The 141,717-nt window shown below is 47.6% G+C and overlaps 7 protein-coding genes and 2 long non-coding RNA genes across 9 annotated transcripts; 6 read left to right on the top strand and 3 right to left on the bottom strand.

The window, feature by feature from the left end:
* The first annotated feature begins 26,646 nt into the window (after positions 1-26,646).
* Positions 26,647-33,344, top strand: LOC113247476 (putative butyrophilin-like protein 10). The gene is made up of 5 exons (XM_057307272.1): positions 26,647-26,740; positions 26,946-27,299; positions 27,960-28,091; positions 29,217-29,392; positions 32,799-33,344. The coding sequence occupies exons 1-5, from the start codon at positions 26,647-26,649 to the stop codon at positions 33,342-33,344; spliced, it is 1,302 nt and encodes a 433-aa protein (XP_057163255.1).
* A 19,194-nt stretch (positions 33,345-52,538) lies between these two features.
* Positions 52,539-60,386, top strand: LOC113247489 (butyrophilin subfamily 1 member A1-like). The gene is made up of 6 exons (XM_048220756.2): positions 52,539-52,632; positions 52,822-53,175; positions 53,686-53,780; positions 55,210-55,285; positions 55,999-56,025; positions 59,788-60,386. The coding sequence occupies exons 1-6, from the start codon at positions 52,539-52,541 to the stop codon at positions 60,384-60,386; spliced, it is 1,245 nt and encodes a 414-aa protein (XP_048076713.2).
* Positions 60,387-84,676: 24,290 nt separating this feature from the next.
* On the bottom strand, positions 84,677-88,031 carry RNF187 (ring finger protein 187). Its single transcript, XM_026488596.4, has 4 exons — positions 87,250-88,031; positions 85,780-85,872; positions 85,382-85,603; positions 84,677-84,996 (listed from the first exon to the last, which is right to left on the bottom strand). The coding sequence occupies exons 1-4, from the start codon at positions 87,940-87,942 to the stop codon at positions 84,994-84,996; spliced, it is 1,011 nt and encodes a 336-aa protein (XP_026344381.1). The 5' UTR covers positions 87,943-88,031; the 3' UTR covers positions 84,677-84,993.
* An 86-nt stretch (positions 88,032-88,117) lies between these two features.
* LOC113247503 (uncharacterized) lies at positions 88,118-89,545 on the top strand. Its single transcript, XR_003313271.4, has 2 exons — positions 88,118-88,825; positions 89,277-89,545. It is a non-coding gene; the product is annotated as an uncharacterized LOC113247503 (long non-coding RNA).
* Positions 89,546-90,824: 1,279 nt separating this feature from the next.
* LOC130542754 (uncharacterized) lies at positions 90,825-95,137 on the bottom strand. Its single transcript, XR_008957534.1, has 2 exons — positions 92,981-95,137; positions 90,825-92,101 (listed from the first exon to the last, which is right to left on the bottom strand). It is a non-coding gene; the product is annotated as an uncharacterized LOC130542754 (long non-coding RNA).
* Positions 95,138-115,495: 20,358 nt separating this feature from the next.
* On the top strand, positions 115,496-115,892 carry LOC113247481 (histone H2B type 3-B). The gene has a single exon (XM_026488574.3). The coding sequence runs from the start codon at positions 115,496-115,498 to the stop codon at positions 115,874-115,876; it is 381 nt and encodes a 126-aa protein (XP_026344359.1). The 3' UTR covers positions 115,877-115,892.
* A 2,351-nt stretch (positions 115,893-118,243) lies between these two features.
* LOC113247480 (histone H2B type 3-B) lies at positions 118,244-120,613 on the bottom strand. Its single transcript, XM_048221111.2, has one exon. The coding sequence runs from the start codon at positions 120,597-120,599 to the stop codon at positions 120,219-120,221; it is 381 nt and encodes a 126-aa protein (XP_048077068.1). The 5' UTR covers positions 120,600-120,613; the 3' UTR covers positions 118,244-120,218.
* A 250-nt stretch (positions 120,614-120,863) lies between these two features.
* Positions 120,864-122,398, top strand: LOC113247479 (histone H2A type 3). Its single transcript, XM_026488572.4, has one exon. It carries the CDS (start codon positions 120,912-120,914, stop codon positions 121,302-121,304), a length of 393 nt encoding a protein of 130 aa, XP_026344357.1. The 5' UTR covers positions 120,864-120,911; the 3' UTR covers positions 121,305-122,398.
* A 17,041-nt stretch (positions 122,399-139,439) lies between these two features.
* Positions 139,440-139,850, top strand: H3-4 (H3.4 histone, cluster member). Its single transcript, XM_026488571.1, has one exon. The coding sequence runs from the start codon at positions 139,440-139,442 to the stop codon at positions 139,848-139,850; it is 411 nt and encodes a 136-aa protein (XP_026344356.1).
* Positions 139,851-141,717: the final 1,867 nt, after the last annotated feature.

The following is a 141,717-nucleotide window of genomic DNA, read 5'->3' as shown; positions in this document are numbered from 1 at the left end:
TGTTAAAATACTCCACTTTAGAATAGAATGCTGTTATACTTTGCTGGCATCTTAGTACTGATGGTCAGAAAAACACATTGCCAAAGGATTTTTAGGCTTTTTTCCAAAATTTATTCTATGTGATTTATGATCAAGCTTCTCCTATATTTTTGTCTCTTACTTCTGCAGTGATAATTTCCCTTCTTATGCTGTTTCCCATGAATACTGAGAATTAAATGTCTTAAAAGTATAGACATCAAGTATTGGCTACCACCTTCACCCAACCCAAAGATCAATTGCCAAAGAATACTAGATATATTTAACTTTTTTAAATGTAATGTTAGTCAACATACAGTACCTCATTAGTTTTCAATGTAGTGTTCCATGATTCTTTGTTTGCATATAACACCCAGTGCTCCATGAAATATGCCCCCCCTTAATACCCATCACCAGGCTAACCTATCCTCCCACCCCCTCCCCACTAAAACCCTCAGTTTGTTTCCTGGAGTCCATAGTCTCTCATGGTTCGTCTCCTCCTCTGATTTCCGCCTCTTCATTTTTCCCTTCCTTCTCATGTCCTCCCTGCTATTCCTTATGTTCCACAAATAAGTGAAACTATATGATAATTGTCTTTCTCTGTTTGACTTATATCACTTAGCATAACCTCCTCCAGTTCCATCCATGTTGATGCAAATGTTGGGTAATCATCTTTTCTGATGGCTAAATAACATTTCATTGTATATATGAACCACGTCTTTATCCATTCGTCTGTTGAAGGGCATCTAAGCTCCTTCTACACTTTGGCTATTATGGACATTGCTGCTATGAACATTGTGGTGCATGTCTCTTCTTTTCAGTATTACATCTGTATCTTTGGGGTAAATACCCAGTAGTGCAATTGCTGGGTCATATGGTAGCTCTATTTTTAACTTTTTGAAGGACTTCCACACTGTTTTCCAAAGTGGCTGGACCAACCTGCATTCCCACCAGCAGTGGAAGAGGGTTCCTCATTCTCCACATCCTCTCCGCATTTGTTCTTTCTTGCCTTGTCAATTTTTGCCATTCTAACTGGTGTAAGGTGGTATTTCAATGTGGTTTTGATTTGAATTTCCCTAATAGCTAATGATATTGAACATTCTTTCATGCATCCGTTAACCATTTGTATGTCCTCATTTGAAAAGTGTCTGCTCATGTCTTTTTTTTTTAGATTTTAAAGCATTTTTATATATTTTATTTATTTTTTATAGTAATATTTTATTATGTTATGTTAGTCACCATACAGTGTATCCTTAGTTTTTGATGTAATGTTCCATGGTTCATTATTTGCGTATAACACCCATTGCACCATGCTATATGTGTCCTACTTAATACCCATCACTGGCCTATCCGAATCCCCCACCCCTCCTCTCTGAAGCCTTCAGTTTGATTCCCAGAGTCCATAGTCTCTCGTGGTTCATTCCCCCTTTCCTTTATACCCCCTTCATTCTTCCCTTCCTTCTTCTACCTATCTTTCTACTTCTTATGTTCCATAAATGAGCGAAACCATATAATAATTGTCTTTCTCTGCTTGTCTTACTTCGATTAGCATTATCTCCTCCAGTCCCATCCGTGTTGCTGCAAATGTTGTGAAATCGTTCTTTCTGATGGCTGAGTAATATTCCATTGTATATATGGACCACATCTTTTTTTTAAAAATAAATTTTTTATTATATTATGTTAGTCACCATGCAGTACATCCCTAGTTTTTGATGTAAAGTTCCATGATCCATTACTTGCATATAACACCCAGTGCACAATGCAATATGTGCCCTCCTAATACCCATCACCAGCCTATCCCATTCCCCCACCCCCGTCCCCTCTGAAGCCCTCAGTTTGTTTCCCAGATTCCATAATCTCTCACGGTTCATTCCCCCTTCTGTTTACCCCCCCCTTTCTTCTTCCCCTTCTTCTCCTACCAATCTTCCTGCTTCTTATGTTCTATAAATGAGTGAAACCATATGATAATTGTCTTTCTCTGCTTGACTTATTTTGCTTACCATTATCTCTTCCAGCCCCATCCATGTTGCTGCAAATGTTGAGAAATTGTTCTTTTTGATGGCTGAGTAATATTCCATTGTATATATGGACCACATCTACTTAATCCAGTCATCTGTTGAAGCTCATCTCGGCTCCTTTCACGATTTAGCTATAGTGGACAATGCTGCTATGAACATTGGGGTGCATATGGCCCTTCCCTTCACTACGTTTGTATCTTTGAGGTAAATACCCAGTAGTGCAATTGCTGGATTACAGCATAGCTCAATTTTTAACTTGTAAGGGACCTCCACACTGTTTTCCAGAGTGGCTGTATCAACTTGCATTCCCACAAACAGTGTAAGAGGCATCCCCTTTCTCCACATTCTCTCCAACATTTGTTGTTTCCTGCCTTGTCAATTTTTGAAATTCCAAATGACGTAAGGTGGTATCTCAATGTGGTTTTGATTTGAATTCCCCTGATGGCTAATGATTTTGAACATTTTTTCATGTGTCAGTTAGCCATTTGTATGTCTTCATTGGAAAAGTGTCTGTTCATATCTTCTGCCCATTTTATGATTTGTTTATTTGTTTCTTCTGTATTGAGTTTGAGAAGTTCTTTGTAGATCTTGGATACCAGTCTTTTATCCGTAGTGTCATTCGCAAATATCTTCTCCCATTCCGTGGGATGCCTCTTAGTTTTTTTGACTATTTCCTTGGCTGTGCAGAAGCTTTTTATCTTGATGAAGTCCCACAAGTTCATTTTACCTTTTGTTTCTCTTGCCTTTGGAGATGTGTCATGAAAAAACTTGCTGTGGCTGATGTCAAAGAGGTTGCAGCCTATGTTCTCCTCTATGACTTTGATGGATTTCTGTCTCACATCGAGATCTTTCATCCATTTCAGTTTTCTTTGTGTATGGTGTGAGAGAGTATGTCAAGTTTCATTCTTTTCTATATAGCTGTTCAATTTTCCCAGCACCGTTTGTTGAAGAGACTGTCTTTTTTCCACTGGATGTTTTTTCCTGCTTTGTCAAAGATCAGCTGCCCATAGAGCCAAGGGTCCATTTCTGGGTTCTCTATTCTGTTCCACTGGTCTATGTGTCTGTATTTGTGCCAGTACCATGCTGTCTTTATGATCACAGCTTTGTAGTACACCTTGATATCAGGTAACATGATGCGCTGACCTTTGTTTTTCATTTTCAACATTTCCTTGGCAGTTTGGGGCCTTTTCTCATTCCACACAAATTTAAGGCCTTTTGTTCCTCCTCTTTGAAAAATGTCATTGGTATTTTGATCACAATGGCATTGAACTTGTAGATTGCGCTGGGTAACATAGACATTTTAACTGTTTATTCTTCCAATCCATGAGCATGGAATGTTTTTCCATCTTTTTGTGTCTTCTTCGATGTCTTTCAAGAGTGATTTGTAGTTTCTAGAATTTCATCCTTTACGTCTCTGGTTAAGTTAATTCCGAGATAATGTATGATTATTGCTGCTATTATGAATGGAATCGATTGCCTTATTTCTCTTACTTCAGTCTCATCATTCGTGTATAGAAATGCAACTGATTTCTGAGCATTGATTTTGTATCCCACCACATTACTGAATTGCTCTATAACTTCTAGTAATTTGGGGGTGGAGTCTTTTGGGTTTTCCATATAGAGTATCATGTCATCTGTGAAGAGAGACAGTTTGACTTCTTCTTTGCCGATTTGGATACCTTTTATCCCTTTTTGTTGTCTGATTGGTGTTGCAAGGACTTCTAGAACTATGTTGAATAATAGTGGTGAGAGTGGGCATCCTTGTCGTGTTCCTGATCTTAAGGGAAAGGTTTCCAGCTTTTCCCCATTGAGAATAATATTCAGTGTAGGGTTTTCATAGATGATTTTTATGAGATTGAGGAATGTACCTTCTATCCCTACATGCCGAAGGATCTAATCAGGAAAGGATGCTGTATTTTGTCAAATGGTTTTTCTGCATCAATTGAGAGGATCATATAGTTCTTGTCTCTTTTCTTGTTGATAAAATCTATCACACTGATCGATTTGTAAATGTTGAACCTCACTTGTATCCCACTTGATCATGATGGATAATCCTTTTAATGTACTGTTGGATCCTATTAGCTAGGATCTTGTTGTTAATTTTGGCATCCATACTGATCAGGGATATCAGTGTGTAATTTTGCTTTTGATATGGGCTTTGCCTGGTTTGGGAATCAAGGTGATATTGGCCTCATAGAATGAGTTTGGTAGTTTTCCTTCTGTTTCTATTTTTTGAAACAGCTTTAGGAGCATAGGTATTATTTCTTCTTTGGATCTTTGGTAGAATTCCCCAGGGAATCCATCAGGCCCTGGAATCTTGTTTGGGGGGGGGTTGATCACTGCTTCAATCTCTTCATAATTAATTGGTCTGTTTAAAAAGCAATTTCTTCCTATTTCAGTTTTGGTAGTTTATAGGTTTCCAGGAAGGCATCCATTTCTTCCAGCTTGTTCAATTTATTGGCATATCATTTTTATAATAGTTTCTAATGATTGTTTCTATTTCCTTGGTGTTGGTCATGCTCTCTCCTCTTTCATTCATCATTTTATTAATTTTGGTCCTTTCTCTATTCTTTTGAATAAGTCTGGCCAGTGGCTTATGGATCTTATTTATTCTTTCAAAGAACCAGCTTCTACTTCTGTTGATCTGCTCTACTGTGCTCCTGGTTTCTAATTCATTGATCTCTTCTCTAATCTTGATCAACTGCCTTCTCGTGCATAGGTTAGGCCTCCTCTTCTGTCCAGCTCCAGCTTCTTGAGGTGAGAATATAAAGACTGCATTTTAGAATTTTCTGTTCTTTTGAGTGAGGCTTGGATGGCTATGTATTTTCCCCTTAGGACTGCCTTTGTAGTATCCCATAGGTTTTAGACTGATGTGTTTTCTTTTTCATTGGTTTCCATAAATTGCTTAAGCTCATTTTTAATTCCCTGGTTTACCCAATTATTCTTAAGCAGGATGGTTCTTTGTTTCCAAGTGTTTGAGTTTCTTACAAATGTTTACTTATGATTGAGTTCCAGTTTCAAAGTATTGTGGTTTAGAATATGCAGGGAATAATCTCAGTCTTTTAGTATCGGTTGAGACCTGTTTTGTGACCCAGTATATGGTCTATTCTGGAGAAAGTTCCATGTGCATTTGAAAAGAATGAGTATTCTGCTTTTCTGGGGTGTAGTGTTCTGTATATATCTATGACGGCCATCTGGTCAAGTATGTCATTCATAGTTCTTGTTTCTTTGTTGATTTTCTGCTTAGGTGATCTGTCTATTGCTGATAGTGGAGTGTTGAGGTCCCCTACTATTAATGTATTTTTATCCATATGTCTCTTTATTCTGGTTAAGAGTTGGCTTGTGTATCTAGCTGCTCCCCTGTTGGGGGCATAGATATTTATAATTGTCATATCCACTTGTTGGATACATCCTTTAAGAATAATATAGTGTCCTTCTGTATCTCTAACTACAGTCTTTAGCTTAAAATCTAATCTGTCTGATATGAGAATTGCTACCCCAGCTTTCTTTCGAGGTCCGTTGGCATGAAAAATGGTTCTCCATCCCTTCACTTTCAGTCTGGATGTATCTTTAGCTTCAAAATGAGTCTCTTGTAGACAGCAAATGGATGGGTGATGTCTTTTTTTCCAATCTGCAACCCTGTGGCTTTTTATGGGAACATTTAGGCCATTCACATTGATAGTGATTCTTGAGAGAACTGATTTTAACGATTTCATGCTGCCAGTGAAGTCTTTGTTTCTATAGATTGTAAATTTCTGTTCTGTATCATTCTTGGGGTCTTTTTACTTTTATAGAACCCCCTTTAATATTTCTTGTAGGGCTGGCTTGGTGGTCACCTATTCTTTCAGTTTCTGCTGGTCTTGGAAGATCTTGTCTCTCCATCCATTCTGAATGACAGCCTTGCTGGATACAGGATCCTTGGCTGCATGTTCTTCTCACTTAGTTCTCTGAATATGTCTTGCCAGCTTTTTCTCGCTTACCAGGTCTCTGTAGACAGGTCTGACATTATTCTGATGTTCCTCCCTCTTAGGTGAGGATTCTCTTCCCTGTGGCCACTTTCAAGATTGTATCCTTGGATCTAAGATTTGAGAATAGTACTATTATGTGACGTGGTGTTGGTCTGTTTTCATTAATTTAGAGAGGGGTCCTCTCTGCCTCTTGGACATGAATGCTTGTTTCCTTTGCCAGATTAGGGAAGTTCTCAGCTACAATTTGTTCAAATATCTCTGCTAGACCTCTCTCTCTCCACCCTCTTGGGGATGCCGATGATTCTGACTTTGGAAAGTTTCATTGAGTCAGTAATCTCCCGTAATCTATATTCTTGAGATTAGATTTTTTTGAGCCAAGTTCCCATTTTTTCCTTCTTTTCTATCATCCCATCTTCCAACTCACTCATTCGTTCTTCTGCCTCATTTATCCTGGCCATCAGAGCATCCTGTTTAGACCACATTTGATTCATAGCATTTTTAATTTCTGCCAGATTCGCTCTCATTTCCGCCCTTAGGGATTCTATATCCTCATTAATATTTCCGTTAATATTTTTTCAAGTCTACACATCATCTTGACCATTGTTATTCTGAACTCCATTTCTGACAATTTGGTTATATCCATATCCATCAGTTCTGTGGCTGAGGCCACAGTCTCTGTTTCTTTTCTGTTTTGGGGTGATTCCTCCTCCTTGTCATTCTGATGAGGAGAGGTTCCAGGGATGTGCAGAGCCCAATTATTGACGATGGCCCAGGCAATGTGCACTTGTTTTACAGGGACCTTAGGGACGTGGGCTTCTTGATTTTTCAGTCTGCCTTCTGGGCAAGGGGCCTGCCTTGCTGCTACTCAGGCAACCCTGTTTGGGTAGAGTTGCCCCATCTCCTGTGAGGGGGGTGGGGATAGAGCACAATGAACTGGTATTTCCAGGCTTTTGTTCTCTGGTGGCTTTCCCTGGCAGCTTTCCCTGGCGGTCTTCTGTGACTCTTCTGAGATTCAGAGCCACAGTGGCCATATCCTAGCCTAGCTCTCCACTGAGCTCTCCTGGCCACTTTAACTCTGTTTCTGTCAGTGCTGCTAAAACTCCTGCAGCATCCCAGGTTGTGCACCCCACAGCCACTCTCCCAGTCCTCTCTCCCAGGGCGCCCCCATGTCTCTGTCCTTTATGCTTCTAACACCACCAGCTGCCCCTGGTTCCCCCGCACTCCCAAGCTCCCTGTTTCAGTGTGGTTCACACGTTCTCTGGAGCTCTGGTTTTCAGTCTGGTTGTGCGCGTGCTCCTGAGCACCAGGTTTCAGTCTAGTCCGAGTGCACGCTCTGGAGCTCTGGTTTTAAGTCTGGATGCATGGGCTCCCAAGCTCCTGGTCTCAGTCTCGTTTCTCCGCGGCTACCAGTCCACAAATTAGGCCCGCTCCCCAGTGCAGGTGGGTACTGCTTCCCTGCACCCAAGAGCAGCGGCTCCCTCCCCCTTCTGTTTATCTTCCAATATCTGTGTACGGATTCACAGCTCCCTGCTTCATACCTCAATACTCAGCACCGGAGATGTTAGTTTGTAGAGATCCAGATGCATCTACCTACCTGTCGGGCTGATTTCATGGGTGTTCAGGATGATCTGTAGATATCCAGCTCAAATCAGGGGACCAGCTGAAAAAAGGTCCCCTACTCCTCCACCATCTTTCTTCTTTCCCCAGGATGTAGTCAGTGTTAATCAAAATTTATACGATAAAGTAAAAATGATGATGGGGTGATGATTCTGACTACTGAAGAAAGAATATCGATGCTGATGCTGTCACATTTATTGTCTTGTTTTTTCCCCAGATATGCAAAATTCGTTTTCTCCATTCCATGAAGATCATCACTTATGTTATCACTAAACCCTGCCTTTCTTTTTCAAGCTGTCACTGGAATCTCAGCCAACTCCTTTCTCATGTTTTCCTACATCTTCACTATATTTTTGGATCACAGGCTTAAGCTCACTGACCTGATCACCTTCCACTTGGCCCTGAACCACATAGTGATGCTCCTCACTGCACTGCTATTGTTGTCTCTACACCTGTTTGAGTCACTGGATTCTCAGAATGACTTCAAATGGAAGGCATTTTTCTACCTGAACAGGGTCATGAGGGGTCTCTCTATCAGCACCACCTGCCTCCTGAGCATGCTCCAGGCCATCACCATCAGTCCGAGCACCTCCTGGTTGGCCAGGTTTAAACAGAAATTCACAAGTTACATGATGCATATTTTTGTCTTCTCATGGTCCCTCAGTTTGTGCTGCAGGACTTACCTGCTCTTCTATGCTGTGGCTTCTTCCAGTGTGAATGAGACCAACATGCCGGTTCTTGGTAAATACTGCTCGCTTTCCCCCATTAACTCTATCATCAGAGGAATGTTTCTCATGCTGATATTTTCCAGCGATGTCTTCTTTGTAGGAATCATGCTGCTCTCAAGTGCATACATGGTGATTCTCTTGAGCAGGCATCAGAGGCTATGCCAGGTCCTTCATAGCACCAGCCTCTATGCAAGAATCTCCCCAGAGAGAAGGGCCACCCAGACCATCCTGCTGCTGATGAGTTTCTTTGTGTTTATATACTGGGTGAACCTTACCATCTTCTCTCTCTCAGCCCTGTCATGGAGGAACAACTCTATCATCCTGGGAGTCCAGAAGTTTGTGGTCAATGTCTATGCCACTGTCAGTCCTTTGGTGCTAATCAGTTCTCATAAAAAAACCAGCAATATTCTGCAATATATGCAATGGAAATGCCATCAATTTTTAAAAAGTTAGTAATGAAAAAAATGTGAAAATTGAATTATTCTTCCATCCCTTAAAAAATATGTGGGAAAACATTTTCAGCTGTATCTAAATACTTAAAATCAATGCTGCCAATGACAATGTGACTCCTTTATTTTATAATCCACTATGATGTTTTATTCTAGTATCATAAATCTTACTCTTATTTTAATTCTCTGATTTTGATGCAAAAAAAACTTATCTTTCCTTTTGAGGTGTACTGTTAAGTAGCTTCTATTATAATAAAAGATCTGTGATTTTACTTTGAAAATCTATGTTTATGCTTATTTATTAGAGTACTTTTTATGAATATCCAATTTTACCTTGAATAATTTCTCTGAGCACTCTTTCTATTCATTTCTCTTTTCTGGCACTAAGCTGGGTGAGGAAATTTTGCTCTCACATTTGTAGGTTATTCTTCATACTCGCCTACTGCTTTTTTTTAAGTTTTCATTTGAATTCCCATTATTTAACACAGAATGTAGTATAAGTTTCAGGTGTACAATATAGTGATTCAACACTTTCATACAATACCTGGTACTCATCATGACACGTGCACTCCTAAATCTTCATCATCTATTCCACCCATCTCTCCAGCCACCTCACCTTTAATAACCATGAGTTTGTTCTCTACAGTTAAGGGTCTGTTTCTTGGTTTGCCTCTCTCTTTTTCCCTCTTTGATCATTTGTTTTCTTTCTTAAATTCCACATAGGAGAGAAATCATAAGGTATTTAACTTGAAATCCAGAACTCTGATGCCTCTGGCTTTGCTTCCCTTTTTCATGGTTTCTTTGGCTCTTCTGGTCTTTTGCACTTCCATACAAAGTTTAGGATTGTTTGTTCTAGCTCTGTGAAAAAATGCTGTTGGTATTTTTTTTTTTAGAGAGAGAGAGAGAGAGCACGAGCAGGGGGTGGGGCAGAGGCAGAGGAAGAGAGAGAATCTCAAGCAGGCTCCACGTTCAGTGAGGAGCCCAATGCGGGGATCGATCTCATGACCCTGAGATCATGACCTGAGCTGAAATCGAGTCAGATGCCTAACTGACTGAGTCACCCAGGTGTCCTCTGTTGGTATTTTGATAAGGATTGTATTAAATATGTAGATTGCTTTGGGTAGTATAGACATTTTAATGATATTTGTTTTTCCAATTCATATACATGGAATGTATTTCCATTTCTTTGTTTCATCTTCAATTTCTTTCATCGGTGTTTTATAGCTTTCAGAGTAAAGGACTTTCTTCTCTGGTTAGGTTTATTCCTAGGTATATTGTTTTTTATGCAATTTTAAGTGGGATTGGTTCTTTAATTTCTCTTTCTGCTGCTTTATTATTGATGTATAGAAATGCAACAGATTTCTGTATATTGACTTTGCATCCTGCGACTTTACTGAATTTATGTATCAGATATAGCATTTTTTCTGGTGGAGTCTTTCAGATTCTTTGTATAGAGTATCATATCATTTACAAATAGTGAAAGTTTGACTTCTTCCTTGCTGATTTGGATGTCTTTTATTTCTTTTGGTTGTCTGATTGCTGTGTCTAGGACTTCTAGTACTATATTGAACAGCAGTGGTGAGAGTAGATATCCGTCATGTTCCTGACCTCAGGCGAAACTTTTCCCCCATTGAGGGTGGAACTAGCTCTGGATTTTTCATATATGTTCTTTATTATGTAAGGTATATTCCCTCTAAACCTAATTTGTTGAGGGTTTTTAAAATGAATGGATGTTGTTCTTTGTCAAATGCTTTTCTCTGCATCTATTGAAATGATCATTGGTTCTTATCTTTCCTTTTATTAATGTGGTGTTTCACGTTGATTGACTTGCAAATATTGAACCACTCTTGTAACCCAGGAATAAATCCCACTTGATCTCTCCTACTTCTTTTAACTGTTTTTTCTACTCTTGATGTTATGAACTTTGACTAATGTTGATTTAAACATTTTTAAAAATTATCCCTTCTTGGCACATTGTACTTGAATTTATGAGTTTAAGAATTTATGTCTGTAGTCCCCTGGGTCACTTAATTGGTTAACCATTCAAGTCCTAATTTCAACTCAGTTCATGGTTTCAGGGTTGTGACATTGAGCTAAATGTCAAGCCTGTGTCAGGCTCCATGCTGGGTGTGGAGGCTGCTTAAAATTGTCTCTTTCCCTCTTCTCTTTCTCTCTCTTTTTCTCAAAAAAATTAATGTCTGGTTTTCCAATTTAGAAATTCATAAAGTTTAATCTTCTACTGTCTTTCATTCTTTTCATGTATTCTAACTAAAACTTAGATGTGTCCCCAGAACAACAGAATAATCATACTTTTCGAATGCACATGGAACTTTCTCCAGAATAGATCATATACTGGGTCACAAAACAGGTCTCAACTGATACCAAGAGACTGAGATTATTCTCTGCATATTCTCAGACCACAGTGCTTGAAACTGTAACTCAATCACAAGGAAACATTTGGAAGAAACTCAAACTCTTGGAAACTAAGAACCATTGTGCTCAAGAATGATTGGGTAAATGAGGGAATTAAAAATCAGTTTAAACAATTTTTGGAGACCAATGAGAATGAAAACACAATGGTCCAAAACCTATGGGACACTGCAAAGGCAGTCCTAAGGGGAAAACACATAGCCATCCAAGCCTCACTCGAAAGAATAGAAAAATCTAAAATGCAGTTTTTATATTCTCACCTTAAGAAGCTGGAGCTGGAACAGAAGAACAGGCCTAACCCACACATGAGAAAGCAGTTGATCAAGATTAGAGCAGAGATCAATGAATTAGAAACCAGGAGCACAGTAGAGCAGATCAACAGAACTAGAAGCTGGTTTTTGAAAGAATAAATAAGATCGACAAGCCACTGGCCAGACTTATTCAAGAATAGAGAAATGATCCAAATTAATAAAATGATGAATGAAAGGAGGGATCATTAGAAACTTTTATCAACAGCTTTATGCCAATAAATTAAACAACCTGGAAAAAATGAAATGGATGCCTTCCTGGAAACCTATAAACTACCAAGATTGAAACAGGAAAAAACTGATTATTTACACAGACCAATTAATTATGAAGAGATTGAAGCAGTGATTCAAAACCTCCCCCAAAACAAGAGTCCATGGCCTGACGGATTCCCCAGGGAATACTACCAAACATTCAAAGAAGGAATAATACCTATTTTCCTGAAGCTGTTTCAAAAAAAAAGAAACAGAGGAAAACTACCAAATTCATTCTATGAGACCAGTATTACCTTGATCCCCAAACCAGGCAAAGAGCCCATTAAAAGGAAAATTACAGACCGATATCCGTGATGAGTATGGAAATTCTCAACAAGATCCTAGCTAATAGGATCCAACAGTACATTAAAAGGATTATCCATCACGACCAAGTGGAATTCATCCCTGGGATGCAAGGGAGGTTCAACATTCGCAAATCGAACAATGTGATAGCTCTCCTCAACAAGAAAAGGGTCAAGAACCATATGATTCTTTCAATTGATGCAGAAAAAGCATTTGACAAAATACAGCATCCTTTCCTGATTAAAAGCCTTCAGAGTGTAGGGATACAGGGTACATTCCTCAATTTCATAAAACTCATCTATGAAAAGCCTACACTGAATATCATTCTCAATGGGGAAAAGCTGGAAGCCTTTCCCTTAAAATCTGGAACACGACAAGCATGCCCACTCTCACGGTTATTATTCAACATAGTACTAGATGTACTTGCAACAGCAATCAGACAACAAAAAGTAATAAAATGTAACCAAATAGGCAAAGAAGAAGCCAAACTGTCTTCTCTTCACAGATGACATAATATCTTATATGGAAAATCCAAAAGACTCCAACCCCAAACTACTAGAACTTATAGAACAATTCAGTAATGTAGCAGGATACGAAATCAATGTTCAGAAATCAGTTGCATTTCTAGACACGACAATGAGACTGAAGAAAGAGAAATTAGGGAATCTATCCCATTTACAATAGCACCAAAAATCATACGTTATCTCTGAATTAACTTAACCAGAGACATAAAGGATCTATAATCTAGAAACTATAAATCATTCTTGAAAGACATTGAAGAAGACACTAAAAGATGGAAAAATATTCCATGCCCATGGATCAGAAGAATTAACATAGTTAAAATGTCCATGCTACCCAGAGCAATCTACACTTTCAATGCTATCCCGATCAAAATACCAATGACATTTTTCAAAGAACTGGAACAAACAGCCCTTAAATTTGTGTGGAACCAGAAAAGGCCCCAAATCACCAAGGAATTGTTGAAAAGGAAAAACAAAGCTGGGGGCATCACGATGCCAGATTTCAAGCTATACTACAAAGCTGTGAACACAAAGACAGCATGGTATTGGCACAAAAACAGAGACATAGACCAATGGAACAGAATAGAGAACCCAGAAATGGACCCTCAGCTCTTTGGGCAACTAATCTTTGATAAAGCAGGAAAAAACATCTGGTGGAAAAAAGACAGTCTCTTCAATAAATGGTGTTGGGAAAATTGGACAGCTAAATGCAAAAGAATGAAACTTGACCACTCTCTCACACCATACACAAAGAGAAACTCCAAATGGATGAAAGACCTTGATGTGAGACAGGAATCCATCAAAATCCTAGAGGAGAACATAGGCTGTAACCTCTTCGACATTGGCCACAGCAACTTTTTTCATGACACATCTCCAAAAGCAAAGAAACAAAAGAAAAATTAACTTGTGGGACTTCATCAAGATAAAAAGCTTCTGCACAGCCAAGGAAGCAGTCAAAAAAACTAAGAGGCAGCCCACGGAATGGGAGAAGATATTTGCAAATGACACTACAGATAAAAGATTAGTATTCAAAATCTACAAAGAACTTCTCAAACTCAATACATGTGAAACAAATAATCAAATCAAAAAGTGGGCAAAAGATATGAACAGACACTTTTCCAATGAAGACATACAAATGGCTAAAAGACACATGAAAAAATGTTCAAGATCATTAGCCATCAGGGAAATTCAAATCAAAACAACACTAAGATACCACCTTATGCCAGTTAGAATGGCAAAAATTGACAAGGGAAGAAACAACAAATGTTGTACAGAATGTGGAGAAAGGGGATCACTCTTACACTGTTGGTGGACATGCAAGTTGGTACAGCCACTCTGGAAAACAGTGTGGAGGTCCCTTAAAAAGTTAAAAATTGAGCTACCCTCTGATCCAGCCATTGCATTACTGGGTATTTACCCCAAAGATACAGACGTAGTGAAGAGAAGGGCCATATGCACCCCAATGTTCATAGCACCATTGTCCGCAATAGCTAAATTGTAGAAGGAGTCAAGATGCCCATCAACAGAAGAATGGATAAAGAAGATGTGGTCCATATATACAATGGAATATTACTCAGCCATCAAAAAGAACGATTTCTCAACATTTGCAGCAACATGGACGGGACTAGAGGATATAATGCTAAGCGAAATAAGTCAAGCAGAGAAAGATAATTATCATATGGTTTCACTCATTTATGGAACATAAGGAATAGCAGGATGATCGGTAGGAGATGGAAGGGAAGAATGAAGGGGGGCTAAACAGAAGGGGGAATGAAGCATGAGAGACTATGGACTCTGAGAAACAAACTGAGTGCTTCAGAGGGGAGGGGTTGGGGGAATGGGATAGGCTGGTGATGGGTATTAAGGAGGCCACGTATTGCATGGAGCACTGGGTGTTATACGCAAGTAATGAATCATCGAACTTTATATCGGAATCCGGGGATGTACTGTATGGTGACTAACATAATATAATAAAAATATTATTAAACAAGAAATTTTAAAAAATGAGAAAAAATAAATTCTTGCTTAATTTCCTGGTTTACCCTTTCTTTCTTTCTTTCTTTCTTTCTTTCTTTCTTTCTTTCTTTCTTTCTTTCTTCTTTTCTTTCTTTCTTCTTTCTTTCTTCTTCCTTTCTTTCTTCCTTTCTTCTATTCTGGAGAGTGTACCATGTGCACTTGAACAGAATCTGCATTCTGCTGCTTTAGAAAGAAATGCTCTGAATATATCTGTGAAGTCCATCTGGTCCAGTGTGTCATTCAAAGCCCTTGCTTCCTTGTTGACTTTCTGATTAAATGATATCTCCATTCCTGTAAGTTGGGTGTTAAATTCCCCAATATTACTGTATTGCTATCCATGAGTTCCTTTGTGTTTATTATTAATTGATTTATATATTTGGGTGCTCCAATGTTGGGTGCATAAATATTTACAATTGTTAGATCTCTTGATGGATAGATCCCTTAATTATGAAACAGTGCCCTTCTTCTCTTGTTACAGTATTTAGTTTATTTTTTATTTATTTCATATTATTATGTTCAATTAGCCAACACTGGTATATTGTTAGTTTTTGATGTAGTGTTCAACCATTGATTAGCTGCATATAACACCCAGTTCTCATCACAAGACATGCCCTCCTTAATACCCATTACCCGATTACCCCCACCTCCTTTCTGTAACCCTCTGTTTCCCAGAGTCTATAGTCTCTCATGATTTACCTCCCTCCCTGATTTCTTCCCATTCAGTTTTCCCTCCCTTCCTCTATTTGCCTCTGCTATATTCCTTATGTTCCATATATGAGTGAAACCATATGATAATTGTCTTTCTCTGGTTGACTCACCTCACTCAGCATAATCCCCTCCAGTTCCATCCATGTTGATGCAAATAGCAGGTATTCATCCTTTCTGATGGCTGAGTAATGTTCTATTATATATATGAACCACATCTTCTTTATCCATTCATTTGTTGAAGGACATCTCGGCTCCTTCCACAGCTTGTCTGTTGTGGACACAGCTGCTATGAAAATTGGGGTATCTTACACTGTCGGTGAGAATGCAAGCTGGTACAGTATTTAGTTTAAATCTAGATTGTCTAATATAAGTATGGCTACTCTGGCTTTGTTTGATGTCCAGTTGCATGATAGATGGCTTTCAATCCCCTCACTTTCAATCTACAGGTGACTTCAGGTCTAAAATGGGTCTCCTGTAGGCAGCATAAAGGTGGACCTTGCTGTTTTTTCCATTCTGATAACTTATGTCTTTTGATTGGAGCACTGAGTCCATTTACAATCAGAGTGATTATTGAAATATTTAAGTTTACTGCCATTGTGTTCCCTGTAGAGTTGGTGTTTCTGTTGATGTTCCCTGATCTTTTCTATCTTGGTTCCTTTTGGTCTTTTTTTCCCTCCACTCAAAGAGTCCCCTTAGAATTTCTTGCTGGCCTGTTTCAGTGGTCACAAACTCCTTTAGTTTTTGTTTGTCTGGAAAACTATCTCTCTTATTTTATTTTATTTTTTTACAATAATATTTTTTCTTATATTATGTTAGTCACCATACAGTACATCCCTGGTTTTTGATGCAAATTTACATTATTTATTAGTTGCGTATAACACCCAGTGCACCATGCGATACGTGCCCTCCTTACTACCCATCACCAGTCTATCCCATTCCCCCACCCCCTCCCCTCTGAAGCCCTCAGTTTGTTTCTCAGAGTCCATAGTCTCTCATGCTTCATTCCCCCTTCTGATTATCCCCTTTCTTTATCCCTTTCTTCCCCTACCGATCTTCCTACATCTATGTTCCATAGATGAGTGAAACCACATGATAATTGTCATTCTCTGCTTGACTTATTTCACTTAGCATTATCTCCTCCAGTGCCATCCATGTTGCAGCAAATATTGAGAATTCGTTCTTTCTGATAGCTGAGTAATATTCCATTGCATATATGGACCACAACTTCTTAATCCAGTCATCTGTTGAAGGGCATCTCGGCTCTTTCCACGATTTAGCTATTGCAGACAATGCTGCTATGAACAGTGGGGTGCATATGGCCCTTCTCTTCACTACGTCTGTATCTTTGGGGTAAATACCCAGTAGTGCAATGGCTGGATCATAGTGTAGCTCAATTTTTAACTTTTTAAGGGACCTCCACACTGTTTTCCAGAGTGGCTGTACCAACTTGCATTCCCACCAACAATGTAGGAGGGATCCCATTTCTCCACATCCTCTCCAACAATTGTTGTTCCCTGCCTTGTCAATTTTTGCCATTCTAACTGGCGTAAGGTGGTATCTCAGTGTGGTTTTGATTTGAATTTCCCTGATGGCTAATGATTTTGAACATTTTTTCATGTGTCTGTTAGCCATTTGTATGTCTTCATTGGAAAAGTGTCTGTTCATGCCTTCTGACCATTTTGTGATTTATTTCTTTCTTTTGTATTGAGTTTGAGAAGTTCTTTGTAGATCTTGGATACCAGTCTTCTACCTGTAGTGTCATTTGCAAATATCTTCTCCCATTCTGTGGGCGCCCTCTTACTTCTTTTGACTGTTTCCTTGGCTGTGCAGAAGCTTTTTATCTTGATGAAGTCCCACAAGTTCATTTTATCTTTTGTTTCTCTGCCTTTGGAGATGTGTCATGAAAATGTTGCTGTGGCTGATGTCGTAGAGGTTGCTGCCTGTGCTCTCCTCTAGGATTTTGATGGATTCCTGTCTCACATTGAGGTCTCTCATCCATTTGGAGTTTATTTTTGTGTATGGTGTGAGAGAGTGGTCAAGTTTCATTCTTTTGCATGTAGCTGTCCAATTTTCCCAGCACCATTTATTTAAGAGACTGTCTTTTTTCTACTGCATGTGTTTTCCTGACTTGTCAAAGATTACTTGCCCAATGAGCCGACGGTCCATTTCTGGGTTCTCTATTCTGTTCCATTGGTCTATGTGTCTGTTTTTGTGCCAGCACCATGCTGTCTTTGTGATCACAGCTTTGTAGTACAGCTTGAAATCTGGCATTGTGATGCCCCCAGCTTTGTCTTTCCTTTTCAACAATTCCTTGGCGATTTAGGGCTTTTCTGGTTCCACACAAATTTATGGGTGGTTTGTTCAAGTTATTTGAAAAATGTCACTGCTATTTTGATCGGTTTAGCATTGAAAGTGTAGATTGCTCTGGGGAGCATAGACATTTTAACTATGTTAATTCTTCCGATCCATGAGCATGGAATATTTTTCCATCTGTTTGTGTCTTCCTCAATGTCTTTCAAGAGTGATTTATAGTTTCTAGAATATAGATCCTTTATGTCTCTGGTTAAGTTAATTCCAAGGTAACATGATTTTTGGTGCTATTGTAAATGGAATGGATTCCCTACTTTCTCTTTCTTCAGTCTCATTGTTCGTGTCTAGAAATGCAACTGATTTCTGAGCATTGATTTTGTGTCCCACCACATTACTGAATTGCTCTATAACTTCTAATGGTTTGGGAGTGGATTCTTTTGGGTGTTCCATATAGAGTAACATGTCATCTGCGAAGAGAGACAGTTTGACTTCTTCTTTGCCGATTTGGATACCTTTTATCCCTTTTTGTTGTCTGATTGCTGTTGCAAGGACTTCTAGTACTATGTTGAATAATAATGGCGAGAGTGGGCATCTTTGTCGTGTTCCTGATATTAAGGGAGAGGCTTCCAGCTTTTCCCCATTGAGAATGATATTCACTATAGGCTTTTCATAGATGGTTTTTATGAAATTGAGGAATGTGCCCTCTATCCCTGCACTCTGAAGTGTTTTAATCAGGAATGATGCTGTATTTTGTCAAATGCTTTTTCTGCATCACTTGAGAGGCTCATATGGTTCTTGATTCTTTTATTGTTGAAATTATCTATCATACTGATTGATTTGCAAATGTTGAACCACGCTTGCATCCCAGGGATGAATCACTTGGTCATGATGGATAATCCTTTTAATGTACTGTTGAATCCTATTAGCTAGGATCTTGTTGAGAATTTTGAAATCCATATTCATCAGGGTTATCGGTCTGTAATCTCCTTTTTGATGGAGTCTTTACCTGGTTTGCGAATCAATGTAATATTGGCATCATAGAATGAGTTTGGTAGTTTTCATTCTGTTTCTATTTTTTGAAAGGTATTATTCTTTCTTTGAATGTTTGGTAAAATTCCCCGGAGAATCCATCAGGCCCTGGTGTTTTGTTTTTGGAAGGTTTTTAATCAGTCCTTCAATCTCTTCATATTTAATTGGTCAACTTAAAAAATCAATTTCTTCCTGTTTGAGTCTTGGTAGTTTATAGGTTTCCAGGGAGGCCTCCATCTCTTCCAGGTTGCTTAATTTATTGGCCTAAAGCTGTTGATAAAAGTTTCTAATGATCCTTCCTATTTCATCGGTGTTGGTTGTGACCTCTCCCTTTTCATTCATAATTTTATTAATTTGGGTGCTTTCATTATTCTTTTGGATAGGTCTTGCCAGTGGCTTATCTATTTTATTTATTCTTTCAAGGAACCAGCTTCTAGCTCTGTTGATCTGCTCTACTGTTCCCCTGGTTTCTAATTCATTGATCTCTGCTCTAATCTTGATCAACTGCTTTCTCCTGCCTGGATTAGTCTTATTCCTCTGTTGCTGTTCCAGCTTCTTGTGGTGAGAATGTAAAATCTGCATTTTAGATTTTTCTATTTTTTTGTGTGAGCCTTGGATGGCTATGTATTTTGCACTTTGGACTTCCTTTGCAGTGTCACATAGGTTTGGGACCATTGTGTTTTCATTCTCATTGGTCTCCATAAATTGTTTAAATTGATTTTTAATTTCCTGGTTTATCAAAGATTTTATTTATTTATTTGACAGAGATAGAGACAGCCAGCGAGAGAGGGAACACAAGCAGGGGGAGTGGGAGAGGAAGAAGCAGGCTCATAGCAGAGGAGCCTGATGTGGGGCTCGATCCCATAACGCCGGGATCACGCCCTGAGCCAAAGGCAGATGCTTAACCGCTGTGCCACCCAGGCGCCCCTTAATTTCCTGGTTTATCAAATCATTCTTGAGCAGGATGGTTCTTAGTTTCCAAGTGTTTGAGTTTCTTTCAAATTTTTTGCTGTGTTTGAGTTCCAATTTCAAAGCGTGGTCTGAGAATATGCAGGGAAAATTTTCAGTCTTTTGATACTGGTTGAGACCTGTTTTGTGACCCAGAACATGATCTTTTCTGGAGAATGTTCCATGTGCATTTGAATAGAATGAGTATTCTTTTGTTCTGGGGGATAGTGTTCTATATATATCTATGAAGTCCATCTGGTGTAGTATGGCATTCAAAACTCTTGTTTCTTGATTTTCTGCTTAGGTGATCTATCTATTGCTGATAGTGGAGTGTTAAGGTCCCCTACTATTAAAGTATTTTTACCTAAATGTCTCTTTATTCTGGTTAAGAGTTGGCTTGTGTGTCTTCATGTTCCCCTGTTGGGGCATAGATATTTCTAATTGTCATATCCACTTGTTGGATACATTCCTTAAGAATAATATAGTGCCCTTCTGTATCTCTAACTATAGTCTTTAGCTTAAAATCGAAAATGTCTGATATGATATTTGCTACCCCAGCTTTCTTTTGAAGTCCATTGGCATGAAAGATGATATTCCATCACTTTACTTTCAGTCTGGATGTATCTTTAGGTTCAAAATAAGTCTCTTGTAGACAGCAAATGGATGGGTCATGTCTTTTTATCCAATCTGCAACCCTGTGGTGTTTTATGGGAGCATTTAGGCCATTTACATTGAGACTGAATATTGAGAGATATGATTTTAATGATGCCATGTTGCCTGTAAAGACTTTGTTTCTATAGATTGTGACTTTCTGTTCTGTATTACTTTTGGGGCCTTTTTACTTTTATAGAACCCCCCTTAATATCTCCTGTAAGGCTGGTTTTGTGGTTACAAAATTGGTCAGTGTCTGGCGATCCTGGATGGGCCTTATCGCTCCATCAATTCTGAATGACAGCCTTGCTGGATAAAGGATCCTTGGCTTCATGTTTTTCTCTGAAAGAGCTTTAAAAATGCCCCCCCCCAACCCTTTCTCTCATTCCAAGTCTGTGTAGACAGGTCTGATGTAATCCTGATATCTTTGCCTTGGTACGTGAGAAATTTCTTTGCCCTGGCCACTTTCAATACTGTATCCTTGGATCTAATATTTGCGAATTGCACTATTACGTTATGTGGTATAGGTTTGTCGAGGTTGAGCTTGGGAGGGGTCCTCTCTGCCTCTTGGACATGAATGCTTGTTTCCTTTGCTAGATTAGGGAAGTTTTCAGCTACAATTTCTTTAAATATCTCTTCTAGACCTCTCTCTTTCTCCATCCCCTCAGGGATGCCAATAATTCTGATATTGGAAGGTTTCATTGAGTCAGTAATCTCCCGTAGCTTTTTTTCATGAAAATGGAGGGGTTTTTTTCCCATGTTATCTCTCTTTCCTTCTTTTCTATCATCTCATCATCTAACTCACTAATTTGATCTTCTGCCTCATTTACCCTGCCCTTCAGAGCACCCAGTTTAGTCTGCATCTCATTCATAGAATTTTTAAGTTCAGCCTGATTAGATCTCATTTCAGCCCTAAGAGATTCTATATTTTCGTTAATATTTTTCTCAAGCCTAGATATCATCTTGATAATTTTACTCTGAAATCCATTTCTGACATCTTGGTTATATCCATATCCATTAGTTCTGTGGCAGAGGCCACAGTCTCTCTTTCTTTCCTTTGTTGGGGATTCCTCCTCTTTGTCATGCTGATGAGGTGTGTTTGCGAGAATGTATAGAGTCCAAACTATTGACCGCGACCCAAGCAAGACACACCTGTTTTATAGGGACCTTAAGGATGTAGTTTCTTATTCTTTCAGCCTGCCTTCTGGAGGAGGGGCCTGCCATGCTGTTACTCAGGCAAAACTGTTTGGACAGAGTTGCCCTGCCCCCTGAGGGAGAGGGGCTGGGCTCAGTGAGAACCACTTTTTGGAGGCTTTTGTTCTCTGGCTGCTTTCTATGTGTCTTCTGAGTGTCAGAGGAGCAGTGACCGTATCCAAACCTCTCTCTCAGAACAGAGAGATCACAGTCTGCTCCTCACTGAGCTCTCCAGGCCACACTGACTCTGTTTCTGTCTGTGCTGCTAAGAAACCACAGTGTCCTGGTTTGTGCGCCCCACAACCACTCTCCCAGTCCTTGCTTCTAGGGCCAGGCACATCTCTGCCCTTTGTGCTTCTAAAACCCTCAGCTGCACACAGTTTGCTCACGTGTTCCCAAGCTCCAGGTTTCAGTCTGGTTTCCCTGCTGCTACTGGTCTGCTATTGCAGCCACTTCCCAGCGTGGGAGGCTTCTGCCTTCTCAGGGCAGGAGTATGGTGGCTCCCTCCCCCTTCTGTTTATCTACTGATACTTGCCCGCAGACTCTGGGCTCCCTGCTTCATACCTCAAGGCCAAGCACCAGAGATGTTCTGTATGGTGACTAAGGTATAATAATAATAATAATAATAATAATAATAATAATAATAATAGAATAGAAAGAATAGATTGCTCTGGGTAGCATAGACATTTTAACTATGTTTATTCTTCCTTTCCATGAGCATGGAATGTTTTTCCATCTTTTTGTGTCTTCTTCAATGTCTTTCATCACTGTTCTGTAGTTTCTAGAGTACAGATCCTTTTACCTCTTTGGTTAGGTTTATTCCAAGATATCTTACGGTTTTTGGTGCTATTATAAATGGAATCGAATCTCCAATTTCTCTTTCTTCAGTCTCAATGTTAGTGTATAGGAAAGCAACTAATTGCTGTGCATTGATTTTGTAAACTGCCTCATTACTGAATTGCTTAAGGGTTTCTTATAATTTGGGGTGGAGTATTTTGGGTTTTCCACATAAAGTTTCATGTCATCTGTGAAGAGAGAGAGTTTGACTTCTTCTTTGTGAATCTGAATATCTTTTATTTCTCTTTCTGATTGTTATTGCTACAACTTCTAGTGCTATGTTGAACAATAATGGTGAGAGTGGGCATCCTTATCGTGCTCCTGATGTAAATGGAAAACCCCTCAGCTTTTCCCCATTGAGAATGATATTCGCTGTGGGCTGTTCAAAGATGGTTTTTATGAAATTGAGGAATGTACCCTCTATCCCTACACTCTGAAGGGTTTTAATCAGAAAAGGATGCTGTATTTTGTCAAGTGATTTTTCTGCATCAATAAAAAGGACCATATGATTCTTGTCTGTTCTCCTATTAATGTGTTCTCCCACACTGATTGATTTGCTAATGTTGAACCACCTTGCATCCCAGGGATGAATCCCACTGGTCATGATGGATAATCCTTTTAATGTACTGTTGGATCCTATTAGGTAGGATTTTTTGAGAATTTTGGCATCCATATTCATCAGAGATATTGGTCTGTAATTCTCCTTTTGGGTGGAGTCTTTCCTTGTTTTGGGATCAAGGTAATACTGGCCTCAGAGAATGAGTTTGGTAGTTTTCCTTCTGTTTCTATTTTTTGAAACAGCTTCAGGAGAATAGGTATTATTTCTTCTTTGAATGTATGGTAGAATTCCCCACGGAATCCATTAGGAGCTGGACTCTCGTTTTTTGGAGAGGTTTTTGACAACTGCTTCAATCTTGTTACTGGTTATTGGTCTATTTAGGTGGTCAGTTTCTTCCTGTTTCAGTTTTGAGAGTTTATAAGTTTCCAGGAAGGCACCCATTTCTTCCAGGTTGCTTAATTTATTGGCATATAGTTATTGATAATAGTTTCTAATGATTGTTTCTATTTCCTTGGTGTTAGTCGTGATCTCTGTCCTTTCATTAATAATTTTACTAATTTGGGTCCCTTCTCTTTGCTTTTGGATAAGTCTGGTGAGTGGTTTATCGATCTTATTAATTCTTTCAAAGAACCATTGATTTCTGCTCTAATCTTAAGTAATTCTCCCCTCATGCGTGGCTTAGGCCTATGTTGTTCCATATCCAGCAGTTAAAGGGGTAAGTATAGGGTCTATATTTTAGATTTTTCTATTCTTTTGACTGAGGCTTGAATGGCTATGTATTTCCCCCTTAGGACCGCCATTGCAGTGTCCCATAGGTTTTGGACTGATGTGTCTTCATTCTCATTGGTTTCCATAAATTCCTTAAGTTCTTCATTAATTTCCTGTTTGATAAAAACATTCTTTTTTAAATTATTTTTATTTTCTATTTTGTTATTTTTATTTATTTATTTTATTATTTTTGATATTTTTAATTTTTAGTTTTTATTTTTTATTATTTTTATTTTTTATTTATTTTTTAATTTTTTATTTTTTTATTTTTTATATGATATTTTTTTTGTTGTTTTAAAAATTTTAAATTTTACTGTTCTATAACCACACTATTTTTTGAGATCTAGCCATGATTTTTTTAACTTAATAGTATTCCTATGACATGGATTTAGCACATTTTTCTTAACAATCTTTTTTACTTAGTATTCCATCACGTAAATACAAAACATTTTCTTTATACAATTTCTTTTTTTTTTTATAATTATTTTTTATTATATTATGTTAGTCACCATACAGTACATCCCCGGTTTTCGATGTAAGGCTTGATGATTCATTAGTTGTGTATAACACCCAGTGCACCATGCAGTATGTGCCCTCCTTACTACCCATCACCAGCCTATCCCATTCCCCCACTCCCCTCCCCTCTGTAGCCCTCAGTTTGTTTCCCAGGGTCCATAGTCTCTCATGGTTCATTCCCCCTTCTGATTACCCCCCCTTTCTTTATCCCTTTCTTCCCCTACTGATCATTCTAGTTCTTATGTTCCATAGATGAGAGAAATCATAAGATACGTGCCCTCCTTAATACCCATCACCAGCCTATCCCGTGCCCCCACTCCCCTCCCCTCTGAAGTCCTCAGTTTGTTTCCCAGGGTCCATAGTCTCTCATGGTTCAGTCCCACTTCTGTTTACCCCTCCTTCCTTCTTCCCCTCTTCTCATACGATCTTCCTGTTTCCTATGTTCCATAAATGAGTGAAACCACCTGCCTCTATCACGGTTGAGAATCCTACCTGCTCCTCTAGTTGTTACCTCCCCAGTCCTCCATTTTGATTCATAAGAACGTTGTATCTGAGTTTTACTGAGGTCATTATCTGCTTCAAGCAATGCATAGGGAGATGAAAATGAGTGGCAGGCATAATTCTACATGTGTATATAGACAAGGGAAGCAACTCCCTCACCAACTAGTTCCCGCTGCCTAGGGGAATGCAGGTGAGGGTTTGGGTTGGCAGCATCAGCCCTTGTGTGAGCACCGACTTTGGGAAGGGAAGCACAAACCTTCATTCCATAACATTCTGCCAAACTAAATTAAACACCTCAGCACCAAGAAGGCCGTGCAGCTTTCTCTATACCTCTGTATAGGGAAACTCTCCCAGAAAATGTCTAGACTTGTGAGTCAACAAGAGGGAAACACAGGCATGGTTTAGTCAAGTGTCTTACTCAGGGAAGGGGTACATGAGGTGAGTGCTCTGGACCTGGCCCAAGTCAGTCCCCAGTGAAGACAGACTGCCATGGCCACAGAGAGGAAGGCAGAGGTTGCCTGAGTTCCTCCATAGGAGTCTCCAGGGGAAGTGCCAGAAATTGGCCAACTTCAACCTGATCATGAGAAACTTTCCCAAAGAAAATAGCCCAGCTTGTCAAGGACTGGAGGTGTTTTGATAAGGGAGCAACTTTATCTGAATCCCCCAGCTTCTGCCCTTGGCCTAGATCCCAGCACTCAAGAGCTGTATCTCCCGCCCAGGGCTCCATGGACCACCTTGCTTGGTCCCCTCTCTCCCCTTATCTCTTGCTACCAGGGTCTTGTTCCTCACAGTCAGTGTGCTCACTTCTGTTGACCACACCCAGCAGGAAGTGCTTAGTTTTGTATATTTGTTATTCTTGGTGCAACTACAAAATAGGAGCAGTTGGTATTTTTACAATAATAGGAGGACTGTACAGAAACCAGGAAACTCCGCTGCTCCTCTATCCAAACACAGCCTGAAAACCTGTTTTATGCCCCACCTGGGACTTATAGAGAACTAACTGACCCCCTCAAGACTCCCAGAAGCTTCCTGGGAAGGCTACAGCTGGACTTGGGCCAGGTGAGTGTTTCCTACTTTAAGGGCTCTCGTGTATGTCTTTACTTTCTACACACACTCTGTCCCTATTCTTTTTTTTTTTTTAAGATTTTATTTATTCATTCGACAGAGAGAGAGACAGCCAGTGAGAGAGGGAACACAAGCAGGGGGAGTGGGAGAGGAAGAAGAAAGCTCCCAGCGGAAGAGCCCGATGTGGGGCTCGATCCCAGAACACCAGGATCAGGCCCTGAGCCAAGTCAGACGCTTAACGACTGAGCCACCCAGGTGCCCCTGTCCCTATTCTTGAGTGACAGGGAGACCCCACGGGCTTTCACCAAAGGAAAGCAAGCATTGAGGAGCATGAGAGCATCTGCCAACATTCTTCCTTGTACTTTACGTAAACACCACACCTGCAAGGCTCTGCTGGGTGAAATCACCCAGAACGTGGCAGATGAATCTCAGAACATGTGTCCTTGAAACTGAATTCACCATAAACAGTAAAGCTTAGGTGTGTCTTAGCTTCAGGCCACGACAGCGAAGGAGCCCTAGGGCTCATTCCCCTCCCCCAGCGTTCTCTGTGCTCATGATAGAACAGAGCCAGGATCAGGCAGTACTCTTACACCAGTACGTGATGAGATGGAGTCCACTCGCTGGAAGATGTGTCTGAGTCATTCTGTGGACAGATGAGGATAACAGAAATGATATCCAAGAGTAGATGGACACAGCACCAGGTGGAGACAGCTGCTGTCTCTCCAGCTCCAGGACGAATAACTTGTGTGGGAGCCAGAGGGGTCAAGATAATGAGGACTGACCTTTCCCTCCCCTGGCCATGTTTTCTTCACTGCCATTAGCCTCCCAGTGGTGTCTTACCTCCCACCAAACAGAAAGACAGAGCATACGAAAGAGGGACAGACAGAGAAAGAGACAGAAATTAACTCAGCCTCTGATGTCTGTGCCCAGCAGGGATGGCAAATGCACATGATCCAGTCATCTTTCCACCCAGCTGCTCCATTGTCTTCATTATCCTGCAGCTCCTGTCCTGCAGTGTCCCTGCAAAAGGTAGGAGAGCTCCCCCCACCCCATGCTAGGAGGATGCCCCCTGTATGGAGAGGAATGCCAGAGGGGGCTGAGCTGGCACCTTCCAACACCAGCCATCAGCCAAGGATCCAAGCAGTCCTTTCCAGGAGAAACTGGGTCTGGGCGAGAGGGCCCCTTGTCTCCTCACACCCAGCCTAACCATGGCTTTCCGATCTGATCTCCTAAGGGAAAGCTGATTTCTCTGTCTGTGGGCCTGGCAAAACCGTTCTGGCTGTGCTGGGGGAGAATGTGGAGCTACCATGTCATCTGTCCCTGAATATCAGTGCCAAGGACATGGAGCTTCGGTGGTACAGGGACCAGCCATCTCAAGTCGTGCACCTGCACAAGAATGGGACAGACCTGAAGGAAGAACAGATGAGGGAGTACCAGGGAAGGACCACCTTCCTGAGTGCTAGGCTGGACCAGGGAAAAGCCACAGTGAAGATACACAATGTCACAGTTTTTGATAACGGGACCTTCCACTGCAACTTCAAAGATGGCACCGTGTCCGCAGAGGCCAGGCTGTTGCTGACAGTGGCAGGTAAGGGCAAGCTGCTGGGGCTCATGGTCTCCCCCAGAGCTTCTCCCCAAAGCTGAAGCCCAGTGCAGATCATCCCATTATGGCCCAAGCCTGAGCACCTCCCACAAATGCAGTAACATTTTCGCCAGGGGCAGTGATTCTTAGGAAACGCAGTTCAGGACACTGGACTTTGTTTTCTAAGTTTGCTTCTCTCCCTTTCCTGAGCCAATCCGCAAAGAGGGGAGCAGAGGTAGAGAGGGAAGGACAGAAGCAGAAAGAGAGACAGAGACACAGGGAGGAAAAGAAACTAATTGTGCAGTATAGGAAAGATTTTCGATCTTCCTGGGCCTTTTCTGTTTTTCCTGTGCTTTCTGGGAACAAGGGTAATATATGGCATATAAACATTACACAGAGTAAGTAGTCAGTAGTAAGTGAAAAATCTCTAATCCCTGCTGGAATTCTCAGGATCTGTACTTTTCTGATGGAAGCCCTGGTGGTTATGGAGACTGGGATGGGCGTCTCTTCCCACAGGGCTGGGCTTGAAGCCCAGAATCCAAGTGAGAGCCGTGCAGGGTGAAGGTTTCTGGGCACAGTGCACCTCGGAGGGCTGGTACCCAGAGCCCCAGGTACGATGGAGAGACTTCAGGGGACAGGCCCTACCTTCTATGACCCGCCTCTCAGCCTCGCCAACAACAGGCCTCTTCGCAGTGGTGTCCAATGTGACCATCCAGGACAAGGAGGTGTGGGGCCTCTTCTGCTCCATCTCCAGCCCCCTCCTCCGGAAGAAGAAGATGGTCAACCATCACCTTCCCCGTGAGTGTTCTGTTCTGTTCAGGCCACAAAAGCTCTGAACACCCTGGACAATAGGTAGCTAATATCCAATACCTTGCACGGTGACAAAATATTTTTCTTGTGATGAGAACTTTTATGATGTACTCTCTTACACTTTCCAAGGATACAACACACCACCATTAACTACAGTTGCCCTGCTGTTTATCACCTCCCCAGAACTTCTTTATTTCATAATTGGAAATTCATACCTTTTGCCCCTTATCCTCCATTACACCCACCCCCATCTCTCTTCTCTGGAAATGACCAATCTCTTCTCTGCATCTATGAGCTGGGATTTCTGGTTTTCTGGGAGTTTGGGGTTTTTTCTTGTTTTGCTTCATTTTAGATTTCAAACATACATAAGATCATACAGTATTTTTCCTGGATGACCCACATCACTTAGCAAATTGCCCACAAGGTCCATCCATGTTGTTGCAAATTGCATGATTTCCTTTCATTTATAGGTGAATACTATTGTATTGTATAAATATATTTTTTCTTTATCCATTTGCCCATAATGGACAGATGGGTTGTTTCCATATCTTCACTATTGTAAATAACACTGCAATAAACATAGAGGTGCTTATAACTTTTGAGTTAAATATTATATTTTCTTTAGATAAATGCCCAGAAGTGGGATTGACAGAGCATGTGGTAGTTCTACTTTCAAATTTCTGAAGAACATCCACCCGGCTCTCCACAGTGGCTGCACCAATAGCTCCTTTCACATTAGTGCTAAACAATATTCCATTGTCTGGATGGGCCACAACCTATTTATACCTTCACCTTCTGAAGGACACCTTGGGGGCTTCGAAGTTTCACTCTGCACATAATTTTCATTTCCAAACAACCTCAAGCTTATGGAAAATTTGCAAGAATGGCATGCGGTATGCTGTGGAGAGCCACCCAGTGGCTTCTGCCATTTGCTTACCATTTCTCCTGTGCATCTGTCCAGGGCTGTCCAACCAAACACACAAGTATTTCTGAGTCATTTCAGGTTAGTTATAAGCATCATGTCCCCTGACCCACAAACCCTGTCGTGTGTGTGTCCTAAGAACACAGGTGCTCTCCTTCCCTGAGATTCTTGCCTTTCTGGCTCTCTTTTAGCTCCATTGTCCAGAAGTTTCCCGTCAATGGCATGGAGGACAGTGCTGCCTCTGATCCTAACTGTGGCAGGGCTTGCCACAGTTGGAGCCACCTGTCTCTTCCAGAAATGTCAGAAAGACAGGAATATGGTGCAGCTGAAAGAGGACTTTATGAAGCAGAGAAGCAGCACTCCCAAGGTAAGCAGGTCCCGGCAGGACAGATATGTCCCTTCCACCCAGGGCACAGATGTGGAGCCCTGCATGAAGTCTCCTATGTGCACCCTCAAGCACGGGATGGATGGGAGAGGCCTGCCTAGGACGTAGCTCAGGGACTGCCCACTTACCATATGCTCAGTGAAATCCTCTATCTGGGAGAGGTGTGCAGCTGCTCTTCAGTGGGTGACTTCGGGAAAGCTGGAGTGTCTCCATCACAGAGACAGACAGCTCTCAGCTTGAACCCGGGAGTGTCTATCAGTTGGGGATGATGAGAGCATCCTGAAACTGCTCAAGTGAGAAATGCAGCAGTGTGCCTGGCACGTGCCAGGGTCTCATTGTGGGTGCAGGGACCATCATCAATATGCATTGTTGCATTCACCCACCCACTCCCCCCCTCCCCGCCTGCTGTGTCCTTGGCCATAGCCATCAGGCTCCAGTCTGGGAGCACAGCCCAGAGTCTCCATGACAGACGTGGGGAGGCAGGGCTATCAGGATATGCTCCACCAAAGCCTTCCCTAGAAGAAAATGACCCAGATTACTGTTTTATTGGGCACCGAAGAACTTGTATTTGTTCAGGCTTTCCAGGGTCACAGCTAGAACTCATTAAGTCCTCTTTTGACTTAGTTTCCCAGAACTTGAGATCTGGCCCCATGGATCAGCACAATCCCACAGTTCCACATCTTCCGTTTCATTGTAGGCTGGACAGAGGACAAGGTCATCTATGCTGAGGGCCATGCTGGGTGCTGGAAGCCTCTGCCCCTGCATGTGTGTGTATGTGTGCATGTGTGTTTGTGTTGTGTGTGGTTGTTGTACACTTATGTTCACATGTGTGTGTTTGTGTGTGCACATATGCATGCACAGGCACTTGTGTGTGTGTGTGTGTGTTCCTTTCTGTTCCAGAGTGCCTAAGCGCTGTGCTAAATGGTTCATGACAGTCACATGGTTCTAAACATCAAGTTTCAGCTGCCCTGAGAGAACTTAGCTCCTGTTTACTACCTGGGGGAGAGAGAGAGACTTTCAGAGCCTAGGCAGAAAGACAGCCAGCTCTCCTGAGGCACAGCCACTGGCAGGGTGGGAGGACACTGTTACCACAGAGAGTGCAGATCCAGGGACTTTCTACCCCGGGACACCATCTAGGTGGAGGTGTGGGGTGGAGAGAGGAGAGTCTGGCCGTGGACAGGGAACCCTTAGGACTGGGAGGGCCATAACTCCAGACCATGAACCAGGCACCTGAGAGGTATCAGGGAAAGTGGGGACACCTGTTTGAGCACAGCCACTTGTCGAGGGTTCAGAAGGCGACAGAGAGAAGCCAATCATCACTCATTAACTCGTTAATTCATATAAAATAGTGACCAGACCCCTCCTGTGTCAGCAGCCAGCCATCTATTAGTGAATGAAATGGCTTCCTCCTGTCCTCAAGGCACATAGATTCTATGTGGGGATGCAAGCCATCAGTCAGTGATTTTTCATTAACCAAAACTAGAAAAAATCAGAGTAAATATTATAGGAATGAACTGGAATACAATAATAAAGTTGGCCAGAGAGCGTTCATGTAGGATGTCCAGGGCCCTGGGGATGCTGGGATGGCATCATCTAAATGAAGGGCTAGGTGACCCTAGTGGGACCACAGCCTTGCCAGGAGGAGGGGTGGACCCACCACCACGGCAAGGAGAATGCCATCTGTGGTGTGCTGGGCTTGTGGAAGAGGATCCAATGGGGTGAATAGGCTTTGGATGCCCAGACCTGCAGAGCCTGGAAGGCCAAGGTAGGGGTCTGGATGTTACATGAAGCACGGTGCAGAATGAATGAGGGGGTTTAAGCTGGGGAGAGGCACTGATGGAGGAGAGGAAACAGCCTTGAGATGGGTCCTGGGGCCACAAGTAGCAGGGTTCAGCATCGGCAAGGCAAAGTGAAGAACCCAAGGTGACCCTTGTAGCAATTGTTCCTGGTCCCATGGTGTCTCCAACTAACAGAAGTCTTGGGACAAAACAAGACTGATTTAGGCCAAAGAAGTGAAAATCATCTTAGACCTCTCAAGAGTGAGATGTTTTCAGACATCCAGCTTGGAACATCAGATAAATCACTAGATATACAAACAAGTATGGAACTCCCAGGAGAAATGTGGATGGGAAATAGGAATTAGGGGTCCATGGCATATATCTGGCCTTGAATATTAGGAAAGTAAATGAGGAAGTTCTCCATTTACACTTAATATACTTAATATTATTCTATCCTTGGAGAACCTGGTATTTGAGGATCTCTTTGAGCAGGACTCCAGGCAGAGCTGTGGAAAGTTGTGGGAGGGCCAAGGGAAGCTTCACCCCTGAAATCCAGAGATACGATGCAGTAGGGAGAAGTAGAGTGAGTTAAGAATGGGACATGACCCAGAAAAAGTGGCCAGTATGCTACATGATGAGAAGTGTCCTCTGTGGAGACAGCTGGAAGAAAAACCTCAAAATTATTGTCCATGCAGCTGTGGAAGAAACTGGTGAGTGGAGAATCAAGCAGAATGCTTTTTAGGGGGGGTTGTTTTGGATTAATCTAAGGTCCTTGTTAGTAGAGCATGTGTGTCCTCTCTGTCTCTGTCTGTCTCTCTTTCTAGCTCTCTCCCTGTGTCATCTGTGCCTGTCTCTTCTTGTCTCATTCTCTATATCTCTCTCTGTCTCTGCCTGTCTCTCTGCCTCTCTCTACCTCCCTGTATCTATCTGTCTGTGTCTATCTCTCCTTATCTCTCCCTGTCTCTGTCTCTCCATTTCTTTCTCCATCTCTCTCTCCCTCCATCTGTTTATCTGTCTCTCCTTGTCTGCCCCTCTGTCTCTATCTCTCCCTGTCTCTCTCTGCCTTTGTTTTGTCTCTATCTCTCTCCCTTTGTCTCTCCATTTCTTTCTGCCTCTCCCTGTCTCCATCTCTCTCCCTACATCTCTATGTCTCTATCTCTCTTTCCTTTTCTTATTCTGTCTTTGTCTCTATCTCTGTCCCTATGTCTGTCTGTCTCTGTCTGTCGTCTGTCTCTCTCTCTCTCTCTCTCTCTCTCTCTCACACACACACACACACACACACGTGCTGAGACACACAGCACAAGAGGGCAAGCAGACCTCACAGTGTGCCAGCCATGTCCCCTCATCGCTAGAAATCCACCCCGGCTCCCACCTGGAGCTGCCTCAGCTGCACTGGGATGGCCTGTTTGCACAGGGCCCTGGGCAGAAAACAGGGGGACCACAGGGACTCCCAGGGAGGCTGCGGTTTCACCTAACCCAGAGGCACTAGAGTCCACTCCATGCAGGAGCGCAGGTTGGGGACACAAACCCCCAAGCCTAACCCTCTCCTCTTCCCACAGTGAGCCCATCCCTGCCCTGACACCGCAAGCCCCAAACTCGCTCTGTCTGAGGATGGGAAGAGTGTGAGGCGGCTGTTCTTTGACCAGGAGCTGCCAGATGTTCCCAGCAGATTTGACCAGGACCCCTGTGTGCTGGCCCGGGAGCAGTTCTCTGCTGGGAGGTATTATTGGGAAGTGCAGGTGGGGCATAGGAAGGCCTGGAACGTGGGTGTCTGTCTGGAGAGCTTGGATCGGAAGGGAAGGATCCCCAAGGCCCCCCAGCATGGACTCTGGGCCCTGGAGCTGTACAAGAAGACGTTCTGGGCCCTTGCCTTCCCAAGAGTTCGCCTGCACCCTCCAGAGCCCCTGCATCAGGTGGGCATTCTCCTGGACTGTGATGCTGGCACAGTCTCCTTCTACAATGTGGACAATGGATCCCTCATCTACATATTCTCTGGACTCTCCTTCTCAGAGCCCCTGAGGCCATTCTTCTGCCTCTGGACACACGACGCCACCCCCCTCATCATCTACTCAGATTGCCAGCCCCCAGAGGCTGTGAGCTCTCCTCAGAGCCAGGTACCGGAGAGCATGAGGACCCTCCTCCAACAAGACCCATGAACTCTCTGCTCTAGCCTGTCATAGATTTGGGGGAGACATATCCATTCTCCATGCCAGCTAGGCCCATACAAGGGTGCACCTTTCTGAATTATCCTGTCTTATCTTCATTTTCCTTCCCTGTGGAATACTAACAATGTATTACGGGCTGAATCATGTACCCTCAAATTCACATGTTGAAGCCCTAACCCCCAGGACCTCAAGATGGGCTGTATTTGGAGATGGGGTCTTTAGAGAAGTGGTTAAGGTAAAAGGAGTTCACTAGAATGGGCCCTGACCCCGTATGACTGGAGTCCTTATCAGATGATGGGATTAAGGCACAGACACACACAGGCGAACGACCACATGAGGACATGGGGTGGAGATGGTATGTACACACCAGAGAGAGAGAGACCTCGGGAAGAACCACCCAAACCCACAACTGGATCTGGGACTTCCAGCCCACAGGACAGGGACACAATAAATCTGTGTTGCTTAAACCTCCCAGCCTATGGTACGTGTTACACAGCCCAAGCTGACTAAAGCACCATATCATTACACACAGTGAGGTGCTTTTCTGAAATGTACTTGAGGGCATTTGCAAAGCATTGGGCCCAGTGCCAGACATGAAGTATTTGCTCAGTAAATGCCAGCCTTCCTCATCCCCTCTTCCCTCTCCTTCCCCTCGTCTTCCCTTTTCCACTCCTCCCTTTCTGCTACCCATTTGACCTTCTCCTTCCCCAAACTCTCCTTTTTTTTTTAAGATTTTATTTATTTATTTGACAGAGATAGAGACAGCCAGCGAGAGAGGGAACACAAGCAGGGGGAGTGGGAGAGGAAGAAACAGGCTCATAGCAGAGGAGCCTGATGTGGGGCTGGATCCCGTAACGCCGGGATCACGCCCTGAGCCGAAGGCAGACGCTTTAACCACTGTGCCACCCAGGCGCCCCTCCCCAAACTCTCCTTAGCCTCCTCCCTCTATACCCGCATCCTCTCTCCCACCACCCCATTCCTGTCTAACGTCTCCCCTCCCCCTTTCCCTCATTCCACCTCCCCCTCTCTCCCTTCCCTTCTTCCCGTCCTCTTCCCCTGCCCTTTTCTCCTCCACCTCTCCTTCCCTTCCTACTCTACTTCCCCTCTTCTCCTCTTGTCTTCTCTCTCTTACCTACCCATTACTCCTTCTCCTGCTCTCCTTCCCCCCCACCCAACTCACAACAGCCTGGACATCTGGTCTACCTTGTCACTTGTCTCCTCTATGCTCACCATGGTAATTCAGTACAGAATAATATGGAGGCTGAGACAAAGATTGCAGGGCTTCCCATGTCAGTCAGAGAAGCAAATGAAAATGAAAACATGGCAATTCAAAACCTCTGGGATGAGACAAAGTATATAGCAATACAGGCCTACCTCAAGGAGCAATAAAAGTCCAAAATATACAACCTAACACTACACCTAAAGCAGCTGGATAAAGAACAGCAAATAAAACCCAAACCCAGCAGAAAAATGGGAAAGAATAAAGTTTGATAAAACAGTAGAACAAATCAATGAAACTAGGAGCTGGGTCCTGAAAGAATTAATAAAATGATAAGACCCTAGTGAACACTATATCAAAAACTAATGATGTATTATATTTTGGCTAAATGAACATAATTTAAAATTTTTTTTTTACTTTGTGGTCACTGTAACATTTTGGGGGGTGGGACAGGGAGGAAAAGTAACAATAGTCCATTTGTCCCTGACATCTATTCAGAGCAGTGTGCAGAATGTAATGCTCTTTTGTAAGAAACGTTTTATGATTTTTAAAATAAATTTAGTGAACCTAGAAAATTTTTTTTTCTTAAAAGATCCTAGCCAGATGTCTCAAAAAGTAAAGAGAAACAACCTTTTAAATAAAATCATGAATGAAAGAGGAGAGATCGGGGGCGCCTGGGTGGTGCAGGCGTTAAGCGTCTGCCTTCGGCTCAGGGCGTGATCCCGGCGTTATGGGATCAAGCCCCACATCAGGCTCTTCCACTATGAGCCTGCTTCTTCCTCTCCCACTCCCCCTGCTTGTGTTCCCTCTCTCACTGGCTGTCACTCTCTGTCAAATAAATAAATAAAATTTTTAAAAAAAGGAAAAAAGAAAGAGGAGAGATCGAAACCAACACTGCAGAAATACAAATAATTACAAGACAACATTATGAACAATTCTATGCCAACAAATTAGGCATTCTTGAAGAAATGGATACCTTCCTGGAAACAAATAAGCCACCAAAACGGAAACAGGAAGAGATAGAAAACTGGAACAGACCCATAACCAGCAAAGAAATTGAATCAGTATTCAAAAATCTCACAACAAACAGGGTCCAGGGCAAGATGGCTTCCCAGGGAAATTCTACCAAATTGTTTGTTTGTTTGTTTGTTTGTTTATCTTTATCATTATTATATAATGTTAGTCACCATATAGTTCATCATTAATTATTTTTTCATTTTATTTTTTATTTTTTTTACTTAAGTACAATTTTATGAGCTTGGACAAAGGCATACACTCTCAAAACAATCACCACAATCAAGGTAGTAGATGTGTCCATCAGGTCCAAAAGTTTGTGTCCTTCAGTGTGCACCCTCTTAGCAAAATTCTAAGTGCATAACGTAGAATTGTTCACTGTATGTACTTTGCAGACTACAGCAAACCTCTAGAACTAATTCATGCATAACTGATGTTTGGCTGTGGGATATACAAGCGACAGAATTTTACTCAGCCTTAAAAAAAAGAAAGAAAGAAAAAGAAAGAAAGAAGAAAGAAGAAAGAGTAAGAAAGAAAGAAAGAAAGAAAGAAAGAAAGAAAGAAAGGAAGGAAGGAAGGAAGGAAGGAAGGAGGAAGGAAGGAAGGAAGGAAGGAAGGAAGGAAGGAAGGAAGGAAGGAAGAAAGAAAAAGAAAGAAAGAAAGAAAGAAAGAAAGAAAGAAAGAAAGAAAGAAAGAAAGAAAGGAAGAAAGAAAGAAAGAAAGAGAAAGAAAGAAAGAAATCCTGCCATTTGTGCGGCTGAACCTGGAGGATGTTATGCTAAGTGAAGGTAGCCAGCCCCGGAAGGACAAACACTGCATGATTACACATCTAAGAAGTATCTAAAAGAGTCAAACTTACAGAGGCAGAGACTAGAATGGTGGTTTCCTGGGAGCTGGGCAGAGTTTGCTATTGGCACTTTCTAAATCAGCAGCAGGAGTCTGCTGCTGCTCTGTCCTCTGACTTGAAGCTTCTCGATTTCTAGACCCAGGAGATTGCATAGTCAAGGAGGGTGGAAGAAGATACGGGGCACAGTGGTCAGTGAAAACCAGAGGAGCAAAAGCCCTGGAGGGAGAAGATACAAGAATGGAGGAGAACCGGTGGGAAGTTCTCCCAGAACTATGCATCATTAGTTTTTTTTATCTGATGGTCACCATACAGTACATCATTAGCTTTTGATGTAGTGTTTCATGATTCATTGTTTGCATATAACACCCAGAGCTCCATGCAATACATGCCCTCCTTAATACCCTTTACCAGGCTAGCCCATTCCCCCACCCACTTCCCCTCTGAAACCCTCAGTTTGTTTCCTGGAGTCCATAGTCTCTCATCGTTTGTCTCCTCTGATTTCTCTCTCTCTCTTTTTTTTAAGATTTTATTTATTTATATGACAGAGAGAGAGACAGCCAGTGGGAGAGGGAACACAAGCAGGGGGAGTAGGAGAGGAAGAAGCAGGTTCCCAGAAGAGGAGCCCAATGCGGGGCTCAATCCCAGGACTCCAGGATCACGCCCTGAGCCAAAGGCAGACGCTTAATGACTGAGCCACCCTGGCACCACCTCCTTCTCTGATTCCCACCCCTTCAGTTCTCCTTCCTTTCCCCTAATGTCTTCTATACTATTCCTTATGTTCCACACATGAGGGAAACCATATGATAATTGTCTTTCTCTGCTTGACTTATTTCACTCAGCATAATCCCCTCCAGTTCCATCCATGTTGATGCAAATGGTGGGTATTCATCCTTTCTGATGGCTGAGTAATATTCCATTGTATATATGAACCACATCTTCTTTATCCAACGTCTGTTGAAGGGTATCTTGGCTCCTTCCACAGTTTGGCTATTATGGACATGGCTGCTATGAACATTGGGGTGCATGTCCCCCTTCTTTTCACTACATCTGTATCTTTGGGGTAAATACTCAGTAGTGCAATTGCTGGATCATAGAGTAGCTCTATTTTTAATGAGTTGAGGAACCTCCACACTGTTTTCCAAAGTGGCTGTACCAACTTGCATTCCCACCAACAGTGTAAGAGGGGTTCCCCTTTCTCCACAGCCTCTCCAACATTTGTTGTTTCCCACCTTGTCAATTTTTGCCATCCTATCTCGTGTAAGGTGGTATCTCAATGTGGTTTTGATTTGAATTTCCCTGATGGCTAGTGATCTTGAACATTTTTTCATGTGTCTGTTAGCCATTTGGATATCTTCTTTGGGGAAGTGTCTGTTCATGACTTCTGCCCATTTTTGGCTTGATTATTTGTTTTTTGAGTGTTGAGTTTGAGAAGTTCTTTAGAGACCCCAATGGGTACTAGCCCTTTATCTGAAATGTCATTTACAAATATCTTCTCCCATTCCTTGGGTTGCCTCTTAGTTTTGTTGACTGTTTCCTTTGTTGTGCAGAAGCTTTTGTCTTGATGAAGTGCCAAGAGTTCATTTGTGCTTTTGTTTCCCTGGTCTTTGGAGACATGCCTAGAAAGAAGTTGTTGCAGCCCAGGTCAAAAAGGTTGCTTCCTGTGTTCTCCTCTAGGATTTTGATTGATTCCTGTCTAACTTATAGGTCTCTCATTCATTTAGAGTTTATCTCTGTGTATGGTGTGTCTTGGTGATCACAGCTTTGTAATATTGCATGAAATCAGGCAACGTGATGCCCCCAGCTTTGTTTCTCTTTTTCAATATTTCCTTGCCTATCCGGGGTCTTTTCTGGTTCCATATGAATTTTAGGATTATTTGTTCCAGCTCTTTGAAAAATGCCAGTGGTATTTTATTTATTTATTTTATTTTTATTTATTTATTTTTCCCAAAAGCCATGTTTTATGTTTTTATAATAATTTTTTATTATGTAATGTTAGTCACCATACAGTACATCATTAGCTTTTGATGTAGTATTTCATGATTCACTGTTTGCGTATAACACCCAGTATTGGGCGCCTGGGTAGCGCAGTCATTAAAGCGTCTGCCTTCAGCTCAGGGCGTGATCCCGGAGTTCCGGGATCGAGTCCCACATCGGGCTCCTCTGCTGGGAGCCTGCTTCTTCCTCTCTCACTCACCTGCTGTGTTCCCTCTCTCGCTGGCTGTCTCTCTGTCACATAAATAAATAAAATCTTTAAAAAAAAAAAACACCCAGTATTGCGCCATGCAATACATGCCCTTCTTACTACCCATCACCAGACTATCCCATTCCCCCACCCCCTCCCCTCTGAAGACCTCAGTTTGTTTCTCAGAGTCCATAGTCTCTCATGCTTCATTCCCCCTTCTGATTACCCCCCTTTCTTTATCCCATTCTTCTCCTACCGATCTTCCTAGTTCTTATGTTCCATAGATGAGAGAAATCATATGATAATTGTCTTTCTCTGCTTGACTTATTTCACTTAGCATTATCTCCTCCAGTGCCGTCCATGTTGCAGCAAATGTTGAGAACACGTTCTTTCTGATAGCTGAGTAATATTCCATTGTATATATGGACCACATCTTCTTAATCCATTCATCTGTTGAAGGGCATCTCGAGTCCTTCCACGATTTAGCTATTGAGGACAATACTGCTATGACATTGGGGTGCATATGGCCCTTCACTACGTCTGTATCTTTGGGGTAAATACCCAGTAGTGCAATGGCTGGGTCATAGGGTAGCTCAATTTTTAACTTTTTAAGGGACCTCCACACTGTTTTCCAGAGTGGCTGCACCAACCTGCATTCCCACCAACAATGTAGGAGGGATCCCCTTTCTCCACATCCTCTCCAGCAATTGCTGTTTCCTGCCTTGTTAATTTTTGCCATTCTAACTGGCATAAAATGGTATCTTAGTGTGGTTTTGATTTGAATTTCCCTGATGGCTAATGATTTTGAACATTTTTTCATGTGTCTGTTAGCCATTTGTATGTCTTCATTGGAAAAGTGTCTGTTCATATCTTCTGCCCATTTTATGATTTGTTTATTTGTTTCTCATGTATTGAGTTTGAGAAGATCTTGGATACCAGTCTTTTATCTGTAGCATCATTTGCAAATATATTCTCCCATTCTGTGGGCTGCCTCTTAGTTTTTTTGACTGTTTTCTTGGCTGTGCAGAAGCTTTTTATCTTGATGAAGTCCCACAAGTTCATTTTACCTTTTGTTTCTCTTGCCTTTGGAGATGTGTCATGAAAAAGGTTGCTTTGGCCGATGTCGTAGAGGTTGCTGCTTATGCTCTCCTCTAGGATTTTGATGGATTCCTGTCTCACATCAAGGTCTTTCATCCAATTGGAGTTTCTCTTTGTGTATGGTGTGAGAGAGTGGTCAAGTTTCATTCTTTTGCATGTTGTTGTCCAATTTTCCCAGCACCATTTATTGAAGAGACTTTCTTTTTTTCACTGGATGTTTTTTCCTGCTTTATCAAATATTAGTTGCCCAAAGAGCCGAGGGTCCATTTCTGGGTTCTCTATTCTGTTCCATTGGTCTATGTGTCTGTTTTTGTGCCAGTACCATGCTGTCTTTGTGATCACAGCTTTGTAGTACAGCTTGAAATCCGGCATCGTGATGCCCCAGCTGTGTTTTTCCTTTTCAACAATTCCTTGGCGATTCAGGGCCTTTTCTGGTTCCACACAAATTTAAGGACAATTTGTTCCAGTTCCTTGAAAAATGTCATTGGTATTTTGATCGGGATAGCATTGAAAGTGTAGATTGCTCTGGGTAACATGGACATTTTAACTATGATAATTCTTCCGATCCATGAGCATGGAATATTTTTCCATCTTTTTGTGTCTTCTTCAATGTCTTTCAAGAGTGATTTATACTTTCTAGAATATAGATCCTTTACGTCTCTGGTTAAGTTAATTCCAAGGTAACGTATGGTTTTTGGTACTATTGTAAATGGGATGGATTCCCTAATTTCTCTTTCTTCAGTCTCATTTTTCGTGTCTAGAAATGCAACTGATTTCTGAGCATTGATTTTGTATCCCCTCACATTACTGAATTGCTCTATAACTTCTAATGGTTTGGGAGTGGATTCTTTTGGGTTTTCCATATAGAGTATCATGTCATCTGTGAAGAGAGACAGTTTGACCTCTTCTTTGCTGATTTGGATACCTTTTATTCCTTTTTGTTGTCTGATTGCTGTTGCAAGGACTTCTAACTACTATGTTGAATAATAGTGGCGAGAGTGGGCATCCTTGTCATGTTCCTGATCGTAAGGGAAAGGCTTCCAACTTTTCCCCATTAAGAATAATATTTGCTGTAGGCTTTTCATAGATGGCTTTTATGAGCTTAAAAAAATGTACCCTTCTATCACTACACTCTGAAGGGTTTTAATCAGGAAAGGATGCTGTATTTTGTCAAATGCTTTTCCTGCATCTATTGAGAGAATCATATAATTTCTGTTTCTTTTGTTTTTTGATAAAATCTAAGACACTGATAGATTTGCGAATGTTGCACCACCCTTGCATCCCAGGGATGAATCCCACTTGGTCATGATGGATAATCCTTATAATGTACAGTTGGATTCTATTAACCAGGATCTTGTTGAGGATTTTGGCGTCCATATTCATTAGGGAAATCGGTCTGTAATTCTCCTTTTTGATGGGGTCTTTGCCTGGTTTGGGGATCAAGGTAATATTGGCCTCATAGAATGAGTTTGGTAGCTTTCCTTCTGTTTCTATTTTTTGAAATAGCTTTAGGAGAATAGGTATTATTTCTTCTTTGAATATTTGGTAGAATTCCCCGGGATATCCATCAGGCCCTGGCGTTTTGGTTTTTGGAAGGTTTTAAATCACCGTTTCAATATCTTCATAATTAAATGGTCTGTTTAAAAAAGCAATTTCTTCCTGTTTCAGTCTTGGTAGTTTATAGATTTCCAGGAAGGCCTCCATCTCTTCCAGATTGCTTAATTTATTGGCATAAAGCTGTTGATAAAAGTTTCTAATAATCCTTCCAATTTCATCAGTGTTGGTTGTGACCTCTCCCTTTTCATTCATAATTTTATTAATTTGGGTCCTTTCTCTATTCTTTTGGATAAGTCTAGCCAGTGGTTTGTCAATTTTATTTATTCTTTCAAAGAACCAGCTTCCAGTTCTGTTGATCTGCTCTACTGTGCTCCTGGTTTCTAATTCATTGATCTCTGCTGTAATCTTGGTCAACTGCTTTCTCGTGTATGGATTAAGCCTATTCCTCTGTTGCTGTTTCAGCTTCTTGAGGTGAGAATATAAAAACTGCATTTTAGATTTTTCTATTTTTTTGAGTGAGGCTTGGATTGCTATGTATTTTCCCCTTAGGACTGCCTTTGCAGGGTCCCATACGTTTTGGACCATTGTGTTTTCATTCTTGTTGGTCTCTATAAGTTGTTTACATTGATATTTGATTTCCTGATTTATCAAATCATTCCTTTGCAGGATGGTTCTTAGTCTCCAAGTGTTTGAGTTTCTTCCAAATTTTTCCTTGTGGTTGAATTCCAATTTCAAAGCATTGTGGTCTGAGAATATGCAGGGAATTATTTCAGTCTTTTGGTATCAGTTGAGACCTGTTTTGTGACCCAGAACATGGTCTATTCTTGATAATGTTCCATGGGCATTAGAATAGAATGAGTATTCTTTGGTTCTGGGGTGTAGTGTTCTATATATATCTATGAGGTCCATCTGGTCTAGTATAGCATTCCAAGCTCTCGTTTCTTTGTTGATTTTCTGCTTAGGCGATCTATCTATTGCTGATAGTGGAGTGTTGAGGTACCCTACTATTAACATATTTTTATCTATATGTCTCTTTATTCTGGTTAAGAGTTGGCTTGTGTATCTTGCTGCTCCCTGTTGGGGGCATATATATTTATAATTGTCATATTCACTTGTTGGATACAACCTTTAAGAATAATATAGTCCCCTTCTGTATCTCTAACTATAATCTTTAGTTTAAAATCCAATCTGTCTGATATGAGAATTGCTACCCTAGCTTTCTTTTGAGGCCCGTTGGCATGAAAGATGGTATTCCATCCCTTTACTTTCAGTCTGAATGTATCTTTAGGTTCAAAATGAGTCTCTTGTAGACAGCAAATGGATGGGTCATGTCTTTTTATCCAATCTGCAACCCTGTGGTGTTTTATGGGAGCATTTAGGCCATTTACATTGAGACTGAATATTGAGAGATATGATTTTAATGATGCCATGTTACCTGTAAAGTCTTTGTTTCTATAGATTGTGACTTTCTGTTCTGTATCACTCTTGGGGCCTTTTTATTTTTATAGAACCCCCCCTTAATATCTCCTGTAGGGCTGGTTTCATGATTATGAAATTGGTTAATGACTGGCGATTCTGGAAGGTCTTTGTCTCTCCATCAATTCTGAATGACAGCCTTGCTGGATAAAGGATCCTTGGCTTCATGTTTTTCTCTGAAAGAGCCTTAAAAATGCCTCCCTAACCCTTTATCTCATTCCAAGTCTGTGTAGACCGGTCTGACGTAATCCTGATATCTTTGCCTTGGTACGTGAGAAATTTCTTTGCCCCGGCCACTTTCAATACTGTATCCTTGGATCTAATATTTGCGAATTGCACTATGATGTGATGTGGCATAGGTTTGTCGTGGTTGAGTTTGGGAGGGGTCCTCTCTGCCTCTTGGACATGAATGCTTGTTTCTTTTGCTAGATTAGGGAGGTTTTTCAGCTACAATTTGTTCAAATATCTCTTCTAGACTTCTGTTTTTCTCCACACCCTCGGGGATGTCGATGATTCTGACACTAGAACGTTCCATTGAGTCAGTAATCTCCCGTAATTTACATCCTTGAGATTGGAATTTTTTGAGTTTCTATTTAGCTTTCTCTTCTACTAACCCATCCTCCAATTCGCCAATACGTTCTTCTGCCTCATTCACTCTGGTCATCAGAGCATCTAGTTTTGACTGCATTTGATTCATAGAATTTTTAATTTCTGCCAGATTCTCTTTCATTTCCGCCCTTAGAGATTCTATATTCTCGTTAATATTTTCGTTAATATTTTTTTCAAGTCTACACATCATCTTGACCATTGTTATCTGAATTCCATTTCTGATAATTTGGTTATATCCATATCCATTAGTTCTGTGGCAAAGGCCACAGACTCATTGTCTTTTCTTTGCTGAGGGGGATTTCCCCCTCTCGTCATTCTGATGAGGAGAGTTTGCGGGGTTGTCCAGAGCCCAAATTATTGACCAGGACCCATACAGTGTGCTCTTGTTTGATAGGGACCTTAGGGATGTGGGCTTCTTGATTTTTCAGCCTGCCTTCTGGGGGAGGGGCCTACCGCGCTGATACTCAGGCAACCCTGTTTGGGTAGAATCTCCCTGTCCCCTGCAAGGGGGATGGGGATGGGCACACTGTGAGCTGGTATTTCCAGACTTTTGTTCTCTGGCAGCTTTCCCTGGCAGTTTGCTGTGCCTCTTCTGAGAGTCAGAGCAGCAGTAGCCGAATCTCAGCCTCTGTCTCAGAACAGAGAGATTGCAGACCCTCTCCACTGGGCCCCTCTGGCCACTTTAACTCTGTTTCTGTTGTTGCTGCTAAACCATACAGCGTCCCGGGATGTGCACCCCACAGCCGGCATCCCAGCCCTCACATCCAGGGCCCGCACATCTCTGTCCTTTGTGTTTCTAACACCGCCAGCCGCCGCCGTGCGCTCCGGAGCTCTGTTTCAGTGTGGTTCGCATACTCCAGAGCTCCAGTTTTCAGACTGGTCTCGCGCGCGCGTTCCAGTGCTCACGGTCTCAGTCTGCTCTCTCGTGGGTGCTGTCTGCAAGTCCGCCTGCTCCCCAGTGCAGGTGGCTACCGCTTCCTGGCACCCGAACATGGCGGCTCCTTCCCCCTTCTGTTTATCTTCCAATATCTGTGTGCAGCTTCACAGCTCCCCACTTCGTACCTCAATTCTCATCGCTGGAGATGTTCATTTGTAGAGATCCAGATGTATCTTCCTGCGTCTCAGGCTGATTCCATGGATGTTCAGGATGGTCTGGTACCTATCCACCTCGACTCAGGGGACCAGCTGAAAAACTCAATGTGGTTTTGATTTGAATTTCCCTGGTAGCTAATGATTTTGACCATTTTTTCATGTGTCTGTTAGCCATTTGTATGTCTTCATTGGAAGAGTGTCTGTTCATATCTTTTGCCCATCTTTTGATTTGATTATTTGTTTCTCATGTATTGAGTTTGAGAAGTCCTTTATAGATCTTGGATACCAGCCTTTTATCTGTACTTTCATTTGCAAATATCTTCTCCAATTCTGTGGGTTGCCTCTTTGTTTTGATGACTGTTTCCTTGGTTTTGCAGAAACTTTTTATCTTGATGAAGTCCCACAACTTCATTTTTTCTTTTGTTTCTCTTGCCCTTGGAGATGTGCCATGAAAGAAGTTGCTGTGTTGGATGTCAAAGAGGTTACAGCCTATGTTCTCCTCTAAGATTTTGATGCATTCCTCTCTCACATCAAGGTCTTTCATCCATTTGGAATTTATCTTTGTGTATGGTGTGAGAGAGTGGTCAAGTTTCGTTCTTTTGCATGTAGCCATCCATGTGTCTGTTTTTGTGCCAGTACCATGCTGTCTTGGTCATCACAGCTTTGTAGTATAGCGTGAAATCCGGCAACGTGATGCCCCCAGCTTTGTTTTTCTTTTTGAACATTTCCTTGGTGATTCGGGGTCTTTTCTGGTTCCACACAAATTTTAGGATTGTTTGTTCCACCTCTTTGAAAAATGTCATTAATTTTGATGAGGATGGCATTGAAAGTATAGATTCCTGTGGTTAGTAGACATATTAACTATGTTTATTCTTTTGACCCATGAGCATGGAATGTTTTTCCATCTGTTTGTGTCTTCTTCAATGTCTTTCATCAATGTTCTGTAGTTTCTAGAATATAGATCCTTTACCTCTCTGATTAAGTTAATTCTGAGATATCTTACGATTTTTGGTGCTATTGTAAGTGGAATCGATTCCTTAATTTCTCTTTCTTCAGTCTCATTGTTCATGTATAGAAATTCAACTGGTAATGATGTACTGTCTGGTGACTAACATAACATAATAAAAAATTTTTAAAAAAAGAAATGCAACTGATTTCTGAGCATTGATTTTGTATCCTGCCACATTACTGAATTGTTCTCAGTTCTAGTAATTTGGGGGTGGAGTCTTTTGGGTTTTCCATATAAAGTATCATGTCATCTGTGAAGAGAGAGAGTTTGACTTCTTCTTTGCCAATATGAATACCTTTTATTCTTTTTTGTAGTCTGATTGCTGTTTCAAGGACTTCTAGTACTATGTTGAACAATAATGGCAAGAGTGGGCATCCTTGTCATGTTCCTGATCTTAAGGGAAAGGCTTTCAGCTTTTCCCCATTGAGAATGATACTTGCTGTAGGCTTTTCATTGATGGTTTTTATGAAATTGAGGAATGTACCCTCTATCCCTACACTCTGAAGGGTTTTAATCAGGAAAGGATACTGTATTTTGTCAAATGCTTTTTCTCCATCAGTTGAAAGGATCATATGGTTATTTGAATGACATACTGGACCAGATGGACCTCACAGATATATACAGAACACTACACCCTAAAACAACAGAATACTCATTCTTTTCGAATGCACGTGGAATGTTCTCCAGAATAGACCATATACTGGGTCACAAAACAGGTCGCAACTGATACCAAAAGACTGAGATTACTCCCTGCATATACTCAGACCACAATGCTTTGAAACTGGAATTCAATCACAAGGAAAAATTTGGAAGAAACTCAAACACTTGGAAACAATGAACTATCCTGCTTAAGAATGAGTGGATAAACCAGGGAATTAAGGAAGAGCTTAAGCAATTTATGGAAACAATGAGAACAACACATCGGTCCAAAACCTATGGGACAGTGCAAAGGCAGCCCTAAGGGGGAAATACATAGCCATCCAAGCCTCACTCAAAGGAATAGAACAGTCTAAAATGCAGTCTGTATATTCTCACCTTAAGAAGCTGGAGCTGCAACAGGAGAACAGGCCTAACCCACACACGAGAAAGCAGTTGATCAAGATTAGAGCAAAGATCAATGAATTAGAAACCAGGAGCACAGTAGAGCAGATCAACAAAACTAGAAGCTGTTCTTTGAAAGAATAAATAAGATTGATAAGCCACTGGCAAGACTTATTCAAAAGAATAGAGAAAGGACCCAAATTAACAGAATTATGAATGAAAGGGGAGAGATCACGAACAACACCAAGGAAATAGCAACGATCATTAGAAACTATTATCAACAATGATATGCCAATAAATTAAACAGCCTGGAAGAAATGAATGCCTTCCTGGAAACCTATTAACTACCAAGACTAAAAAGAAGAAATTGATTATTTAAACAGACTGATTAATTATGAAGACATTGAAGCAGTGATCAAATAAGAGTCCAGGGCCTGACGGATTCTACAGGGAATTCTACCAAACATTCAAAGAAATAATAATACCTATTCTCCTGAAGCTGTTTCAAAAAATAGAAACAGAAGAATAACTACCAAACTCATTCTATGAAGCCAGTATTACCTTGATCCCCAACCCAGGCAAAGAGCCCATCAAAAGGAATATTACAGACCGATATCCATGATGAGTATGGATGCCAAAATTCTCAACAAGATTCTAGCTAATAGGATCCAAGAGTACATTAAAAGGATTATCCATCATGACCAAGTGGGATTCATCCCTGGGATGCAAGGGTGGTTCAACATTCGCAAATCGATCAGTTTGATAGATCTCCTTCTATTCTGAATGAAGTATTCTTGGCTGCATTTTCTTCTTATTTAGTACCCTGAATATATCTTGCCAGCCCTTTCTGGTCTGCCAGGTTTCTGTGGACAGGTCGGATGTTATTCTGATGTTCCTCCCTCCATATATAAGGAATCTCCTCTCCCTAGCTTCCTTGGCTCTAAGATTTTCAAGCTTCACTATTATATGTCATGGTCTATTTTTATTGATTTTTGGAGATGTCCTCCCTGCCTCTTGGACATATATGCTTGTTTCCTTCCCCAGATTCAGAAAGTTATCACCCATGATTTGCTGAAATATACCTTCTAGTCCTCTCTCTCCACCCCCTCTTGGATCCCAGTGATCCTGATAATGGTCCTTTTCAATGTATAATTAAATTCTTGAAGCGGTTCTTCATGGGCTATTAGTTGTCTTTCTCTCTTTTTCTCAAGTTCCTTCCTTTCCATCAGCCTGTGTCTAGATCACTTACTCTCTTCTGCCTCATTGACCCTAGCTGTTAGAGCATCCAATTTAGGCTGCATCTCATACATAGCATTTTTAAGTTCAGCCTGATTAGATCTTATCTCTGCCCTTAGAGATTCTTTGTTGTCATCTGTGCTTTTTTCAAGCCTAGCTCTTAACTTTGTATTTCCTATCTTGAATCCCATGTCTGACATCTTACTAATATCCATATCGATTAGCTCTGTGGCAAAGGATATTGCCTCTGGCTCTTTCTTCTGTTGTGCATTCCCCCTTCTAGTCATTTTTTCCCACAGAAGGGTGGGTGACCAAGTGAGCAGGGTCCAAAATATCAACCACTACCCAGGCAAAATACACCCTAGACAAATCCAAAGCAGTCGGATACCACAGCAGAAAAGCAAACCAAACCAAACAAAAAGACATTGAGGGGGTGGAGAGAGACTATAATCTTGCAGGGTGGACAAAGTGGGGTGATCCACTTGTTCCTGATTGAATTTTGGTCTGCGTGTTAGAAGACACTACATCCCAAAATGGCAAAGAAAGCAAAACATATATACGTATTTGAATAGAGTGGTAAAAGGACTAAAATGAAGCATATATCTATAAAATGTAGATGTAAAAAATAAGTTAAAAAGTGACTTAAAAACATAATTTGACTGGGTGTTATACGCAAACAATGAATCATGGAACACTACATCAAAAACTAATGATGTACTGTATAGTGACTAACATAACATAAAAAATTTTTAAAAATAAAAATAAATTTAAAAAATAAAAAAATAAAAACATAATTTGGTAAATAAGAATGTAGTTGAAACTGGGATGCCTGGGTGGCTCAACAGATTAAGTATTTGCCTTTGGCTCAGGTCATGATCCCATGGTCCTTGGATTGAGCCCTGCATTGGGCTCCTCACTCAGCAGGGAGCCTGCTTCTCCCTCTGCCTGCCTCTCCCTCTGTTTGTGCTCTCTCTCTCTCTCTGACCAATAAATTTTAAAAATCTTTAAAAAAAAAAAAAAAAGAATCTGGGTGAAATGGGGAAAAAGTTAAAAAAAGAGAAAGGAATGGAAAATATTGGACTGAAAGATAAATGAATCATGAGAAAACACCTGGAGCTGAATATACTATTTTCCCCTGGTGCTGGAGTTTTACAGTCTTGTGGGATCCATATATTATTGTCTACCTGTTTTTCCAGGCTGTCTTCTTGGGGAGGGGCCTGCTGTGCTGCTTCTCAGGTGTCTTTGCCTGGGTGCAGTTGCCCCACCCCTTGCCAGGGGGCTGGGTTTAGTGTAAGCTGGTCTTCTGTGTCGATTTTGTTCCCTGAAGGCTTTCCACACCTCTTTACGGGATCAGAATAAAAATGGTATGACCGGATCTCCGGCCCAGAGCAGAATGGTCATGGTCCCATCTCTTCAGTAAATGCTCTAGAACACACAGTTTTCACTTTTGCGTGTGCCAAACTCTGCCAGAGTCTTGCAGTATGTGCCCAGCATACTCCTCCTGGAAGCATCACTGCCCCTTGTGTGCCCTGGGACCACAAGCAGTTGTGGGCTCCTGCACGTACCATACCATGTTCCACTGCTCCTGGGCCATGGCTGGGTGCCGCCTTACTGTCCTCTCTGGGGTGACCACCACACTACAAGCCGTTGCCCAGTTGTGGGTGCAGCGGTTTCATCCCTCCCAGGGATGGCAAACAGGCCCCACACTCCAGTACTTTTGAGGCACTCAGGTATAGAGCGGTCTCCCTACCAGCCCAGATCTCAGTTTATGGTGACTGGAGCTGAGAGGTCCCTCCTGGGCTCTCTGACCATAACCAGCTTCCCTGCTCCACTGCTTAGGCACTCTATCAGTTCAGGCATCCCAGTTCATTCTGTGGCTTCTGGGATCTCGAGACTAAAATGACCCGCCTAGAGTTCTGCCCTTTAATCCCCTGAGCCCATCACTGGAGCAGATTTCTAAGAGTTACAATTTTGGACTCCAGTGTTACATCACTTTCCAGTAGCAGGCTTATGGAGGCTCCGTCCCCACTTCATTTTTCCCCCCAATATCTCCCTGCAGATTCACAGCTGCACACCTCCTACCTTGCAAAAAGTAGTGAACTTTTCTACTTCCAGAGTTCCAGATATATTTTCTTACATCTCAGGCTGAATTTGTGGGTGTTCAGAATGGTTTGATAGTTAACCAGCTAAATTCAACGGACCAGATGAAATGAGGTCCCTCTAATCTTTCACCAACGTGTCTTTTTCTCTTATTTTTAGTTTTATTCCTACTTTCTTTTTTTCACTTTTTCCTCTCTTAGTTTCCAATACTGGTTTTTTTTCTATCCGTCGCTCTTTTTCTTCTTTTTTCCATTTGTTTTTCTTTTTTCCAATTGCGGTGAAACTCATATACATAAAATCAACCACATGAAAGTGAATACTCAGTGATACAGCACATTCACAACCACGTGCAGCCACCACATCTGTCTCCTGCCAAATCACACCCCAAACCCTTACGCAGTTACCTTCCATTTTCCCTATCCTCACTGCTTGACCACCACAAATCTGCTCTCTCTCTCTCTGGATTTACCCCTTCTGCACATTTCATGGCAATGGGATTCTACATTATGTGGCCTCCTGTGTCTGCCCTTCAACACTGTCCTCCCATTGCACATCAGGGAGCCTGTCCCCAATCAAGGCTCAAGACCGCCCCTGAGGGGTTTGGACAACGTCTTCCGTAGCTCTTGCTACTCTGATAAAAGACTGTGGGGCATGCATGAGCTCAATCCCAGGAAGGACCCCTGACCAGTTGAGCCCACCTTCAGGATTCATTCTCCCTGGAAAGCATCACCTGCTTCTATCACGGTTGAGAATTCTACCTGCTCCTTCTAGTTGCTACCTCCCCAGTCCTCCCTTCTGATTCATAAGGACATTGTATCTGGGTTTTAGCTGAGGTCATTATCTGCTTCAAGGAATGCATAGGGAGATGAAAATGATAAAAAATATTATTATGAAAAAAAAAGAAAATGAGTGGCAGGCATAATTCTACATGTTTATATAGAAGACGGGAACAACTCCCTCACCAACTAGTTCCCGCTGCCTAGGGGAATGCAGGTGAGGGTTTGGGTTGGCAGCATCAGCCCTCGTGTAAGCACCGACTTTGGGAAGAGAAGCACAAACCTTCATTCCATAACATTCTGCCAAACTAAATTAAACACCTCACCACCAAGAAGGCCGTGCAGCTTTCTCTATACCTCTGTATAGGGAAACTCTCCCAGAAAATGTCTAGACTTGTGAGTCAACAAGAGGGAAACACAGGCATGGTTTAGTCAAGTGTCTTACTCAGGGAAGGGGTACATGAGGTGAGTGCTCTGGACCTGGCCCAAGTCAGTCCCCAGTGAAGACAGACTGCCATGGCCACAGAGAGGAAGGCAGAGGTTGCCTGAGTTCCTCCATAGGAGTCTCCAGGGGAAGTGCCAGAAATTGGCCAACTTCAACCTGATCATGAGAAACTTTCCCAAAGAAAATAGCCCAGCTTGTCAAGGACTGGAGGTGTTTTGATAAGGGAGCAACTTTATCTGAATCCCCCAGCTTCTGCCCTTGGCCTAGATCCCAGCACTCAAGAGCTGTATCTCCCGCCCAGGGCTCCATGGACCACCTTGCTTGGTCCCCTCTCTCCCCTTATCTCTTGCTACCAGGGTCTTGTTCCACACAGTCAGTGTGCTCACTTCTGGTGACCACACCCTATAGGAAACGCTTAGTTTATATATTTTTTATTCTTGTTGCAACTGCAAAATAGGAGCAGTTGGTATTTTTACAATAAGTAGTAGGAGGACTGTACAGGAACTGGGACACGCAGCTGCTCCTCTATCCAAACTCAGCCTGAAGACCTGTTTTATGCCCGACCTGGGACTTACAGAGAACTAACTAATTCCCTCAAGGCTCCCAGAAGCTTCCTGGGAAGGCTACAGCTGGACTTGGGCCAGGTGAGTGTTTCCTACTTTAAGGGCTCTCGTGTATGTCTTTACTTTCTACACACACCCTGTCCCTATTCTTGAGTGACAGGGAGACCCCACGGGCTTTCACCAAAGGAAGGCAAGCATCGAGGAGGATGAGAGCATCTGCCAACATTCTTCCTTGTACTTTACGTAAACACCACACCTGCAAGGCTCTGCTGGGTGAAATCACCCAGAACGTGGCAGATGAATCTCAGAACATGTGTCCTTGAAACTGAATTCACCATAAATAGTAAAGCTTAGGTGTGTCTTAGCTTCAGGCCACGACAGCGAAGGAGCCCTAGGGCTCATTCCCCTCCCCTTCCAACTGCACAGTTTTCCTTGGGAGCAACAGGGTCAAGAGGGCTTGAAGGGCTGGACAGATGGAGTCCTGACCTTGGATTCACTAAATCAAAGGTGTGTTTTCTCCCCCAGCGCTCTCTGTGCTCATGATAGAACAGAGCCAGGATCAGGCAGTACTCTTACACCAGTACGTGATGAGATGGAGTCCACTCGCTGGAAGATGTGTCTGAGTCATTCTGTGGACAGATGAGGATAACAGAAATGATATCCAAGAGTAGATGGACACAGCACCAGGTGGAGACAGCTGCTGTCTCTCCAGCTCCAGGACGAATAACTTGTGTGGGAGCCAGAGGGGCCAAGATAGTGAGGAGTGACCTTTCCCTCCCCTGGCCATGTTTTCTTCACTGCCGTTAGTCTCCCGGTGGCGTCCTACCTCCCACCAAACAGAAAGACAGAGCATACGAAAGAGGGACAGACAGAGAAAGAGACAGAAATTAACTCAGCCTCTGATGTCTGTGCCCAGCAGGGATGGCAAATGCACGTGATCCAGTCATCTTTCCACCCAGCTGCTCCATTGTCTTCATTATCCTGCAGCTCCTGTCCTGCAGTGTCCCTGCAAAAGGTAGGAGAGCTCCCCCCACCCCATGCTAGGAGGATGCCCCCTGTATGGAGAGGAATGCCAGAGGGGGCTGAGCTGGCACCTTCCAACACCAGCCATCAGCCAAGGATCCAAGCAGTCCTTTCCAGGAGAGAGGGCCCCTTGTCTCCTCACACCCAGCCTAACCATGGCTTTCCGGTCTGATCTCCTAAGGGAAAGCTGATTTCTCTGTCTGTGGGCCTGGCAAAACCGTTCTGGCTGTGCTGGGGGAGAATGTGGAGCTACCATGTCATCTGTCCCTGAATATCAGTGCCAAGGACATGGAGCTTCGGTGGTACAGGGACCAGCCATCTCAAGTCGTGCACCTGCACAAGAATGGGACAGACCTGAAGGAAGAACAGATGAGGGAGTACCAGGGAAGGACCACCTTCCTGAGTGCTAGGCTGGACCAGGGAAAAGCCACAGTGAAGATACACAATGTCACAGTTTTTGATAACGGGACCTTCCACTGCAACTTCAAAGATGGCACCGTGTCCGCAGAGGCCAGGCTGTTGCTGACAGTGGCAGGTAAGGGCAAGCTGCTGGGGCTCATGGTCTCCCCCAGAGCTTCTCCCCAAAGCTGAAGCCCAGTGCAGATCATCCCATTATGGCCCAAGCCTGAGCACCTCCCACAAATGCAGTAACATTTTCGCCAGGGGCAGTGATTCTTAGGAAACGCAGTTCAGGACACTGGACTTTGTTTTCTAAGTTTGCTTCTCTCCCTTTCCTGAGCCAATCCGCAAAGAGGGGAGCAGAGGTAGAGAGGGAAGGACAGAAGCAGAAAGAGAGACAGAGACACAGGGAGGAAAAGAAACTAATTGTGCAGTATAGGAAAGATTTTCGATCTTCCTGGGCCTTTTCTGTTTTTCCTGTGCTTTCTGGGAACAAGGGTAATATATGGCATATAAACATTACACAGAGTAAGTAGTCAGTAGTAAGTGAAAAATCTCTAATCCCTGCTGGAATTCTCAGGATCTGTACTTTTCTGATGGAAGCCCTGGTGGTTATGGAGACTGGGATGGGCGTCTCTTCCCACAGGGCTGGGCTTGAAGCCCAGAATCCAAGTGAGAGCCGTGCAGGGTGAAGGTTTCTGGGCACAGTGCACCTCGGAGGGCTGGTACCCAGAGCCCCAGGTACGATGGAGAGACTTCAGGGGACAGGCCCTACCTTCTATGACCCACCTCTCAGCCTCGCCAACAACAGGCCTCTTCGCAGTAGTGTCCAATGTGACCATCCAGGACAAGGAGGTGTGGGGCCTCTTCTGCTCCGTCTCCAGGCCCCTCCTTCGGAATAAGAAAACGTCCAACCATCACTTGCCTTATGAGTGTTCTGTTCTGTTCAGGCCACAAAAGCTCTGAACACCCTGGACAATAGGTAGCTAATATCCAATACTTTGCACAGTGACGGAATATTTTTCTTGTGATGAGAATTTTACAATCTACTCTCTTACGCTTTCCAAGGATACAACACACCACCATTCTCCACAGTTTCCATGCTGTTCATCACCTCCCCAGAACTTCTTTATTTCATAATTGGGAGTTCATACCTTTTGTCCCTCTTCACCCATTACACCCACCCCCATCTCTCTCCTCTGGAAATGACCAATCTGTTCCCTGCATCTATAGCTGGGCTTTCTGGTTTTCTGGGGCTTTGAGTTTTTTGTTTTGCTTTGTTTCGTTTTAGATTTCACATATACAGGAGATCATACAGTATTTCTCCCTGTCTGACTTACTTCACTTAGCAAATTGACCGCAAGGTCCATCCATGTTTCTGCAAATTGCATGATTTCCTTCTTCTTTATAGCTGAATATTATCCCATTATATAAATATGTTTTTTTTTTTATCCATTCATCCACCAATGGACACTTGAGCTGTTTCCACATCTTGGCTATTGTAAACAACGCTGTAATGAGCATAAGGGGACATGTAACTTTTTGGAGCTAATATTTTTATTTCTTACTTTTTGTATAAATGCCCAGAAGTGGGATTGACGGAGCATGTGGGAGTTCTACCTTCAAATTTCTGAAGAACATCCACCCGGCTCTCCACAGTGGCTGCACCAATAGCTCCTTTCACATTAGTGCTAAACAATATTCCATTGTCTGGATGGGTCACAACCTATTTATGCCTTCACCTTCTGAAGGACACCTTGGGGGCTTCGAAGTTTCACTCTGCACATAATTTTCATTTCCAAACAACCTCAAGCTTATGGAAAATTTGCAAGAATGGCATGCGGTATGCTGTGGAGAGCCACCCAGTGGCTTCTGCCATTTGCTTACCATTTCTCCTGTGCATCTGTCCAGGGCTGTCCAACCAAACACACAAGTATGTTTTCTGAGTCATTTCAGGTTAGTTATAAGCATCATGTCCCCTGACCCACAAACCCTGTCGTGTGTGTGTCCTAAGAACACAGGTGCTCTCCTTCCCTGAGATTCTTGCCTTTCTGGCTCTCTTTTAGCTCCATTGTCCAGAAGTTTCCCATCAATGGCATGGAGGATAGTGCTGCCTCTGATCCTAACTATGGCAGGGCTTGCCACAGTTGGAGCCACCTGTCTCTTCCAGAAATGTCAGAAAGACAGGAATATGGTGCAGCTGGAAGAAGCGACACTGTATAGAGCAGAGAAGCAGCACTCCCAAGGTAAGCAGGTCCCGGCAGGACAGATATGTCCCTTCCACCCAGGGCATAGATGTGGAGCCCTGCATGAAGTCTCCTATGTGCACCCTCAAGCACGGGATGGATGGGAGAGGCCTGCCTAGGACGTAGCTCAGGGACTGCCCACTTACCATATGCTCAGTGAAATCCTCTATCTGGGAGAGGTGTGCAGCTGCTCTTCAGTGGGTGACTTCGGGAAAGCTGGAGTGTCTCCATCACAGAGACAGACAGCTCTCAGCTTGAACTCGGGAGTGTCTATCAGTTGGGGATGATGAGAGCATCCTGAAACTGCTCAAGTGAGAAATGCAGCAGTGTGCCTGGCACGTGCCAGGGTCTCATTGTGGGTGCAGGGACCATCATCAATATGCATTGTTGCATTCACCCACCCACTCCCCCCCTGTCTGCTGTGTCCTTGGCCATAGCCATCAGGCTCCAGTCTGGGAGCACAGCACAGTGTCCCCATGACAGACGTGGGGTGTAGGGCTATCAGGATATGCTCCACCAAAGCCTTCCCTAGAAGAAAATGACCCAGATTACTGTTTTATTGGGCACCAAAGAACTTGTATTTGTTCAGGCTTTCCAGGGTCACAGCTAGAACTCATTAAGTCCTCTTTTGACTTAGCTTCCTAGAACTTGAGATCTGGCCCTATGGATCAGCACAATCCCACATTTTCCTACCTTTCTCTCTCTCATTGCAGGCTGGACAGAGGACAAAGTCATCAATGGTGAGGGCCATGCTGGGTGCTGGAAGCCTCTGCCCCCTACATGTGCATTTATGTGTGCATGTGTGTTTTTGTGTGTGCACATGCATAGTGTATGTGTTGCGCGTCTGTGTGTGCATGTATGTGCCTGATGTGTGCACATGAGTACATTTGTATGTGTTGTGTGTTCCTTTCTGTTCCAGAGTGCCTAAGTGCTGTGCTAAATGGTTCATGACAGTCACATGGTTCTAAACACCAAGTTTCAGCTGCCCTGAGAGAACTTAGCTCCTGTTTACTACCTGGGGGAGAGAGAGAGACTTGCAGAGCCTAGGCAGAAAGACAGCCAGCTCTCCTGAGGCACAGCCACTGGCAGGGTGGGAGGACACTGTTACCACAGAGAGTGCAGATCCAGGGACTTTCTACCCCGGGACACCATCTAGGTGGAGGTGTGGGGTGGAGAGAGGAGAGTCTGGCCGTGGACAGGGAACCCTTAGGACTGGGAGGGCCATAACTCCAGACCATGAACCAGGCACCTGAGAGGTATCAGGGAAAGTGGGGACACCTGTTTGAGCACAGCCACTTGTCGAGGGTTCAGAAGGCGACAGAGAGAAGCCAATCATCACTCATTAACTCGTTAATTCATATAAAATAGTGACCAGACCCCTCCTGTGTCAGCAGCCAGCCATCTATTAGTGAATGAAATGGCTTCCTCCTGTCCTCAAGGCACATAGATTCTATGTGGGGATGCAAGCCATCAGTCAGTGATTTTTCATTAACCAAAACTAGAAAAAATCAGAGTAAATATTATAGGAATGAACTGGAATACAATAATAAAGTTGGCCAGAGAGCGTTCATGTAGGATGTCCAGGGCCCTGGGGATGCTGGGATGGCATCATCTAAATGAAGGGCTAGGTGACCCTAGTGGGACCACAGCCTTGCCAGGAGGAGGGGTGGACCCACCACCACGGCAAGGAGAATGCCATCTGTGGTGTGCTGGGCTTGTGGAAGAGGATCCAATGGGGTGAATAGGCTTTGGATGCCCAGACCTGCAGAGCCTGGAAGGCCAAGGTAGGGGTCTGGATGTTACATGAAGCACGGTGCAGAATGAATGAGGGGGTTTAAGCTGGGGAGAGGCACTGATGGAGGAGAGGAAACAGCCTTGAGATGGGTCCTGGGGCCACAAGTAGCAGGGTTCAGCATCGGCAAGGCAAAGTGAAGAACCCAAGGTGACCCTTGTAGCAATTGTTCCTGGTCCCATGGTGTCTCCAACTAACAGAAGTCTTGGGACAAAACAAGACTGATTTAGGCCAAAGAAGTGAAAATCATCTCGGACCTCTTAAGACTGAAACTTTTTCAGACATCAAATGGGGATGTCAGATAAATTTTAAATACACAAGTGTGGAACTCCCAGGAGAAATGTGGACTTGAGATAGGAATTTGGGGTCTATGGCATATATCTGACCTTGAAAACCAGGAAAGTGAACAAGGAATTACCTCATTTGTCTGCACACCTAAAATTACTCTTCAAAATTTTTTCTTTGAAAAAGAAATAAGATTAAAAAAAAAAAAAGGAAACGTACAGGGCAAAGAAGACATATCCAAGATCTAGCCTCGAATAACCTGGTATTTGAAGGTCTGTTTGAGCAGGAGTCTGGGCAGAGTTGTGGAGGGCCAGGGGGTACTTATCCACTGAAATCCACAGATACGGTGTGGTGAGAGAGCAGCTGGTGGCATTCCGTACAGCTGACATGTAGGGTGAGATGAGATCAGGAACATGACCTCATAGTATGATGTGCAAAGAGAGGTGTCCCCTGTGGAGACAGCTGGGAGAAAAAAATCGTAATTACTGTCTGTGCAGCTGAGCTTACAACTGGTGAGTGGAAAATCAAGCAGAGTGCTTTATTTGGGTTTGTCTTGGTTTTACTTTAACGTCCTTTACTTTAAGGTAGCAGAGCACATCTGTTGCCTAAAAAGAATGATCTGTTGTGAAGACACATGAAGCCAGCAGGGGGAAAGAAAATGCACTAGAGAACAATTTTGCAGGGAAGATAATCTGCAGCGGTGGATAGGATGGAGCACAGGTGTGCACTGGCGGCGAGGTGTGGGGTGGTGTGCAAGAAGTCATTATTGAATAGTTTTGTATCAATGTTAATTTTCTGGTTTTGATCCTTTTACTGTGGGTTATGCAAGATGTTGTCACAGACATATTGTTTGTGCTATTTTTCAGCTTCTTTATAAGTCTGGAACTGTTTTTTAAATGTGAATAATTTTTATTTAATGATGAGGGAATTTGGAAGAGCAAGAGCCAGGCTCATTGCTCAGCTATGGAGTCCATGTTTGACCATCATGGAGGTGGAACATGGGCTCCATCCCCACAGCCCAGTCTCTAAAGGGAAAGGGTTTGAGTGGGGCAGAAGGTGGAGTATTCAGGAAGCAGCAATGAGAATTCTGGGGGGGAACAAGTATTCTTTACTGGAAAGCAAAAGGGAACAGGGTTCTATCCAGAAAGAGGTAGAGACCCGGGAGAAAGCTGGGGTTCAAATAGGAGGGGAGCATGGGTCCTGTGCAACTGACAGGGATGGGGGTTGAGGAAACATGAGTGTCTGGGGCATCTGGGTACAGCCCCAAACAACAACATACCTGGCTTTAGAATGGGCCAGGATGGACACTGGCTAGGAGGTTTCTGTTGTTGAGAAGGTGACTGCAGGGCAGCCTGCTGCCCAGCTGGTCCCCACACACCCTCCCTGCCTCCAGTGTGGAGCCCAAGGGTAGACAGTCCCTCCCCCAGATCACACACTGGGGTTCTAAGGGCTCTGAGAGGGATGGCAGGGCAGGAGAGAGGGGCTCTGTTTTGGAAGGTGTTCATCTCAGCTGTGGGGCTCTTAAAATGCCTCTTGGGCTTTCCACATGTGACTCTTCAGTCGTTGACCCCAGAGCTATCCAATGACATTTGCATCGCTGCACCTGCGGCACCTTCTCCTGTCCGCCTGCGTCCTCCCATGTCTTCCTACGTGTCTATCTCTGTCTCTCTGTCTCTGTCTCTCCATCTTGCTCATTGGGTCTCTCTCTGTATGTCTATCTCTCTCTGTGTCTCTCTATCTTTCTCTGTCTCTCTGTCTCCCCCATCTCTCTCTTTATCTGTATCTGTATCTCTATCTTTCCTTGTCTCTCTATTTATTTCTGTCTGTATCTGTCTCTTTCTCTCTCTGTCTCTCCCTATTTCTCTCCCTATGTATCTCTGTCTCTCCTTATCTGTCTGTCTCTGTCTTATGTCTCTCTCCCTATCTCTCCCTGCCTCTCTCTACCTCTGTCTCTGTCTCTCTCTGTCCCTCCCTATATCTCTGTGACACTGTCTTTGTCGCTATCTCTCCCGTATGTCTCTCTGGCTCTCTCCCTATCTCTCCCTCTTTCTGTCTCTGCCTTTCTCTCTGATTCTACCTGTCTACCTCTCTTTCTGTCTCTCTCTCTCTCTTTTTCTCTCTCTCTCTCTCTCACACACACATACACACCTGCTGAGACACACAGCACAAGAGGGCAAGCAGACCTCACAGTGTGCCAGCCATGTCCCCTCATCGCTAGAAATCCACCCCGGCTCCCACCTGGAGCTGCCTCAGCTGCACTGGGATGGCCTGTTTGCACAGGGCCCTGGGCAGAAAACAGGGGGACCACAGGGACTCCCAGGGAGGCTGCGGTTTCACCTAACCCAGAGGCACTAGAGTCCACTCCATGCAGGAGCGCAGGTTGGGGACACAAACCCCCAAGCCTAACCCTCTCCTCTTCCCACAGTGAGCCCATCCCTGGACCCTGACACCGCAAGCCCCAAACTCGCTCTGTCTGAGGATGGGAAGAGTGTGAGGCGGCTGTTCTTTGACCAGGAGCTGCCAGATGTTCCCAGCAGATTTGACCAGGACCCCTGTGTGCTGGCCCGGGAGCAGTTCTCTGCTGGGAGGTATTATTGGGAAGTGCAGGTGGGGCATAGGAAGGCCTGGAACGTGGGTGTCTGTCTGGAGAGCTTGGATCGGAAGGGAAGGATCCCCAAGGCCCCCCAGCATGGACTCTGGGCCCTGGAGCTGTACAAGAAGACGTTCTGGGCCCTTGCCTTCCCAAGAGTTCGCCTGCACCCTCCAGAGCCCCTGCATCAGGTGGGCATTCTCCTGGACTGTGATGCTGGCACAGTCTCCTTCTACAATGTGGACAATGGATCCCTCATCTACACATTCTCTGGACTCTCCTTCTCAGAGCCCCTGAGGCCATTCTTCTGCCTCTGGACACACGACCCCACCCCCCTCATCATCTACTCAGATTGCCAGCCCCCAGAGGCTGTGAGCTCTCCTCAGAGCCAGGTACCGGAGAGCATGAGGACCCTCCTCCAACAAGACCCATGAACTCTCTGCTCTAGCCTGTCATAGATTTGGGGGAGACATATCCATTCTCCATGCCAGCTAGGCCCATACAAGGGTGCACCTTTCTGAATTATCCTGTCTTATCTTCATTTTCCTTCCCTGTGGAATACTAACAATGTATTATGGGCTGAATCATGCACCCTCAAATTCACATGTTGAAGCCCTAACCCCCAGGACCTCAAGATGGGCTGTATTTGGAGATGGGGTCTTTAGAGAAGTGGTTAAGGTAAAAGGAGTTCACTAGGATGGGCCCTGACCCCGTATGACTGGAGTCCTTATCAGAAAAGGGGATCAGAGGTGCTTGGGTGACTCAGCCAGTTAAGAATCTGCCTTCAGCTCAGGTCATGATCCCAGGGTCCTGGGCTGGGGTCCTGCATTGAGCTCCCTGCTTGGCAGGGAGCCTGCTTCTCCCTATGCCCCTCCCTCTGCTTTCTCTCTCTCTCTCTCTCTGTCAAATAAACAAATAATAATCTGAAGAAGAAGAAGAAGAAGAAGAAGAAGAAGAAGAAGAAGAAGAAGAAGAAGGAGGGGGGACCAAGGCACAGACACACACAGATGTATGACTGTGTGAGGACACAAGGAGAAGACCACATATATACACCAGGGAGAGACATATCAGGAGGATCCAGCCCCATTCACACCTCGATCTGGGACTTCCAGTCCCCAGGACTGGGACACAATAAATGTGTGTTCTTTAAACCTCCCAGCCTGTGGTATTTGTTACACAGCCTAAGCTGACTGTGTATGTAATGTCATTACACTGTGTAATGACATCATATCATTACACACAGTGGAGTGCTTTTCTGAAATGTACTTGGGGGCAGTTGTAAAGTATTGAGCCCAGTACCAGACATGAAATAGTTGTTCAGTAAATGCCAGCCTTCCTCATCCCCTCCCACCCCCTCTTTCCCCTCCTTCTGCCCTTCCCCCTCTTTCCCTTTCCCTCCCCATTGCTCCTTCCCCTCCTCCAACCCTTCCTTAACCTCCTCCTTCTCTCCCCCATCCTCCCTCTCTCTCCCTCTTCCCTACCTTCACCTCTTCCCTTTCACCCTTCCCCATTCACCTTCCCTTCTTCCAACTCTTCCTTACCCTCCTCCTTCTCTCCCCATTCTCTCCTTCCTCAATCCCCTCCCCTCTCCTCTCCACCCACCTTCCCTTCCTACTCCCTTTTCTCTCTCCCCTTCTTGCCTTCCCACTCCTACCTACTCACTCATCCTCCCTCCCCCATTGCCCTCACAACAGACTGGATATCTGGTCTACCTTGACACACCCCCCCCTCTCTCTCTCCCTCTCTCTCTCTCCCCCTCACCATGGCAGGTCAGTGCAGAGCTACATGGAGACCAATCCAAAGATTCCTGGGCTTCTTCAGGCCAGTCGTGGAAGCAATGAAAAATGAAAATATGACAATCCAAAACCTCTGGGATGAGAGACCTAGGGAAAATCCTGAAAGCAACTCAAAACAAGAGGTTCTTAATCTACAAGGGTTGGAACATTAGATTGGCAGCAGACCTATCCACAGAAACCTGGCAGGCCAGAAATAGCTGGTATGATATATTCAGGGTAATAAATGAGAAAACACGCAGCAAATATACTTTATCCAGCAAGGCTGTCATTCAGAATGGAAGGAGAGATAAAGAGCTTCCAGGACAAACAGAAACTAAAACAATTTGCGGTCACTAAGCCAGTCCTGCAAAAATATTAAAGGGGATCCTGTAAGCAAAGAAAGAGCCCCAAAGTAACTTAGACCAGAAAGAAACAGACAATCTACAGAAACAGGGACTTTACAGACAATACTATGACACTAAATTCATATATTTCAATAGTTACTCTGAATGTAAATAGGCTGAATGCTCCCATGAAAAGACACAGGGTTTCAGATTGGATTTTCAAAAAGCAAGAACCATGGATATGCTGTCTGCAAGAGACTCATTTTAGACCCAAAGACACCTCTGATTGAAAGTGAGGGGGTGAACCATTTATCATGCTAGTGGACATCAAAAGAAAGCTGGGGTAGCAATCCTCATATCATTCAAGTTAGATTTTAAACCAAAGACTGTAGTAAGGGATGAAGAGGAACACTATATCATACATTATCCTATAGAAGATCTAACAATTATAAATATTTATGCCCCTGACTTGGGAGCAACCAATTATATAAACCAATTAATAACAAAATTAAATAAGTGAAATAAGTCAAGAAGAGAAAGACAATTATCATATGGTTTCACTCATTTATGGAACATAAGAAATAGCACAGAGGATATTAGGGGAAGGGAGGGAAAACCAAAGGGGGAGAAACCAGAAAGGGAGACAAACCACGAAAGACTATGGACTCCAGGAAATAATCTGAGGACTTCAGAGGGGAGGGGGGTGGGGGATGGGTTAGCCAGGTGATGGGTATTAAGGAGGGCACCTGTTGCATGAAGCACTGGGTGTTATATGCAACTAATGAATCATGGAACTCTACATCAAAAACTAATGATGTACTGTATGGTGACTAACATAATAAAAAAAAGTTCTATTAAAAAAAGAATTTAATTTCAAAAGAGATAAAAAAGGAATATTGTGTAAAAAGGTCTGCAGTTACTGGTTATAATTACAAGTTCAGTTTTTAAAAGACTTTATGACTGTTCTAATGATTTTCCGAAGCTACCATTACCCTTGTGCTGTAATTCTCTAAGCCAAGAAAGTTAAACTCTGTTGGTCAAAAAAAGAAAAAGAAGATAGTGATTTCATTTTCTTCGGACATAGACGCAGAAATGGCATTTCTGAATCATAGTTTTAACTTGTTGAGGAACGTCCATACTGTTCTCCAGAGTGGCTGTACCAGCGTAGGAGGGTTCCCCTTCTCCACATCCTCACCAACACTTGTTGTTCGTGTTGTTAATTGTAGTCATTCTGGCAGGTGTGAGGTGGTGTCTCGTTGTGGTTTTGACCTGCATTTCCCTGATGATGAGTGACGTTGAGCATCTTGTCTTGTGTCTATTGGCCGTCTGAATGTCTTCTTTGGACAAGTGTCAGGTCATGTCCTCTGCCCATTTTTTAAAATCGGCTCTTTAGTTTTTTGCTATGATTTGTTATGAGGGCCTTAAAAAAAAAAAGGAAACTTCTAGCATTTGTGGTAACACGGGTGGTCCTAGAGGACATTAGGCTCAGTGAAATAAGCCAGACACAGAAGGGCAAATAGCGCACGATTGTTTTTAAATGAGGCATCTAAGACGGTGGAACATCCAGAGGCGCACAGCAGAATGGTGGTTCCTGGAGGATGGAGGAGACGGTGGTGTGACGGGCATGAAGTTGTCGTTACTCGACATGAGCAGCTTGTGGGAGACCGGTGTCCACTGTTCACAGCTAACAATATAACTAACACAGTGGATTGCGCGCTTAAAGTCTGTTAGGGGCACCTGGGTGGTTCAGTCAATTAAGGTCTGACTCTCGATTTGGGCTTAGGTCATGATCTCAGGGTCTTGGGATCGAGTCCCACATTAGGCTCTGTGCTGAGCGTGTGCAGCCTGCTTAAGCTTCTCTCTCTCCTTCTCCCTCTGCCCCTGCCCATCCGTCCCTCTCCGATACTCACTAAGAAAAAAAAAAAGTATTCTTAATTAAGGTACGTACCCTTTTTTAGACATAATGCTATTGCACACTCAATATACTAGAGTCTAAACATAAGCTTTACATGCACAGGGAAACTAAATAATTTACACCAGAAACCAGACTTATTTGACTCTCTTTATTGCAATATTTGCTTTATTGCAGTGGTCTGAAACCAAATCTGCAATATCTTCAAGGAATGTATTATCATATTACAAAAGTTTTTAAAATATATTGCCAGTGAGGGTGTATCTCAATACAATTGATTTGTCTTGAAATCTTATAAATTTTACTTTAGCCATTTACACATGTGTTTTCACAAAGGGGTCTACAGGCACCCCCTGAACGCAGAAGTGCCCATCACGCAGATGGATGGGAGTCCTGCACGATGCCACTTGCTGAGCCATAACCCTGCACCTCGGCTCACCTGGATCTGTCTAGAATGGGGACTCGTATACTAGAGAAGGCTCCTGGGCCCTTATCCCCACCCGAAATGGGGATTCTCTGCTCTCATGGCATCCTGTCTCAGCCCTGCTGCTACACCGAAAACAGGAGAGGAGACCACCTTGTTTGTCCACCTTGTTTGTCCTAAATGTTATAGACGAGACATTTTCATGAAAGTCACAAACTGACCACTGAAATTTACCGAACTTCAAAAGAGAAGTCAGTATAGTGCTACCAGTGGTGACTTCAAGAAGATTTAAGTTCCCTGGTCAGTTTCCTGTAAAAGACCAGCCGTGAAAGCTTTCAGTGGCAACCCATTCAGGACCCTGCTCACTTCAGAGAGCTTTTTTTCCCTTTCCTTTCTGTTCTCACCTTCACTTCATAAACTTTCACTTCACTTCACCCTTTTGAGTCTGTGAGACAAGAGCCCTGCAACAGAACCACCTGATCTTTCTTCTTGGTCTTTGAACGTCCAATGCCCAGACCCAGGCTGTCATATCATGGGTGCTGGGTATTTGATGTGAGGTGGAGAAAGGGTGCTGCGCTCCCAGAGAGATACAGAGCAAAGCACCCAAGAGGTTCTTGGAAATGTATGAATCACTAACCGTAATGAAAGGACCTGCAAGTCTGATTCAGGGCATGAAGGAGGGCCCAGCTGAGTCAGAAGTTTTGAGGTAAACTTTGGGGGATTGTCTTAGCCTGTTCATGCTGCTACCATGAAGTATAATGAAAATATAGACTGCATAGCTTGTAAACAACATAGGCTGTTTCCCACAGTTCTGGAGGTTGGAAGTGCAAGGTCAGGGTCCCGGCACGGCCAGGCTCTGGTGAGAGCCCTTTTGCAAGGAGCCGATGGCTGTCTGCCTGCTGTGTCTGCACACGGTGGAAGGGACAAGGGATCTGTCTGGAGTCTCTATTAAAGGACACTAATCCCATTCACGAGGCCTTCACTTTCATGCTCAGCTCTCAAAGGCACTCCTCCTACCATCATCTCCTTGGGGGTTAGGATTTCAACGTATGAATTTGGGGGGACAGAAACATTCAGACCACAGCAAAGGTGATTAGAAAGGTGTCAGTCTGGCAAGGAAAACTTGGGTCACCTCCGCACAAAAAGCAGTGTGTGAATCAGAGAAGAAGGCATGAGAGGGAGGCATGCACATCCCAAATGTGGCCAGAGAGCCAACAGACCGCCTCAGATGCAGCCTATACAGAGAGGGCTCTGTGTGCCACAGGAATTGCCTTCGTTCTCTAAGACTTGCATTTTTGGAAAATCCCCTCCCTTCCGTGTGGTTTAATTGGATGGGAGCCAAATCAAGGATGGGAAAGTTAGGAGGATATTACAATAATGCAGCGTGGTCACGAAGTCCCCAAATGCAATGATGCCAGAGGGATGCCAAGCCAAGGGGAGCAAAGAGGAAGTCGCTCCGCGTGGGAGAGCCGTGCTCTAGGAAACTGTGGGTGGTGGCTGGTTGCTGTCAATTTGTCTGGGCCACGGTGCCAGATATTTGGTCAAATGTCATTTGGATGTTTCAGTGTGGTTTTGTTTTTTTTATTATGTTCAGTTAGCCAGCATATAGTACATTCTCAGGTTTTGATCTAATGTTCAACAATTCATTAGTTGTGTATGACACCCAGTCAGTGTTTTTTTAAATGAGATTACCATTTAAATCAGTGGACATTGAAAAAAAGGGGGGGTGCGTCTGGGTGGCTCAGTTAGCTGAGTAACTGCCTTTGGCTCAGGTCATGTTCCCAGAGCCCAGGGTCAAGTCCCGCATTGGGCTCCCTGCTCAGTGGGGAGTCTGCTTCTCCCTCTGACACTCTCCCCTCACATGCTCTCTCTCACTGTCTCTCTCTCTCTCTCTTAAATAAATAAATAAAATCTTTTTAAAGATAAAAATTTAAAAATCAGTGGACATCGAGTAAAGCAAATTGTTCTTCCCGATGTGGGTGAGCCTCATCTAATCAGTTGAAGGCCTAAATAAAACAGAAGGCCGGCCTCCCTTTAACCAGGAGGAGCTCTCCAGCAGACTGCCTTTGAGTTCTATCTGCAACACCGGCTTTTCCTAATTCCATGGCAGACAGCCTTTGGATTTGAAGTGCTACCGTCTCAAGTCTCCAGCCAGCAAGCCTTCCCTGCAAACTTTGGACTCACTAAACTTCCACAACCGCATGAACTAATCCCTTTGAAGAAATCTTTCTCTCTCTCCCCCTGGTAGGTAGGGAGATAGATAGATAGATAGATGATAGATAGATAGATAGATAGATAGATAATAGGTTAGATAGACTGATAGATAAATAGATGATAGATAAGTAGATACATAGATGATAGATTAGATGGATGATCGATCGATCGATAGATAGATAGAGTACTATTTTCTTGGCTCCGTTCCTCTGGACCGGAGTGGAAAGTGCCCAAGGAGGAAGAAGCAGCATCTGCGGTCGCTCATTCCACAGATGAACACAGGAGAGCGCAGCTGAGCAACACCAGGTGAATGACATGGGAAAAGCCAGGGACGCAGCAAGGCTGTGCATGGTGACAACTATTAGCACCCCTGGTCTGCAAATGCTGACCTACAGAACGAAGACAACGCCGTGCATCCACGGCTCTCTTTCTTCTGTAAACCGTTTGGGATGGTGAAATGGAAGTACTGAAATAAGACCCGTCCCCGCGGCGGGATCCTTGGGCATGACGATGGGTGGGGTCAGCACACAGACCAGTGACAGCAGTGTCCCTCAGGCTGAGGGCATGCAGTAATTCTCCATCCTCTCCCTCTCCCCACCTGTTGCTGTAAACCCCTCCTTGGTTTTTTTGAAGATTTATAGTGGAAGGGAGGGAAAACTGAATGGGAAGAAATCAGAGAGGGAAACAAACCCTGAGAGATTATGGACTCCAGGAGACAAACGGAAGGTTACAGAACAGGGTGGGGGGCTGGGGTAACTGGGTGATGGGCATTAAGGAGGGCGTGTCTTGGGATGAGCACTGGGTGTTATACACAGCTAATGAATCATTGAACACTGCAACAAAAACTAATGATGTACTGTATGCTGGCTAATTCAACGTAATTTTTTTTAAAGATTTTTTTATTTATTTTGAGGGGGAGGGCAGAGGGAGAGATTCAAGCCCAACGTGGGGCTTGATTTCATGACCCTGAGATCATGGCCGGAGGCGAAACAGAGTCAGTGGCTTCACTGACTGAGCCCAGGCACCCCCGACCCCTACTTCCATTCAGAGTAGAGTTCTTCCCCTCGTCCCCCACCCCTTGCAAGAGTCTTGAATAAAGTCTCCATTGCCTGTTTAACTGGCCCCGTGTGATTTCTCCTCAACATTTCCGCGACACAGCTGGGCTTCTCTTTTGGGACCCTGTCTGCACACACGTATCCCAACAAGCCAGCACACGCATGAGTCCCGATGCTACATGCCTGTCCATAGTTAGAACTGACACATCTTCTCTTGTTTAAGTGACACGGGTTAGGGTTGCCATGTTCGCTTGTGATCCAAAGGAGGGAAGTAAACGCAGAGGGGCCAGCTGGGAGGAAGGCAGACGAACGCTGGGACTGCCGTGGGCATACAGAGCCAGCTATGAGTCTTCACGTCATCTGGGTACTCACTCCACAATCCCGACAGGTGACCTCAGACAGTCCACACCCCACGAAGGCTGGGCGTGAGGTCAGGCAGTGGGAATTTCCTGCCCACCCAGGCAGCTTCTGTATGGCCCACGGTCCCACCTCGCTGGACTCTTAGCTCAGTTAGTTCTCTAGGACCTGACAGAGGTAGGGTCCTCTGGTTTGAGGGGCAGGGACAGCTTAGTGTTTGGAGATTGGGGGTCTGAAATCAGGGCGCTGATTGTCTCACACAGCAGAGAAAGAGAAAGAACAAGCAAGCTCTCTTCCCAACTTTCAGAAGGCGGCTAGTCCCATGGGCTCCACTCCCCAGCTCCCAAAGGCCCTGCTCCTAATACCTTCCCACTGGGGGGGTCGAGGTTCCAACGTGGGAGCTTGGGAGCAACAAAAGTCAGTTCATGGCAGAGGGGCTCTTGTCTAGGCCCTGCCTGCAACGAAGGCTCTCACCTTAAGGTCTCTGACGTCTCTCTTACATTGGCCAGTCCATGCTTTGAACAGGAGCATGCAAAACCAACAAGCAAAGGCTTCCAAAATCTCTTGTCCCTCAGAGCACCCAGCGTCTGTGCTGGCAACTCACCAGACGACAGAAGTTTCTTAATAGGACCCATGTAAATGAGGACATGACACAAGCAAACAAAAATGAGCCCGAAGGACAGCCACTGGGAATTCTCCTCTCCCTCCACTCCCCCAGCCACCACCCACCCCCCCCCCCCCCCCCCCCCCCCCCCCCGCTCCAGAAGACCTCCCAAAACTCCCCCTCCTCTTTCTTTCTCCTGGGCACTCACCCACCCTGAGCGCGGATGCAGGAGGGAGCAGCAGAAACATGCCTCGGCTTTATTGGCTCCGAAGGAAGGGAAAACAAGGAAGTCGACACCATTCCTCGCCCTACATTTTGTCCCAAGCGCAGGCATACATCGTTTTACTGTGCTTTGCTCTATGGAGCTTGGCAGGCCCTGCATTTTGTGCACATTGAAGGCTTGTAGCAACCCTGTGCAGAGCAAGTATATCGGGCCATTTTTCCAACGGCATTTGCTCACGTCAAGTCTCTGTGTCACATTTTGGTAATTCCGGCCCTATTTCAAACCTTTTCATTATTATGAGATCCTTATGGTCATCTATAGTCATTGATTACCTATCACTGAAAGCTCACGTGATAGCATTTTTTAACAACAAAGTGATTTTTAATTAAGGTAGGTACATTGTGTGTGAACATAACGCAGGACAGACGACAGCCTGGTGCAGACCTAACTCGCTGTATCGTGGCGTGGGTGTCGCTGCAGTGCTGCAAACTCGCACGCACTTGGGAGAACCCCCTGACTGAGGCCCCGGGGACGAGGTTTCCGGGTCGGCTTCTGTCTGCCAGAGTCTGTCGCGGCAAGATTGGCACGGAGGGGCCGGCGCGGGGCTGCGCCTTCCTTGCACCCTCGGGCTGATGGAGGCTGAAAGGACCCTCTGCACTCCCAGTGACCTCGTAAGGAAGGCGGTATGTGTCCCTACTGACCTCATCCCCCAAATCCGTCCCCTAGCTGAGAGTTAGAAACGGATTAGTTAAGAAAAGATGTCCCACAGGGAAAAAAAAAAAAAGACAAACTATTAACTTTATTTGGTTAATTAAATGCAACGCTAAGCTATGAGCAAGAACTGACGTGTACGGTTTTCATTCCTTACTGTCCACACAGCCCGGGCCACGCTTTTGTCTTTCCGGTTCTGGGTACAAATCCCGCGCAAGAGCGATCAGCAGGCTGCAGGACCCTCGTCCCCCGGAGGGGGCGCTGGACCCGACCGTTGGCCTTCGGCCGGACACGGCCCTGGGGTGTGTGGTTTTCAATCTGGTCCGACCGCTGCCTATTAAAGGGGACCGCACGCTGATGCGGACGCTAGGCTCCGGAGGCTTTCAGCGCGTGCAGGGGTCCTGTGGGGTGGAAATTCGGAAGGCTGGAGCGAACACTCATCGATGTCGCGTCGCCTCGGAGATTTTCTCGGAAAGCGCTGCTCGAGAGCGTCGGAGAAGCTGAGCTGTCATTGGACGCGGTCTTAGCGTCGGGGTCCGCGCGGGGCGGCTGTTGGGAGGCGCTGGGAGCCCGGATCTGTGCTCTCTGGGTTGTGGTTCTCGCGGGCGGGCTGCGCGTCCCTGCGAAGGGCTGTGTTCAGGGTGTTGTTGGCCGCGCGGGGACGGCGAGCCCCAGTGGCCGTGCTCTGAGGGGTTTTTTAGGGTAATGGTTGAGAGAGACGCTTTCCGCCCGAACCCAGCGTGTTCGCCTTGGAAAACCTAGTATTTGTCACTCGCTTTTGAAGCTGATTTCATTCACTGGATGAACAGGTCTGCTCCGTTTCTGGACAAAATTCTGTGATTGATGCCGAGGAGGCAAAGCCAAAGAGCATTCCTTGCTCCCGCCTCGGGCTTGCCCTTCACACAGGCGGTCTGCGCCTGCCCTGGTCCTGCTCTTCTCTCCCCCTCCCTCCCTGCAGATTGGCCTGGGGAGGCCGGTCGGGGCTTTCACAACGTGGGCAAGCTTTGCACGTGGAGACGAGGGTTGCCCATGGGGCTTGTGCACCAGAGTTGGGAGCTTTAACCCGTACACCCTGGGACAGAAACCCCACACTGGGGACTCCTGCGTGGCACAGTCGTTAAGCTTCTGCCTTCGGCTCAGGGGGTGATCCTGGATGGTGGGATCCCAGTGTGTTCGCATTTATGAAGCAAATACTTGAACACATGTGCCTGTGCTGTTATTAATTGCTGGAACATGGTTCCCTTTCCCTTCCTTTTATCAACAAGTAGCTATTTTTATTCTACACTGAAACCTTTCACAATATTTCTGTAGACAAAAGCTAGCAGCCTCTTCCGGACACAGAGGTGCACACTCCACTGGAGACCACGTGGGGGAGGGTAATTGTGCTTGTTCAGTGCCTGCTACTCGGAGATTTCACATACAACCCTCCCTCCCACTAGCCGCGGAGATTAGCAGGAGGCAGATTATGATTTATGCCTCTGTGCTTCCCACCCCAATGTCTTCAGAGAAAGTCTGGGCAGGGACAGCTGAGGGCACTTGGACCTTTCCTGGCTTAATAAGCACTCCTGCTCCATTTCACTGCGCGCCGTGTGCAGGATCCAGCAAGCACCCAAGGGTCTTCGCCACACTTAATCTGCTTTTAAAGGACTGAACTGAAGGAAAGCTACCTCCCTGAGCAATCAAGGCGGGGTTTTCCTGTTTAGTTAGCTAGGAGAACTAATTCGCGTGGGCATTCCTTTCTCTAGGCAGGAAATCAAAAGCTGTCTTCTGCTTTCCAGTTATTTAGAACAGAGCTCTGAAACAAATATTTAAATTGATATTTTGTTTCTAGTTTCCTACCATGTCTTGATCTCTCAAACACCTACAAACATATACACATTTGTCCTGCTTTACTGTTACTATTGGCATACTCATAATGTAGATTGTACAAACAGTACTAATATTTGTTCGTGTCGTGTTAAATGATACTGCATTTCCTGCAAATGCATGGTACTGATCATTTGCTGACATTAGAAACAATTTTTTAGACAAATCAACCATGAGTCCACAGAGAAGGGATCGCCATGCTGACGGGGTGTGTGTGTGTGTGTGTGTTAATGATTGGGTGGCCTCTGAGGCTGTCAGCCCACCCTCAGCTGGTTTTCAGCCCAGTAAGTCTGGGAGAATTTACTCAGGCAGGAGCCGCTGAGCAGACATGCACAAGCTTGGGTTCCAACAAGCGGCTGCCACCGATTCTTCACAAGCTCCAAACCAAGGTCCAGTTCATCCTTTAGGAGTAATTTTGTTTTCCCCAACAGTGTGCCAGAAAGTTAGTGCCTCGGGGCGCCTGAGTAGCACGGCGGTTAAGCGTCTGCCTTTGGCTCAGGGCGTGATCCCGGCGTTATGGGATCAAGCCCCACATCAGGCTCCTCCGCTATGAGCCTGCTTCCTCTCCCACTCCCCCTGCTTGTGTTCCCTCTCTCGCTGGCTGTCTCTATCTCTGTCGAATAAATAAATAAAATCTTTAAAAAAAAAAAAAGTTAGTGCTTTTCCAATACAAATCTAACATACACGGTAGCCTGTCTTTTTGTCCTTTGCCAGAAGGCCGAGCAACTGCATGGTTTTCCATCTCCAGCCCCTCCTATGAATGTGAGATGCAGGACTTCCAACCTTCTGTTCCAGTCTCTGTTATGATGTCCCCCGCCCCAGGGACATGGCCTACAGCCACACGCTGCAACATCCTACTGCAGTCCTCACAAAGCAGCTTCACGTACAACTCAGAAAAGATGCTGGCGTCGTCCCCACTTTCCCAAGACCAGGAAATGTGATGGAAAAGGGCTGGGGGCAGGGGGAGTGGGCTGTGGGCAGAGAGAACCTAATCTCAAAGGCCTATTTCCACACCGTGTGTGTGGCCAAAGGGATGAAGCTGGGTCGTTTCCTGCATAGGGTCCATTAAACATGAGTCCGGAGCTGACCTTGAGTATGTGAGTTCAAGAAAAGCCCCTCTGTCTTTCTGGGTCTTCACTTCCTCATCTGTAAACTAAGTGGCTTTTGCCACTATCACCTAAGGCTCTGACGTTGTATTTATTCATGCATTAATAATCCTCTTCAATGCTGCAGGCACCAGGGACAGAGGAGCAAACAAAACAGGGCAACAATAAAATGTTTTAAGCCCTACCCTTATTCTGTAAGTGGGAATTTTAATAACTGAGTAAAATTTGTTCATTAAGTAAAATATTAGTTGGTGGTAAATGCTACAAAAATGCACAGAGCGGATGCGGGAGCAGGTGATTTTCATGGGGGAGATCAGGGAAGGCCTTGCTGATGGCACCTGGGCACACACCTGAAGGAGGTGACCCTAAAGTCAGCCAGGAGGGGTAGAGCGTAAGAGAGCCTCCTGAGAGCTTGAAATTCCATAGGATCTCAGGCTGGGACAGAAGGAGCTCTGACAAAGGCTGGCTCATTCCCACTGCTTTGGCAGCTCCTCAACTGTAAATAACCCTTCCTGAATCTTGCAGCCTCACCTCACCACCTCCCTGCTCCTGGCAAATCGGACAGGCTCTGTGCACGAAGGAACCAAATGCCCCACTCTCACCCTAACTAACAGTAAGCCTCAGACCCCGAGGGCCCCTCTGCCCGGAGCGGTGATGTGAGAGGAGGCTGAGCACCTGTATCCCATCCCCTGAGTCTGCAGGGGCTTGGCGCCGGCCGCCCTCCCCATTCTCCCCTACCTCCTGTGGGAAGCCCGAGGGCAGACAGGGCCAGCCACACCAGGACAGGGGCAGCCTCAGTCTGGCTCTCAGAGGTCCGTGCCTGGGACGATGGTGAGGATGATGCACGCTGGGTCTCTGGGAGGCCGGCGCAGGGAGTGGCCACTCCTTGGAGGTCAGGTCTTCGGTGGCTGGTCTGCAGAGTGGCATGGGGGAGGGGTGCTGTGCGCAGATGGGTCTCGTGGAGACCACCAGGGTGGGGCGGGGTGAAGCTCAGGATGACAAGATGGGGTTTAGGGGCTGGGACGGAAGGCTTTGCATTCCACTGTGCTGTGCACACACACACAGGGCGGAGAATGATCCCGTGGGGGCTCCCAGAGAAGGGGAGGGAAGTGGAGAGCCACCTCCAGGACGAGGCTTCTCCGAACAAATGGCAGACCTGGGACTCCTGCCAGGACGCGGGTCCACCATCACTGCCATGCCAGGTGGGGTCTGGCCCTCCCTCCAAGGGAGCATGCCAGGGTCTGGTGGGCCTGGGCATGTGGGAGGGGGTCCTGGAAGAGACTTGGGCACCTCTGTCCTTGGAGCAGCAACAGCCCCTGCAGGGACATGCCGGGGACTCCACCTCATTTCTGGGCTCCTGGTCGAACCTCATCTCTCCAATTCCAGGGCTTAGCTCTTTCCTTCTATCATTTTTAAAAAATTTACTTGTTTGTTTTATTTTAAAGGGGAAACAATGGAAACTCACAACAATGGCAGCCTGGGCAGAGACCTTGGTTTAGGCCCCTTCTTTCCGCTTCCCAGCTTCTGACGACTGAGGCCTTACAACCTCCTTGACTCCTTGTGATGGCAAATCTTATGTGTCAGCTCAGCCAGGATATGGTGCCCAGATATTTAGCCCAATACCGGTCTAGATATCGCTGCTGAAGTTTTGTTTTTTTGTTTTTTCAGAATAACATCTAAATCAGTAGACTTTGAGTAAAGCAGATTACCTGCCATAACGTGGGTGGGCCTCACCCAATCAGTTGAAGGCCCTAGGAGCAAAGACTGAGGTTTCTACGAAAGAGGGAATTCTGCCTCCAGGTGGCCTTTGGATTCAAGTCGCAACATCAGCTCTTCCCTGGGGCTCCAGCCTATTAGTCTGCACTGAAGATTTCAGACAACCAGCCCCCAACTGCAAGCCAATCCCTTAAAATAAATTTCTCTCTATATTTTTTCTTATAATACATATTATACACATTTATATTATATATTTATATATATAAATATATTTATGTTATATATTAACATCATGTTTATGTATTTATATATATTATACACACACACCCTACTGGCTCTGCTTCTTGGGAGCACCCTGACCAATACATTCTTAGAGCCAACGTACATGTCCCAATGCCTGACTGAGGATCAACGTGTTAGTGCTACAGTCTCTGGGGAGCCCTGGGCAATGCCCCCCTCTGCCAGTGTGGTCCCATGTGATCTGGGACAGCAGAGACCTGCCTGGGACAGACTGGGACCAGGACACTCGCTTCTGTGTGTGCCTGGGGCTCTACTTCCAAGTTCCACGAGGCCTGGGGAACCCCTGGCACAGTGATCCACAAGTAATAGTCATGAAAATAAAATCGCGACGTCTCTCTGTCCCTGCCTCATTCAGCCAGTTTCTGCCCCTCTCTCCACAGCCCCTGACGTTCTGCCTGGTACAATGTTCCAGCATTTTGTGCAAAGTTCAGGGGCTTGTCCTGGAGATCCACAGCAAAGTGGATTTCCCTCAAGAACATCCCTTCGGGGACCTTCCCTCTCTGCCCTGCTGTGAAACAGTAAGGAGTGTCTGTATTGCTCTGTGCCCCCACTTCCCGGCACAGCAGACCTGTGTAGTTCCTGAGTGGCTAGTGTGTGACAGAGCTCCTACACGCCTGGGAATTTCCGGAGCGCCCCCCAACTTTGCAGGCACGAAGCTCCTGTGCTCAGGTCCTCCCAGACCTCGTCCACGGGCCTCCTGACCCAGCTGTTCATGTGTGTCCTCTGTTGCATCTTTTATTACGTAAGAAACCGGTAACTGTTCGGAAGTGTTTCCCTGGAATCTGTGAGCCGCTCCAGCAAATGACGGATTCCCGGGGGGGGGGGTGGTCATGGGCACCTCCCCGTTTGCAGCCAAGTCAGACACGAGCTGTGGGTCCCTGAGTATCTGCTCCTTGCGATTGGCGTCTGAAGTGGGGGTGGTCTCATGGGCCTGAGCCCCGAAGCCATGGGGGCTGACGCCGACTCTGGGTCGTGCCAGAATCGAGGGGACCTGCAGGACACCCAGCTGGTGTCAGAGCGCTGAGTGTGGCAGCTGTGGGGGAGTGAAGCAGAGACCTGGGGGCTCCCTGTCTGGAGCTCTGAATCCATCTGTACACCAGGGTGTCGGGGGCTGGCTCACCCTTCTGTGAGCTCTGTCTCGGGATTTTCGGTGTCTTCTGCCCATGTCCCCTGTGCCCTGTGCCATGCTCACGGCTACCCGCTCAGGCTCCATGAGTAGCACTTAGTGAAGCCCGTCTGACCCATTTAGAAATACAAACAGATCAACTGGGAACTAGATACATGCACAAATGTATCAAATATATATTACAGTTTGTTTCCAAAAATCCACATGTTGGAACCTAACCCCCATCAGGTGGTGTTGGCAGGCGGGGGCTCCAGGAGGTGACTGAGTCATGAGGGTGGAGTCCCATGATGGGATTAGTGTCTTTGCAGGACCCCGAGAGCTCCCTCCACATTCCCGCCACATGAGACCAGTGACAAGATGCCCGGGAGCAGGTTCTCCCCAGACCCTGAGTCTGCCCGCAACTTCGTCTTGGGCTTCCAGCCTCCAGAACCATGAGGAAGCCCACACGAACCGACACATGCACGTTCTTCAACTGATAGACTCACGGACGTCAACATTCCAATTCTCATACGTGTGTGTACCAAGTGGAAATCCACACGCCTGCTTTGTTCATGGTTAAGCTGTACGGGCTGACACACGAAGGGCCTCCCGCTGCCCCCACAGATCAGCTGCCTTGTCCCACGGAAGGCAGGACACCTGAGCCTGGCCCCTGGCGAGGGCCTCGGAGGGTATGAGGAGCTGTTCCCCACACAGATGCCACTCTCCCTCCCATGGGCCAGGAGGCAGCAAATTCCCTTCCCACAAACCCAAGGCAGAATTCCAGCATCTTATGAGCCAGGAGCAATGTAGGGACCCCACAATGACCCCGTCAGTATGCTGAGGGGCTCCACCTCAGCCTGAGTGAAAACGCTAGCACAGGACACTCAGTTAAGAGGCTGAGCCCAAGTCCAAGCCGGGATCTCACCTGAGGAGGACGAAACCAGAACACTGACAACACTACCACCGGCAGACAGCACGCTGAGCCCCGAGTCCTTGGCCATGGTCATTCTACCCTCGCCACAACCTTGCAGGTGGGCATCAGGGTCCTGCTCAGGTGCATGGACATTGACAGCTGAGCCTCAGGCCAGAAAGCCACCCCATCCTTAAGGAGAACACAGCGGAGTGGAAGGAAACTCATGGTCAGAGACCCCTGGGATCCAACAGGAAGCTCTGGGTTTTCCATGCAATACTCTGCCCTTACCAGCAACCCGGGCTGTGCAGAATGTCTCCAGAACAGGATTGCCCCTGACTCCCAGCCTCCCCACGTGTCTCGGTCTTGAAGGAGAGGTTAGGCCCTGTCTACTCAGAAGCAGCTGTTTGATGAGATACGTTCCCACTTGGGATTTCCTCAGGCAGAACCCTGGGTCGCAGATTTTAAGGACCCAGGCTTTCGAGCGGCGAGGTGGGGGGCTGACAGCATTTGGCATCAGGAGGTTCCCAGAAGTCACAGAGCATGCAGTTCCCAGGGGGGTTATACAGAGCAAAGCAGATGCGTAACCACACCTCAGCTTGTTGGCGTTTGAAATGTGTGGGCCTTGCGAGGAGGCTCTGGGGGCCTGAGCCAAGACGGGGTGAGGGGCAGCCATCAACAGGACCCCTCCGTGGTCGGTCCGCAGCCTCCTGCTTCCCGGCCCCAGAGGACGAGGACACCAAGGTGCTGTTTCCATCCCCGGAATTCTTTACAACATGCAAGGACATGGAAGACCAGGAAGGTCACGGGGAAGGTCTACAAGCCTATCTCAGTACCTCTTGGCAGGAAAGGTCTGTGGGTTAGGGCGTCCACCCATCCCACAAGCACCTACTTTTCTTCTTTTGTGACATCTCGTTATGTAAGTATTTTTTAAAATATTTCCTCCAGTTTTGTTGGGATATATCACTGTGTAGGTTGAAAGCACATGGCATGATGGCTTGATTTCAGTATGTTCAGCCAGACGCACCTTCTCCTATAGATACAGTAAGAATAGAATAAAACACATTCCTCCTTCTCTTTAGCCATCTTGGGCGCTAACTTGCCTCTATACTTCCACATCGGTGTTCGCTACACACCCCATGCTGCACGTTACATCCCTATTGCTTATTTATGTCATAACCGTGTCTGTACCTTTTGACCTCCCCACCCCGCCCCAGCCCCCACCCCTGGGAACCACAAGTCTGATCTCTGTCTGAGTTGGGGTCTTTGTTTTCCTTTTGTTACATCGCACATGTCCGTGAGATCATGCAGGATTTATTTTCGTCTGACTTACCTCCCTCAGCACAGCACTCTCAAGTCCATCACTGTTGCTGCGGACGCTGTGGCTTCCAAGTGTTTCTGGCTGAATACTATTCCATTGTGTGTGTGCATGGATACACATTTTCTTTATCCACTCATCATCCACAGACACTTGGGCTGCTTCCATGTCTTGGCTATTCTAAATAATGCTGCGGTGAACACAGGGGTACGGATATCCTCTCCAGTTCGTGTTTTCGTTACCTTTGGATATATTCCCAGTAGTGCAATTGCTGGGTCGCAGGGTAGCTCTATTTTCAACTTTTCGAGGAACCTCCCTACTGTTTTCCAGAGTGGCTGCACCAGCTTGAATTCCCACCAACAATGTAAGAGGGATCCCCTTTCTGCACATCCTCTCCAGTATCTGTCATTTCCTGACCTGTTAAGTTTATCCATTCTGACTGGTGTGAGGTGGTATCTCATCGTGGTTTTGATTGTATTTCCCTGACGCTCAGGGACGTGGAGCATCTTTTCATGTGTCCGTTGACCATCTGGATGTCTTCTGTTGAAAAACGTCTATTTGAGTTCTCTGCCCATTTTTTAATTGGGCTATTAGGGGGTTTTGTTTATTGGTTTCTGTTTCTGCTATTGGGTTGTGTGAGTTCTTTATATGTTTTGGATATTTAACTCCTTATCAGATATATGGTTTGCAAGTATTTTTTCCCATCCCATGTGTTGTCTTTGAATTCTTCAAAAGTGAAGTGATTGAGTTTGTGTTATATGAATTTCACCCCAATGAAAACACACACACACACACACACACACACACACTATGGCAATCCCCGTACTCCAGAGTTCATTTAGGGATGTTTATAGGATGGCTAGTTGGCCATAAATCCCTTCCATCCAGGTAGATGCCTTCCAGCTCTGAGCTCACACATGTCCAGCTTTTCCACATGCGGTGACTAGGTGTCTGTGTCTCCCATGTGGCACTTTTCTGCATTTTGCACTAGCAGGAGCTGTCACACTCAGCAATCTCCTGACCTGTGTCTGCCTGCCCTGAGCCTTTGAACACAACCCATCCTCTTGGGAACCGTGCCCACCAAGTAGAGGGACTTGGAATGTATCATTGGTCTGACTGCCTCTGTGTCTACAAAGCACTTCTTCCCAGACTCACAACGGTAAGAGGCATCAGAAGTCATGGTCCTCTGGAATTCTGCACACCTGTCTGTGTGTGTGTGTGTGTGTGTGTGCGCGCGCGTGCAGGCACGCACGTGCCAGGGGCTTCTGATACCCCGCATGTAGGCCAGATACCTTCCCAGAGATTCTGGTCTCTGTCAAAATCTCCCATGAGGATTCGACTCTATTTCTGGTAGATGAGAGTCCATGGTCCCATGACCCTAGCGTGTAAGGCAGCTGGAGGATCCAGTGGGACACTGCTGGTGAGAAGCACACAGAGCAGCCTGGAACTCTCAGCGCTGCACCCACCATGCACAGATAGGTTCAGGGATGCATGCTACCCACTAGGCTCTGCAGCTTTGACGAGTCACGTAACACCTCGAAGCTCCGAGAGCCTCTTCTAAGATGCACGGAGGTGTCACTTCACAGTGCCACTGCAAAGCACAAATGCTTGCAAAGTGTTCTGGCAGCAATGAACTACAATTCATTACATCACCACGGGGCACAAATGCAGAATTGAACAGAACCAGGACCAGTGGCAGCTGCGGGGGGGAAATGCAGACAAAAAATGGAGCAACTGCTGCAAGAAAAAAGAAAGTTAGCGGAAACCTCCCTGCTCAAAGCAGTCTGGCCTGCAGGTGAGACACACACCGGTCAGCACAAACGTTTCAGGGAGTTTGGGGTCCAGATACCTACCTGCAGGGTGCAGAAGGGTCAAGAGCAGCCAGAGTGTAAGGGGCCCAGGAAACCAGCAGGAGGAGGCAGGAGCAAGGCCCCACAGCTATTTGGGTTTTTTTTTTAAACTCGCTGTTTTGCAGGCTGGCAAGTTGACCTGTTGACCTAGGTTTCTCAGGGGCCCACGTGACTGGGAGATTCTGGAAGAGCTCAGACTGTGTGTGACCAGCGCTGGAGGTCAGCAGTTCCAGCAGTGCTGGAAGGTCACCCGAAGTTTCTGTATCCTGCTAAAAACAGCTGTGGCCCTGGTGCACCAAAAACCATCCTGGAAACTCACACATTCTCCAGCCTTACCATTCTCTGCGCTCATGCGCCCTCCTCCTTGCAGCCGGGGCTTACGGGCTGACTCCACAGGCGGCGCTGGGAGACTACAGTTAAGTCTCACCTCTGCAATCATTTGTGCAAGACTTCCAGGCCATGGCCACTTGGAAGGACCAGGATTCCACCTGCTTAGGGGCTCCTGGCTGTGAAGCATACAACACAAGTTGGGAACAACGGGAGTGACCGAGGGGGTTGAAAATGTTTTCCTCAACCTTCTTAGGAGTCCCTGGCTGGATCTGAAAACAGCTGACAGAGGCACATTCACAGGAGAAAAGCCCACAAGCTAATGTCATATAAGTTTTACGGGGCACGCAACCTTCCTAAGCAGCGGAAGACCCAAAGACAGGCCTGCGTACTTACGACTAGGTTTGATGAATATGGGCAGCCGCGGAGAAGCAGGATAGCTTACAGGGCCTGCGGCAAGGCTTGCACCTGGGGCGTGAGGCTCAGCAAGGCCCGGATGCTCGGATTCTGGGCGTCCCCGTCCTCGGAGGCAAGGAGTTCAGGGCCAGGACCATTGCCAGCTCGTGTGCCAGCCTTGGCTCTGGGACTTCAGGTGCCCAAAGACAAGCAAGGACAAGGTCGGACGAGACGGGGAGAAACCTACCAGCAGCCGGGCCTGAACGTTGGGCAGGACGCCGTCCAGCGAGCTGATGGCCAGCTGCAGGTGGCGCGGAACGGCGCACACCTTCTTCCCCATGCTAACCTCGCCTCCCTGCTTGCCGCAGACACACGACTCCGAGCCGGGTGCCGGCCGACGGCTTTATATAAGGGGAGCGCGCCGCTGCATGCTGCGTTCACCAATGGGGTGCGGGCACCGTGCCGTCCGGGAGCCCCATTGGCCTCTCCGCGACGCTGAGCTTGGCGGCCTGTCCAATCAGAAGAAACCTGGATAGTCGCTTGATTTGCATGCAGCCCGAGAGCCGCGTCCTCAGTGCTCTCCGGGCGCGCGTGCTTTGAAGTCCCTTCGCCGAGTGTCGCCTTCCCGCTGCTCGTCGTGGCACCGGCCGCGCGCTACGGCCGAGCTCTCCGCTGAGGCGCGCTCAGCCCTGCCCTCAGCCCTGTGCCCGGCCGGCCGGGGCGCGAGGGCCAGGGAACGCCCGAAGTCCGGCGCCGTCTGGGGAGGCGAAGGGGTGGCGCTCCGCTGCCTCGCTGTGGGAATGAAATCCCTAAAATGAGGAAAGGAGCCCGCGCGCAGAGGAAACCTGGAGAGGTTGCCCGTGCAGAGGGACGCACCATCCCTGGTCACAGAAACGGGGGGGGGGGGGGGGGGGGTGGCTGAGAACATTTACAAAAAAGGAGACACTGCATCCAAGGCCTACGTGGTCCGTGTTCTATTGCTTTGTATTTAAATTTGCCCTCTCCTGTGGCAGAACTGCCCTGTAGAAACAAGACTTCAGAGATGGCTGCGATGTCCTTCCTGGCCTGCTGACCTACTCCATCATCTGTCGCGCTGATGTTTTCACTGGCATGTCTTCATTTCGGAATGGTTTTATACTCGTCAAGTAGAACGGCTCACTAGCACATCCTCTTCATGAAAGAAGGTTTAATAAAACCTGAGTCCAACGAGTTATCTTCAAAAATAAGGCAGGCGGGAGTGGGGGAGACTTCAGGGTCTTTGTCTCATCTAAGTTATGTCTCCGGCGTTAGGAAACGAAGAGCCTTAACTCTGATGAGCCCCTGACTGAGGGGCTCCCGGGTGCCCACAGAGTTGTTCTGCCTTCTGCTGGAGGGAACCCTAGTTTGTGTGGGGCCTTCCGCGTCCTGCCAGCAGCTAGCCTTCCCTAAGAAAATGTAGGCGTGAACGGGGGCAGGTCTGTGGGCGCTCTGGGTGGGAACTGCAGCTCGGCTGCTGCTGCACCTGAGAGCCTGGACGGAGGCCCAGGGCAGAGGGCTTCTGGAACCCGCTACCGCTGGGGTCCCTGCCCAGCCTTGGGCGTGAGAGACATTCCAAAGTGGGAGGGCACAACCTCCTAAAGAGTGTCAAAATGGGGAGTCAAGAGTTCCCCGGAAATCTGAACGTGGTGGCCAGTGCCCCCCTGAGGCTGTAGGACTGACCAGTGTACTCGCGTCCGGGAATCGGTATTCTGTGTTCCCTTACGGAAGCCCCCCACCTTCTCCAGGGTCACACTGCCTTCCAAAGCCTCCCTTGCACACACACGCACACACACCTACACGCACACACATGCACACGGGCACGCGCACACACACGCGCAGAGGACGTTCCTCACAGAACTAACTAGCCACTATTTACAGAGATCCCAAAATGACCTAAACTACTCTGGAACCCCGCTCTCTTCCCTGGCGTGAAGTCCTGGGCTAGGGACTCCCATTTTCCCCCTTCCACCCACAGTCCCTACTCTGTGACCTTGGTTCCTTTTCTTTAAAAAAAAAAAATTATTTGACGGAGAGAAAAGGCACAAGCAGGGGGAGTGGAAGCAGCAGAGGGAGAAGCAGGCTCCCCCCCGAGCAGGGAGCACGACACAGGGCTTGATCTCACGACCCTGGGATCACAATCTGAGCGGAAGGCAGACACTTATCTGACTGGGCCACCCAGGTGACCCACCTTGGCTCCTTTCCTTCTGCTCTGCTGCTATTCCCTCTATCCACGTTCCCCTCCCCACAGGCAACACGCGCCAATGGTCGGTTTGGAGCATCTCTGCAACCATGAATCGTTCTGTGTGCACACATTTGAAATGTAAGTAAATCGTGCTTTGTCTTCTATCCCACTTGCTTATTTCTGTGACCTAGCACGGTGCCCTAAGCCACTGCAAGTCACCCTGTGTCCAGGTCCTGTGTGTCCCCAGGGCTGTGGCCTACCGTGGTCTCCAGCCCTCACTGGACCTCCTACCTGCCCAGTGAGGGGCGCTGGTCTCTGCCCTGCCCACTCTCGCCCCCCACAATGACAGTGAACCGAATGTCCACGTGCACCTCGCCTGTGGGCCTAGAGAGGCATCTGTGGAAGGGAGCGTCTGCAAGGGGGGTCACCGGGCCCTCAGTCATCATGCCCTAAATCTCTCGACATCTGGCAGCTGGTCGTGGAGGAGCACCGGCAGTGCCGGGGCTGTGGTTGGGACACCATCAGCAGACTGGCCTCTCCCCGGACATCTCCGCTGGTCGAGTCGGGCACCCTGTGCGCGTGTATCGGCAGAACAAGCTCCACTGCTCAGTCCCCAACGCTGGCATCCGGCCTCATCTGACTTTCAGCTCCCTCAGTCAGGGGGACCCAGGTCCCATCCAAACTCTCAGCATTGCAAAGGAGACTCGGTAATTCAGAACCATGCTGGCATCTGTGGTACACCAGCCCGGGGCTGGAGTGCAGTGTCGCAGGGTAGCAGGTGGCCCGGCCTGCTGGCAGGTGCCCACCTCTTGTCCCCCACCCTATCTAGAACAGGGATACCCCTAGCACTGCCGCTGACTCAGAGAGGTCTGGACTATTTATCAGGGTTATGTGGTCATGGTCACACGGTCTGCCCACAGAGAACGGGTCTCCAGGGAGGGGGGAGGATGGCAGCTGTCCCTGTCCTAAGCAAGTCTCCCCCAATGTCACTCACTGGAGGTGTGGGGCCCATCAGGAGAAGTCCCATCTACAGGAGCCCCCTTTATGCTGCTGCGTGGACACAGGGCCTCCCTGGAGACTGGCTGGGCAGCAGAGGAGACAGACAAGGAGGAGGGACACCCGGCAAAGTGGCTGAAGCAAGCCCTCTTTACGGGGATCCGTGAGTGCCAGCCACGCCACCCCCAAACTCACAGAAATGGTGCTGGGAGACCTCCTCTGAAATGGACCTGTTGATCTTAAATCCACACAATGTGGCCCAACTCCCAGCCTCAAGCATCCTTAACGGCCCCGTGTGTCAACATTGCAGGAGCCTCATCCCCACTGCCTTCCTTGCTGTCACTTGCACGAATTTACACTATCATGTAACCACAAGTCGTGATTTTGGTACACTTGTCTACTGAAGGAAATGTGAAGCAAAGGGAGCCAGGAACAGAGCAAGGAAACGCCGCATCCAGGCCTGGGGGTGACCCGCACTCCGCACAGTTCCTCTGGTTTCCCCAGGAAAAATACTCGGGTCGGCCACGGGGGGGAAGGTGGAAGGGGGTGGACAGAGGTCAAGGCTAAGGCGAGTCCCTGGAAAGCCATGGCACCACAGGGCAGGCAGTGCAGAGAGAAACGAGCACAGCTGAGCAGACACACTGGGGGCAGAGCGGTGACGGAGCTTCAAGGACTCGGACCCCTGGACACGGACCCCACAAAGTCCCTGAAGACAGAGCTGGAGCCGTAGGTGCAGGCTGCGTGGGGACTCAAGCCAGTAACAGGTCTGACCCGCCTGCCTGCCCTCCCCACCCAGATGTCCTGAGCATCCCTTTCCCTCCACTTACACCCACATGTACCCTGAGTGGGCATGTCTGACGCATGCGTGGGAGTCTGCATGACCTGGGTGTGCGTGTCCAGTAGCCCAGCCCCATCGTGGGTGGCATTTCAATGGGGTGAGTGCCAGGTCTGGACGATCCAGGCTGTCTGGGGACAACCAAGGGCCTCGGAGACGCCAGGCCAATAAGACTCGGCGGCAGCGACAAGAGCTTTATGAAGAGTCGTGATACACTGGGGCCAACGATACCCCTGCTACAGGTCTCTACGGTAAAACGTTTACAGCCTGGGGAACATGAACACCCACAGGATAAGGGAACAGGGACACTGCTGAGGGACACTGTCTTAAACAACCCAAGGCGGGCACCTGCGGTATGCGTCCTGCGTGTGCACCTAGGTGCGGACCCTCATGGGTGAAGGATGCTGCGAGTCCGGAAGGCGGCGATGGAGGAGCGGCTGGGGGCCAGGCCAGGTGGGTGGAGCTTCTTGGCCTGGGGCTGGCGCCAGGGGCAGACATCACTGCAGGGGGAGGGGTGGGAGTGGGGAAGGAGAGAGACAGCTGCTGTGCCAGGATCAGGCCATGAGGTGGGACCCAGCCCCCACCAGTCCCCCCAGCCCCACACATCTCCCCAAGACCGGAGCCTTATCATGGCCACTCCACCCACTTGGAGCTGATGACTCAGCCTTTCCAGAATCAGAATGGCACCCTTGGGACCCGAGGAAGAAAGGACGGGCTGCCAGATCTGCTGTCATATGAGGGGGTGTGTGGAGGCCAGGGTCTCCTGGGTCAGTCGTTCCTCAAATTCAGCCCCAGGCAGGAGCCAGGTGGCTGGTCTGAAGCCCTCCATGTCCCCGTACTGCCCCGGCTCCCTCCCCTGGGGTCCGGACGGGACGCAGTGCCCACCTGGAGCAGCATGCTGAGGCCCAGGTTGCGGTGCCTCCTCTCCAGCTCCGACACAGCCTGCAGCAGGGACCCAAAGCGCTCCGCAGGGTCAGCGTCCTCATCCTCCGGGGATCCCTCCTCTTTATCCGCCTCCTGCAGAAAACGCTCTTCCTCCTCGGCAAAGAATGCCCGCAGCTTCCTGTAGTCGGTCAGGGCTTTCTTCCTGCGGTCCATCACGTGTCCCTGCAGGGCAGGGAGGGACACTTGTGTCCCCGGGATACACCCTGGGGCCTCCCGCCCCACCGCTGCCCACCTCTGGGAGGAGGGTTTGCTACACAGTGCATGGCACTCAGCTGCATCCCTGCCAAACGGGGTCAGGGTCCCCTTCTTGGGCAGACCGCAGGCCTGCCGCCACTTGCCTTCCACACGGCCGCGGCAGACTCGGCCTGGCCATGCAGGTCCCGGGCATCGTTCAGGTCTTTTCTCATGATCTCCACAGACCCCTTGTTCTCCTGGAAAGACACAGTGGTTACTGGTAGGCACACAGTCAGAAGCTCCAGGGTCCCCTAGCCCAGTCCAGGGGCAGACTCAGTGTGTGATCGTGGCCTGTCAGGCTCTGCACAAGGGGTCTGCAGGTACCAAAGGAGGTCTCAGCAACCCCACTAAGCTCTCTCCAGAAGGAACTCTGGTAGAAAAGCACCTGCTCTAAGACTATAACCAGGCAACTGGACAAAGACCATGCTCTGGGGTCCCTAGTGTTACTGTCACCAAGGGAGCAATGTTGAATGGCCTGTCAAGGGTGCACTAAACCTAGGCCTGGGTCCCCCAACAGGAGCAGAGCCCAGCTCCAGTCCACAGGCTCCAGCCCTATGCAGCCCCTGCCCACCACCCACAGTGCCACCCCCAGTGCTCACTGGGTCCCCTGGACCCACCACCTGACAGAGTGCTTCCCCTGTCTTCCCTGGGGTGGGTGGGACCACACACACATATTGTCTCTGCACTGAAGGAGGTCCTGGCTGCTTTTACTCTCTAAAATAACGTTGTAACCCCACCTCCATGGGGGTTTCCCAGGGCCCGAGGCCCCAGCTACAACCAGCCTCTCCAATAGCGGGTTTTTACCCAGGGTCGACAGCACAGGGAAGTTTTCAATATCCAATGGGTGGGGGTCGCCGAGAACGAGTGGGAAAGCAGTCTGGGTGAAGGGAGAGGGGGCGCACTGGACCACAGCAGCTGACAGCCCGACTTACTGCGGAGTCCACCAAACAGAACCTCAGGGGGCAGAGCGGGGCGGGGACGCTGCTGCAGGGTGACGTCACGCCCAGAGGCAGGGCAATGAAGTGCTGGAGGCGAGTTATGGGGGTGGGGCTGGCAGATGGACACTGTCTTCAGATGGGGGGAGGGGTACAACAGTCCAAAGATGGAATACGCGGATGAGTGTGGGAGGTGGGGGGAAAGATACAGTCCAGGGATGGGCGCGGGCGTTAAGGGAGAGGGCACTGGGCACTGTCCAGGGGATGGGGAGGTGGGGGACAGGGCACCGTCTGGCAAATGATAACGGAAGACAGAGCACAGTCCAGGGATGGGTGAGGGGGAACAAGGCATGGTCCTGGGAAGGGGACCCGGGTTAGAGAGGACAGGGAACTGTCAGAGAGTGGGGAGGACGGGATGGAAGACTGGGCCCTCTGTCCAGGGGCAGGGACCCGGGTTGGGGAGGGAGGACAGGACACCAGCCGAGAGCGGGGGAGGGAAGACAGAGTACGGTCCAGGGGTTGGGGATGGGGGACAGGACACCAGCTGAGACAGGGGGAGGGGGTACAGGGCACCGTCTGGGAGCGGGGACCGGGTTGGGGATGGGGACGGGCCGCGTACAGGTCACCGCCCGCGCGCACCTTGCCGCGCAGCGCCTTCCTCCAGCGCGGCTCCCACTCGGGCGGCTCGGGCCCCGCGGCCATGCGGCAGGCGGCGCACAGCGGACCCCCGTCGGCGCGGCACAGCAGCTGCAGCGCCGCCTCGGAGGCCGGGCCGTCGCGCGCGGGCGCCGCGGCCGCCTCCTCGAGCGCCAGCAGCCGGCGGCTGAGCGGCGGGCGGCCGGGCTCCACGGCGCGCTGCCAGCAGTCGTCGGCGCACTCGGGGCACGGGAAGGGTCCGTCCTCCTCGGCCCAGAAGCGCACCACGCACGACCGGCAGAAGCGGTGGCCGCAGTCGGCGCGCACCGGCTCTCGGGGCGCGCGCTGACACAGGGCGCAGGCGGCCTCGGCGGGGCCCGCAGGGAGCGCCAGGGCGGCGGCGGCGGGGGCCCTCGGGAAGGGCGCGGCCGGAGGGTGGGCGAGGCCGAGGACGCGGCGTAGGGACGGTGACAAGGGCGTGCGGGCGAGACGGGCCCGAGACGCGGCGGACAGCGGGTACTGGGATAGAGAGCGCGGCCGGAGAGCCGAGGACGGGGACAAGGATGGCGGCGGGGACGCGCGGGGCGGGGACGGCGGGGCGCCCCACGCAGGGTCCTGGCAGCGGTGAGCTTCACGCAGGGTCCTGGCAGAGGTGTGCTTCAAGCTCTGGGATGCTGGCCGCGACGCTCCGCGCATAAGGTCCTGGCAGGGGTGCGCGCCACCCTCTCCGGGTCCTGGCAGTGAAGCTCTCCTCGAAAGGTCCAGGCCGAGGTGCGCGCAGTACCTCCGGGGTCCTGGCAGCGACGCACTCCATCTCCCCCAGGTCCTGGCAGCGGTGCACTTCACACTCCCGTCCGCGGGCCGGCCCACATCCTCGCACCCTGAAATCTTACTACGATTGTCACTTACCCCGTAAATGATTCGTGGACAAGAGGGAACCTGTTTTATAATTATACGAAGACTCCGTTGTAGAAGTCTTTTGTAAGCTGCTAGGACCTGAGCGGAGGAGCGCCCCGCCCACATGGGGTTGGGGCGGGGCTGGAACCGGCCTCCCCGCGTGAACCACCCCCCTCGGTCCGGTCCTTTCCCGGGGGGAACAGGTTTCGGGTCCGGTGCCCCGCGCCTCTCCCGGTGGAGGAATCCGGAGGCGCGGGCTGAAGAAGTCCCTAGAGACCCAAGACTTGTATTAGCATTTCTTTAAGGGAAAAAATGGGGGGAGGAGCAATCTGTTTTGTTTTTTTAAAAAACAGCCAAGCACGCAGTTAAAATAAAAACAATCACTGTGATTTAGCAGTACATAATTTTTAAATTTTAAAAAACGAGTCTGTTACTCCACACAAATGCAAAATCTTCTGAGTTACATTGCTTCCAGTTTTATGTGTTTTTAATATTTTGGCACAGACCTGAGAATGCAGTAAATGGGAAGAGTAACGAGTAAACTACGGCTAGTTCCGTGGAGTGATGGTGAGAAGAGGGCTTCAAGCTCAGTACGCCTGACCCGTTGCGTAGATCAAGAACTTCGTGCAGAGAAGAGAGAGAGGAAGGGAGGAAGGAGTTCAGCAAATATCAATGATACCCGGTGAGTGTGTTGAGGGAACAGAAGGCAAACTGAGGGCAAAGCAGAAGCTGACACCTCCCCCCCCCCCCCCGGAATATATGTGACATTCCTCAGGCACTCCTGCTGCCCTAAAGCTAAGGAAAGGAAAAACAGTTAACTGACAGAGATCACAATCCTGCAAGACAAGAATATCCCCCAGTTGACAAATGTCTTAGCAATTTACAAGAACAAAGCATTTCTATCAATAACCTAGCTTTCAGGGGCGCCTGGGTGGCTCAGTCCTTAAGCGTCTGCCTTCAGTTCAGGGCATGATCCCAGAGTCCTGCTTCTTCCTCTCCCACTCCCCCTGCTTGTGTTCCCTCTCTCACTGTCTTTCTATCAAATAAATAAAATACTTCTTAAAAAATAACCTAGCTTTCAGAAGAAACGTAGATACAATGAAACATCTTTGTAATCTGCAATCCATTGACAGATACTTGAAGCGGGCAGAGTGTAATATCTCCAGGAAGCTCCCAACTATCTTGATGTCAACACCTTGTTAGAGGGAAAAAGAACCTTGACAATGGCAAGGCCTCGGTATCCTGTGAGTCTTTTTAACATATGAAAGTCCTTTTGAAAACTCCCCTTTCCTTACCTCCCCCAACCCCTTAGTATATAATCACCCCTCACAACCCCAGTGCAGCAGCTCATTCTGCCCAGGGGTTCTGTCTTATGCTTTAATAAAGCCAGCTTTTTACATCAGAGACGTCTCAAGAATTCTCTCTTGGCCATGGGCTCCAGACCTCACCAAACCCAACCTCACTTATATTCCAAAACCCCAAAAACATGGCTGTTTGAATCTTTTGTTCAGAACATAGATGTGGAGAAAAAAACCACTCTTACCACTTACTAAGAAATAGGATCGAGCCCCACATCAGGCTCCTCCGCTATGAGCCTGCTTCTTCCTCTCCCACTCCCCCTGCTTGTGTTCCCTCTCTCGCTGGCTGTTTCTATGCCTGTCGAATAAATAAATAAAATCTTAAAAAAAAAGAAATAGGAACATAAAAGAAGACTTCTTCACTATAAAGTTAGCAGACTCCAAAAACTGGATTTTGCAAATATTGCTTCTGGGAGACAATGTAGCAATGTAAGGACCTTCACATTTTTCATAACCTTTGGAATTCCTTTTTTCAAAATATGTTCTATATTTCCAAAACGGAAATAAAGCCTTCCCTGATTTGGCTTGGTTTAGTTTGGAGAAATGTTTCTCACATCACTATTTGGGGAAAAAACAAAAACTTCAAAATTTCCTCTCATAATGAGCAAGTCAGAGTAGCCATCCATTTGAAAATGTAGCAGCAATGCCCACAATAGCCAAACTATGGAAAGAGCCCAGATGCCCTTCAACAGATGACTGGATAAAGGTGTGGTGTGGGAGGTGTGTGTGTGTATAAACACACACACACACACACACACACACATATATATATATATATATATATGGGAGGTTTTGGTTTTTGTGTGTGTGAGGGGAAAAAAAGCCTTTATTGATAAATAGGTTACAAAGAAATAAATAGAGTGATGGTTTGTTGGGGAATAAAAACTTGGTCAGGATCTCCATGTCTCCACCCCAGCTCTAGCTTCCAGCTTCTGCCTTCCTACTGGCCAGATTGGACAATGAGGCCTTGGTGGGCATGCCTGGCCTCCTCGGGCCCCTGGGGGCCTCTGTCTTCCTGGGCAGGGGTTCAGGTACCGTCTTAGACCTGCCACCCCTGGGGGGAGCAGCAGCCTTGGCTTTGAGCCCCTCCTTGGCTGCATAGACAATGAACTCTTCAGGGGCATGGATTTCCTTCTTTTTGGCTGGAGAAGCAGCACCATTCTTCCCCTTAGGGACCGTGGATTTTTCACTCTGACTCATATATATATATATAATTATTCAGCCATCAAAAAAAATGAAATCTTTTCATTTGCATCGACATGGATGGAGCTAGAGTGTATTATGTTAAGTAATATAAGTCAGAGAAAGGCAAACACCATATGATTTCACTCATGTGGAATTTAATAAACAAAACATGAACATAGAGGAAGGGAAGAAAAATAAGATGAAAATTGAGAGGGATACAAACCATAAGAAACTCTTAGCTGTAGGGAACAAACTGAGGGTTATTGGGGGCGGTGGTGGGAGGGGATAACTGGGTGATGGGCATTGAGGGAATGTAATGTAATGAGCACTGGGTGTTATATGCAACTGATGAATCACTAAATTCTAGCTCTGGAACTAAAAAATTTTTAAAAAGAGAGAAAATGTGTGCATGAAAGATTTCTGGAAATAAGGAATAGCAAACATTGTTTCACAGCCCTAGTTCTGCTCCAAATCCCAATGTGGGCTCCCCCCCCACCACCACCAGTCAAGCAATTCCCTGTGATACCAGCTGCGTGTTGTACAATTTAAGTGAATGCTACCCAAGGATTGTGTTAGACCCCACAGGTTAAAGACCTCACAATATCCCATAATCCTTTAGGACCAGCAGAATCCAAATTATGTTGTATGGCATCCTCACTTCCCAAGACAGACTAAAAGGTATTACCTGGCATTTCTCCCCCTCCCTCTGCACCCTCCAAGTGAGACATTTAGCAGTTGCTATTTGAGGACAGGTGTTGGGAGGACAGGGCAAAGAAGTTGCATAGGCTTTCCCTCATCTGTCTCTAGAACCATCCAGAAAATGGAAGACTCCCACTCCCACGTCAGAAGCAGAATCCGAGTGGGTGATGATCTGGATTATTGCTCAGAACCCCCACAAGACAACAGGACAGTTGCTGGGCTCTAGGTGTTTTGAATTCCCACCACACTGATCCCAAAGAACTAAATAAGAGAATGCCTCCCCACAAACAGGCAGAACTCCCAATTCAGCTAGCTGCGTTCTGAACCACTTCCCTTTCTCTCAAGATCATACTCTAAATGGATTCATATAAAAGGTTTTGGGATTAAATTGGCAGTGATGAAAAAATCTGAGTATTGTCTATAAGACTGACAAAGTTGTTTGTTTTTTAAACAATAGACCAGAAGGACATAAGTAAAGGATTCCGAAGGGTAAGAACAGAATAGGCCCTCAACACATGCCACGTTGGCATGAAGAGTATTTTGAACTGCAGGCAAATGAGAATCAGCAGGTGCAGAAAGAGGCCTTCCCGGAGCTCCCCTTATCTGACGAGAGGAAGACACTAATGAGGAATGAGAAGTGCTCTGTTCTCATCAACGAGGCTATGCAGAGGGATGGGAGAGGCCCTGTCAGCGATGCAGGACACTGACTGAGGACACTGATGGGAGAAACAAAGGCAGAAGAAAAATTACTAAATTTCCTTACTACCTACAACCCATTGACAAGTCCTTGAAACAGGCAGAGTTACTTTCCTCTGGGACTCAACTGCCTCCATGTTACTACTTTGTTGAGGGCAACAGGCAATCTCAGCCCAACCCCCAGGATTCTGTAAGTCTGCTTTAACATATAAAGATTCCTTTGGCAACTTCACGTATCTCTAAAGCCTGCAAGCATTTGACCCACCTGTATACACCTTTAGGGTCTCATATTTAAGTTTTATTAGACAGTAATAAATGACCCTTTCCCAACAACAATTAGCCCTCTCAAGGTCCTGGAAAAGCTTCCAAAATTCCTGAGACTGACGCTATCCCTAACCCCTCCTGGCTTGAAAATACATAATGGGCCACTCCTCATGACCCCACTGCAGTTCTTTCTGCCCACAGGTCCTGTCCCCCTGCTTCAGTAAAACCACCTTTTTGCACCAAAGACGTCTCAAGAATTCCTTCCTGGCCCTAGGCTTTGAACCCTAACGTTCTCTTTCCTACATCACGGGTGACGAGTTCGACCCCACATGGGGGAGAGACTGTACTTTAAAAAAAAAATCCGACTCGGTGCAAACTTCACATTTCGCCCACGGAAAAGGAATCGGAAGTAGTTAACTCTCATTGCCCTGATTCACGCATAACACAGCAGCCAGCCAGCCGGGTGGGCGGAACGACCGGACCTCGAGACCACCAGGAAAAGGACGAAACCGCCCTCTACCCCAGGTAGCAGGGCGGAAGTTTCCAACGGCCCCAGAGCGCGCATGCGCCCTCCCCGTAACGACCTCCCCGTAACGACCGCCCCGAAGTACTCCCGGCCTTTATAATACATTTACATGTTCCCGGTGCATGGTGGGAAAGGTCCAAAATGGCGGGGCCGAAGGAGACGCGGCGGGGAGGCGGCCGGGGAACACCGTGGAAAATGGAAGCACAGAGGCGAAAGCGAGGACGGTGGGCGCGCCCTCTGTCCTGAGTAGGCTACTCCACCCTTGTCTCCAGTGAGCTTTCGCTTTAACTGCTACGAAACGTCTGCTTTCGTAAGAGGGCGGCTCCGAGTCCTCCGAGGGCGGGAGGCCATGTCCGCCGGCCTGTGGTCGGTGCCGGGCCCGGGCCCGCGGGATTGGAGGGTCCGGTGCCTCGCTCTGCGCCCCCCTGCTGCAGTCCTGGCCTCCCCCAGCGTCCGCTTCCTGGGACTGTGTTTTCCCACCCGCGTCCCTTCGTCGCTGGAACTCCTTTGGCGTCCCCCTGTCGGGCTCTCCGCCGTGTCCCTTCCCCGGCCAGGGGAACCCCGGCAGAGGCGCAGAGATCTGGAACCGCTGCGTTCCCAGCAGGACGCGCTGAGGATCTGCCGCTTGCTGCGCGCACGCGGCTTCAGAGGGCCTCCCTCCCTCTTCCTCTGGCCCTGCCCCCACCGTTCCCCCACTTAGCAGTTATAATAAACCTGAACTTTGGAAAACTGGGGAGATCCTGTGCAGCTTCCGAGAAGGCACACGGCTTTAAGAAGAGGCCTTCAACCCTTCCTTAAGCTTCTGTGCCGTCCCGAAGATGGCATCTGCTGCCTCTGCCTAATCCCCCCCCCCCCCCCACAAGCGGATTTCTGCCCGGACAATGTAGCTGCTTTGTCGCTTTAGGCACCTCCTAGGCTTTCTTCCCAAGATCTGTGCATAGAGACCCCATAGTTTTCAAATTCCACTCCTCTGATCACTTACATTTGGTTTTACATTTTGCCGGAGGCCTCGAGGGGAATTGCCCCCTTTGTCTCTTCAGACCCTGGCGGGGAGATCTAGTTTCTAATCACAGGCCTGGTTGGGGAGATTGGGAAGGAAAAGGAATAACAAACACTGTTTTGCCAAACTAGATGCTGTCTTAGAAGAGAAGACAGTTCCCGCCTTGGGAGGAAACACACACTAATGAAGGTGGAGGGTGGATGGGGGTCCCTCTTGGGGAGCCTCGCCAAGCCAAAGAGGTTCACAGGCCAGGCATGCCCCTCTGCACCAGAAACGATAGTTGGGGGTTCCATAGGGACATGTCTGGGTCCCAGGCTCTCCAGGATGACTTTCGGGGTTCAGCAGGGGTGCCTCTAGCCCCAGAGGATTGTCACTGTGTATCTTTGCCATAGATGGGCAAGAGATCACAATTTTGTCTCACTATTGGAAGGCTTGAAACAGAGTAGATCTAAACCCATATAATAAAATATATGGGTTATAATTTATAAGAGAATGGCCAATTAGCCCCCGGCATCCGAGGGCAACTTGAGAAGCTTCCCTGCCTGAGCTTCTGAAGGTAGTCTCTTCCCCTGGTTTATAACGCAGATTTAGAGGAGGAGGAAAGGGCTAGAGAGGAGGGAGCAAAGGAAGGAGAAGAGACTGGCACAGTTGCTGGCTGCCCTACAGCCTGGCGGCTGGTGCAAGTCCTCTGGGGGAAAAGACCCCTAGGGAACTGCTCCACACTTCAGGAAATCCAGACACTGGAAAAACGAGTGTCCTCTAGGGGAGAAGCCATCTACTCCCTGCCAAAGGGACCCAGGGCTGCTGCTCCATTGTGGGCCCTGGAGCGAGGCGACCTGGAGTCCATCCCAGCTCCCTCACATGGCTTTACCATCTTGAGGATGGAGCCTAGGGTGACCATGGAAGGGACAGCTAAGACTCAACTGTCTACATATACTGAGCCGCTCACTCTGTCCTCACTTCCTTCTGGGGCCTCGTCCTCTTCTCACCTGTGTCCCTGTAGTCTCTGTCACCAGGCTGTCAATGCTTGGGTTATTATCTTTTCAGAAGAGCTCTGTGATTGGGGCGCCTGGGTAGCGCAGTTGTTAAAGTGTCTGCCTTGGGCTCAGGGCGTGATCCCGGCGTTCCCGGATCGCGTCCCACATCGGGCTCCTCCACTGGGAGCCTGCTTCTTCCTCTCCCACTCCCTGCTGTGTTCCCTCTCTTGCTGGCTGTCTCTCTGTCAAATAAATAAAATCTTTAAAAAAAAAAAAAAAAAAAAGAAGAGCTCTGTGATTGCCAGTGAGCTACCAGTTGTGTGGCTGGACAGCGCTCCGCCCCCACCACACCCTGTGGTTTTGCTGCTCTCGGTATTATACCTCAATATCCTTCTCTGCTTATTCCCACAGGGTCTAAGGCATCTCAAGTGCCCTAAGTAAGTGGGTGAATTCTCAATTTCCCTGTGCATCTCTTCCATCTGGCTGTCCCTGAGTTACATTCTTTTATAATAAACTGATAATCAAGTAAGTAAAATGTTTCTCTGGTTTCGTAAGAGATGCTGAAAATCACTGTCATCAGGGTGATTCCTCCACAAAACTGGGAGACCACCTTAAATTAAAATGGCCTTATCTCCCTTTGTATTTTTCTGCTTCAAGAAAAATCATTGTCTCACTTTGGGATCAAAGAGGGAAAAAACAAGGAGAGGAATATTGGTGATTAAACAAATTGCAAGTACTGGTTGTAAAAGAAAAAGGTGGGTAGCAAATGTAAGTTGTAATCACAGAGTTACCTGTGGGAATCAGAATTTTCCAGAATTCCAAAATTCTGTTCCAGAATTTTCTAGGTGTTCACAACATACACTTGAAAAATCATTTCTCAGCCTGTTTTCATTCGTGTGTGTATTGAAAGCTGCGGTCACTCATAAGCTCAGATAAGCCAATCATGTTCGTTCCTGTAGGTAGTATTTCTTTTTATTAGAACCTAAATATTTTTAATTCCCCATACAATTTCTTTTTTAACTGAAGTATCTCTAGCCACGTATTATTTCGTGTCTAAATACCTAGAATTTGCAGCTGAACTTTGGTTCATGACTTGTAACTTTACCACCGGAGGGTCGCAGAACAGGGTAGTTTGGAATTGAATGAGCTGCCTTACATAACTAAACAGGAGGTAAACATTCCTCCTGTGCTCAAACGAAGTGAGTTCTGTGCTTGCTGGTTGCAGTTCTAGAAGCTGGAGACTCAACTGCATTAGTCGACTCTTCGGTTTCCCTGTTTAGTTTGCAATTGATTTCTTAGTGTCTGAGCAACAGGTGTTAAAACCTGCAACAGTGTGGATTTACCCACTTCCCATGGATTTTGAGCAGCTGGTATATTTCATGATGGAATGAGGTGCCTTTGTGCTAACGCTTATGTTGATAGAGCATTCGTTGTGCTAGAATGTAATGTCGTTCTTTGACATTTTTGATCAGTTTTACCTTAAGTTCTTTGTTACAGCTCAAGATAAGAACATGGTAGAAAATGAGAGCTACTGGAAATACCTAGAAGTGATTTGTCCTGCAGTTACTGCACACTAAAATGTGGGGGACCCAGATGAGCTCTACTTAAAAGGAAATGTTTCTTTAAACTCATATATGGGGTGGGGGGGGATGGAACTACCCATCTGTTATAGGTTGATTGCATCCAACAAAAAGCTTACCTGAAATGTACAAGCCCTATCCCTGGAACCTGCCAGCGTGACCTAATTTGGAAGGAAGGTCTTTGTGGACGCAGTCAGGTTAAGATGAAGTCATACTGGACTCGTGGCCCTGAGCCAATGACTGGTGTCCTTATACGAGGGGAACTTGGACCAAACGACCAGGGAGAAGGCTTTGTGATGATGGGGACAGAGATCCCTGGGATGCCTCTACAAGCCAAGAACCACCAGGGAGCGCTGGCAACCAGGAGAACTTTCCGTGCCTCACAGGGAACCCACAGCGCCACCTTGATCTCGGACTTCAGGCCTCCAGAACCATGACACGGAACGTGTCTGTTCCTTGAGGGCACCCACGTTGTGGTAATTTGTTGCAGACACTGAATACACCATTCAACTCAATCCGTCGAAGGAAGAGTAAACCGCAGTAAACCTGAAGAAAAAAAACAGATAAAAAAGCAGAAATCATTAAGCAGAAAAAGTAGAGAAACACAGAGCAAACTCTTCAAGTCTGTGATTACATTCACTAATGCAGGAGGAAAGGTTCCATACGGTTCTGCATTAGTTGAGCATGTAGATACAGAAGGACACTTAGCGTTGTAAAGGGCTTGTGCTAAAGTGGGAGTAACCCACAGTTGAAGCAATCACCGGTCTCCGAGTCCACAGGATCAAATCCCGCGAAGTTCACAGACAAAAATGTAGGACAATACACCTGTCACCCAGAGGCACAGAAGAACGTCAACAAAACTCGAAAAGCACGGAATTTACGGCAAAAATAGTGGAACAAATGACAGCAGAATTAAGAATGTTCATCTTCTTAAAGACACTATATTGCATATCTGAAAGTGGCTAAGAGATTTTGAAAGTTCTCCTCACAGGTAAAAAAAATCTAACCATGTGGGAAGATGGATATTAATTGGACTTACTGTGGTCGTCATTTTGCAATATATTTAAATATCAAACTACGATGTTGTACACCTGAAGCTAACTGTTACATGTCGAATATGACAAAAAGTAATAACAGTCCATCCAGTGGTGGATATTTTTGACAAAGGTGACAAACTGAAGACAGATTAAAAGCAATATATGAACTGTCTGAAACCGAGAAGGGATTAACATGGAGAAAATGCCAGAAACTTGCTAATTAACAAGACAGGAACAACAGCAAAAAATTAGCCAAGGGCACGACTTTAGTCTGCAGGCTGGGAAACCCTAAAGGAAGTGGGCATACGTGGTTATGTTCACGTACATGGGTCACCAGAGAAATGCAGATTGATGGGACAGTGTGAGACCAGTGTGCACCCTCATTAGACCAACAGAAGTAGAGAGCTGTCTGCCATCAAGACTGGCAAGGCTGTGCGGATGAAGGAGGGAGGGTGGCCTGGGACAGTGCTTCCCCCAGGGTCTCTCCCTTAATCTCACACAACGGTGACCCTCACATGCTTCTGACAAGCGTTTCCCACACACCAAGCAAGTCTGCAACACCAGCTAGGGGTCCTACGGTACGACTCAGTTCTAATGCTCTCTACGTGGACCCCACAAGTTCAGGCCTCCGTCCCACAAGACCACCCCCATCTCACACTGCTAGTCCAGGGGTCACCCATGCTTCTGACCCACCAGCTACAGACCTGACGTTCCCATGGCCCCCTGCTCAGATTCCATTAACTTGCTAGAGTGGCTCACAGAGCTCAGAGAAATATTTCAGTCACTAGATGACTGGTTTATTATAAAAGGGTATGACTCAGGGACAGCCAGATGCAGACTCGGACAGGGCGAGGCGGGTGGGTAGGGGTGCAGAGCTTCCACGCCCCCCGGGCACGTCACTGCTGTAACCTGGGTGTTGATGAGTAATGGACTCAAACTCTAAAGGGGCTGCTTTGGACCCTGCTCATCCTTCAGACTCAAGATCCGCCTCTCGATTTTCCTCTCTAACTTAAAATCCTGTCTCAGAAACGAATACCACAGCCTTTGCAGGTGGAAAACAGACATTTATTGTCTCCCCACCCTGGAGGCTGAAGTCTGAGAGCCAGGTATGGGCAGGCATCAGCAGTGTGTTATGAGCACAGGCCTCCAATTCTGACCTTTGTCAAGGTCCCTGAAGAGCCAGGCCTTGGGTTACATGCCCAGACCACCTAGTCCCTTCCACATGGCTGCCGTGCAGCACAGGCTCAACTTTCAGAGCACAAGGACGTCTGGACAGGCGTGAAGAGGAGAGGGAGACCCAGGGTTGACCAAGACCTGGGAACCCACAGAGGCAGCTCCTTGAGGAAGGGAGGAGATGGGAGTTACTGGAAGGAAGAGCAGAGTACATACTAGAAATCACTGCACCTCCTAGTTTCTGCGACCTGATGCCCTGACCTCCTGGCCCATCTGGGGGTAGCCAGCCCTGAGGACAGGAAACAGATTCACCCAGGAGTGTGCCTTTCAGATGTAAACTGACCAATCCAGAGCACACATGCCCCCTGACTGCCACCTCTCACACTATCTATCTACCCTCATCGTCCCAGGCCGGTGCCAGACAGCTGGGACAGCCCTTGCAGCCCAATGCCCACGGAGATACTCAAACTAACCAACCTTGAGCCTGCTAGCTCTGCCTTCTCTCACCTTTCCTGAAACCACAGTAACCACAGTGAAGGTCTTGCCCACATTTCCCCTGGCTCTCCGCCATGGAGCCCTCTGTGGTGCCCTGTGCCCTTCCTCTGGGGAGCTGAGTGTGTCCTCACCTGTTGGCCTGGGCATACCTGAATCGTAACAGTAAGATCCCTGTATTTTAAAATAGCAAGGACAGGCCCACAACAAGGCAACAGAGGCCACGGCAGGGCGGGCAGCTCCGGATTACAGTGGGCATGTGGACAGCCCAGCCTTACCCAGGAGGGGGGTGTGGCCAGGTTCCAGAAGGTCCCAGTACCCAGATGCAAGGTTGTAGGGAGGCCAAAGGAGAGGGTTTTTTTTGTTTTGTTTTGTTTTGTTTTCTGGGAGCAGCAGCACCTAGCCCCTTTCTATACTCTGTGGAAGTTGCAAAAGGCATTAAAACCGCTTACTTGTAAAGACAGTTATTGGTTGTGGGGGAAAAACAAGCCATTGAAGGAAAGTGAAGATCAACCCAGGAGGCAAGTTGAATTCCTTGAGAAAGAACTAGAGCTTCCCCTGAAGGCAGGTCCCGCGGAAAGCTAGATAAATCCGTGTATATCAGAATCACCTGTGAAAACAATTGCCAACCAACCAACAAAAAGTCTGTATAACGAAGAGGGAAGAATTCATGGGAATTCTATAGGTGGAAAGGCAAACCATAGGTGTGGGGGGACAGGGCCCGAGAAGCTGGGATACAGGTAGGTGTGGGGACAGGGAACAAGGACTCAAATAGCCACCCGAGGCACCGCCCACCGCACCCACGGGCCACTGTACTCCGAGCCCCCCTGGAAAGCCACTTCTTGAGCCCATTCCTACGTTGGAGAAATGACGGGATTACTCGCTTCCTGCTAGGTATTAGAATGTACGTGGTGTTCCAGCAGAGGGCGCGCGGAGGAGGCGGGACACAACCCGAGGTTGCAGACAACAGCAGAGGGAGCCGAGGCAGGGGCCTTCGAGGGCCACCTGGTGGCGGCCCGTTGCCCAGTCCAGGCCCACGACTGATAATACGCGTCCAGAATTCCCAACGCGAACCTACTATCCCCACCCCACTCCCGCTCCCAAATGTGTCTGAGAAGCTCCATCTTTCCCAAGACGACGAAAGAAGAGCCAAGCGCGTTGGGAAAACCGCTCAACTCACTTAATTGGCACCGCTAGTGGCTCTCAGAAGAGCGAGCCCCGGCCCGGGTGGCCGTCTCCGGGCCTCCACCCGCGGGCGCGGCGAGTGCTGGGGGTCCTCGGGTGTGACGGGGACGCACCTGGTGCGGATGGAGCAGAGGCGGGTGACCGCAGAGCCACTCCCGGACGGCGGGCGCAGCGATCCTGCGCGCTGGGAGGGCCGGGCGCGGACGGAAAGCGGGCTGGGCCCGCAGCTGCTAGGCGATGCAGGGTTGCAGATGAACGGGCTGCAGGGGTACCCGGCGCAGGGGCGCAGAACTGCAGAGGTGGGGGGCGCAGGGGCTCAGAACTGCAGGCGGCGCGGGAGGTGCAGAGGTGGGGGGCTCGGGGCTCAGAACTGCAGGCGGCGCGGGAGGTGCAGAGGTGGGGGGCTCGGGGGCTCAGAACCGCAGGCGGCGCGGGAGGTGCAGAGGTGGGGGGCGCGGCGGCTCAGAACTACAGGCGGCGCGGGAGGTGCAGAGGTGGGGGGCGCGGGGGCTCAGAACTGCAGGCGGTGCGGGAGGTGCTCTGAACCTTCGCTTCGGCCCCCCTCACGCACACAGCCTTCGGAGGCCCCCGCGCGGAACAGGAAGAGCAGCAGCCTGTGGCGTTTATCCCAACTGATGCAAATTTAATCCTACCCGATTGACTGAGGCACCTTCTGGAGCTTTCCAAAACTTCCCTTGGTGCCATTGCCTTTGCTGCGCCCCCTCAGTTTGACTGTTTCTGAACTTGGAGTCTCTTGCGTTGTATTCACATTTGTGCCTTAATGTGTTTGGATATCCTCGTGATTTCCTGGCATGCGGGTGACTTAGGCAATAAGGCTGCTCTGGTGGGGAAGAGGGGGGACCTTGGACTAAGCCGCGCGGCGGGACGGGGGGGGGGGGGGGTGTCCCCAAGGCATGGTCCTGTGGGTGAGGCCGGCTGTCTGCCCAGCCCAGCCCCCTCCCTACACCCTCCTGGCTTCCCCCACCTCCCCCGAGACCCCCACAGCCCTCCAAGACCCCTCCCCCACCCCATCTCCCTTTCTACCCCTCCCACTCACTCCCCTCCCCTCTTAGACCCACCTGCTCCCCTATCTCCCTTCCTACCACTCGCCCCCCTCCCCTCCGAGACCCCTCCCACCCATCCCCAGCTATCCTCCCTACACCCTTCTCCCAGGTCCCCTCCCCACCCCTGCCACCCATCACCCCATCGCCCTTCTCAAACCCCTCCTGCTCATTTCTCCACAGTTCTCCCTTTCCAGATCCAGACCACCTCTCCTGAAAACTTAAAACATATAAAATATAAGGTATAGAAAAATTATCGTCATACAAGTTTTGTGTTTTCTGATATATGTGTGTTCTGTTTTCCATATGTCCTCTGTTAAAAGGTAAACTGAGGCCTACTGAAAATGTTTAGAATTTATCTGGGCCAAGATTGGTTGGAGTTGGGCAGCCTCCAGGATAGCAGGGAGCAGGGAGCTGTAGAAGGTGAAAGACTTAGAGGCAGAAGGGAACCCAACAAGGAATTATTCTCGGCAAGAAAGCAGTTTATTGCAAGGACATTTTCCTCTGGGGAGGGGACAGCAGGGGCCTGGCCTGCAGATTTTCTCACTAGAGCTGAGCAGGGGGGATCTGTCGACTGGTTTAAGTTCCATTTCTGGGAGAGCCGACACTGTCAGTAAGTCTCTGTTGGGTGGCCTGGGACCAGACATAAGCAGCTCCATTTGGGACCTGCTGTCTTGTTTTAACCCCCCAGCCTGACCAAATTGATCAGAATTTAAGACTCTTCGCTCCACTCTCAGCTACCACTCTGAAGTTCTGGAAGCTGTTTTGTGATAGGGTTTTGTTTGTTTTTTTCTGATCCTTTGTGATATTCACAGGCCACTATTCTGGGCTCTCATTCTTTAAACTGGTCATTCTTTTTGTCCTTTTCTGACGTTCTGATCTCAGAGGGGTCATTTACTTGGTGGTGAGGGAGCCGCAAACATACACATTTAAAGTGTTTCGGAGCGTACCCTGCACCAGGAAGACGATTATGATTATGATACAGTGTAATTCCCAATGTGGGACGTGCACTTTGGAGCCATGGTCCCAAAGACCCAAATGAGTCAGAATCAAATAAGTCAAAGAAGGATCCCGTTCAAAGACTTTCTTATGCCAAGAGATCTCGCGTAGCTGCCTCAGCTACCCCAGAATTGTGGATCCAACTGCAGCGGGTGGTGGTGGCCCCCGCGCAGACCCCTACCTTGCTCAGCTAAAAGGTGATCAAGGGCTCTTCTATTATCAGGAACGAGTCTGGCCAGAGAGTCAAACAGTCTTTGCTGGGCAGCTCCTGGTTCCGTAGCAGAGTCTACAACATCTTCACGAGTTAAGGGGACGTCCCGTCATCACCTCTGATGAGGTACAGGTGAGCTTCAGTGGGGTGGAGTCCGGAGCCGACGGCCAAGAAAGAATTCTTGAGACGTCTTTGGTGCAAAATGGTGGTTTATTAAAGCACAGGGACAGGACCCGTGGGCAGAAAGAGCTGCTGCCCTGGGGTTGTGAGGAATGGCCCATTATATACCCTCAAGTTGGGAGGGGGTTAGGGATAGCGTAAGTCTCTAAGGAATTTTGGAAGCAAAGTTTCCAGGACCTTGAGGGGCTAGCTGTTGTTGGGAAAAGGTCATTTATTACCCTCTAATAAAACCTGAGTCATGAGACCCTTCAGATGTATATCAGTGGGCCATATGCTTGAGGGATGATTGCCAATACGTATCTTGGGGGGTTAGAGATAAAGGAAGTTTCCAAAGCAACTTTTATACGTTAAAGTAGACTTACAGGATCTTGGTGGAGGGGAGGGGGTCAGGCTAGGACTGCCTTTTGCCCTTAGCAAAGTATTAACATCAAGGCAGCTGAGTTCCTAGAGGAATGTCACCATGCCTGTTTCAAGGACTTGTCACTGGGCTGTAGGTAGTAAGGACTGTTTCTTTGTCCTTTAGGGCAGCCAGGAGTGCCTGAGGAATGTTGCATACATCCCATAGTGGTGGGGGGGGGGTGCAGGGTGTCAGCTTCTGCCTTGTCCTCAGCTTGCCTTCCGTTCCCTCATCACCTCCTTTGTGCTTGCTCCTAGCCAGGGAGTAGGGATCTGCCAAAGGAAGCAAATTTTGAATCATGAATGCCTCCTGGTAATTCCCATTTGGGTCCGTGGCTCAGGTCTCCCTCCCTGGTCACCTCTAGGGATGAAATCATCTAAGGAAACTTTGTCCTTTTGACAGAAAACCAAATTCTCATTTTGCACTGTATACTTTTGATATTAAAATGTATTCTTGATAAACTTCAGTAGGTCCATTCCAGTCTTAGCTTGACCACACATAAAATTCCTTTTTCATAAACGTCCTACAACTGTTTTGGGTTGTTTTGTTTTGTTTTGTTTACCGTATGTATCCATTCAGATTTCACCCTATGTTTTTTTCTCCTTCCTCGTTTCGGAGCAAGCCATTGCTTTACTTTCCTCACATACATACTTTTCTTTTTTTTTTTTTTTTAAGATTATATTTATTTATTTGACAGAGAGAGAGAGAGAGAGAGAGAGAGAGAGACAGCCAGCGAGAGAGGGAACACAAGCAGGGGGAGTGGGAGAGGAAGAAGCAGGCTCCCAGCGGAGGAGCCCGATGTGGGGCTCGATCCCAGGACTCCTGGATCACGCCCTGAGCAGAAGGCAGACGCTTAACAACTGAGCCACCCAGGCGCCCCCAAACATACTTTTCATACTATTTTCTTTCTCTCTTCTTATTTCTAAGTGGCTTTATTACATTTTTTAAAAAGTTTTATTTATTTAAGTAATCTCTATACCAAGGTGGGACTCAAACTCAAGATCCTGAGATGGAGAGTCGCACACCCTTCCAACTGAGCCAGCCAGGCACCCCGTTATTAGGTATATTGATGAGAACTGTTAGCCATCAGAATTCTCGGTTTCCAGTGAAAACTAAGGAGGTGTGGACTGTGTCACGCTGGCATGCTATGCACTGGGACATTTATAAATATGTGTCATAGTTTCTAGAAGTATATTCTTCTTCATACCAGCTTTCCAATGTGGCAGCAAACGTGTTTACTAAGAGACCCCAATATCCTCCATTCCTCCGTAAAGAGAAGCCAGAAATGGGTAAATCTATGTTCAGTAATTCATGATTCCATGTATTTCTCATGTTTAGAAAAGATCTGGTTATTCAGTGAATGCCCATCACTCAACTTACCTCAGTATGACTGTAAGGTTTTGGGCTGCCGAAAACAATTTGGAAGCTATTCTTCAGTAGACATACCATAAAGTGTCATAATTGTTGAAAAGCTCATTTGTAAACCTTTCTGTTATTTGCATCTTTTAATTCACTTGTTCTCAAGAATTATGGTTGAATTAGCCAGGACAGTCTTACACGATATTCAGCAGTTACCCGTTATCTAAATCGTGTAAAAGAAATAACACAAGCTTATTTAGTAAACCTAGGTAGAAGAAAAGTACTATATTTAATGCCGTCAACTCTAAAGAAATGCCTTTTTTAGTTAAACCAACAAAGTTAAGCTAGCTTGTATTTACCAATGATGATCCTAGATTGCATGAACTTGAAAGATACGTTTCTGGCGGTCTTCCTGACCTTTAGAAATGCTTGTTTGCCTTTCAGCCAATTAACTAGAGTGGCTTACAAATTGACTTTGGCACTACCATCCAGAGGTAGAAAAATGTCACACGTTTATAACATGCGTACCTAGACATCCAAGAACATACAGGCAGATGCAAACGGATCCTACAGTTTTCACTCTAAAATACTAACCGTGAGCGAGGCAGGATGATGGGAACTTACTAGTTTATAAAAGAACAGGTGGACGCAAATCGTGTTTCTGACAGATGTTAGGGTCACGTGCTCAGACGGCAGATTGCCAAAGCTGATACTCACACGAGGGGAAAAGACTTCTAAGATCCATATTTGTCCTCACAAGTAATCTCAGGGAGGCTGTGGACTAGATTTGGGGCAAGAGAACTTTTACACTGGTTTGTATTTTTAAAAGCCTCCTTCCCCTTTCTTCTCCCTTCATTCTCAGGGGTCTGTGGGCAGTGTTTTGGTCATGTCCTGGGGTGTTCACATTTCAAAGACATGGTAATATTGTCATCTCCAAGGGACAAAGAAAGAAGGCAAGTTTCCTCCTAGGAGTTTGGGGTGTATTTGTCTATTATCAGAACTCTAGGGGAATTGTTATTTAAATTTTTCCTTCAGAGCAGGACATTGTTTCCAAAGTCCTAATCTTTTACGGTGTCTGCAAGCATTTAGAGATGAACAAGAGACATTGCAGGAATCGTAAAGATGGGTGGACACTGAATTGTTTCTAGAGCTGTACTTCTGGTTTCGCAGATTTGCCAGATAAGGACAGCGGCTTGTAATTCCCCAAAGAATGGTGTCACCACCTGAGTGGTATCAAGGGACTGACCCAGCCATCCAACTACATTACCCTCAATTCTTGATATCAGGGAGATTCCCAACTACAACGGAAAACAAAAGATTCCTATGTTCCAGATTTACGGCTGTGTGTCCTCGGAATATTTCAGGACAAAGGCTTCTCTCTGGGTTTGTAGTTTTATTTTAACTGAGGAGAGAAGACCTAAAACAAAGACTCTGAATATCAGGTTCCAGGTTGGCCAGCCTGTGACCACAGAGCCACGTTAAAAAACATCCCTTTAGGGACGCCTGGGTGGCTCAGTCGTTAAGCGTCTGCCTTCAGCTCAGGTCATGGTCCCAGAGCCCTGGGATTGAGCCCCTTGTCGGGCTCCCTGCTCAGCAGGGAGCCTGCTTCTCCCTCTCCCTCTGCTTGTGCTCTCTCTCTTGCTGTGTGTGTTTCTCTCTGTCAAATAAATAAATAAAATCTGTAAAAAAATAAAAAAAGAAAGCATCCCTTTAAATATCTTGTCAGGTTTCAGGTGGGGCAAATAGTAGATATTCTTGGTGATATTAAACAACTCCTTGGATACAAGGGGGTCCCCAAAGAGCATACAAAATATGCTACCCTGAGATGCACAGCCACTCCCAAAGAAAAGAAGATTGGACAAGTTTTCTGAAAACTGTGACAGTGGGCGGGACCCCGGCTGCAAATGGAGCACAACCCACATTTCTGTCCAGCCATATTTTGGGGTCCCCAGCCTGACAGTTGCCAAACCAAGTTCCCAAGACACAAGACAAACAGAAGGCAGTAGCTGTCTGTGGGAGAGAAAGGACGGACAGCACATGGGTACCCGGACGCAAATCCACAAGTCACTGTTCCAAGATCTCGGTTTTACAAACGTGTTTCTCCTGCCAATCCAACTTTGGAAAGGAAGGGACAATGTGAGATTTTAGCTTCCTCTCTTGACTAGGCACTGCAGGTGCAGATCTGGTAAGATTTCTCACCCTGTGCAGCTTCTTTCTTTTCTCCTAGGACCTCATCTGTCTGCAGGTCCTGGGGTGAACGAGGTGTCCCAGTGACTCTCACCCTGGTCACCACAAACTGTAAAGGAGGAAAAATAATTTTGTGTCTAACCTTTATGGTGAGTGCTTGGCTGAGACCCCTTCTGCTCTGGGACACCTCATAGTGGACAAGCTACTCTAGGAGAAAAGTTCTCCACTGTGGCCACTGTGTCTCAAGATTATCTTTGGACATCCAGATGGCCAGCATGAAAAGATGTTCCACATCAGTCGGCATCAGGGAAATGCAAATCAAAGCCACACTGAGATTCCACCTCACACCGGTCAGAATGGCTAAAATTAACAAGGTAGGAATCAGCAGATGTTGCAGAGGATGTGGAGAAAGGGGATCCCTTGTGCACTGTTGGTGGGAATGCAAGCTGGTACAGCCACTCTGGAAAACAGTGTGGAGGTTCCTCAAAACGTTATTAATAGAGCTACCCTATGACCCAGCAATTGCACTACTGGGTATTTATCCAGAGGATACAAAAATACTGATTTGAAGGGATACGTGCACCCTGATGTTTATAGCAGCATTACCTACAATAGCCAAAATGTGGAAAGAGCTCAAATGTCCATGGACAGACAAATTGATAAAGAAGGTGTAGTGTGTACATACACACACACACACACACACACACACACACACACACACACTGGAATATTACTCAGCCATCAAAAATGAAATCTATCCATTCGCAACAAAGTGCATGGAACTGGAGGGGATTATGCTGAGTGAAGTAAGTCAGTCAGAGAAAGACAATTATCATATGACCTCACTCATATGTGAAAGTCAAGAAACAAAGCAAAGTTGCAAAAGGAAAATAAGAGAAAGACAAACCGAGAAACAGATTCTTAACTACACGGAACAAGCTGATGGCACCAGAGGGGAGGGGTTGGGGGTGGGGGAAGCAGGTGCTGCGGGTGCAGGAGGGCACCTGTCGTGATGAGCACCGGGTATGGAAGTGTCGAATCACTACACTGTACACCTGAAACTAATATAACACTGCAGGTTAACTAACTGGAATTAAAATAAAAACTTTAAACAAGAAAAAAGATGATCTTTGGTGAGGTTAACCTGCTTGTTCAGCCTTTAAACAAACTTTGATTCCCTGAGGCCTCACACTGGACCGAGCCTGGCTTCAGTCGGACCCAGTCCAACCCCTGACCTAGCCAGGTTTGTAAGTCAGACCCAGTCTGACTTGAGCCATTTTCCGGTCTGGAAGTTCCTGACAGAAAAGCTCAGACCAGAACCTGAGCGGGACTTTTCCACGACCACCAGATGTGGCGAGACAGCGGTGGGCTCAGAGGGGCTCTGTGGGCACCCGCACCTGGCTTCCTGATGCCCCGGGGGTCCCACTCCTGACACCCGCACTGTTAACAGAGAAACTGAGACCCATTGAAAAGGGTAAGTGTATTCGAGCACAAACTGAGTCAAATCAGGCAGCACCCCATCTGGTAGGTAAGAAAGCATTCCGGGAGCCATACAAAATGAAGGACTTCTATAGGCAGAAGGGAGTGGGGACGAGGGAGTCATACAGGCAAAAAGCAGTTGGTTGTTGCAAGGTTACCTCCCTCTAGGGCGGGACGGCAGGGGTCTATCAGGCAGATTTCCTCGCCGTGCTGAGCAGCTGATCCCTGACCGATGCGTTTAAGATTCCATTTCTGGGAGAGCTGACACTGTCATGAACATGTCTGGGTTTGGTGACGTGAGTCCATTTGAGGCCTGTGACCCCCCAACACCTCCACTGATGCTGGAAGCCATTATATTTACATTCGACACACCTTAAGGTTTCTAAATTTCTGTAGGTACCTAGGAAGTACGATAAACACACTATATACACATGAGGAGGGGAGCTCAGTCCCGTGGAAGAACCGTGGAAACCCAAAGGCTTGCAGGAGGGGAGTGGCCTCCAGAGCCTTTTGTGTCCCCTGACCCCAGCCCGGGGGTACCCACAGTCCGTCGGGGGGTGGCTGGGCTGCTCGGGGCCGAGGGGCCAGCGTGTCTGCGTGGGCTCTGGGACAGGAATGATACGGCCGTCCAGCTGTGCATCCAACACCACACCTGCTGCCGCTTCTCAGATTTGGCTCCCTGGTCCTGTCGCAGCTCTGCCGCCGTGGTCCCCTGTCTCTCACCCGCACCTGGAGCTGGGATCTCACTGCAGACCCACTCTCTTCTGCTTGCTGAAAACACGTGGCATGAGCTCAGAAGAAGCTTTGGCCAACACGAGTTCAAAACCCAGTCTGCTTGCACAGGATGCGGGGCAGCCCCTGTGTCATCTGGGGTCCTGCACACAGGGGCCCAGGAGCCCCAGATCCCCGTGCAGAGGAGCGCAGGACCTTGGAGGGAAGGGTCCCCAGCCTCCTGCCACGGGGGAGGCGGAAGAGCAGCCTTTGTCTGCAGGGTGCATGCTGTAAGCTGTCTCCAGGACAAAGGCTGGCGAAGCTGTCTTCCTGCTTTGCAACCTGCATGCATTTAGTGAGGTTTACCTTTTCTTCGCAGAGCTCCAGCCCACGCACTAGGATCGCACCCACCGCCTTCCTGCAACTCTCAGCCCCAACCATTACAAGTCCTCCTCAGGAGTGTCTTTTCTGCCCTGGGGGTGCTGCCTCCAGGCATAGCCCTCCCTCTGCAGGCTCGGGAAGCTCTTCCAGGATGGAGAGAACCCCCTTGTACAAAGGAAGGAAGAGCAAACACTTCTGTTTGCCATTGCAGTGTTGGATTTATAATGAATGTTGTTAGTGAGAATGTTCACGGACTGGGCTTCCTGCCTGGCATGGGGAGACCGCTCACAGCACAGCATCCTTACCCCCGGCGGAGAGAGGATGGTGGCATGTGTGCTGCGCAAGAGCAAGGTGGGGGGGGGGACCTGGTGGCTCAGTTGGCTGGGTAAGGGCCAGACTCTAGATTTTGGCTTAGGTCATGATCTCAGGGTCGTGAGATTGAGCCTCCGAGCTGAGTGTGGAGCCTGCTTAACATTCGTTCTCTCCTTCTCCCTCTGCCCCTCCCGCTGTCTCTCTCTCCTCAAAAGATAATAATAATAACATTAATAACAATACTACACCATGATAAAATGGGCTTATTTCATTCAGTCATTCATTCAATATATTTATGGAATTGTTACCAGCACCAGGCGCTATGCACTGGAACCATTAAGGGAAAAAAGTTTTGATTTCTTATCATCCAAACCCCTTTTTATTTTATTTTAAAGATTTTATTTATTTATTTGAGTGGTGAGGGGAGGGACAGAAGGGGAAGGAGAGGGATAAGCAGACCCTGCACTGAGCACGGAGCCCCACATGGGGCTCCATCCCACAACCCCGAGATCATGACCTGAGCCCAACCACGAGTGGGACACCTAACCGACTGAGCCTCCAAGGTGCCCCTAAAGCCCTTTGTAATTATTCCAGTGGGCCATTACTCCCACGCACAGTTCTCAGTGGCTAAGCTGCAGGCCACTGTTACTTGGCTTTTCTTTCTTTTTCTGTGCTCTTTTTGGCCTTTCTCTTGTAGGCACAAAATCAACACATGTTTTAGACTCTCCACAAGGAAATTGAGGCCTTTATGCATGCCCAGGTCAGGACAGCTGCTGGGCACGCACAGGGACAGAGGTGTTCCAGAGAACAGACAGCGTTCACGGGGCAATACGGCTTTTGCACAAAGAGCCACAAATCAGCAAGTCGGAAGCACACCTTTGTCAAACCTCACGAAGACTGTAAATTAGCATGTAGACAGCAATCACAAGTTTTAACGTCAGGGAATGCTGGCAGTGGGAGCATTGGTCTCTATCTAAGGACAAAGCAAAGATTCTTTTCAGCCCACTCATTCTCGAAACAGGTGCACGATGCATGCTTGGTTTGAACAAAGTCAGGCTGACTTACAAAGAAATCTAACGTGGACTTGTATGTCCAGATTGCAGAGAGTTTTTCTCTCACCGCTGTGCCTCCCTCCCTCCCCCTCCCCCTCCCACTTCCTCTCTCCCTCCTTCTGTCTTCCTCCCTCCATTCCTTCTAAGAAAAATCTCAGCTTGCCCTACAGTGTTCCATCTGTCAGTACACCATGTTACTCTTGACCCCGAGACAAGTATCTCAGTCAGCTCAGGCTGCTGTGACGAACACCGCCGACCAGGCCGCTTGAACAACAGGCATTCACTCCTCACGGTTCCGGGGGCTGGAAGTCCAAGATCAGGGTGCCAGCCAGGTGGGTACCTGAGGGGGTCTGTCGTCCAGGCTTGCAGAGGGCCCCCTTCTCACCACCTCCTCACATGGAACAGAGAGAGAGAAGCAAGTGCTGTCCTGCCACTTCTTACAAGGACACTAATCCCACCCCACAGGGGCCCCAGCGCAATGACCTCCTATAACCCTACTCTCTTCCCAAAGGCCTCACCTCCTGACACCAGGCCACTGGGGATTAGGGTTCCAACATAAGAATTTGGGGAAGACACACACATTCAGTCCATAGTAGTAACCCAGGAGAGTCTGGTCCTGATTTTCTGTCACTAACCAGCCACTATGTGGGGAAGGGGGGACTCCCAAATCTTAGCACCTGATGAGGGAACAGAAGGCAAGCTGAGGACAAAGCAGAAGCTGACACCCCGCAATCCCCCCCCCCCACCATGGGATGTACCTTGCGTTCCTCAGGCACTCCTGGCTGCCCTAAAGGACAAAGAAATAGTTAACCTATAGATACCACAATCCTGCAAGACTTAAGTCTCCCTCAGTGTACAAATGTCTTAGCAGTTTACAAGAACGAAGCATTTCTATCAATAACCTAGCTTCCGGAAGGGAATGTAGATACAATTAAATGTCCTTATAATCTGCAGCCTCCAGGAAGTTCCCAACCATCTTAATGTTAATGCCTTTCTAGAGGGAAAAACAACCTTAACTTGACAATGGCAAGACCTCTGGTATCTTGTGAGTCTTCTTTAACATATGAAAGTATTTCCTCAACCTCCCTTTTTCCTTACCTCCCTGAACCCCATGGTATATAATCAGCCGCCCCTCACAACCCTGGTGCAGCAGCTCTTTCTGCCCACGGGTCCTGTCCCCGTGCTTTAATAAACCACCAATTTTGCACCAAAGATGCCTCAAGAATTCTTTCTTGGTCGTCGGCTCCAGACTCCACCCCACTGAACCTCACCTATATATATATATATATATATATTTTTTTTTTAAAGATTTAATTTATTTATTCGACAGAGATAGAGACAGCCAGTGAGAGAGGGAACACAAGCAGGGGGAGTGGGAGAGGAAGAAGCAGGCTCATAGCAGAGGAGCCTGATGTGGGGCTCGATCCCAGAACGCTGGGGTCACGCCCTGAGCCGAAGGCAGACGCTTAACCGCTGTGCCACCCAGGCGCCCCTGAACCTCTCACCTATATTCTGTAACCTCATCAGCACCTACACAGAAACACAGCCCCTTACTTGAGGCCCTTCCTAGGAATGCTCACCTCCTATCCCACACCACAAGGAAGCCAGGAAACCCCAGCAGGACCTGGTGGAGGACCAGCGTTCCAAGGGCTTGGCAGGACCAGGGCGGGTCAGGGGACTGTGGGGGACAAAGGGCTGGGACTGCCCCCCCCCATGCATGGGGCCTGTAGGCCGAGGGGCACCCAGGGCCAGCTTCAGGGCCAGCAGCCTGGGCCCACACCAGGGCTGCCCTGAGAAGCGCCCCAGCTTGCTTCGACGCTCTGCTGTAGCTATCTGACAAGACTCAGCAGGCTCTGGACAAGATGCCGAAATTCTCATTTTGCACCAGTTCCCGCAAATCGTGTCCCTGGCGCTGTGACGTACCCAAAGCACATCCTCCCCAAACCTCCAGCTCCTCAGTGGCAGAAACTGTCTCCTCCCCGACACTGCAAATGTGTGAACAGCCTCAGTGTCCTCCGCCAGTGAGCCTCAGCAGCTGAGACGGTAAGATCACTTCTGAATGGTGAGTTTCGAGAATACGTCAGAGAAATCTGTGCCAACTAAATCTCAGGCAAAGGGAAAGCAGGTCCTGTGCCCGACCAAGCTGCAGACCTCTTCCAACGGCGCGGGAGGCGAAACTAATCATTTCCACGCATTACCCATTAAATCTCCCTGACAACAAAATAACAAGGTCCACAAAAGTGGTTTGGATAAATGATCCAGAAACAAGCTCTTTCTCTACTTTCTTAAGTATCTTCTATTCCAAGACTTTATCTTTTTAATGGAATCAGCAGTTGTGTAAGTTGGTACAATTTCATCTATAATATCATCTTTCTATGGCAGTAGAAATTATATGATTTCTGACTTTTTTTTTGGCCAGAAACTTAAACACAGAGCAATGCATTTGTGTTTTAATATTTTTCTTCTATCCACCTCAACATAAGTGGTGTTCCTTCCTTCTTCAAAATGAAATGAAATTCACGATCTAAAAATTTTAAAATTCTAGGTTGCAGGGGCGCCTGGGTGGCTCAGGCGTTGAGCGTCTGCCTTCGGCTCAGGGCGTGATCCCAGCATTCTGGGATCGAGCCCCACATCAGGCTCCTCCGCTGGGAGCCTGCTTCTTCCTCTCCCACTCCCCCTGCTTGTGTTCCCTCTCTCACTGGCTGTCTCTCTCTCTGTCAAATAAAAAAATTAAGTCTTTAAAAAAAAAATTCTAGGTTGCAGTTGGGTTGGTGCTTGGTGCCAATCCTTGGTTTCCAGGGTCAGCTCCCACCTCACAGGGTGTTTAACCTGGGACACATTTTCTTCAGCCTATTGCTATGTATCCGTAAAATGGAGTTGATAAGAGTGCACTCCTGGAAAGGCTGTTATGGGCCCCACCTTGAATTAAGTATTTAATAAATGGTTACCTGGCTTGTAATGAGTTCTGTAGAAATGTCTGTTAAATCAACTATGTATTTTTAAGGTAAACAGATAAGATGGTTAATGCTATGTCCAAAGCAGCTCAGGGCACCCAAACGTCAAGAGGACCATGGGCCGCAGAGGACATATATACACGTGAAGAGCATTTGTGTTGGTATCTTGAAGGTATCTTGCTAAACGCTCTGAAGCTGTGAGCCATTTCATCACCATTAAGTTTGCTGACCTGCTTGGATAATGCCCTGGGGTGATTAAAGTGCCCAGGGAAATGACCCCCCCCCCACCAAAGCTGTTTGAAATACAGATTCTGAGTCAATACCTTTGAGATGGGCCCAAGATTCTGCATTTCTAAGGAGCTTCCCAGGTGATGCTGAAGTAAGGTGAGAAATGTGAATTCCTAACACCTTTTGTTTCTCTCTTGGCATTTAACATATAGGGGAATTTAATTCATGTTTACAGGAATTACTTTAATGAGGAGGCAAATCAGGGACTGGTAAATCAATAAAAATGAGAAAAGAGGTTCAAAATGGAGTGCCTTATGCTAAGGGCCACATCACCCAACCAAGACTAATTTACTGAAAGTGTCAGATCTCCCAGAAATGGAGTCAGTCAGGAAGCCCCTGATCAGCACTAGTGAGGTAATTGGTCTGATAGGCCCCTGCCATCCTGGAAGAGGAAAGTGACCTTGCAATAATGCTTTCTTTGCTTCGTGTGGCTTCTTGTTTATGCTCAGTTCTGTCTATACACGTTTTTCATTTTGTACAGTTCCTTGGAACTCCTTTCTGTTAAATTGGGTCCTGCCTGATTCTAATCAATTTTTGCTCAAATACATTCTTAACATTTTTAATAGGCCTCAGCTTACCATTTAACAGGTCTATAAGCCTGTGTTCTAATTAGAGACGCCTAATTAGAGAACAATAGCATTTAACCGTAGGATTTTTTTAAAGATTTATTTATTTGAGAGAGAGTGAGAGAACCGGGCCCCACGTGTGCCCGCGAGTGGGTCAGGGGAGGGTCAGGGAGAGAATCTTCATGCAGACTCCCTGCTGAGCACGGAGACTTGCGGGGCTCAATCCCACCACCCAGAGATCACGACCCCAGATCACGACTCTAGATCCCCACCTGAGCGGAAACCGAGTCCTGCTCAATGCACTGCGCCAGGCAGGTGCCCCTAACTGTCCGCTATTTTAGCAGACTAGATGAGATCATATGTACCAAGCACTTAGCGTGTACCTGTCACTTCAAAGGGGAGTAGTCGGCGTGGAAATAAACAATGTGAAGGACTGTTTCCCTTGAAACCGATTCCTTTCCTCCCTCCAGTTGAACGTCTGCCCTGTAGCTACACTTCCAATATAAATACCTTAAGTATTTTCAGTGTTTCCTAAAAAGTCCTTTGGATTTGCTCATCAATTCTGAAACTGGCCTTTGGGAGGGGTGGGAGAAGGAAATGATGGGGAATAAATAGTTGTTATTCCCATTCCCCTCCGTTCAGTAAGCATCAGCTTCTCCTCCCCAGCCTTTCGCCTCAGAAATGTGTTTGCCCTTGCCTGGAGAAGATGGAGACGCACGGCTAAACCGGTCCTTATTTTAGTATTCGTATTCCTATTCCTATTTTGACCGACCCAGAACCTACGGCTAAACAAAGAGCCCTCTCCTGGCTGGAACAAAGATGCTCAACCTGACTCCCAGCGCGCGGCACACGCGTCTTCGGATTGGTTGGATTACAGTCCAATAGGAAAGAAGAGCCGGCATCTGCTATTTACATAAATTCTTAGCTGTCCGGCGCAGCCGGCCGTCCAATCGGATTCCGGCGATTTGGAGCCTTCATTTGAATATGGAGACAATAAATAGCGCTGCTGGCGCCACGCGTTCGCATCTCTGCACCGCCCCGCCATGCCGGATCCCTCCCGCTCCGCTCCCGCGCCCAAGAAGGGCTCCAAAAAGGCCGTCACCAAGGCGCAGAAGAAGGACGGCAAGAAGCGCAAACGCGGCCGCAAGGAGAGCTACTCCATCTACGTGTACAAGGTGCTGAAGCAGGTGCACCCGGACACCGGCATCTCGTCCAAAGCCATGGGCATCATGAACTCGTTCGTCAACGACATCTTCGAGCGCATCGCCAGCGAGGCCTCCCGCCTGGCGCACTACAACAAGCGCTCGACCATCACATCCCGCGAGGTGCAGACGGCCGTGCGCCTGCTGCTGCCCGGCGAGCTGGCCAAGCACGCCGTGTCGGAGGGCACCAAGGCCGTCACCAAGTACACCAGCTCCAAGTGAGGCGCGCCAGGCGCCCCGGAACCCAAAGGCTCTTTTCAGAGCCACCTCTGTGCTCAGAAAGGAGCGTGCCACCCGGTCTGAGTGTGATGTGGTGCTCCAGGGGGTCGGGGCACCTGGAGTGCGCGACGGCAAGCCCTGGCCTAAAGCTGAGCTCCTTTAAAGACGTGTACCTCTCAAAGGCCTCTTGGATCAGTCTCCAGCGGGAGAGGGAGAGCGGCCTTGACTTTAGGCGGGGACCCGGTGGGGTGAGGCCGCGCATCACCTCCAGGAAGTCCTCAGGCCAACCTCCCCAACCAGCACTCCTCTGTCTCTTAATGGGTGAGGTCGTGGTAGCTAGGCACGACGGTAGTGAGGCCCTGGGTGTTGTCGCGCAGCCTTGGCGGTAGCGCTCGTTCCCGTCCTTCCTTGCCTCACTAGGCACGAGGAGCTTCTGGCCAAAAAACTCAAGCAGTGTTGAGTTTAAGCAGTCTTTTATGGGCACTTAGCCGTTTCTATCGGAAAAAGTCAAAAGGGCGGGAGCACACATCATGGCCTCCATCCTCCAACTTCGCTAAAATCCTTCCTATTAGGAGGTTGCTATTTTTTCGAAAAACGTGTATATTTTTAACATAAGCCTAGTCAACAGCGAAACAGCCTTTTTATTTTAACTTTTTAAAAATTCAATTAGCCGACTTACAGTACATTCTTAATTTCAGATGCAGTGTTTAAAAATTCGTGAGTTTCTAACAACACCCAGTGGAAAGAACCTTTTTAACAAAACGAATAGAGGGCATTTAAGGAAAAAAACAAAAGAAGTAAACCATATGCAAAGGGGGTATAACTTGCCTGCTTCATAACTGAAGCACCGGGCCTGACAGGCCTGACTGCCCTCACCCTAAAAACATCCCGCTGTACTAGTGACCCCCGAACTACCAAGACCACCCCGAGAGCATCCTAGTCTCAACAGCCTGCAGGCCTCCCAGGATTTGGACTGGAGCCTCCGTTCCCTCAGGTGGGCCTCCTCCTGATTCCTGTCCCCTACGGGACTTAGGCTATCTCTGGCGACCTGCCACACTTCTGTCAACATTTAACCTCTTATACAGTGCATTTTTGTTTGCTTTTGTAGTTTTTATTAAAGGGATAGCCCCTTCCGATCCATCTTTGGTTTACTCCATAGTAATTAGCAAATCTGACTTGAAATTTTTAGCTGAGATTGGGGGAGGGGAGAGTCTCTTAAATGCGTCTCAGATAGGATACCTGGAAAAGTCCCTCCAGGGCCTTTACTTGGTTATCTCAAACCCAGAGAATTCTCCCATTGTATTGAGCCTATGCATTGTCAGTACCCAGCGAACCCCTTCCCCCAACCTCCAGCTTCACATAAATAACATTTCTCTTTCTCTGTTGCCGCAGTATTACAGACATGGGCTCTGTATTCAATTTCCCTCCATTTTCTTGATTATAAATTCTCAACAGCAAAGACTCTGTGTCGCCCTGCATTTTCCTTAATAGATTCCCTGGGAGGAGAGGGCACATCCAGGCCCATTCTTCATCTGAGGCTGCTGCTGGCTGTCTCTGTAGCCTCCACCATACTGTTGAGCAAATAGAAGCAGTCTTTTTTTTTTTTTCTTCATGCTAATGAAGTGCGTGTACCAGAGCAGTGAAAAGACTGAGAAATTAATCTGCATTTTTGCATTATCCACAATGAAACATTTTCATACTATTGTATTTGGGAATTGTTTATTCTGCGTCTTGATTTTATTTTTGTTTTCTACTGCTAGCACAATCACACAGTGCCGGAGACAAGTTTCATTTTATTAAACCTATGTCTTAAGCTAATGATTCAGGCAGAGAATCCTGTGAACCTGGGAGTCTAGTTCCTGTTACCAGAAGTACTTATTAAGATACTGACTCCTAATCTACCTGGGTAGAGGGCTGAGAGCTCAGACCCAATCAGGAGGCCCCTGCTTCATAGTGGAGGGCTGGATTCTGTAGTGTTCAATATGAATCAGACATCTCTTAAGATTAAAGGTGTTGGTTTTGATGATACATCACCGTTTTCAAATTTTGGGATTATAACTAGGAGAAAAGAATTGAGTAAAATAGCCATGACAAAATTTCTGTATCTATGGGTTTGTTTGGATGTTGTTGTTTTGTTTTGTTTGTAAATATTGTTTCAGAGCATATATCTAAAAAGGAAAGTAAAGGGAAAGCAATGAGGCACACCACTGTAACCGTAACAATACAACTCTCACTGTAACCGTAACAATACAACACTTGCCCATGGATGCATAAACTGAGCCAATATGGTGGGGAGAGCCACCATCAATCTCACCTGATGACGTAGGTTTCACTAAAATTCTGATTGTTTGAGAATTACTTATAATTATCTTTTTTTCTTTTACGATTTTATTTATTTGACAGAGAGAGACATCGAAAGAGGGAACACAAGCAGGGGGAGTGGGAAACGGGAGAAGCAAGCTTCCCGCTGAGCAGGGAGCCCGATGCAGGACTTGATCCCAGGACCTCAGGATCATGACCTGAGCCCAAGGCAGACACTTGACGACTGAGACACCCAGGCGCCCCTAATTATATACCTTTGATAACTATGTACCAAAACTTTCGTTTTCAGCAATTGCATACCGTCCAGATTTTTTAAACACTTTCACCTTACAAGTATTTTTAGATTTCAATTTACATACCTTTTATTTATTTTTTTGGATAAGGAAAGGTAGTAGATAAAACACTTAAAGATATGTTACATTTGGATGAAATTCTGAGAGATGCAATGGGAATGAGTTCAGGGAGAAAAAAAAGGATCAGCTAGACTATCTCCGTGTTAACGAAGAATTTGATCATGTGTTTCATAAACTGATTATGGTATCGAATTGCTATTTCAATAGATACCTTGAAAAGATTGATGTGGTCGTGTGTCAACTATATCTCAATAAAAAGATTTTGAAAATGTATAAAAGCTCAAGAACTTTACGAATATTCAAACATTTCTTTAAAAATTTTTGTTGAGATCATTTTGCTTTTTAAAACGTCCTGTGTTGGGATTTGTGTCCTTGTAACTATTAGAACTAAGGATAAAAATATTTTAGATGCCAACTGAAAAACATGTGAGGTTTTAAATCCTTTAGACTGGACCCACGCAGAAGGGTGGGTGGGCTTCCAGCCACTTGGGCGGAGGACCCTCGGGTGGTGATGTTCCCTCCCCAGACCCTCCCGCCCAGCCCGGTACCCGACCGGCTTCCTTTGGAGAGATGATTTGCAAAACCACGACTCGTTTCATTGTGTGTGTCTGTTCCCTGCCAGAGACGATGACACGACCTTTCAATACATCTAAGACTCAAAACGGCTCAAAGAAGCGATTGTTAGGAATCCCTTATTTACAAATGAGAAAAGCTAAACGAAGGAAAAGGCAAAGCGACGTCTTTTCCCACATGAAGACTCTTCGTGCCAAAGCGCTTTCTCTGAGCCAAGAGGACACTTTCCAAATTAAATGCCATAAATTCAAAGAAAGGGGAAATTCTGCGTCACTGACGCTTCACAGAAAATAACAACAATGTGGCTGAAACGGGAGGGGGCTGATTTGTTCAGAAAAGGGGGAATTACAGAGAAAGGGAATTATTTTCCTCTTGAACTTATCTCCCCCATCCCCACATAGGTTAAAGCTACCCGCAGCAGGAGTCGGCCTGTTACATCTGGCTCCCGCGCACAGAACGCTTCCATTTCCCTTTTGGTTTCAAACATTTTGCCGCTGCAAGATCCAGCCACGCAAACATCCTCCCGAAAATGTTCACTGCTGGAGGATAAAGATGTCTGGTCCAGGCAGCGATGCAGCTCCAGGCGTCACCGCCCTGGCTGCGCAACCAAGTCCTCATCTCCGGGGTTCATTCATCAGGGACACTGGGGAGGGAAGGTTGGCACGAGGTCCTCCCGGAAGAGGTGACCCGCGCCCCTCACCCACAGGCGCACGCCACGCGCAGTCTGTCCGGGGCCTGGGAGTCCACGCGCGGAAGCGCCGGGGATACACTGCAGCCACCGAAGACGCAGAGCTCAAGGCTCCTACTTCGACTAAGCGACGCATTAACAGCCCCAAGCAAAAGGAAGGATGGACACGGGATCCTTGATCGCCTGGCCACGGTTACCATCCCAGACTTTCATAAAGAACTACGCATTCTTGCATTCCGCTCACATACGCACAAGCTCGCGCCCACACAGACCCCACAACCAGAAAACCTCTAGGACGCACAGAACGAAATTGGTTCACATGACAACCCTTCACCGTGTTCGAAACCCTTTTTCGATTGTGTGGGTGGCTCTGAAAAGAGCCTTTGGGTTCCGGGGCGCCCGGCGCGCCTCACTTGGAGCTGGTGTACTTGGTGACGGCTTTGGTGCCCTCCGACACGGCGTGCTTGGCCAGCTCGCCGGGCAGCAGCAGGCGCACGGCCGTCTGCACCTCGCGGGATGTGATGGTCGAGCGCTTGTTGTAGTGCGCCAGGCGGGAGGCCTCGCTGGCGATGCGCTCGAAGATGTCGTTGACGAACGAGTTCATGATGCCCATGGCTTTGGACGAGATACCGGTGTCCGGGTGCACCTGCTTCAGCACCTTGTACACATAGATGGAATAGCTCTCCTTGCGGCTGCGCTTGCGCTTTTTGCCGTCCTTCTTCTGCGCTTTGGTGACGGCCTTCTTGGAGCCCTTCTTGGGCGCGGGAGCCGATTTGGACGGATCAGGCATAGTGGCAGACCTCTCCAAACAAAAAGAAGGTACGCCGGGAGCAACTGTATTTATACGTCCTGTATGCAAATGAAGGATCCAGAGTTCCTCGCTCCTGATAGGTTCAAATGCTGCGTGACGTCACCACTGGGAAAATCGCATGCAAATTAGGGGATTTTGGCCTCCTTTTCTGATTGGTCGGCATCGCTATCCAATCGGAAGAGGTCGGCTCGACTACCTCCGGACCATATATAAGGGCTCACTGGGCCCAACCGCCTCGTTACTTCGGGTGTCTTTTCTCAGCTCTCTCTTTTCCCCGCGCCCGTTTTGGAAATGTCCGGCAGAGGCAAGCAGGGCGGCAAGGCGCGAGCGAAAGCCAAGTCGCGCTCGTCGCGCGCGGGCCTGCAATTTCCCGTGGGCCGCGTGCACCGCCTGCTGCGCAAAGGCAACTACTCGGAGCGGGTCGGGGCCGGCGCGCCCGTGTACCTGGCGGCTGTGCTGGAGTACCTGACTGCCGAGATCCTGGAGCTGGCGGGCAACGCGGCCCGCGACAACAAGAAAACGCGCATCATCCCGCGCCACCTGCAGCTGGCCATCCGCAACGACGAAGAGCTCAACAAGCTGCTGGGCCGCGTGACCATCGCGCAGGGCGGCGTCCTGCCTAACATCCAGGCCGTGCTGCTGCCCAAGAAGACCGAGAGCCACCACAAGGCCAAGGGCAAGTGAGGCTGCGGAGGCCGGCCGATAACGGCCTTGCGCCCCGGGGGCCCCGTGACACCAAAGGCTCTTTTCAGAGCCACCCACAGCCTCAAGAAAAGAGCCGCACTGAGCACGCAGCTTTGCCTTGTCCTAGGGGTGCGTTCTCCCGGGAGCGCGGGGAGCCGGGCCCCGAGCACGATTCGGGCGCGCCTACGCGCACGGTGGGCTCCCGTGTTCGTTTGCCGCAGGAATGCCAGCGGACACGTGGCCTCCCTCTCCGTTAGAATCTCACCCCCAAGCTTGGGGGTCTCAGTCCGGCTCACCGTGAAGGAGACTGTCATGCCGGTGGCCGCTGCTTTCGGCTGTGCAAAGTGTCCTACCGCAGTCCTGGATAACCGTCACTTTCATCTGGTATTGAGAATATGTACTTTGTAGAGAATCTGCTTTTTGAGATTCTTCTATGTAAACCTTATGATTTACATTTTAAAGTGTAGGGGTGCTTGACTGAGCGGATGTTGCAACGTTTTAGGAAACCGGTCCGTCGGAGTTATGATCTAATCTGCAGATTAGGGTCTTGGAAAGGGTTTCTGTTCTAAAGGCGTTTGCAACATTAAAAAAAAGGGGGGGTGGGGGGAGTGTAAACTTTTAAAGAAAATCTTACTGTAAATAGAATGACTATTTGAAAGAGTGTAAATTGTTCAATCTGGGTTGGTCAAACATGAATCCAAGTCCCTTAACCTGATAGCTAAAATCAATAAGATAATTTGTCCATTGAGTTTGGGGAGGAAAACTAGGTTTGCGAATTTAGTACGTGTAAAGTGAACATTGTTACCATCAGATTATGTAACACATGTGTGGCTATTTCCGAAGAGGACTGACTGTTCATGAGCTCCAAATTTTGTAATAAAGGGGAGTTAGACAATCCCAAGAGTCCTGGCAAAGTCGTGAGAATGTTAAGAGCACCCACCCCATGGGTGAGGAGGGATTAAGTGGTTGATTCATAATAATTCCTTTAAAACAATGTCTGGCACAGAAAAAGCCTGATAACTGTTGTTATTCTTATTATTAATATCTTTATTGTTTTCATTAATTTTTATAGCAATAAAGACAGGTGGATAAGACAATTCAGGATTATTATGTAATTTGTACTTACTAAAATTAGGTCTACTCAAACCAGGGCTCCCTAGACACCATCTGGAGCTAACCACACATCTGCGGGTCTTAAGAAAATATCCTAGTGCTGTGAAAGGAATTCACACCAAGGATGTACAAGCCTGCTCTGTCCACGTGGATCTGAACACAGGACTGCCCTGCAGTGGAGGGACTTAGCGAAGCACGTGGCTGGGCGGGATGCAGTTTCTCAGCCGTCCTGGCCACATGTGACCAGCAGCCACACATCAGACAGCAGGGGAACAGAACAGCTCCATCATCACGGAAAGTTCAGTTGGATGGCTCTGGTCTAACGTCTGATGGTCTATAAGGGGTTACCTGGTTCAGAAATGTGATAACATACTCAGAGCTGCCTGCCTCTGAAGAGAAAGCCCATCAGAGCCACGCTTCAATAAGAAAGCAGCACATGGCCCAGCAATCCCACTCCCAGGTATACACAATGACCCCGTGACTCGCACATTCCCAACAGCGAGATTGCTCACATCCCCAAGCTGGAAACAGCCCAGATGTCCCCACAGAAGAGTGTGAACAAAATGTGCTTGTGCTCACAGTGGAAGGCCATTTAGCCACGGAGTGCAGCACCAGTGTGCGACCGTGTGGATGAACCTCGAAAACACGTTTGTCAGGGAAGCCACACAAAAAGGCCACACAGGGTATGATCCCATGTATAAGAAACGGCCAGAATAGACAGAGCCATAGAGGTGGGAAGCAGATCAGTGCTTGCCAGGGGCTGGGGAAGGAGGGGGGCTGGTGGGGCCAACCTCAGCCTCTCTGAAGCTTGGAACTTCGAAGCCTTTTCCCGGCTCACTGTAGCAGGTCCCATGCTCCTGTCCCCCACCCTGGGATTCTCTCTGTCATGCTCCCTATGTCCCTGTGGGGCCAGTAGTTTATTGAGAAAGGGGAGCCAAGGAGATGCAAAGTCCCACAGGAAGAAAGGAAAGACCCACACCCACTGCCAGGAAAGTGCTCCCAGCTTCCGGAATTCTCCACTCACTTTGGCCAGGTCCCATAACTCACCAGCCCCTCTCCACGGTATGGGTCTGTCCCCAGTCCCCGCCCTACATCTGGTCCCTCCTCCTTGTGCTGTTCATTTCTGTCTTTTTACCAACATGTTTAAGAATCCCCCACGGGGGGCGCCTGGGAGGCTGGGTGGCTCAGTCAGTTAAGCGTCTGCCTTTGGCTCAGATCATGATCCCAGGATCGAGCCCCACATTATTGGGCTGCTCAGCAGGGAGTCTGCTGCTCCCTCTCCCCAATTCTGCCCCTCCCCCCACTCATGATCGTTTTCTCTGTCTCAAATGGATAAATAAAATCTTTAAGAAATGAAAAAATAAAAATTTTTAAAAATTAAAAAAAAGAATATCCCAAGTGAACAAGCATAAAGGACCCCCTCAATTTCTGTGTTTGCTTAGATCCTGAATTAGGGTGTTATGGGACACGCCTCAAGGAGGACTGGGTCACCCAGCTTGAGAGCTGTTAGGTCTGGGCTGAGCAGAGCTGTTCTGCTCTCTTGCATGGAGGTCCCAGGCCTGGTCATCAGAATTGACCTCGTGCTCCCAGGAGGGTCTGTTTCCACACACTGCCCACCAAGCCTCACCGAGGCTTTGCTTTCTCCCATGCCCGCCAAGCAAAAGCTTTAAAATTGCATCCTCCCCTGTGCCCACTCCCCTCCACGTGGGTGGCTGGGTCCCAGGCAGCTCTCTGGGGAGACCGGTCCTGGCACCTCTCTCCTTCCCCAGACCATGGAGCCCGTGACCACCCCTCCTGCCAATACTGCCTTCGGTCCTCCAGGACACCCTTCCTTACCCACTGCCCTGTCCACAGCTTGCCCCAGCCCCAGGACAGCCCTACTTGAGTCCTGTCTTGCCAGTTTTCTCCTGAGGGATGACGGAGCAGCCCAAACTGTCCCAGCCCCTTGAGGGTCGGGGGGGGGGGGCGGTTAATCTGGTAGGTCAGTAGGCAGTGTGAAGTCGGCTGGGAAGGCACTGCCTCCTTTGCATGGCTGGGTGTCTTGTGTCTTCTTATGCATAGTCTCTCTCCAAGGATGGTTCGGCTTCCTCACATGGTTCCCTGAAGACAAAGAGTCCCCAGGACCCCTGAGGCCCAGCCTGCACCCTGTGACTCATGCCGCACACTGGGGGTCACAAATCTTGAGGCCTGCTGGGTCCCCAGTATGGAGACACCTCCACCATTGGTGTTAGGAGCAGCAAGAGCCACACTGCCGTCCACCACGGGTTCTGTGGCTCAACCAGAAGCATCCTCCTTCCCTGCGTTCATTCAAGCCAGGGCATCGGTGGGGCCCAACCGTCATCCATGGCAGCTATCTTCCTGGAGATGCAGGCTCCCACCCTCCTACCTGGGAGCTCCCCCCTCTCCTGGCGGCCAGCCTGCACCCTGCATCAGAGGCACACCCCCATGGCGGCACCTCCTTGTCACCCCCGCAGCCAGGTATGCCTACCTGGAGACCATCAGCACATGGGGAATGTCAGGAGGCAGGGCCTCTCTGTGGAGACACCCTAGTCCTGGATCCCACCTGTAGTGCTCTCCCCGCAAAAATACATATGACCCCATTCTAACACCCAGAACTTGTGAGTGTGATCTTATTTGGAGAAAGGGTCTTTGCAGGTGTAATTAAAAAGTCTTGAGATGAGAAGGTCAAGCTGGATCAGGCACTAGACAGGAACATGCAAAGAACTGACGACACTCCACAGTGAAGAGGCACTCCTGGCTGTTGCACCGGCCAGGCCCCTCACTCGCTGCACCCTCATTCCCTCACCCTGGCTGCAGCCTCCTGGAGGGAGCACCTGTTCTATTGTCTTAGAATATTCCATCCTGCTGGAGAAGACAAGAAAAAAAAAAAAAATGGGCAGCTGGGGTAGGGGAGGGGAATGGATGAATTTCCTAAGATGGGAGTATAGATAAAAGTGAGGAGAGAGAGTGGGGCTTAAAAATACAAGACAACCAAGACACAAGGTAGTTAAATGTGAGGTATCTGGGCACTATTCGTGTTAAGTATAGAGGAGGCACTAAATATTCAGGATCAATAAGTATGCAGTGGGCACCAAGCAATCACCCTTGAGGCACTCAATTTCTGTTAGGTCTCAGTCAGCCACCTCTGGGACTCTCCACAGGTGAGCCTGTCACGGAGTGGCAGGGACACCACACCTGTGTGCATGGGCCCAGCACCCGCCCCCCCCCCCGCCCGTGGCCCCACCATCAGCGGGAAGGTTGAGGCAGCAGGAAGCCCGGGACTTGGGACAGCTGTGCCTGGGATCGGGAGGGGCAGCTCTCCTCCCCACTGACACCACCTCTTCCACCTTGCTTCTGCTGGGAGTTTGCAATGGATTTAATAAACCACCCGGTTTGAGCGCTCTGATGGCCTGCGAGCCCTTCCGCGCGAACACATTAGCCACCAGTGTCCGACAGCACTCACCATGGAACTGCTGTTTCCTCCCCTCATTACACTGGAGAGTGTGTGGGACTCTCAGCCCCCCAACCCCCGCCCCCCAATGGCAGGAGAAACCCTGGGTGCCCCGATTCCCAAGGACACCTGTGTACGCGGAGTGGCGCGGCGCGGTGAGCGCCCCTACAGGTGTGCCGGACGCCGGGTGCACATCTGTGTGTGTGAGACACGGCCATCTTCACACGCCACGGGCGTGTCTGGCAGAAGTAGCCTTAGCTACCTGGTTCCTAAGCCCTTGAAGGCATTACTGCTCGGAAACTGTCCAGGGGCTGCATACATGCAGGGTCTGCTTGGGAAGAAGTCACCAAGAAAAGAAAACGAAGGACTCAGGAATGAGGGCCACCCTCCCGCAGGCTCCGAGATGCGACGGAGCGGAGCGGTTGCGGCCTCTTCTGAGGCGGTCGGGGAGAGCGCGCGCAGCTGTTTTTGCTGAAACGGAAAAAGGGACGTGGGCTTGATGACGTCTTCTGAAGCCGGGGTCGCCATCTCGGGGCCGCTCCCGGAGGATGCAGCGCATGCGCTGGGCGTCCCCAGGCGTGTCTGGGACGCGCCGGGCGGGGTGGCGCACTAGTCCGCCTAGGGCCTCCGGCCTGGCGGCGCGTCGCGGCAACCCTGGGTCTTGGCATCCTTGGTCCGGGAAGGCAGCGGGCGATAGGGAGGCTTGGCGAACCCCTGAGGATGGTGGAGCTCTGGGGAGCCGCGGTGGAGGTTGGCAGGGAGGCAGGAGCGAGGGGATGCAGCGGGGCGGGAATACAAGGGCGCAAAGGACGCAGGGATGCAGGGGGGCAGAGATACCGGGATGCAGGGGTGAAGGGGAGCACGGAGATGCGGGGGGTGCAGAAGCCCGGGGATTCCATGGCGCCCGCAAGCGGGGGCGCAGGGGACGGTCGCGGGTGGCTGCTGGCGCGCTGGCACGCCGAGGGCGGCGGTGGGTTCGGAGGCGGCTCCTGCGGGCTGTCCTCGCGACTCCCTGGGTAAAGCACCGAAGCATTTGCGGCCCTTATTTACGCTCGGGCACGTTTCCCGGTTGGTCATTTCAAAAGCTCTCGACCTGACCGCATTGGAGGCGAATTCGCCCCGGTGGCCTTGGGTACTGACTGCCATCGTGGGCCCGGCGGGCGCCGCGCCTCGCCGCTGCTCCCCTGGGCCCCGAATCTCGGATGCTGACCGGCTTCTGCACCCTGGACGGCACTGATTTCTCGCAGGGGCGCGCATTCCTTAGATGTAGGCGCTACGTGCGTTCTTCCTGAAAGGCATCGTTCTGTCTGTCCGGGAACGGCTCACTGAGTCCGTTGCTCCGGTGCGCACAGGGCTGGAGCACCGTCAGCACCCCTTAGCTCCCGGCTTTCCCCTCGCCCCGTCCCAGCTGCGTCTCTCCCCTCCTCCCCTCTCCTAGGAGGGCATCGGATCTCTGTCCACGCTTTGTTTCCCTCTTTGCTGCTTATGGGGATACGCGCATGTCCACATCTGAACGTTTCAGATAGACATATGCTTAAGAACCAAATACCCATATATGTCAGCGCTTTCCTGTTTACCGAAATCAATAAAAATGCAACATAATCTTATTTACGTCCTTCCGTAGTCACGGTTGTAATCTTTGCGGAAACTGAACGTTCTAGTTAACCATGAACCTGGACTTGCCATTGGCGTGGGCTCTGGGGGTGGGGGTGGTCTTGGGGGACTGAGCCCTGAGCCTGTGGGGTCTGACGCTGTCTCCAGGTAGATAGGGTCACAACTGACGTAAATTTGTGGGACATGCAATGTCCTCTGAGGCCGGGAGAATTGCTTAGTGACGTTGACAAACACAGATTGGATTTAGGTGGGTTTTTTTGGTTTGTTTGTTTACTCAAAACACGAATTCAGCTATTTTGCTTTTGGTTTTTGCACTCAGGTTGTGGATGCAACCACACTCCAAGGAGATTTGCTCCTGATGAAAATTAGTATTGCCCATTCAGTGAAAAGCTAGCTGGGTGCAGACCTCACGTTGGCCGTGGGGCGGGGTGGAGCAGGGGGAGGGTAGTCAGTGCTGCTTCTATTAGGTCTCTCTTGGTCACTGTTGTCTCCTCATGGTGACATCTGTGTCCCTCCTGCGGAGACAGTTCTTTCGACAGATCTTTGCGATGATAAGAACGTTCCTTTCTTCCACATGACTCTCAAGAGGCCTTTCCCTTTGGCAGAGCCAGCTGGGATATGTGTATATTTTCTCCACAAGAGTCACTCCATTTAGCAATACAAATTTAAGAAAGGTCACCAAGGTGTTGTTTACTTGGTTTCTGCTCCTGACAGGAAGTGGGTTTGCCCTGCACTAAATCTCCCTGTGCTGCTTTGAATTCAGCAAATGTTCCCCCATCCCAAGCCCCACGCCTCACCCCAGGGGAGAACTGCCCTGCTCCGCTAACCTTGGGTGTGGCTTCATGTGGCTGGTTCCAAAAACCACCACTGAACAAACTATTCTTCTCGTCCCAGAACTTGTGACTATTACCCCGTGTGGGAAATAGGAGGAAATCAAGGATCTTCGAGGAGGAGCTTCTCCTGGATTATCCTGGGCCTAAATGCAATCACATATCTTTTGATAGAAGAAAGGCGAGGGAGTGTGGACACACAGTGGGGGAAAGGTGAACATGGATCCAGAGATTGGAGTAACGTAGCTACAAGCTGAGGGACACCTGGAGCCCCCAGGAGCTGGAAGAGGCAGGAAGGATTTGCCCCCAGATCCTCTGGGGGGAGCATGGCCTTGTGACACCTTGATCTGGACTTCTGGCCTCCAGCCGAGGCATTGGGTGAGGGGCATGGGGTTGGTTAACCCCCTGTTGTAAGCCCCCAGTTTGTGGTAGCTTGTTAGGACAGCTCCAGGAAACTAACACACCATGGGCCCCACTGGCTGATGGCAGGAAGGACTGTGCCCCATTTCTGGACAAGGGCTGCAGGTGGCAGCAAGCTACCATGACCCTTTCGCTCCTGTCCTGCATGGGAGACCTGCATGTCCCAGAGAGAAGCTGCTCCTGGAGCCCAGAGAGAGAAGATGGGAGTCAGAATGGCAACTTGGAGCCAGCAACCCCGGTGCCCAGCAGCTGGCTGCCAAAGGTCACCAAGGTTTGGGGGCTCTTTCTAGGCAGCATTATCACAGAAGAAACGATGAACGGCCAAAGTGGTCCCTACATCCTGTGGCAGGAATTCTGCATGTCTCCTTACGTAGTGAGACCTCCGTCCTTTTTTTTTTTTTTAAGATTTTATTTATTTATTCGACAGAGATAGAGACAGCCAGCGAGAGAGTGAACACAAGCAGGGGGAGTGGGAGAGGAAGAAGTAGGCTCATAGCGGAGGAGCCTGATGTGGGGCTCAATCCCATAACGCCGGGATCACGCCCTGAGCCAAAGGCAGACGCTTAACCGCTGTGCCACCCAGGTGCCCCTCCGTCCATTTTAACATAGAGCCTGAGTAGGTGTTATTAGTTGCCGGGGACAAAGTATTACCAAAATAGTAATCATCACAATAATAATAATAAGCTCAGAAAAGACCTTGGCCTATTTACAACTAGGGGTGAAAGACAAAAGAGAGTCGTGATTCCAGGTTTTCTCAGCGGGGATTCTCCAGAGAAGCAGAAGCAATAGGATATACAGAGAGAGATGTATTTTAAGGCATTGGCTCCCATGACTGTGGGGCTGGCAAGTCTGACATCCACGGGCAGGCAGGAGACCCAGGAGAGAGAGATCACAGTGCAGGACATTCAGAAAGTCACAGCCTTTATCTTATTTTTTAGTATGTGCAAGGCTGTATGCCTTTAATATGGGAACCAGGGAGGTTTTTTGTTTGTTTGTTTTTTGTGGGGTGTTTTTTGTTTTTGTTTTTAGAGGCAGAGGTACAGAAATAGAGCCCATGCTTTGAGGTTTTACCAAATCACTTTCACCTTGGTAAATGTTTAAATATAGCTTTCCTGGGAGCCCAGGAGCAGGGCCCACACACATTAGAAGTTGAAAATTTTCCTTTATTAATGCTTATAAGCTCTGTGTAGTATACTGTTGAGAAGGTTTGTTACTGATAAACACTTGGAAGACAGCATCTGCCGTTTGTTGAGGAGTGTGATTAATTATATTCCTGAATTATTAAATAAAAATCTTTCAGTCAACTGGGTGACCTAGAAATTCATGCATGAAATGATAGAATATTTTGGATTTTAGGTTTCAAATTAATCTGAGCAAGAGAAAGGTAGAAATAGAAGTCAAAATTGGTCTTTGGCTGATAATTGCTGAAATCTAGTCCATTTTACTATTTTGTCTACCTGTATATATGTTTGAAATTTCCCAGGTTTTAAAGGAAAAAACCCAGTTATTTAACACATTACAGTTGACCCTTGAACAATACGGGTTTGAACTGTGCAGGTCCATTTATACAGTTTTTGTTTTTAAAATATAGTACAACTCTGCAAATGTATTTTCTCTTCCTTACGATTTTCTTAATAACATTTTCTTTTCTGTAGTTCACTTTACTGTAAGATTCCTGTATATAACGCATATAACACACAAAATACGCGTTAATCAACTGTTGATGTTATCCGTAAGGCTTCCTGTCAATAGCGGGCTATTATTAGTAGTTAAGTCTTGGGGGAATCAAAAGTTATACATGGATTTTCAAGGGCTCAGGGGAGCCCTGTGTTGTTCCAGGGTCAACTGTGTTTTTGTTCTTGAGTCTGAACCACAAAGACTTTGGGGTCGCCTTATTTAGCATGACCCTGATCCTATGGTCCTCACCAAAGCCATGGCCACATTTGTGTGTAACATACACACTAGGAGGGTGACACTGACATTCCTCTCATCTCTTTCCACTGAGAGCTGGCATATTCTGCTGTGAATGCATTTCGTATCCGTGCAACCGTAACGTCTGCTCACTCCAACTTCCCATGCATCCCCCATGCATCCCCCATGATTGTATAATCATTCATTCAGGCAGGCAAATATTCCCACCCAGGAAAAACTCAGAGATAACACACGTTCTGTGTTAGGGTTCTCCGACACACCCCTTTTTCATCAGGTAATTTTTCTAAAACAAAACAAACACACCTTCCCGCTTTGTTACATGCTGCTTGGCTGAGCCATCTGTGGATGTCCACGCGAGGATGTGAACCCGCCTTGCACTTACGGGTCCACCCATGGAGGAAGGAGCTCCGTTTTTTACATAACCTCACTGGTTTGAATAATGGACGACTACACAGATCCTAAGGGAACATCTGACCAGACATGTCTTTAGTAGGCAGACTGCAACCCCTTCCCCTGCCCCTGCAGGACTTGCAGCTGTCATTAATGCTACAGATCTGAAGAGAAGATCATCCTAGATTTCCCAATCTCATCACAAGCGGCTTGACAGCAGACAGCTTTATTCAGCTGAAGTAACCCAGAACGCAGCACAGAACTCAGACACATTGGAAGCAGGAGGGGGGATGGGACCCACCCCTGCTGGAGGGAACCACGGGGCTAGCAAGAGAAGGAATGTGGGCAGGGGCAGGGAGAAGAGCCCACAGCCAGCAGTCGCGAGGAACGGCCAGCAGCCTAGCCTCAGTGAGCCTGGATTTGGAGGGGGAGTGGTTATCCAGAGCCCTCGGACAGGAAAACAACCATGAAGACACCTTGAATTTGCAGCAGGGGCCTAGCTGAGCCTGGACTTCCGACCCGCAGAACCGCAGAATAAATGGGCTTTGCTTTAAGCTGCTGTCTTGGAGGTAATTTGTTATGGAGGCAATAGAAAACCAGTATGAAGTCTGTTTTAAAAGCAGCGGGAGGGTTTGGGTTTAATAGAGTGGGTCTCGTAATTTCCTGTAGAAAGAAGCAGCCCACTCGCGACTGGTGAACCTGGAGATCTGGGCGTTTCCATCCTTCTGACTATCAGCCACATCCTACCGTTAAGCCTTGCCGGCTGCAGAAACGCACTTGCAGAGACGACAGCGCAGCTCCGGGACAGTGCGGACGGCACCCGCAGTCCTATTTATATGCCCTGCATGCAAATAAGGGCTTGGGAATAGGCAGCATGTGATTGGATCAAAGAGCATATTTAAATATAGGAGGCAGCTAGGCTTTCTGACTGGATAAAATTGCTGGGGAAGTCAGCCAATCAGAATACAGATGCTTCCAGAAGCCCTTCAAACAGCGCTGCAGCTGGTTTACTGCCTGGGCCAGAGCGAAGCCGGGTTTCCCAGGAGCGTAGGAGCTTTTCAACCAGGGGATATGAAATCTGTAACTAGGTCTCTCGGTGTTCATAGTAAATTCAAGGCTTATTGTGATGAAGCCCCAGCATGATATATAACGGTGAAACGTATCACCTTCTGAGTACTGTCTTTATTCTGGAATATCAGAGATTGTAGACAAAGAGGGTTTGGGGTGGTTTTGTGGGTTGCTTGTTTATTTGTTAGTTTTCTTAGGGAAACTATATACACGTCAGCGTACCTGCGGGTGTTTAATACCTGGAAGTCCTAGAGGAGTGTTTCCAGAGTGTGGTCCTGAGCCAGCATCAAGTTACCTGGGGGCTCGTTAGGAGTGCAAACTCTGGTCACCCCAGACCCACTGAGTCACAAAGGGGATGAGGCCCAGCCACCGGCTCTGCGAAGCTCATGAGTGTCCACATGCATGTTAGCGTTTGAGAACCACTGCCCTGAAGAAACAAATACAATTGAAAGAGCTCACTCGGAAACTAAATTATCTTTCCTATCTCCAAATGAGTCAGTAAAAAATCGGATGGGGAAAATGACACTTGTTGTCATAAATAAAATAAGCAAGGATAATCTTGGGGGAAAGTAGGATTATTTTCATGAAAACATAAAGCTCATTGAGAGATTGGTAGAAAAGGTTTAAAGGGTGTCTGGGTGGCTCAGATGGTTAAGCATCTACCTTTGGCTCAGGTCATCATGTCAGGGTCCTGGGATGGACTCCCACTCATTGTGGAATCTGCCTCCCCCTCTTGGCTCACACGTGCGCTCTCTCTCAAATAAATAAATAAAATATTAAAAAAAAAAAAAGAATGTAATGCCCCACAGTTCTGGAAACGAAGTTCAAAATCAAAGTGTTGACAGGGTTGGTTCCTTTAGGGCTGTGAGGGCCATATGTGCTCCCGATCACCACCTGAGCCGAAATCAAGAGTCAGATCCTCAACCGACTGAGCCACCCAGGCGCCCCCTCCCTCAATTTTCCCTTCAGATGAGGATACCAGTCGTATTAAACTAGGGCTCACTCTAATGACCTCACTTTACCTTAATGACCTGCCTAAAGATTCTGTCTGCAAACACAGTGACCTTCAGAGGTATCAGACTTTAGTTCTCCAGCATATGAACCTGGGGACGGATACAATTCAGCCCATCGCAGGGGAGGAGCAGTATCTATAAGCAAAATAAACTTGTTTTCTGAGTCAATATGCTGTGTTGCTGTGTTTCCTGCTGGCAACTGGATGAAAGCTGGAGGAGTCTCTGGAGAGACCCACTGGTTCTGACACTTGGTCCAATGCTCCAAAAACTCCCTTGGAGCTGGTGTACTTGGTGACAGCCTTGGTGGCCCCAGACAGTGTGCCTGGCCAGCTCGTCTGCCCCTCGAGAGATGAAATGGCTGAACAGCTGTTGTAATTAATGCGCCAGGTGGTAACCTGCGTTACAGTCATCCATAAAAGCATTCATCTCTCTGGAAATACTCAGAGATTCGACTGCCTGTAACCTATACAATCCAACCCAGTTCCCTGACTTCACCAATGGGCCCTGGCCCCTCCGTCCAGCTCACCCCCCACCCCTACTGAAGAAGCTGCATTCATTTCATCCAGCCTGCTCTCAAATGCCGCAGCCCTGTGTTTAGGAAGCTTTTGTTTCGTTTAGTGTCACTTTTATGTGAAAAGGTGTGTATCAGTTCGGGTGCTCCCTACAAATAGAATTAATAACATATACAGATATGTCCTCTTTATTAATCCTTCCATGAGTAAGAGACATGTATTACACATATATAATTATATATATGATTCACTCTGAGTCTGAAAGCCTGAGAACGAGGAGCAGCAAGAAGATGGACACCCTAGCTCATCGGCCGGACTGAAGGAGCAAACTCCTCCTTCCTCCAGCTTTGGTTCTCTCCAGGCCCTCGGCCTGGGTGGAACCAGCCCACCCACACTGGGGTGAGCCATCTGCTCTCCTGAGTCCACCCATTCACAAGGGAATCTCATCCAGAAACACCTCACAGACACACCCAGAACTGTGTGCAATCTGGGTGCCTTACAGAGCAGTCAACACACAAAATTAACCTACACCAGGTGCGTTCTGCATTTCCTTATTTATCTAGGTGTCCGTGTGTTCCCTGAGTTTCCCTATGATGAGCAGAATTAGGAGCTGTGCGCTGCAACCTAGCCCATCCCACCCACCTCAGGCCCTGTGCAAACGCCAGCAAATCAGCTATGAAGCACCTGTAAAGGTCACAGCTCAGTGACACGGGTCCGAGAAGAGATGGAGACTTAATCAGAGTGGCATGCTCCCCCTGCCCACACCCTACCAACACCCCAACAGCATCCTGCCAATGTGCCACAGCGGGGAGAGCCAAAGAGCCACTCTGCCTGGGACAGAGCTCTTCGGGAAGCCCAAAGGGCACACAACAAGGACCCCAGGGGTCTTAGAAGTTTCTGGGGCCTGCAGCTACCATGTACACTAAGCACAGCCCAACCCCACATCCAGACCACCACACATCTTCCCACTCAAGCCTAACTCGCTCTGGTTCTTATCACCCAGCGTGAGCATCATGTCTGGCTTTCAACCAGAAATTACCGGACATGCCCAAAGGCAAGGAAAAGTCAGTCTGAAAAGATAAATGGCCATCAGGACTGGATGCAGATCAACACAGGTGTTGGAATTATCAGACTGGGAATTTAAAACAACTGATAATATGCTAAGAACTCCAGTGGATAAAGTAGACAGACAGGCCATGTACGCCGTGGGATAGAAATGCCAAGAGAGCTGTGAAAGGAAGTGCTAGAGGTCAGGATCACCAAGGCAGACTTCATGTCTGCTTCTGAAGGGCTCAGCCACCTGGCTACGCCCCACAGGAGAATCGGTGAGCTTGAAGAAAGGCCAGTAGAAACCTACCAAACTGAAACGCAGAAAGAAAATGGAATAATATTTTATTTTAAAAAACCAGAATATCCAAGGACTGTGTGACAATCACCAAGGGAGTAATATACGCCATTGTGGGGCATCTGGGTGGCTCAGTCGGTGAAGCATCTGCCTTCAGCTCAGGTCGTTATCCCAGGGTCTTGGGATCGAGTCCCGTGTCGGGCTCCACACTCAATGTGTTGTCTGCTTGAGATTCTCTCTCTCCCTCTCCCTCTGCTACTACCCTGCTCGCACTCTCTCTAAATAAATGAATAAACAAATAAAATATGTTTAAGAATAAAAAATTACATAAATACAAAGCAAAGTGGACTTAGATTGGGTATAAATGTATATTTCAAACTCTAGGCCAATACCGTAAAAAGAAGTTTAAATAGACATGTAACCGATGTGTGAGGAGAGGACGGCAGGTGGGATCCTCGAAGTACAGAGATCTCTAAAGGTCCTTCATGTCCACAGGCACTTTGAAATGACAGCAGTCGCAAGTCCTTCCCTAGTAGAACTTTGCATTTACTGCAGTAATAAAGATGCACATTTATATACATACAACTCTCTATATTATACATGTAATTATATGACTACTTTTGCATATATTTTGACAATTTCCTTCAGTATCACTGATTTCCTTTGCAGTTAAAAAATGCCATGCATTTAGAAACATTCTGAGACATTTCATTGTATGCATTTTTAAATGTTTTAAAATATTCTGAGCTTCACCAAACTGCCAGAGGGATTCATGAGGCCAAAAAAAAAGAATTAAATTCTTGCCACCTGTCACCTAAACAGAAAATAAAACTTCCTAAAAAGGAGAAAGTTACAAAGCATTATAAGGAAATGTATTGAAGCACGTGACAGAGTTTTTTCCTGTTGTGGAGGCTGAGGGGAATCACCGTGGTGGAGACAACCCTAACTAAGCAGAGCCGCTCATGAAATGGGTCTAAACAGGGAGCAGACCTGGTACTGAACTCCGTGATGGCTGGAGCGCCAGGCCCGGTCTGCAGTTTTGGAGGCACTTTGGTGCCCCCCGGGTCCCTCAAATGGCGGTTGACGGTGGGTGACTGGGGCGCACCGTTGCCGTCTCCTCCTGGGGTTCTGGGCAACTTGAACTCAATGCTCACTGTGCTTGGGGTCCAGAGAATGGGAAGGCAGGACCTGTAGATGGTCAGCAGGAATTTCCCATAAAGGGGGCCAGAGTAACCTGGCATCAGCTGGGGTATTGGAAGGGTTCTCCTAACAGCTGGAAGCCCGAGTATCTGCTGTAGTTCTCAGCTCTGGGGGAGTCGTCATGCACTGTGTATCCAGGACCACCTGCCCCTGGAAGAACCCCACTTCACCCGTAGAGTGAGCTCCTGAAAGTCCTGATGGCTCCCATACGACCCCACAGAAATGATGCATGACGTTAACCACCTGTGACCTCAAATCCCAAAGGACCTACAACAAAGTGCCACACACAACCCTGTATTTCCCAAGTTGCACATGCAAGCACGGTGAGTGGTGAGAGCAAGGAAAGGATGTTCTAGATTAGGGAGGGCTTCCCTCAGACGCAGGATGGACGCTGAACAGTTGGAGCAGAGTCCCCGAATGCGACGGTCAAGGAAGAATTCTTGAGATGTCTTTGGCGCACAAGGGTGTTTATATTAAAGCACAGGGACAGGACCCGTGGGCAGAAAGAGCAGCCTGTGTTCATCAGGGGTGACTGATGACATACTTCTCAGCGTGTGGAGGGAGGGTAGAGATAATGTAAGTTTCTAAGGAAGTTCTGTAGGCTGAAAGTGAGGTCCATAGGACCCCAGAGGTCTGGCTATTCTCAAGAGAAGGTTGTTTTTTTGTCTGAAAGAAAACATCAGTATTAAGGCAGCCACAAGTTCCTTGAGATGTCATGCTCTGCGCACCTCCGGGATTTATCAGTGGGCTGCAAGCTGTAAGGGGATTTCCTTTAGCTGTGTTCTCTTGCCTTTGTTCTCATCGCAGTGATTGGCACCAATGTATGCACAGAGCACACACAACCTGATCTATAAAATGCACGTGTCCTAGACAAGCCAAAACTTTGTTTGGCTTCTGTTCACATCTGAAGCTGTCATCAGAGAGATGACCTCTCTAATCTTGGGGAGTTTTCTTAGGGGATGATTTTCCCCTGGGTCTTGGCGCCTCTGAGGGAGTAGGAATCACAGGGAACTCAGTTCCTGAGATCATGAAAACTGTCAACTGAACCAACTAAAAAGAGGTTTTTTTCTCAGCTTTTCAAGGGTGTGGGCCCTGCTTCTGGGCTCCCAGGGAAGCTATACATTGGCTAAGGTCAAAATGACTCAAAGCATGGGCTCTCTTTCCATATGTCTGCTTTGTTAAAAAAACATATAACCAAAAAGGAGCATTTCAAATACAAAGAAAAACAAAAAACCTCCCCAGCTCCCATAAGACTAAAGGCATACAGCCTTGCACAATAGTAAAAACAAAAGATAAAGTCTGTGACTTTCTGGAATGTCCTTCACGATGATAACAGAACGAAAGCTCCTGTGGTCAGAAAAGTGAACCCTCAGCCGTGCAGCCCGAGTTGAGCCCCAAAGGGCTGCTTCCTGGGTGCTCCTGTGGAAGTCACAGCCGGTGCCAGAAATCCGTCATCCAACCACCATCGTCCCCTTTAGCGCTTGCAACCCCCAGAGATTTGGAGGCTGCTTGCGCTGAATGAGTGACAGCCCTGGGAAGATTAATGGGGGAGTCCCGGTCAGACTGCGTCAGATCGAGCCATATATGCCAGGTGACCTTGGGTTGGTCCCTTGGTTCTTCTCCCTGGTGCCCAGCCAACCTGACCCAACTCGGGGATGGCAGCAGAGATTCTGTGTGACAATCATGACCAAGTAAAAAAAAGTCCAGATTTAGTAAGGAGAGACTTTCATCTGAAAGGACTATTACGAGGCATGGGAGAGTACCATTGCAACAGGGAAGGAAAATTCTTTCTTCAACTCATCTTAGGTCCCAGTAGGGGCTCTAAAAAAAAAACAAAAAAACAGATTAACAAGAGAGAAGCACTTAAGTTATTTTTTTAAGATTTTATTTATTTTAGAGAGGGAGCAAGTGTGGGGGTGGGGGAAGGGCGGAGGGAGAGGGAGAATCTCAAGTGGACCCGCTCTGAGGGCAGAGTCACACGAGCAGCTCAATCCCCTGACCCTGGGACCATGACCTGAGCCGGAGTGAAGAGTCTATGCCTAACCAACCAAGCCACCCAGGTGCCCCCAGCCCTTAAGTTTTATTGGGACAGAAGAACCTTCATGAGGAAATGAAGACCCACAGAAGGGGCAAAACCTAAATGCTTTCACACTAGGTTGAACAAAGAGAGGCGACGGTGGGAAAGCGGCTGAGATACTCTGCGGACCAAAGGAAGATAAGAGTTCTGTCAACAAGGGCTGTGTGTGCAGAGTCCCCTTTGGTCTTCACGTCCCCTCCATGATGAGAAAAACGTTTTTTCTCCAGGTGTAGACCCGTCGCCTTTCACATGCGGATCTTAGCTCTGTTTTCAGGAGGAAAAAGAGGCGTTTGAGCTCTCCCCTTGAATCTGCCGGTTTCCAAGCACCTTTAGCTCAAAATAACCCTTGCGTGGACCTTGCATGTTTTGGGATGACACATGTGGCCCAGCCTTGAGCCATAACCATGGGGTCTGCAAAGGCCTCAAGGGTCAGGCAATGAGGGACCCTCTCTCATGGGGAGGAGGGAATGGGCTAGAGCAGCAGGTGCTGCGGGGGAACGACGGACCTGGGGGCCAGTCCCCAGGAGGGGCCAGAGGTCAGGCCCAGGGAAGCACAGCTGCTGGACCCAATCTGGGCACGGCAGCGTCTTGGTGGGGTCCCGCTATGGGGACGGGCAGCTCGCTAATCATCCACGAGGGAAGGATGGTGGCGCCGAGGGTCTGTGCCCGGCCTTGTCTTGGGCCTCTCACCGCCGGCTGGGAAAATTCAACATTGTCACCACGGAAAGGCCCAGCGCAGAATGCGGCCTTCTAGAAGGTTCTTCCTGCAGCCAAGAGGAGTGCTGAGGGGGAAAGAGGGGAGCTGTGTGGGGAGTGGCGATGCCCTCGGCCAGGTGACCACACCCTGACCCGCAGGACCCTGACCCGACGGCCCGACAGCCCACGGCCAGGTGACCCAACCCTGACCTGCGCCCACACGGAAACAAGCACGTGTGAGAGGGATCAGATCTCTACCCGACTGGCGGTCGCACGCTCGCGGTGCGCAGATCAGGGGCAGGCGGCCGAGTGGAGCGTGCGGCGGACCAATCAGAGTGCAGCCTGCCATCACGCCACCCGGCGGCCGGCCAATGGGAAAGCTGCAGCCTCTATAAAAGCGGGAACTGCCAGCGGCGCTAACCCGAGGCGACTGGCAGCGAAGGCGGCGTCAGTTTCTTCTGTAACACCGAAGCCATGGCACGTACCAAGCAGACCGCGCGGAAGTCTACGGGAGGCAAAGCGCCGCGCAAGCAGCTGGCCACTAAAGTGGCCCGCAAGAGCGCACCGGCCACCGGCGGCGTCAAGAAGCCGCACCGCTACCGGCCCGGCACCGTGGCCCTGCGCGAGATCCGGCGCTACCAGAAGTCCACCGAGCTGCTGATCCGCAAGCTGCCGTTCCAGAGGCTGGTGCGTGAGATCGCGCAGGACTTCAAGACCGACCTGCGCTTCCAGAGCTCGGCCGTGATGGCGCTGCAAGAAGCGTGCGAGGCGTACCTGGTGGGGCTCTTCGAGGACACCAACCTGTGTGCCATCCACGCCAAGCGCGTCACCATCATGCCGAAGGACATCCAGCTGGCGCGCCGCATCCGCGGGGAGCGTGCTTAAGCCCCGCGCACATGCGAAGTCTGCCCCATCGGAGCCATAGTGCTCACCCCAAAGGCTCTTTTCAGAGCCACCACTAGGCCACAAAGGGTGCTGTGCCAACCCGGGGTTCTTCCCGACTACGTGTTTTCTCTCTCTGGTTAGTGGGTTTTGGTAATGGGGAAACCCTACGACGGGGAAGGTGAACCTGCCCTGAGCCCAAGCCGGGAGTGGGGCTGACACCTGAGCATGGCTGGGAGGTTAAGGGTGGAGGGCTTTTTTCTTGGTGCTGTTTGCAAGCACGGTCTCCAAAGCTTTAAGCAGGTACCACCCGATGGTTGGCTAGTACTGGTGAGTTGTGTCCATGGGTCGGTACTTAACAATGTGCTCCCGGCAGAGTGAAGGCCTGGATGGAGAAGCGCCCAGAGTGAACTGTGTTTCAGGGACAGCCCAGTGCTATCCGTGGGAAGGAGCTGGGTTTTTGAAGTTTCTTGGGATGCAGTTTTCCAGTAGACTTGATTCATAAAGCTTCACCAATTAAAGTAGTACAACTGTTTTGAAAGTTGGAAAGGATCGTAAGTTTCAATGTGCGTAAGTTCGTGACAAATCCTTGAGGGGCCATCCAGATGCCTGGAGTGTTCAGGGACAGCCCATGTTCTGGCTTGAAAATCAATGATAACCTTCAATGCAAGGTTCCTTTTCAGTAAATCCATGTCTGGCCATTGTTCCTTTTCTGTGCCTCATGAAGTCCTTACCTTAGGGAAGTTTTGCCCAGTGCAGAGGGCTAAATCTCCACGACCTTCCCCACATTCTACATATGGCCTTGGGGATGAGGAAGTTGGCCAACTGGCTACATTTGGGGGGAACCATGCAGATGATGTATGCTTGGCAGAATAGGCTGGACTGCCTTGAAGAAACTTTCCTTAGCAGACCATGCTGTGGAGGGGCAGGTCCATGTCACCCTGTTCTTTGTGTCCATTAGAGCCTCTGGCATTGCATGTTCTGCCAGAGGACCCGAGACAGGAGCAAAGAGAAGCGAAGAACTGAGGACAAAGGAAGAAAGTAAAGTCCCTCATGCTCATGTACATGGATAGTCATGGAAGCTTTTTCTGACGGTGTCTGAGCACACCACTGTGTCCCTCCTGGGGCCTGATGCAAATCCTCTGTTCACAACGGCCCTCCAGAAATCTGAGCAGAACCCCTGCCAGCGGGGATGCATCAACCAGGCATCCCTGGGGGAGCCACAACCTCGCTCTCTGGAGAAGGTGCCAGCACCCTCCAAACATGGCGGTGCACAAGCGAGAAGACCACAGGAAAAGCAGAGAAAGGAGACAGCACCACGGCAGGAAGTGCCAGGAGTTCCCTTGCAAGTGGTGTAGCTGGGATCCCTCAGCGAACACGTAAATACGGAGCAAGGGAGTGTGGCCATCTGAAGCACAGCACAAGAGCAGGAATGTTCTTTTTTTGATTCATAGCTTTCAGGTGTCTGTAATGAGAACCAACCTAGTAGCCTTGGAAGATTTGATTAGCTTTATAAAAGTATAAAACTATTACAGTTAAGACATGTGCATCTGTCTCTGAGTCTGCCCGTCCCAAGCCGTGGGCATATTAAACATTTCGTTCTACACCTGTTCACACTGTGTCCAAGTCTTCAGGCCATGTGTGCACTGTGGGGACAGTCTGAGTGTGGAATGTTTAGGAGTGGAGTGAACCCTCCATCAGACAATCAAGGACGGAAGTTCTAAACATAAATGAAGGCGATAGGCCGGCACCTGATTGCTGGCTGGGGGTCAGAGTGGGGCTGCTCAGACAGACATCTGTGACAGGGGAACACACACATGTGGTCGAATTAACAAGACAAGCTAGGCTATGAAAAGTCCAGGTAACGGTT

This window comes from Ursus arctos, unplaced genomic scaffold (assembly GCF_023065955.2).
Source record: "Ursus arctos isolate Adak ecotype North America unplaced genomic scaffold, UrsArc2.0 scaffold_5, whole genome shotgun sequence".
In the NCBI taxonomy this organism is placed as follows: Eukaryota; Metazoa; Chordata; class Mammalia; order Carnivora; family Ursidae; genus Ursus; species Ursus arctos.
The sequence above is the reverse complement of the archived record's forward strand: the minus strand, read 5'-3'. Positions and strand labels throughout refer to the sequence as shown.

What these genes read in the sequence shown, in the direction of transcription:
- LOC113247476 (XM_057307272.1), top strand. Translation starts at nt 26,647, where the DNA reads ATGGCAAATGCACATGATCCAGTCATCTTTCCACCCAGCTGCTCCATT. An exon ending in CTGCAGTGTCCCTGCAAAAG is followed by an intron (nt 26,741 to 26,945) that starts GTAGGAGAGCTC and finishes TGATCTCCTAAG; the next exon opens with GGAAAGCTGATTTCTCTGTC. An exon ending in GCTGTTGCTGACAGTGGCAG is followed by an intron (nt 27,300 to 27,959) that starts GTAAGGGCAAGC and finishes CCCGCCTCTCAG; the next exon opens with CCTCGCCAACAACAGGCCTC.
- LOC113247481 (XM_026488574.3), top strand. Translation starts at nt 115,496, where the DNA reads ATGCCGGATCCCTCCCGCTCCGCTCCCGCGCCCAAGAAGGGCTCCAAA.
- LOC113247479 (XM_026488572.4), top strand. Translation starts at nt 120,912, where the DNA reads ATGTCCGGCAGAGGCAAGCAGGGCGGCAAGGCGCGAGCGAAAGCCAAG.
- RNF187 (XM_026488596.4), bottom strand. Translation starts at nt 87,942, where the DNA reads ATGCGCGGAGCGTCGCGGCCAGCATCCCAGAGCTTGAAGCACACCTCT. An exon ending in GGAAGGCGCTGCGCGGCAAG is followed by an intron (nt 85,873 to 87,249) that starts GTGCGCGCGGGC and finishes GTGTCTTTCCAG; the next exon opens with GAGAACAAGGGGTCTGTGGA. An exon ending in CTGCCGCGGCCGTGTGGAAG is followed by an intron (nt 85,604 to 85,779) that starts GCAAGTGGCGGC and finishes CCTGCCCTGCAG; the next exon opens with GGACACGTGATGGACCGCAG.
- LOC113247480 (XM_048221111.2), bottom strand. Translation starts at nt 120,599, where the DNA reads ATGCCTGATCCGTCCAAATCGGCTCCCGCGCCCAAGAAGGGCTCCAAG.
- H3-4 (XM_026488571.1), top strand. Translation starts at nt 139,440, where the DNA reads ATGGCACGTACCAAGCAGACCGCGCGGAAGTCTACGGGAGGCAAAGCG.
- LOC113247489 (XM_048220756.2), top strand. Translation starts at nt 52,539, where the DNA reads ATGGCAAATGCACGTGATCCAGTCATCTTTCCACCCAGCTGCTCCATT. An exon ending in CTGCAGTGTCCCTGCAAAAG is followed by an intron (nt 52,633 to 52,821) that starts GTAGGAGAGCTC and finishes TGATCTCCTAAG; the next exon opens with GGAAAGCTGATTTCTCTGTC. An exon ending in GCTGTTGCTGACAGTGGCAG is followed by an intron (nt 53,176 to 53,685) that starts GTAAGGGCAAGC and finishes CTCTTCCCACAG; the next exon opens with GGCTGGGCTTGAAGCCCAGA.